This window comes from Sylvia atricapilla, chromosome Z (assembly GCF_009819655.1).
Source record: "Sylvia atricapilla isolate bSylAtr1 chromosome Z, bSylAtr1.pri, whole genome shotgun sequence".
Classification (NCBI taxonomy): domain Eukaryota; kingdom Metazoa; phylum Chordata; class Aves; order Passeriformes; family Sylviidae; genus Sylvia; species Sylvia atricapilla.
In genome coordinates this window covers 80,457,715-80,601,893 of record NC_089174.1, presented here as the reverse complement: position 1 = coordinate 80,601,893, position 144,179 = coordinate 80,457,715, and the positions used below count along the sequence as shown (strand labels likewise).

General features: G+C 39.7%; 1 protein-coding gene and 1 long non-coding RNA gene across 5 annotated transcripts; one reads left to right on the top strand and one right to left on the bottom strand.

Annotated features, from left to right (window-relative positions):
• Positions 1 to 54,231: 54,231 nt before the first annotated feature.
• LOC136374659 (uncharacterized) lies at positions 54,232 to 88,570 on the top strand. 2 transcript variants are annotated; one of them, XR_010745945.1, is made up of 5 exons: positions 54,232 to 56,139; positions 57,280 to 57,593; positions 67,441 to 67,660; positions 84,693 to 84,770; positions 86,445 to 88,570. It is a non-coding gene; the product is annotated as an uncharacterized lncRNA (long non-coding RNA). The 2 variants fall into 2 exon arrangements; XR_010745943.1 differs by lacking the exon at positions 67,441 to 67,660 and having other exon boundaries at positions 57,280 to 57,715.
• Positions 61,642 to 117,552, bottom strand: PIK3R1 (phosphoinositide-3-kinase regulatory subunit 1). 3 transcript variants are annotated; one of them, XM_066340073.1, is made up of 15 exons: positions 116,812 to 117,552; positions 88,584 to 88,676; positions 87,146 to 87,220; positions 84,175 to 84,306; positions 83,056 to 83,257; positions 82,781 to 82,860; positions 72,645 to 72,747; positions 71,866 to 71,964; positions 71,564 to 71,744; positions 70,978 to 71,103; positions 69,839 to 69,981; positions 69,389 to 69,565; positions 69,222 to 69,290; positions 66,750 to 66,920; positions 61,642 to 66,290 (listed from the first exon to the last, which is right to left on the bottom strand). In XM_066340073.1, the coding sequence occupies exons 1-15, from the start codon at positions 117,143 to 117,145 to the stop codon at positions 66,101 to 66,103; spliced, it is 2,175 nt and encodes a 724-aa protein (XP_066196170.1). In that variant the 5' UTR covers positions 117,146 to 117,552; the 3' UTR covers positions 61,642 to 66,100. The 3 variants fall into 3 exon arrangements, with proteins under 3 accessions (XP_066196170.1, XP_066196172.1, XP_066196171.1); XM_066340075.1 differs by lacking the exons at positions 82,781 to 82,860; positions 83,056 to 83,257; positions 84,175 to 84,306; ... (1 more) ...; positions 88,584 to 88,676; positions 116,812 to 117,552 and adding an exon at positions 76,338 to 76,664; XM_066340074.1 differs by lacking the exons at positions 82,781 to 82,860; positions 83,056 to 83,257; positions 84,175 to 84,306; ... (1 more) ...; positions 88,584 to 88,676; positions 116,812 to 117,552 and adding an exon at positions 74,161 to 74,317.
• Between the last annotated feature and the right edge of the window lie 26,627 nt (positions 117,553 to 144,179).

The window sequence follows — 144,179 nt, the reverse complement described above, 5'->3', positions numbered from 1 at the left end:
AGCTGACGAAGGTACAGGAAATCACACAAGTGCTGTGTGGTTAAGATAAAGATTGAGGTTCTGGCATGCAAAAGGAATGACTGTGTATTGGAAGACGCACAGAGTACTCTGAGAGATGATATTTTCAAGCCTGACCTCTTACATGTTAAGAATGTTACTGTGTCATTACACAGCATTACAGGTAGGAAATAAATGTGTGGGAAGTAACAGTGATAAAAGCTACAGCTCCTGCACCAGGGACACCTGCTGCAGTGGGGGTGGGTTTTTGCCTTGCATGTATTTATTAAGACATGAAGATCTCAGAAGTCATATTTCTTAATGAAAAAATACGTAATGTAGCAGACTGCAAGTACTGAAATATACGGAAAATACTTTCTGCCGTTTTATCCAGGGAATAATCAATAGGCTTATTTAGCATTGCAAAATATTCACATCAAGAATAGTTTATACATGGTGTTCCACTTTCTAATCCACTAATTTCAGAGGAGAGAATCTGAACTTCAAATATACAGCAAGAACAGATTGTTCAAGCTACGACTATTGTACTTCAATTAAAATATTTCTTCTCCCTGTGGTAGTTGAAATATACTGGGGCTTCAGCTGAGGGGGAGAGAGAAAATTACTTCAGGCTTTTCCTGCTCATGCACAACTTACAGATTAAATAGTTTGATGATTTTTTTTTTTACATTAATTACAGTAGATCTGCCAGGTACACTTGTGCCAATCTTCCCTGCAGACACTTGCTGCCTGTCACCCACACCCACTCAGCTCATGTTAGCCATCATTTTGTCATTGCCCAACAAACCCACACACTGTTTTGTGAGGACCAGACGGCTCACAAGACTGCCAACTGCATAAAGCCATCAGATCTACAGAAAATCCCTCTGAGTCCTAAGAAACACAGTTTTTCAGATGATTTTCCTACTCACAAGTGCTTCAGTTGGTACTGACTTTTCTGACATTTACAAAGAAGTGGGTGGTGGTTAGTGTGGCCATCTGGTTCCTCAGTATTCATGACACTAACACTTAAAGCACGTGACTGCTTGTGGAAAGTGAGTATGAAAGTCAGAGGTGACGGAATATACATGAATTTTCAAACATGACAAGATTTCAGACATTGCTCTTTTCCTTCACATGGAAAAAAAAAGCCACAAACAAAGCAAGAGCCAGTGAATGTGCTGACCTCTGGGAACAGCTTAACTGAAAGTGATGGAAATTCAGCTACTTTTTCTTAGGAATGTCTCCAAGAAACCTAATTTTCCTTTATGTTCAGAAATACAAATTTATTAAAATTTTATTTGACATGTGAAGCTTAAAGTGAATATTTTTGACCATAAGTTTTTTTTTCTAGATAATTTTGCATACGTTTCTTTAAATTTATTTGCATATGTGCTTTGTTATGTTAGAGTATATACAACTACTCATTTAGTTGTATTTCTAATATGATAAATGAAAATATTTGTATTCATTTAGTATATTAGATGTACAGAATCAAATGTATTAGATGTACAGAATCAAAGCAATAAAACAGTTTTAAAATCTTTAGTTAACAGATTTGGTGCATTCCAAACAAATTCTCTATTGAAAATATTTTTTGAAGGATTATCGATTTTTTTTTAAACTGTTTTCCTTCTGCTGAATTTTCCTGGAACTTACGCTTCTTATATAAATAAAAATAAAAAATAAAAAATAATAAGAAAAAAAGAAAAAAACCCGAAAAAGACATTTTCAAGTGGAAAAATCTTTTCGACAAAAAAGCCACTCAGCTTTTTATCAGTTCTACCTCATTAGACAGTATGGAATAGTCTTTCCTAATTTCCCAGGTCATCCTATGATTCAGTTGGTTTTTGCTCAAGTAAAGTTTAATACAGTATTTGCTTGCTTTGCCACTCAGAGAACCATTGCTATTTACAATGGGAGTTCTGTATTATCATTACTATTTTTACAATTATTAAGCAGCTACTTATATTTTATGAGCACTCAATGAAGTACACACATACACTTGCAGATGAAGTGCATTTGTCTTAAAGTTGAAGTGACTTGAATTTTAAGTTCTTACCAAGATAGGCTGAGCTGCCTTTCACATGACAAATACCTATCTGTCAAGAAAACTCTGGTTTTTAGAAAAACAATACGAATTGTATACAAAACATGAATTTTGAGCATGATGCAGTGGTAAAGTCATGTGGAAGAAAAATTTTCTTTAAATATTTTTGGATGATATTTCATGCCCCATTACCAATAGTTGAATAGGTACTGGAGTTCAAACAGTGTTACAAATATTTTTCATATACCAGCTCCATTTCCAACTTCTGTATTCTCACTTTAAATATTGCCTGTGATTAGAAATGCTCTTTTAAAAAGTTTGCATATGAAAAGTCTTACAGAAGGTTACCTGTATGCTTACCTGTATTCTGTTGCTTGTTGGTTGTAACTTAAGCCTGCAGTGGATTTTGGTTGGAAGGAGGATAGCATTAAATTCAGCAAACCAGAATAATACCCACTGTCTCCTGTATGTGAGGCCTATATTGGCATTGCTGTGATTTGAAGCCAGTCACTATTCAGCCAATAAAGGTACAGAGGTGCAATTATTAAATAGTTCTGTATATATTCATTTATACCTTCTCACGTTTCCTAACAAAATTGCTCATTCTTAAAAATCCACAAGATTTTTGTGCTGCACATTTATGTCTGAGTATTTTTTTTTCTTCCTTCTGTCTGTTTTGTTGGCTATTTGGTTTGGGTTTTGTTTGTTGTTTGTGCTTGTGTATGTGTGTTTAGGTTTTGTTTGTGGGGTTTTGTTTGTGTGTGTTTGCTTTGGGGGAATGTTTATTTAATTTTTCCTAAGTTTCATATTTTAGAAATATAAGATTGTAAAATATAGATACACTAACAAACAGTCCATTCATGGCAGCATAAATCTCTAAAATGACCAACAGTTTTCTGATACCACAGTTACTTAATTATGAAATGCACAAGTACGATAAAGAGCAAAATTTCAATGTTTGGCCGCATGGCACAAAGTGCTTAAGATGATGCTCTATTTGTAAACAGTACATTATGTAGATTGGAACAATACAAAGCAATTCAATTAGAGGTAGTATGACCTTTTACTGCTTAAGCTCAAAAGCAGCAGAAGGAACCTCGCCTATAATGAACATTTAGCTATCTCTACTTTATTGCTGTTTTCCAGCATTATCTAAATGAACACGTCTTCTCTGTATTGCAGATGGATTTGGACGTCTGCAGCCTTTCAAGAGGGAGATTGCCCTCTCTCAGCTCAATGTTCTGAGTACTGTCAATGAGGTCATACATATGTTCTCACTAATATAATGGTAGCTTCAGTTTAACCATCAAGATATTGATTTCGCCCTTGGGAAAACTACCAAGCTGGGCATCATTAAAATAACATTTGCCACTTCAGAGTGATTGTGGTAATGCAGTATCTCCTCTGGTGCACCAGAGAACAGCTTTTCTGCCTCACTATCTTTCCTGTGCTGAAAGTTGTGCAGGTGCCTGCTGCAGGTAGCAATGGTGTTGCATGCAATACTTCACTTTAGCTTACTTAACAGACTAAGATGTGGTTTATCACAGAAACAAAGAGAAAGTAATTTTAAAAAGCCCTACTCAATTCACCTAAGAAAAGTATTTATAATTTATGCATAGAAACTAATGAGTACCATCTGATCAAGGTCTCAGCTTCAAAAAAATGCTATGACCCCTTCTAATCATGCTGGTAAACTGGTTCAGTAATGAGTCAGAAAATCAGAAAATTCCACCTGCATTTCCTACCCAGCAGCTGAGTTTTGCTACAACTCTTTTAATCAGAAATACGATTTCCCATTTAGGCTCTTTTTTTTTTTTTTTTTTTTTTTTTTTTTTTTTTTTTTTTTTTTTTTGAGTTTCTCCTCTTGCATTTGTTTACCTTGTAGTGGCTTTGTTTTAAAATGTAATTGTTGGCACATGCAGTATGTGGTTCTAAATAATATCCTCCAGTATAACAGACACAGCCTGGAGTACAGTGCCAGAAAATGGCTTGTTGAGTGCAGGAGGCTGTTTTAGTTAACATGGGAGGAAAGCTTGCTGTGTAGCATTGCATAGCCTTCAGGTACAGTTACTGAGAAGCTCTCAACTCTGTGACTTAAACAATGTGAAGAAATTAAACAGGGGGATTAACTAGAGGAAGGTGGGAAGCTGGGGATGGGAAGTGGTCCTGACGAGGGTCTGTGGTTGTGGCATGTTTAGTCACGCTATGCCAGCCACCTGGATTTCTGGAACTTTAATCAAAAAGGCTGGACAGTGAGTTGGTTAAGCTCTGCTGAACCATCCCACATCACTCGGAGGTGTGGAGGAGGCTAATGAGAGCCCTTGGTTCCAATGGGCAAGATTGCAGCTGAGTAAGGGTGGAATTCATGAACTCACCGGGTGGACCCATCAGAGACACAGCAAGAAAAGCTCTCATCCTTCTGGAAATCCCCAGCTGAGCACAGAGCAGGGCAGCTCTTTCTCTGTCTCACCAGGACAATATGTGCATTGTCTTGGGATCACTGTTAAAATTAATATTTCCATCCCACTCCTCACACAAGAATGTTCAAAGTAGGAATAGCTAAACTTTTTTTCCAATTATGGCATTGCCAGCTTGTGAGGGACTAGTTACTCCAGATTTTCAAGGGGGAGGAAGGATACTAAAGCACTTCTCCACAGATTCCTGTGGATCTTGACCCCTTCAGCACTGTCATTATGCTAGTTAACTCCTGAACTTTGACTCACGGACCAACTAATTCCCCTCAAGAGGATACCCAGAGCTGATGAACAGAATCATGGACCTATAGGATGTTTAGGGGTTGGAATGGACCATAAAAATCATCCAGTCCCAACCCTCCTACCATGAGCAGGGACATCTCCCCAAGTTATTCAAAGCCTTATCCAACCTGAACACTACCAGATTTGGTGCATCTACAACCTCCTTGTGGAGCCAGTTCCAGTGTCTCACCACCCTTACAAGAAAAAAATTCTTCCTAGTATGTAAAATAAATTTCCCCTCCTTCAGTTTGTACCCATTACCCCTTGTCCTATCATTACAGTTCCTGATAAAGAGTCCATCTCTGGCTTCCCTCTGGGCCCTTCAGATACTGGAAGGTTGTTATGTGGTCTCTGTGCAACCTTCTTTTCTCAAGACTGAACAGCCCCAACATTCTCAACTTGTCTTTGAAGAAGAACTTTCCTCCAGGAACTGCTCTACACTGCCAGTGAGAGTCTGGAACTGTGCAAGGGTTCCCTGCTCTGCCCACAAACCTTTCAACATTATTTGTGTAAGCCATGGGCTCCCTCACATCCTACATGTGCATGAGACAACACTGCTTTCCTGAGATAAAAGCTGTGCTTGTGGGTTGTCAAGACTTTCATTAAATGCGTTTTTCTCATCTTGAACTGGTATACTAACAACAGCTAGCATGTTGCAGGGGCACAGAGGGGTGAGCTGGGACTGAAGAGCTCAAAGGCGTCCAAGATTTCCTCAGGGCTCCATCATCTCCCTCACGATGGCAGAGCAGCTTGGCACAAGGTACAAGGTGTCAGAGGCGGCATTTCAAAGGCTTAATGCAACCTTTTCCACCAAAAGCTTCAGCACATCTTTGCACAAACATGCAAGCAGCACTGAGTCTTTGGTGAGCAGATCTTCACAGTACCTCTGTTGCTGTACCATGTTCAGTATCCATCCAGTCTGGGCCTGGAGCTCTGTCTCGAGCCGATAGACCAGGGAGCCCACTGCCATCTCCATGCCCTCACCTCTCAGCAATAAAGATGAGGAACAAGAGGAAGTGCACCCTCACTGCTGGATTTTTTTATCCCTCCTGACTCTGATGAGAGGGTGTTGCAGAGGGAAACCAAACCTTTGGGAGACGATGAGAGCTGCTGCTGGGTGAGCCAGGCTCCTGGGTTATTTGTTGCCAGGGCAGCTACACTTGCACAGGGGGCAGTGACACTTGCCTCCCATCTGAGAGGCAGGTCCTTGTGGCTGGGTTTGTACAAATGGTTTAACACTGTGCTGCTGTGGCCAGCTGACTGCAGCATGGACATGGAGCATACCAGCAGCTGCTGCCCAAAACCAGGTAACCTTGACTGTGCAGTGTGCACCATGGATACAGAGTCTTCAGTGGCATTGCAAACATCTATCACCTGTGTGACCACAATGTGTTTTTTCTGGTTTTAGATCCATTAAGTCTTTTGTCCATTAAGGCTGTATTGTCTGACAACTTTTCCATGGCAGTGACTTTTAAACGTGGCAATGCTGCTCCATCAAGGCTCCCAGTTTCCACCCAGTCACTTCAGATGTGGTGTTCCATCCTTCTAAATTTTGCATTCTAGGTGGGCAGTTTCACATGGATAGTCCCAATGGTAGCAGACTGTGGTGTATAACCCCAAATCTTCCCTATGCAAGGAAAAGACCACCACAGGCTGCAGTCAAACTGGGATTGCTCAGCAAGTGGGGATGTGTTGAGGAAAGCTAAAAGAAAGGGAAGTCTGAAGATCTGGGAGCCACAGGTACACCCTATCTGATGGCACCCCTCCTTTAGGCCTGCCCCAGGCTCTCCCAGGCTGAGGCCAACCCAGTGAAGGTCTTCTGCCATCATGTTGCAAAATTTTACAGGTGCAAGCAGGGCAGGAAATAGCCCGGGATTAGCTTTGCCAGGGAGCAGAGGTGAAGGTGTGCTGCCTTTTTCTGTTGTGCTCTGGGCTAGTGCAGAGTGCAGCACAGAGGGTGAGGAGTGAAGCTCAGGGGCACACTGGGGAATGAATATGAAGGGCTCTGGAACAGGGACTTCAGTAAGGTTTGTTCTGAGTTTTGCTGCAGTCACTGTGCTCCAGAGAGGCTGATCATGAAAAGCATGAGCATGAGTCATCCCTCACCAGCTGATGGGAGGCTCCCTTCATGGCTCATAAAGGCTGCATAGATTTAGCCTAAATGTCTCTGTAAGCATCAGAACTGAACTGCCAGGCACTGCTACTGCTCACGGCTTGTCATTTGACAGTGTAGGTTCTTCTGAGTCTGATTTTCTAATAAAAGATTCTAAATTTGAACTTTGTTTTTTTTGCTGGCAGGTAGACATCCAAATGATAGTGCTGTCCAGGGAGTAACTCATGACTAAGTCTTACTGGAATTCACAAAATTTGCCTCCTCCTACTTATTCAACTTTGCAGCTCGTTCTCACACATATACCCTGAGGCTACTTAATACTCAGAAGTGTGGAAAGCAGGAAGAGAGAGTGGGCACCACATCATCTGCTTTCATCTGTTGCTGAACACCTCCTCATAAGGCCCCAAGGGGAGGATGTGCTTACAGCTGGAACGCCTGTGAGTTCAGGGTAGAGCACCCATCACAGCCGGGATCCTGTAGCTGGCTAGGTCAACTGTGCCCAGAAAAATATCCTCATTCCTGGATACTCTGAAAGAAAGCCTCTCTCATCAAGACCTTTTCTTGTCATCCTGCAATATGGGAATGACACCTTTCCTCTACACTAGTTACTTGGAAGAAGAGTTTAGAATACTAAGATTGGGACAGTGTTCACAAGGCAATAAATCACCAATTTTTCCCTGAAAAGCTTTAATCAAAAAACTCGTTTCCTTTCCAACTCTACTATAAATCAACATCAAATCAATACTGTAAAATAAGCCCTCCAAATTCATGTTTCTCTATTAGATATGGGTTTGACCATTTCCCATTTTGTAACAAAAAATGCTCACCAAGACTGCTGTAGATAACATCTATTTGATTTAGGTTGGTCTGAAGTGAATTATAAATTTTGAGAGTGGCCATGTTTTGTAGCATTGTTATTGGCAGGTAGAGGGGGAGGAGAGGCAGAAGGCAGACAAAAATGGTCTGTACTAAATCTAGTGAAGTGGCATTCTGGTCTTCTGGGTTTCCTGGAGAGAAAGTCTCAGGAGCATTTAGCAGTTTGAATAAAAAGCAGTGAAGACTGGATTTTCTTACAAAAGGCTCCTAATTTCATCTCTTAATTAATAATTGATATTACATGAATGCTAATAAAAGCAAAAAAACTCAACCCAAACCAAACCAAAAAAGCCCAAAAAAAACCCCAAACACAAAACCAAAAACACCCCAAAATCAAAAATCCTACAATGACAAAGCATTGAAAAGGATGCTTTGAAATCCCATCACACTGACCTTTTACTGAGAGAGTCATAATCTCACCATTTCATTAACTCTTCACTCATTTTAGTGTCCCTAGTCTACAGACTATTCTAGCCTGCATTTTTGATTAAAAAAAAAAATAAAAATCCCAGGACAAAGGAATGTTGTTTTTTTTTACTATTCCTTAGGGCAGATATTTACTGGATCACTGGGATCCTCATCTAGAAGCTGTGCTGCTAGGTCCTGTAGCTACCATGGCAGTGGCAATGATGTGAAGTCTCTCTTGTCTCTGGGCTGGCAGTCCCATGTTGTGGGGTGACCATGGTCATGTCTGCAGTGCTGAGGTGCTGTCAGCAGTCTGCATCACCAGGCAGTCAGCTCCTTCACTGGAGTCTGCACTGCACAGAGCCACCCCTCTGACAGACTAAGTGCTGTCTTTCATCCTTACATTACAGCTGCAGCCCTGACCAGCTGCATCTCTGCCCCCACAGGGAAGACTAACACTCGAGGCCTTCATAAAAATGGCACAGCACTCTACAGCAAAATAAATGTTGCTGTTTTCAGTCCTACTTTTTCTCACTGAAAAGGCAGGGCTGTTGGCACACAAAGGCACACATAAGTGATATACGGTCATTAATTATTCCTTTGTTCACTTCTCTTTTTCTTAGAAATACTTTTATGGTATTACATATTTACTCTCTCAATAAAGTTTGATGCCAAATCTGATATGGACCTATGGTATGACTTGTATAGTAATGCTTGGTCCAGATCATGTCATTGATATTTCTCCTCTTCATTGCAAAATAACATAGTATACTTACATTTTCCCTTAAACACTTAAATGACCTGTCACTTCTGCCTTAAAATCTTTTTAGAGTGGGCCTAGGCCTTTTTCTGGAACATTAACTTTCAGTCTAAACCCTACTTTAAGACCAACTACATCCTTTTCATGCTGAAAATACATCATTCAACACCTCTCTTTCCATCCACACAGAGTATTTTTGGTCTCTAACACTGAAGAAATGCTGAGTGAATAAAATCTTTGGTCTCATACACAGCCCTTCAATGGTTAAGTAGAGGTAATTCTTCAGTGTGCTGACTTCATCCCTGCAGGCATCCCTTCAGACACTTGGTACACTCTGTCTTTCCTTTTTCTGATGCAATGCAGCCAGTGTTATTGAAACACTCCATTGCTGATTTACTAATTAGCCTTTATTACCAGAATTGGTCTGACCTTATCTACTTTCAGTACTATTCTTACTGGCTCTGTTCCTCCAGAGCATTCTCATCTATTCCCATGTACAATGCATATTCAGGAGCGTGTTTGGGTTATGAGTCAGAAGATAAGCCTGTCTCCCAGTCTCCAGCTGGAGCTCCTGAGGCTTAGCTGTGATCTCCAATATTCTTTACAGTAATTGCTATTTTTTTAACAGGATAGTTTGAGGGATCAATATCTAAAAGCAGTAGGGATATTATTATAATTTACCTGATATTTGTTATCAAAAACTACATACTACAGAAATTTTTGTAGGCATAGAAATGCATGTCCTGAATATTTTTTCCTGCTGTTGGGCATGGGGTGCGAGTCAAGACTCTTCAGCATGAAGTGAACAGTGTTTATAGGTTAAGTAAGTTTTTTTCTGCCATATGTTTTTTGGTCTGACAAGGATCATGAAGGCTGGTGGGAAGCTGTTGTCCTACCTTCTACTTCCTGAGCAGCTGTGCCAGCAGTGCCATGACAAAAATAATCAAGGTAACAGTGACTTAAACCAAGCACTAACCAGCCCAGGAAACCTCTCTGCTGTATGCTGCAGTGTCTCACAAACATGCTGATTTGCTCACCAGCCTCAGGTGGTGTGCACCAAGCCTGGCCAAAGGGCTGCTTCACCAGCAAACAGCAAGGTTACACCAGATTATGGATTCATTCAGCTGAAGGTTGCTGCTGGTAGCCAAGGAGCCCAGCCAACAAGAAAGTGGGTGCTATCAGAAGAGTTGTGTGCAAAAAACACACATTGGAAACCACTGGTGCTTGGAGATTCCAAACAGGCAAAAGAGCAGAGCATTTCTCTGAGAGGCTCTGATTTGTTCATTCCTTAGTACTTGTCTGATTTCTTCACACCTGAGCCTGCTGCCTTAGAGGACCAGCAGCACCCTAAACAGTTCAGGGCCAAAGCACAAGGAATTATATATTTTTATATTGCTATTCCCACCCTGCATTTCAGTAATGTCACCACATTAGTGTGGTAGCTTGTCAACGTTAATATTTTGCTACCCAGACAAAAAGTAGGAGGAATTCCCTGCATTATATGACTGTATTACTCTGATCACAACATGATTTAACAAAGAGATTTGGAAAAGAATTTGGATAAGACACATTTTTACACCAGAAATGAAAGAATTTCCCACAAAGTGGGAAGTACTTCTTCCAGAAGGCTCTCTGCCTTTGGCTTCCCCTTCTCCCTCATCAGATAGATGCACTTTATACTGCTCTTTTTATTATTCCCAGCTTTTTAAAGCACAATGTATAATACTTCTAACACAACGCTATGGATAAATGTGTGTCATATTGTCTTCCATATTTGTAATATAGACAGAGCAGACAACTGGTGCATAGACTATACTGTAGGCAAAGAGGAAAAACCATTGTTAAATACTGACAGCATAGAAATGCACCGTTTTGAGCAGGTTTAGAGCATATTGTAGTGTTTGGAAGAACACCTGCAGTTTTCCCCCATAGATTTTGTCCTAAGAGAAGACAGTGCTGTCATTATTCATCCTCTTTATAAAGCTGTATCAATTTGGCAGTCAGTCCCTCAGTTAAGGGAGAGGGGACTGTGGTCTTTACTCAGATGTAGCCATTTTCCAGGAAAACAGAGCTGACAAAGACAGAAGACTTCCCTAAGGGTGCACAGATCAGGGTCAGAAAAAAAGCCTCTGAAGTGCTCCCAGCTGTGAAAGCTAAACTCCTCAAAAGAAGAGAACAACCTTGTGGTTGTGACCAATATCCTATTCCCACGTAGAGGCTTTTGAAAAGGGATGAATTTATCAGTTCTTTTGGTAAAACTATTTTCTTTTGATTGTGATGGGACAACTAAAAGACTGCAAGAGGCTGGCTAAAAAAAGAGAAAGTAAAATTAAGAACTAGATATAGTATTAGATGGTGGGAAATGCTATCACCTGCATCAGCAGCATCCAGCAATGGCAGACTGGGAGGCTCCATCCAAAATTTTAAAAACATGCAAAAAGCACGCTCAGCTCCCCAGAGACATAAAGCAATCATCTATTTTTTGAGTGAGAGTACTCAAAAAAAGAGAACAAGAGACTGATTAAATTACAATGAAGAGAAAAGGACTGACTTGGGGAAGGACCAACTATAAAACATGAAACAGTTATTTCTAGATTTGTAACTGTGATGAAGGGCAATGGCATTCAAAGGAAAGTGACCAAAGTGGCCATGTAACTCCACAGTCTTCCATTTGAAGACAGAGCAAAGATAGGATACAAAAAGGAGCTGCTGCCAGAAAATGTGGTGGGCATAAACAGGGAAAGCACGCCCATGAATGTCATGAGAAAAAAAAGTCTACAAAAAGAGAAACAAAGGAACAAAACCACAAAAACAAGCAGGCATCCAAGGAGTGAAAATTTGCACATACATGAGCTCAGTGTAGCACAAAGGAAACCAACCACAAAACACACAAATGAACAGAAGATGTCTGTAGAGCTCAGTGTGGCAGCAGATGCAGGAGAAGGGCCAAAACCATGTATAAACTAGAACCACCAGAATTGTAAATGTTGGAAGAGGATTCTTGGGGGAATTCATCTTGTCAAACCCCTCTGCCAAGGGGGCTGGAAGGTTAGCAAATTATCCTGTGTTTGGGGATGGTTTTTTTTTGTTGGGCAAGAATATTTTCCAGACCTGTTATATGTGATAAGAGATAAAAGAGTTTGGCTATTACAGGAACTGCTCCCATTACAAGAGCCAAACAACCAACAGTGGGAGCCACAAAGAGACTGGAAAAGCACATCACGGAGTCACAGAAGTCAATGGTTAGATGAGTAGCATGGTACTTCCTCAGAAATCCGGCATGCTAGTTGCCAGAGACCCTTAATGCTTCAAACAAAGTACTAAAAAAAGCTCAACATCAAAGGTCTGCAAAAGGAGACATAAACTGAGTTGACAGCAGCAAAACATGTTGGCGACCAGTGCCAACAGTGGATATTAATAAATGTCATTGGAGATACATCACCATATTTGGTATGTCACTAGGTTGGTAGACATGGCAAAGAATGACATTTGGGGTAAAAACTGAGGACATCTTCCAGTGTTACCAGAAAGATGTATAAACAAAATTCCTAGGAAGTTGCATCATAGCGGATGATGTTCTGGCAGCATGGATGCAATCACTGGGGGAAAGCTGATGCAAATCATGGCAGAAACCCCCATTTTCCCCTTTGATCATTCAGGGGATGCAGGACTGCAGTTGGAAGTGGTGTGACCGAGCCACTGACTGCATAAGGCTTCTGGCTGGCCTTGGGAAGGCAGAAGTTAGAAAACTCAAACCCGCACTAAATGGGTTCAGTCAGTTTACAGACTATTAACACTGTTAAGCTAGCTTCACTTTTTTCCCCAGAATTTTTAGGTGAAAGTAAACTTTCATGATTACTATTACACAAATGAGCCATATGGTAACTTTGATGTAGCATAGTTATGTCACATCTCAGACATTACCTCCCTACCCAATTTGGATATTTGGAATATCACTGAAAAATGTGATAGAGAAGATTCTTTAGAAGTGGCAGTAGGTGCCTTCTTCATTGAAGGCCACACTGAAACAGGGCCCTGCAGGACAATGTACATGTGAAAAATACATGAGAAATATCTTCAGTTTGTCCAAGCACCGGAAACCTTCAAGGAGAAGGGGACCATGAATGACAAGCCTTTACAAAAAGACCTTACTGAAAATGTCTGGAAACTTTCATCACATTCTATTGATACTGCAGAGCTGGCACTTACACAAAACATGCTTCAGTGTACTGTGCCTGGCTGGCTTCTTTTCCAAGAGGGTATTGTGGCATGAAGCACGGCAGCTCATCAGCTTGAAAGGAATGACTTCACCAGCTTGAGAGAAATACAGAAAACTGTGTGACACAGAACACTTCAGTTGAGGTAGTTATAAGGCAATTTCAAGACAGAGGTTAGAAAAAGTCAGAGAAAAAGCTGTATAAAAGAGCAAATTGCAAGTATTTCTACCAGTTGTTCTGTTGAGAGGATGAACAGTAAGGGCAAGGCATGACCTTCCCTGAAGACTGGAGAGATGGGATGAGTGGACCATGGCAAAATCACATGTGGAAACAACCATATTGCAGGAAAATCTTATTCTTTAGGGCATATTTGAGCCAATCTGGAATAAAATCTGGAAAAGCAAAGAGGCCATAGACACCTGACCCAAATATCCAAATATCTGATACGAAGTAGGAAAATTCAAAGACAACAAAGCACACCATTTGTCTAGCAGACCTGTCTCCACTGCAGAGGTGGAATCTTTCACTGCTATTTTGTACTGTTCTTCTAATAAAATCTGCTTCTCAGACTCCTAGGGGTCAGAGACACGGAAAACATAATCACAGCAACTGCCCTGGATAATGCAAGGAACACACAGAGGGTCTTCAATCCCATGGTGTGGTTTCACAGGGGAAAGCTGTGTCTGTGAAGACATGTATCAGATCACTGGTAGTGGAAGGCTAGGTAGAAATGGGGTTTTTATGTCCATCAGAAATTCTTGTGGCTACCACAATTCACAACTTCTGCAGTAAAATTTACTGAAGGCATTTGATGTTCATATCAAATAAGTGATTGTGAAAACCATAGCAGAAAACCCCACATGTAATTGTAGTCCAAAGACGGGCTCCCATTTTTTACTGTGGTGGATTCAGGGTTCAAGTTCTTTACCCAAGAGAGAGGACAGATTTTCAGCTGTGGCTTCCATATTACAGAAGAACATCTTTAACTGGAAATGTATTCTGTGCTGAGTCCCTCAACGTTACTCTTGAGTTTCTCCCCTCATTCATTTGTTTTTCTGCTCTTCTGGGATGAGGAAAATGATGAAAGGAAACAACTATTTTTGGGCAGGATAGCTTGAAAAAAATCAGTGAGAGCAGTGCCCATAGAGGAGTGTCAGGCCACAGGACATTGTCCCAAGCATTCTTGCAGCCTGAACTAGTGCAGCTTGGGGATATCCTGACTTAAATGTACATCACATTATTTGCTTTATAGTGGGTACTTGTCTGGTGTACCCTTGAGTCCCTGATAACCTTCAGTAGTTACTGCTTTGTCACACTCTTGTTTTATGCTTGTACACTGAGCCCAGCAACCTGCCTTAAGCTTTTGCTTGATTTCTCTATGTGGAGAGTTATAAACCACCCTTTTCAGTAAAAAAAAATCCTTGAAGTAGCACAAGGCTTATAGTCTGTAGCTATATTAATTTATAGGAAAGTCCTTGCTGAAGACAAGAAAAATAAAACATTTTAGATTTTCATTTTATCAGCTCACTATACCAACGGCATCACTTCCAATTTATATTCTATACCCACTAAAGATAGTTATATACTGAACAGAAAGTTACATCCAACAGGATTTATAATTAAATTACATTGAAACATTCCTCATTAATTTCTTCGGGGTTCTGGGATGTCAGCCTCAGGCTAAATTTTTCTGAGATGTCCTGAGCACTAGTTGATGAGGAAGCATCTATTTGTGCTGACCATCACTTATTATCTGTAGGCATGAAAAGCTCGTTCCTAAATGTACTTCTGAGAAGCTCCAATAGCCCTAGTGACAGCCAGAGTGGGCTGAGCACAGCTGGCTGGCAGCACATACACTTCCCCAAGCTGAACCATCTGCCAATGCCTGCATTTCTTCTCCAAGGACAAATTTGGGAATAAGGTTTGGACCTTAGAGAGAAGGTAGGCCTGGCATTAAGTGTTAAAAAGTTAAGAAGGCCAGAACTGCCTGCCATCACAGACAAGAGACTTTGATCTGAGTTTATGACAGAGATGTTAATAGCTGGACTGGGGCAGATTTTTTTACTCAACCTGAGGGGATTTTTAGGCTTTCACAATTCCTTTGTAGCTCTGATCAAGGCAGAAAGTTCAAATAATGGAAGCCAAGACAAATATTCCTCCCCTCTTTTCTTCTGTGTAATGTTTTTCACTGTCTTTCACTTTCATTTTTCCTTTTTCTTTTATTTTTGTCTTTAGGAAGAAGTCATGTGTCGTCTTTGACCTGCTATCCCTTTCCACTGCCCTTGCCCTTCACAGTAAATGTCCAGACCTTTTGCTGTGTCCTCTCACCACCTCCATAAAAACAGTGGAGCTAAGTTGGTGTAAGGTACTCAACACTTTCCCTCTAACTGCTACTGTAATACCTGCCCGGCATGACATAACAAATGGCCAAAATTTTAAATTTAAAAAAGCCTAAATGAAAGATTTCAAATATACAGTGTCTTTTCAGTACATTTCAAGGCAGGGAGACCTTCTACTGGGTATATTGCTGTGAGCATTATGGTTGGATAAAGCTCTGCTTTGGTGGCTGGCTACTCTCAGGAAAAATGCAGTGAAGTTCCAGGGCTGGTATCTGTAAAAGAGAAGCAGGAGCTGAGCTACTGCACCCTACAAGTGACTGTAGAGGGAACCGGCCTTGCATTCCAATGCTGGTTACTCCAGCAGGTCCAAATGAGGTTTAGCACTTTTGAAAGTCAAACCTTTTTATCAGGGGCTCAAGCACAGATCCTGGATTTATCTTCACGTGCAAATGTTTGTGCCCAGTGTTTTTCTAAAGACATTTACAGGTACTGCCCTCAGCAAGATAGCTGTGGAAGTGTCTGAACTACTATTGATTTTTCTCTGACTATGGCTATGTCATGTAGGGATCTATACTGCTGTAAGCTTCTTCTCAGAGCACCTTTAGAATTTTTCTGGGGTCTGGTATGCCTGTCCTTTATTTATCTCCGTTATTAACTCCTTCGATTATTTTTCCAGTTGATTTGCTTAAATTTAAATTAACTTTGTTGAATTTCTTGGTGCTCAATCTCTACAGAAGAAAAAGGGGCAAACACATTACTTCCTGTTTTATTTCCATCACCAAAGTACTGAGCATAGTCATGTCTGTGGTGGGCTTATATGTACCCTATTAAAGGAAGATTTAGTGTCCCATAAAAAGATAGAGAAAAGTTTTATTAAAAAGATATGGGTTAAGCTTAGCAGCTTCTGGAATATTCTCTCTTTGGTAATACCACAGATGCTGAAGGATAAACACACCTGCAGGAATACAAATACTTACCATCAGTAAGGACTGTCACCAAAGTGGAGGTGTGCACATTCCATTGTGACCAAATGACATTTCCTTAACATGTTGCCTCTTTTTTCATTGCTCATTTGCACATGAAGCAGATTGTAAGGGACACTTTACAGACAGGGAATAAGTTGTCTTCCTCCTGAAGAAGGCTTTTGTGCCCTGGTACAACTGCTATGTCATCTAAAGCCCTGCTCAAGGTCCATGACATTTTGGTTCCGGGGCCAGATAAGCACATCAAATCCACAGTGCTGTACCTTATTTTTCGCTCTCATCATGTCTCTTTTAATGACAGGACACAGCATTCCAATTAAAACCCCCGGGCTGCAGCTTCTCTTGCTCCAGCAATGGAAGAAGTGGTAGTTAATGGCATTCCTGCAGGAGCTGGCAGTTGTTGCACACTGGGAGACACAGTGCCAAGCAGTGAACAAACACAGGGCAAAGGCACTTTCCCCTCTTGCAGCACAGCAGAAAGAGGAGTCTTGGAAGATGGGGAAGCAGAAGGAGGGAGCTGGCTAAGCAGAGAGAGTGTTTCTAGTCAAAACAGCACACGGGCAGTCTAATGCTGTCAGGTTGTCCACGCAAAAAACAGCCAGGCCTCCTTCACCTGCAAACAACTGCACAAACAGCTGAACCTCCACAAGCTGCCTTGTGATTCTGCTGGCTATCACCTGAGTGCACAAAAATAAACCAGCAGGTAGAACAGAATCAGAGGTCTGCCTAAATCCATTCCTATGCACTCAGAGATGGGAACAACTGAGTAGAGCTGGTACTCAGAGATGTATGTATGGATTCCCTGAAACCCCAAGAATTTTGTCACCATGAACCTCACTCAAAAATATCCCATAGAAAACAACCATGGTCCTAAAATGTTTTCTGAGCACCTGAACACACAGCTCCCAGAGATGGCCGCCGTCCTAGAAAATTTTGGCAATGATACCAGGAATAGAAGTTCAAACAGGGACCTGATTAATTGACGTTTGTTCTGTGAAATCTCACACTGATGCAATTTCGAGCAAATGCACATAGATGGAGTCAACCCACTTCTACTTCAGGTAAATAGCATTTATTTTCCATACCCACGAATTAGCAGAATCAACCTGCTTCTTCCTTTAGCCCTGCATGATAGGCACAGTAAATTAACCCAGAAATAAAAAGTGATTTTTGCACACCAAGGGTAAATTTTCAAGTCAACCCCATTTCTGCAAGAATCCTAGAAGAATGTAACTGCAACAGAACATAAGCAAAAGGGATGACAGCAAAATTAAAAAAACCCAGATACTGGAGATTCAATTAAAAAAATCTGATTAAAAGAAAATGACTGAGCAGTGTGTTTAATGCCTTGGCTTAGTGCTGATTTAGCAGACAGTACGAGAGAGCACTTAGCCTTGCATCCCTAGCTCTGGCCCAGATCAGTCCTTCATGTAAAGAAATCCCTTGAAGAAGCTTAATGAGGAGTGATGGCAAGGACAAGGCAAGGGGGACCCTTGCCAGACATCTGTCCTGTTGGATCCCAGCAGGAACACCCAGTGCATATACAGTGCAAATGACACAGATACATAACACAGTGTTTCTTTTGCACTGCAGGGCATGTGTAAAACAGCTTTTCCAGCCTCTTCCAGCTCCTCCAACATCTTCAAGATGGACAAAGAAGTATCAGAACCCAACACAAGGGTGTTGCACAATCCTTGGCAGTGCAACAAAGTGCACTTCAGACAGAAAAGAGAACTCAGGTGTTTGCATACAGGGCTGCTGGGTGACTGCAGAAATGCACGCTCTCATCTCCTAATTCAGTTTTAGGAGGTTCTTAATTTATTTGCTCAGAAGTATTTATCTGCCATTTTTAAATCTCACACTCACAAGGTTTCAGCAATTGAAAAAGCTTTAAACCATTTTCACCTCCCTGCTGCACTCCAATGTCGAAAGAACAGATGCCTTGTCTACATTATTGAACACTGAAGTCAGGGAAAGAATAAAAAAACAGAAAAGCTAAATCTAAACAAAATATGGTCATCACTGTTCTTACACAGCTCAGTAAGGCCCAGACAAAATTGCCCTGTGATATCCAAATTGTGCTGTGCACCATTTAGAGATCAGAAGCTAAGGAAGATCTTTGGCAATGTTTTGTCAGCAGATAAGCTGGCTAAACATTAACCTCCTTTTTTGCAATCCCTAATCAGAGGTTTCCATTCATACAGCTGCTCTGTACTCTGAACCTTGAGTTAATGTATCTCTATTTTACAGGAAAGCTTTGCTCACATTGCTTTTGGACTCTGCAGACTTGACAATGTGACTCCTGCTGCCAGCTCGGGAGGCAACCTGATGATGCCTTTGCTTAGGTCATGTTAGTTAGCAAGTTCACATCAGGTCCAGTGCTTAGCTTGCTAAGAGTGACTTGTGGTTTCCAAATGAAGTGCACCGTCCTGAAATTAGGCTTTTACTGATGAGAAGAAGTACAGTGATTTCAAAAGTCACATTAGATATACAGAAAAAAATTCCAAATCCTGTGCAGGAGTGCAGCAATCCTGAAAAAGGTTTCTTGCCTGGAAAAGCAGATCCTGCCAATAGAGCACCTACCAGTTCTCAAGAGTCTTCTTTCATGGGAAAAAACACAGGCATATTGGTGTTTATTGATAGTATATCAATTTGGTCTATTTTTTCCATGTAAATAAGAGAGGAGGAGAGTAGCTAATTGTTGCCATTTTTCAGTATTAAGCATTAAAGACCAAATAGAGATAAGAAGCACAATAGCAGCAGCAGTGATAGATTTGGACTATGAAGACTGAATTTTAATTTTGGTATTCTAGAATGTTCTGTGATTTCTCAGTGGTGGGAAGCAGATGCAGTTAAACTGATTGTGGGACATATGCAGGGTCCAGAAGTCAGATCAGCTCAGTGGCTTTTTGGTCTGTGATGGAGCCTGGGCAGCAGAATTTAGTGGGCAAAACCAGGGGAACTGTAGAGGAAGAAGCATCTAATATTACTCTCCATCCATCCCTGCCTGCCTGAATTCTGGGAAAGTTTTGTGGGTAGTGCTGGGCCAGCAAATCCCACACAATGGAACCATTCCATCTTCCCCTCTCAAATTCTCCAGCTCTGGGACTTGCTAAGCACAGTGAGAGCTTGAGGAAATCTTGCTTGCAGTGTCCTGGATATCAGACTCATGCTCAAGTGTGCCTCTGCAGACTTGGTCTATCTCTTCTGTGTCCTGAGAACCTGGTTTTGAAATGCTTTTCCTCAGCTCCTGCTTAGACATTTAATTTTCCAAGCAAGAAATATAGCTCAGTCAAAATTCAGTGAACAATTCCTATGCCACACAATACTTCATCACATACTTAACTGTAACTTTTGCAGTGACCTGAAGGGGATGTTGGCACATACTCAACTTGCTGTCCATGCTAAATTATTTTCCTGAGCAAAGGCTGACAGAAGGATCGATCCTCAGCTGAACTGAGGCCTTGTCAGATTTTATTTCTTAGAGTTCAGCTATTTTTGTGTTGTTTATCCTAAAGCTCCCCAAAACCAGCACAGCAGTAATGCAAGAATTTTTTTTGCAACACAAAGAAAAAAATGTTTTATGTGTTCTGCCATAACTCGGTAACAATATAAGATATACAGCCCACAAAAAAAAAAAAAAAAAAAAAAAAAAAAAAAAAAAAAAAAAAAAAAAAAATCTGGTTGGAAATCAGAGATTATTTCAAACTGAAGAAATTAATGTTTTTCAGACTCACAGAAGATGAGAACTCAAGGATGATAACTGCGACTGCCTTGTGGTCTCATTGCAGCCTTTATGCAAAAGTTCCTGGGTAAATTAGATCTTCTCTCATGCAGTTTAAGGCAGTAAAGCCTCTGTAGAGGTGCTTACAGTACTGCAAAGCAGTTGAGTGAAGGTAAGACCAGGGATGATATTTATTCTTCCAGCTGCATAGCTCCAAGCATATTGACATGAGACAAGTAAGGGACAGCAGCAGAGCACAGGGTCAAATGCAGACCCACATTAGGACACAACACAAGTGATTGCATTAGCTTTGTATTTGAGTGCACATAAAGATACTGTTCTCTGATTGCATTACAGCCATGGCTAGGACAAGCTCTACACCAGCTCTCAGCAACCACAATTCAGGCCTGAGGATCCAAATTTTAGGCTCGTGCAGTGAAGAGCAGTAACATGGAAGCCTTCCCTCTCTCTCCATGTCCTTTCTCTATGCACCATGCATTGTTAGCTGCAGCTAACAGCTGTTTGTAAGTGTGTGGACTCCTGTTCCAGGAATTTTGATAGATCAGCCCCAGTCTTGCCCATGCAGTGAGGAGCAGATCCTTGAGATGGAGTTCAACACTGATCTCATACCCTGCTCAAGTGCCTTTCCAGCCCTACATGGCACCCCTCCTGAGGCTTTTCCCAGAGCTGCTGGAGTCCTCCAGGATCCTTCCTGTCCTGACCCTACTAAAAGTATTTATCTCCCAAGCATCCTTCCCTTACAGACCTCTAGAAAGTCTTCCTAGAAGCTGTTTCTCCTCGCCTAGGTGGATCTGTCTCTCTCCAGGATCTTTCTGTGCTTGTTTAATAGACTGAGAAAATAATTTCCTAAGAAATCATACACAATTTTACTCATAAATCCCCTGTGACAAGCTACCCTCACAAGCAGATTTTTTACCGTTTTTGATGTCAGTTACAATCTACCTTTCATTTACATGTGTCCCAGGCTTCTGCTATACAAAAGATTTCCAACATATTGAGGCAAAATCTGATAACTGTTTAGGACTAAGCAGTATTATCTGATATTTTTTAGTGTCTCAAGAATAGTAATATACATTACTCTGCAGTAAAGCCATTATGTAATGACCCATCCGTGGAAGAAAAGTTCTCATGAACCTAGTGGTAAAGGGGCAACCCATTTTAGCTGTCTGTCTCTTCTAAACGAAGCAGAAGAGTATGGCTAGATTGCCCAAAACTGCCTCTTCCAGGAAGGCTGATGAGAAGGATAGGTCCATGGATGGACCCCGGTTTGCTGGAATACTGTTTAGTATGGACAGGCTGCATCACTGCAAATATCTGCATCTGTTTAGATTTACATCTGTGGTCACTGAGGGATAGCAGAACCATATAGTGTCATGTGCAATTACAGACTTCATCCTTCTCTGTGTGGGAGGAGACAACATAGTTTTCATTAAACATCTTCTTATCCCAAATGAAGAACAACAAATCAATAAACTGGAAAGCAAATTATATCTTTTATTCAAACTAATGAAATCTCAAACTGAAGTATAAGCACAAAGGTCAGACTGTGATGCCCTGAAAACCAGAGAACAGCACGAAATATGAGATGGTGGAGTTAAATATTGGGTGCAAGGGAGATAAGAGATTAGCACTACCATAAGGAAAAAAAAAAAAAAAAAAAAAAAAAAAAAAAGAGAGAGAGAATAAAAGAAGAACAAGTGTAAAGGAGCAGTCTGATGAAGTACTGTTATGGTTGTAAAGAGCTGAATGGGTTTTCCTCTGCAGAAGTATGTGAAAAATGTTTGTTGATATTCTGTGTGTTGGGGAACTGACCCCTCTCTCTCAATCGATTTTCACAAAGATGTCCCATTTCAGATAAACTCATCTGAAACTTTATGATATGTGGCTATATATGCTTATTTTATGTGTGTGTGTTAGGTATAGTTATAGGGTATAGACTAGAGACCATATAATACATATTCTCTGCTTTAGAGTGGCCAGAACAAGCAGTAGAAAAACAGCAGTGATATTTTAGGATATCCAACCTGCTGAGTAAGCCACCAAAAGTGTATTCGTGCCCTTGCAGCACGAGGAGTAAGAGTGCACCTTCTCAAGACTGAAGTGGCTCTGTAACTTGTTTTCATTACTACTGTCTGAGTTTCTACCAGTTTACCTGATTTGTGCCTTTCTCAAGGCAACATTGATGATGTGAAAGCTGCTCTGTGAGTTGTCCTCTGAGTTGCCTGTACTTACAGGTGATCACAAGGTTTTGGGTTGTTAGTTGTTAGTGATAATTGTTGGTTGTTAGTTATTAATGATAATTGTTAGTTGTTAGTTTCAGTGATATTTTTTTTTCTCTTGCAATTTCCCTCATTTGGGAAATGAGGGAAATTGGCTGGTAGGTATGATTTATAGCTTGATTTATTTTTTTTGGGCAAGAGCAACTATTAATTTCCTTTCTGCATGGAAACTTCTAGACACTCCTTTTGTGGCTGCCTTCCCCTTCAGGTTTGCTGTTTCAGCTGATGTAATAGGTCCTAACAGTAACAGAATTGTTGACTGCTGGTCAACAGTGAGAACACCTGGGACAGCAGGGCTGGATGCAAGCTGCAGTGCTGATGGGGGAAAGGAGCTGAACAAACAATGCCAACAATGTCCTGCTGGCTGCTGTAAGAGCCAGATGCGCACACAGATGCAGGACTGTCTCTGAGGGTGCATCTCTCCCTCCATCTCTATCTTCCCATGGAGAAGACCTCAGAAGGAATATTTGCAGGACTTGATAAGCCTTCATCTGTTTGAGGAGCTATTCTCTTTAATCAAGACATTAGGACAGGCCCTTAGCACACAAACAGTAGATGATGTTAATCTGCCCTTTGCTAATTTTAAGCTGAAATGACCTAATTATTTATGTCACAGACAAACATCCTTCTTCCTATCCAGCTCAGTATGCACCACCAGCAACTGCCAGCCTTGTCCCTGAAGGTGACTGATTCATTGAGAATTCTTTTGAAATCTAGCCCCACAAGCTTTCTGCTTTGCCACAAAGCATAAACTCCGATTTATCTTCATAACCATGCACAAGTGCAAGTATAACTGACTGTGACAAAAATAATCTCCTAGCACCCAGCCCCAGCTTTTAACTCTATAACCATTTTTGAAGTGTGAGCCACACATAGGTACAGTTCTGCTGCAGAAAGGTGAGATTTGGAGGTCAGTGTGTTCTTCTGTGTAGACAGTGTACACAATCTAAAATAGCTGACCATTCTACCCTTTCCTAAGACAAAGCCTCCAAATAAAAAGAGCAAGCAAGAGACATAAAAAGATAGAACTGGAACATTCAATTGAAGTTGAGTTTGTCTCTTATAACACCAGAAGCATGGCCCACTCCTGTAAGCATGTGGAATGAATTTATGGGCACCAGGGGTTTGAAGTGACTGACTTGAGGTCCTGCCAACTGTGGTCAGTTGGTAGTAAGGTACTTGCATTTCATGAATAAATCTTCACATTCATGCAATGCAGCTCTCCATTCTGCCGTTCACAATGCACTTCACAAAACTTGTATTTTCATGATCTCTACGCCTGAACAGGAATTCTCTTATTTCCACAGATGAGGAAATTACAACACAGAAAATTCAATTTTCCCTCAGCCACACAGTCAGGAACTGATTACAGGAGCAGGTGATTCATCTTCCTGTTCTGAACCATCAGAGGACATCTGCTTGTGATACCTTAAGTTTTAGCTTTCATGTTTTTCAGATTCTGTGCTGCCTTGGTGTTAGCAAGTGTAAGCTCTCTTCACGGGGTAGATAGACAAAATGAATCCTTTTCCAGTTGGAGACCAAGACAATGGTTACAAGTTTTCAAGCCCAAAAGCAAGAACAACAGTGCACTGAAAAGAGGAAGCAAGGAAGATGGGACATCATAATTTAAAGCTGTAATTAGACCATTAAACCCAATATGCAAATGGACCAAAACTTGTAAAAGTGTGGGATCTCATGACCAGTTGTCCATTTTGTGACCATTTTGGGTCCACCTTGGCTGTAGCCCTGGCCAGGCTCTTGTTCTTCCTAAGGTGTATCCTTAAAGGCCTTTTAATAAATGCTTTCTTCATAGTCTTAGCTCTGTCTAGTCTCTGTTCCAGGTCAGCTTTCCCAAGGCATCCCTTGGGATGAAGAAAACAGGTGCTTTTTCAATAGTTTGTCATAATTTCTCCACCACAGGGAAGATTGTAAAGCCATTTTTCCTAGTGTTTGTAAGACACTAAGGACACCATTTTTAGAGTTTAACAAAATGTGGCCTATCATTATGAAATGAAGTTTTGTTCTCTGTCCTTCTTGGTGCTGGCATTAAAAATGTAATCTTCTGTGCCATTCTGAAACCATGCCATTTTTCTACCTATGCTTACACTGTAAGGACTTTTCCCATGAGATCTGTGGATTTGTTTTCTACTTTTGATAAATAGTTTTATGAGGGGTCATAGATAATAAATGTAGTGGTCAGTCCTAACTGTATGTTATATGCACTATTTGTGCTTCCAGAGCCTTTCACAAGTCAGGAAGATAGTTGCCAACTCCTGACAAAGACCAAAATTTGACTAACCTAGTTCTTTGATAAACTTTGATAAACTTATTCTGACACTGTGCAGAATAGGTGTTATCTTTCTTTCCTGAAGTGCTCAGTTTGAGTCAGATTTAAAACAAAGAAAGGGAGGGGAAGCAAAGAAAAAATCACAAACCTATGACCTAAATAAGGAAATAAAGAGAAATTGGTAGAGCAAGGAAAGTTTTAAATAATGCAGGGATACAGTTCTTCAAGTAGAAAAAGGTTTCATTGATTTTAAAATATTTAAACTAGGAAATCTACAGTAGGAAATATTTCAGATAATTCATTGCAGTAGAAAAGAAATACTACCAGCAATATATGTGAAAGAAAGCTAGAATGATTCAAACCCAGGATGATGAGGAATTTATAGTAGGCTCCCTGTTATTTTCTGGGCCAATACTTCTGATCATTTCCTGGATCCAGCTTTTCTTCTAATTCTGTTGCATTTTTCTAGTGCATCAATTTTTCTAATTCTTTTGCATTTCCAGCTGCACTAGAAGCAAAAGAGGTGAGCATGCTGGCTGAGGAGACAGAAGCAGACTGGAAGAGACAGAGGCAGGCTGGTTGTCAGGAAGGTATCTGCACATGAAATGCCACCAGGGAACCAGAGTACTTTCCAGATGAGAAGAGACAGGGGGAATGCTGCAGGGGCACTGCTGTTTCCCTTGGGTGAGATGGCCAGAACTTTGCTCTTTCATTTCTGGGACATACTCTCCTCTTTGTACTTTGCTTTCCTGTCTCATCAAGATGAGTAAGAAGGAAGATATTTGGACATGGCTTGACTGTCATTAATGTCTTTTATTCATACACACACATAAGAAAGAGAAACTTAGTTGAGGCCCCAAGCTAGTAAAAGGAGTGCAATGCTCTGTGTATTTACAATGGAACATTTGGTGGAAAATCATCCCAAGGAAGTATAACTTCCTCAGAGGAAGTGTTTTCTTCCCTTTCTGTAGGCTCTTCTAGTCCTGGGGCTATAAGAAAAAAAGGCTTTCAAAGAAGTACAAAAGAAATCATCGAATCATAGAATGGTTTGGGTTGGAAGGGACCTTAATGATAATTTAATTCCAAATCCCCTGCAATGGACAGGGTCCCACCCATTAGAACTAGTTAAATAAGAAATAGCTTGTCTGTCAAATGTAATGTCATTTGTCTTGTAATCACTGTATTCAGGAGCTTTCTTTGCTTTCCAAAACCCTCTTCTGGGTTCAGCTTTTTTGGGGAATGAAGTCATTAAGCATATTCAAAATGATTAAGTAATCCGTATTTCCCTGAACCTTTTGCTTTGCCACCCTGTGGCACATCTGCAGTGTGGTGAGACAGTGAGGAGTGGTTGGCACAAGTAGAATAAGTCTCATAGGTATGGTATCGTAGGATAGCTTTTGCTTGTTTGCTTCCAGATGCAAGATATTAAATGCATTTTGGGGTTGCCATTACACATTAAACACACACTCACCATTCCTCATACGAATCCAACATTCCTCTGACACTCAGTGTCTGGCTCAGGCAAACACTCTGAACAGTCTGAATGAGACAGCCTCCTGAATTATAATCTATTCTGATGCTGCAGGAGCAAACTCCTTTGATGTAGAGGCATGTCATGATGCTGTTTGCTCATCTAAAGTATTTGCACTCATGTATTTTTATTCCATTTGGTCTTCACTCCAAGTTTACTCACTTCCTGCTATTTTGGTGCAATCAGAACTAATGTTTTTCAAAAGTTTCTCCTTCAACCTTTGCTGAGCAATTTCTGAATGGATATCAGTATCAAATCCTATGAACAAGAATAAATGTTTTTTAACAGACTATAGGTAGATGCTAACATGTTATCATCTTAACATGTTGCGAAACTATGACTTAGTCTCAGGGGTTTACCTGGTGGTCAAAAGATTTGAAAGATAATATTTCTCTAGTTGCTTCATAATCACATAACTGAGAAGTGCTTTGATGACAAGCACAATTTATGGAATCAGTCAGGTGCAAAAAGTTTTCCCAGGAGATTCCAAGCTTGGGTTCAGGAGAAGCACCTTCCTCATGGCAGTGCAGAAAAACTCTGTCTGTAATGCTGTTAATTGGTATTTTTCATTAGCTATGCCTGGAATGGGTTTGACTTATATGTGGTGACTCTGATTTCTTGCAGCACTTCTCTGATACATGGTTCTCTTAATGTGCTGAAATGTGAAAGAGGGGGAAACATGTTGTTTTCTATATTTCCAATGTGGTCATCCCACATGGAAAAGTCTTCTGCAGTGCCAGGGATGCCTAACACTTGTATCTGCCATTGACAATGTGCAAAATCCCTGACACTGTGCTAAGCTGATCTCTGGAGAGAATGGGGAGCACTCAGGGCTGAAAAGTGAATGTAAATGTCAGGACAGTTTTGACTGTGGGAAAGAATTAGACTGCTGCAAAGACAGAACCGAAACTTCATCCTGCCTTTTACACACTCATTTTAGAGGATATGGGGAACATTTGAAGCATGCCTGAATCTGGTAATCTTTTCTATACCTTCTGTTTTATTCTGCTGTTTCATGTTTAAAATAGATTTCTTCTACAGGAGTAGTTTGGGGACAGCTTGCACTCCACTGATAGCAGTTCTTATTGGTGTTTAGCTATAATCAGTTTTTAGGTGCTTAAAGAAGGGGGCAACAGTCCTGCAATGTACACTTCAACTGTGAAGCAATGAAACACTTTGTGGCTGAAGGTGGAGGAAGAAGTTAACACACAAAGAGGAAGTATTACTCTGTTGAGTTTTAAGGTACAAAGGGAATAGTCTTGTTTCATATATCTCTTCATTCACTCTTGTAGTATAAAATGCCCTAATTGTCTCTGTGCTTCTCTTCTTTTTGGAAAACATCTAAAGAAGAACAGCAAATGATTAAAAGAGCCCTGGTGCACTAAATAAGTAATGAAAAAACTCAAATCAAAACAAAAAAACCCAACAACAACCAAGCCAAGCCCAAACTGATACAAACCAAGCCAAAACCCAACCTAAACCAAGCAAAACAAAAAAAACCCCACCACTATGTCCAAACCAAACCAAAAATGACCCACCCCCCCCCAACAAACCAACCAAAAAAAACCCAACCCAGCAACCCCCTAAAAAACAACAAACCCATCCCCCCCACCCCCCCCCCAAAAAAAATTGAACACATTTGGATTGTTAGGAGAATTTATGCTGTCTGCCTTAACATTATGAATACCAATTATTTTTGAGTACACAGAAGAAGGTTGGTTACCTTCTTGTTCAAGTAATAACACAAGAAGCTTTTTGGTTTGGCTGGATACTTAGGGTATTTCAGTCTTCCTATTCTTAACTGAAAAGAGTCATACACAATCCTGAGAGTTCAATGAAAAAATAAAGCTTGGGGCGATGACCTGGGTTCTAAGTTAAATTTGGATTACCCAAAAGGATGAAAGTCTGGAGAGAAGCAGAAAAGCTGAACAAACACACTGATTTCAGTCAGTAATTTTTTCCCATAAATACAGTCTTTAATACACTTTTCAATAGAGGGTGATTTCACAATAATGTCCCTCATCCTACTATTCCTGTGCTTTTTTTAGTAGAGGGTCTAATCAGCTGTGTTGATGCAGTAATTAATATTTTGTGTCTCTTCAGCCTGATCAAGCTGGAGCATTGGAATCAAGCTGATTTAGCTTGGAAGTAAAGCCTCCAAAATACAATTTTTCCCTTCTGCTTGGCCCAAATACAGTCCTTTCCCATATCATCAGAAAGACTATCTTAGTCATCTTTTAGGAGTCTGTCTTTGGGCTGTGTTCCCTTTTCCTCCAGCACTTTTCTTCCTGCAGTTCTGGTGAGTTAAAGGTTATGTATGTCTCAGTGAACGAGTGTAACTAGTGGCAAAAAACTTCTTCAATAAAAAATTGTGAAGCTGACAATAATGTGATGCACCTGCTGCCTTGTGAACCATAAAAGATTTTTTCAATGTCGTATACTTTAGCAGAAGACCTTTTTTAAAAGGAAGTAATTAAAATGTAACAATTCCATCATAAAATTTCATTCAGAATAGTGGTGTCCTTAGGAGACTTGTGGCTCCTAACCAAGGCTCATAATAGCAAGGGAGGTAACTGATCACAGAACTCAGCAGAAAGGCAGAGCAGCCTGTGTGTTATCAGGCTGAGAAATTAAAAGGTGAAGTATCTGTAACTGATAAGGAGTTGGCAGTTAGAAGTCTGCCCTGTTATTGCAATCTCTTACTACTTTTAAGATGAGGAACAGTTTGATCAGGGGTTTTCAAATATAATTAATTCATTGGCAAGACTTCTCTCTGAAGGGCAAGAGTGGCTTGGGCAAATGGGTGAGGTTTTAGCACGTGTCGGGAAGATGGAATATGCCTCCTCCACACCAGGTTTAGCTGAGACAGTGCTCTGCCTGAGCAGGACTGGGGATGGAATGCTCTGCTCCAGGTGGGAGAGATAATGGAAGAAGTAGTCTGTAGACAGCTGCAGCCATGGAAGAAAACTCAAGATGAATATGTAAGTAGGAAAGACATTTTCTTGAAGGAAAGTGCAGGTTCAGAAGGAGCACACAAAAATAGAAGAAGGAAGTGGAAAAGGCATGTGCCCCTCAACAGTGGCATAGTGAACAGTAGTAAGAGAAAACACCTCTTCAATGAGTTCTGAATAAAGTCCAGGTTTGTCTTTGCCAGCACCTTGTGTATGATAACACCCAATTAATTTCATCTTTCCTGTGGTTTTTTTTTTTTTTTTCTCCTTCACATTATGGTAATATCTCTTGTTCCAGGTTTGCATGTGTCCTGATTCCAGCCAGGATATAGTTAAGTTTTTGCAGTAACTGTAATGGGGTGTAGGCAGAACACAGAGTTTATTCTATACTATTTCATATTGTTGCTGGGAGCTGGGGAAAGGAGATCGCTCTTCCAGAGAGAAGGGGCTGCTTCTAGTCAAGAGAAAGTGGTGGAGGGAGTTCTCCAGTATTTTTTATTATTGGGGATGTTTGTCCATGTGAATAACTTATTTTCTTATAGCCTTTGTTAATAACATTTTTGCTGTTACTGTTTGATTTCTTATCACATTGCTGTTTCCGGTAAATTGTTCTTATCTCGCTCAGCCCACGACCTTTGTGTTCTGTGCCTCCAGTAGCAGCAGCGTTGGGAGAGTCTCCATGGGGCACTCAGCTGGGAAATACCATTCCTAAGCCACAACAGCATGGTTCCAGCACAGGAGAGCCTCAGGTTTCCTGGGGCCTCCAGACACCATGGCAATGAAATAATACCTTACCAGAACAGGAATGATGGAAAAAAGGTCAACTCCAAGCACAGGCCTGGAAAATAAAGGTAGTAGAGCAGAAGGTAAACACAAAATGTCCAGAACCTTTTCTAGGAAGGAGGAGTGCTCATGGCCTCTGAAATGTCTGGATCTCCTTCTTTTGTCCATCCTTTCCTTCTTGGAATTCCCTTTTTATTGTGTCTTCACTTTATAGCTATCAGCCAACATCCAGCAGCTAAAATCTACACGTGTCATTCGCAACTAAAACTTGCGCACTGCTAAAAACTGCTTCTCTGTTTCCATGGAAACAAAAGCTAACAGCATGACAATAAAATAGGAGAAAACCATCAAAAGAGAGCAGTTGAATACCTTTATCATACTCCTGCTTTGTAGTGGCAAGAAGGCAAATGTTTTCCATCTAGAGCAATTTCACTTGTGGACCTCAAAATTCTTTCCAAGAGTAACTGCAGCTAGCCTCAAAATGTCATTGAGGAAATAGTTCTTTCATTTCCTGATGGACAAATGGGCTTTTTGGACTCCCTTCCCACATAGGTGTGAATCTCCTTGTGTGAAACTGGGCCTTTCAGACACTACACAGCCGTGTCTTATAGCATGTGACATGACAGGACTATATTGATATGACTGGGAATATATTCCTATAGGAATATATTTCTATATATGAGATGCCTCATCACATCACTTTCCCTCAAGAACTATCTTCTTGCAAAGTGCAGAAGGAAGCTAAATGGCCTTTCCTGGCTTTGTGGAAATACAGATTGAAATTAAATACCACCAAAAATAACAACAAGTGGGGTGTCTGACTTTTATTACCAGCACCATTCTCAGATGAAAATTAGATCAGGAAATAATAAAGCCTTTCAAGCTCCTTGAAAACAATTGCTTATACCATATACCTGACCTTCTTCCTTCCATTTCCATGGAAACAGAGCAGAAAAAATGCAATAGAATGGGACAGAAGACAATTATGTCAAATATATGTAATAGTTCTTACTAATAGTTCTCACTGCAATTTCAAGTTGGGTGCATTTTAAGGAAAGGGAAAGTTAAAATCTGACAAATATCTGAAGGTGGATCACTCACCAATACAAATCTTCTGCAGCCAGTCAAATCTCTTCTTTATCATTCACATCACGATAAACTTTATTGCACTGATGTGAAAGTGATTGAGCACTGGAACATGTGGCCCAAAGAGGCTGTAGAGTCTCCTTCCCCAGAGATATTCAAAACTTTCTGAGCACAGTCCTGCGTAATGTGTCTAGAGGACTCTACTTGAGCAGGGAGGTTGGTCTGGATGACCTCCAAGGGCTCCTTTCAACTTTAACCCTTCTGTGATTGATGAATCTCTTCAGCTTGGTTCTTGGTTGCACCAAACTTGGCCGTGTGGAGCAAATATATTAGAATAGGCATAAATAAAAACCACAACCTTAAAACAAGTCTCAGACACACTGGAAATAAACTGTCTATCTATTTGTGGGTCCATGGACTTTTGCCATACCTGTGAACTTCTGCGTTTCCACTGTCAAGCATACAGCACTGATTTTATATGACAAATTCCATATAATTCTATATAATTCTCTTTGCTTTCGGGGTGATACAAATGCTTTAATGAATTAGATTAATCGGTCTGGAAGTACTACAACTTAATGGGAATGCAGCAGTATTTTTCCTTTTGGTGAAATATGCACAAATGAAAATTGTGAATCCATCAACAATTCATGGGAGGCAGCAGGCTCTAGACTTTGGCTTCTGGTGCAAAAGGCACTCAACTTTCTATTTTTTTTTTTTTTTTTGGCAGAGAGATGAGGAGAAACTGTTGATCATGGGTTCACATATACTCGTTTATTTTGTGTGACTTACAGAAGCAACAAAAAATTCCAGAGCAATCAGTAATATACAGCTGCAATATTCTAAATAGATCAAACTGACATTATAAAAAAAGGAAGGAAAAGACTTCCAGAAGTTTTTAATGTCGTTGTGACATGGAGGTGGTCCTGCATGTGCATAAGGTCTCACATCTGCATGGTCTGACTGTTGTGAAGGTCTGTTTGGGCTCAGAAGTTTGCATGTGGGCAAGTTAAACCAGTCAAGGGCGCTCCAATGAAACCTCCCAAAATGAGGTATATTCTCCAGAAAAGCAAGTGATCTTACACAGAAGGAAAAGAGGGACATGGGCTGTTAGGATTTTATCCAGCTAAACAGAGCTTCCTCTCAGGAAAGACTCTTTGATGAAGAAGACCAGACCTTAAACAAAAAGTTTGTAAGATGCTGTAATTCTTTGTTACAGCTGCTTTGCAGCAACTTTATACTCTCTTCTGTCATCACTATGGACTGTTCACTAAGAAAATAGAGGAAAAATGCCCTGAGGCCAGTAGCAGTCTCCAGGGTATCTTGTTAAAATACCCAATATTACTCAGAAAAATATTACCCAGACTGAGGATTTCAGTGAGAAAAGGGGAGTTGCTGAGGACATGAGATGGAGAGACTTGGGGAAAGAAGAGTTATTTAAGGCTCTTACAAAGAAGAGTCTGCTGGCAGGAGGAGGAAGGAAGCAGGTACCTGGGTATAGTCTTGAAGCTTACTCATTGGGAAAATGCAAACAGAGTAAGTGGTCTGTTTATGGATATTCTGGAATATCCAGATAGAGGAGCTGTGGTCTGCTTGTGGATATTCTGGAAGCAGACAAATAGGCTGATTTAACTGGATAAGTTATTAACCAATAATTACTCTTTCCACCTGGACGATTAAAACTCTGTTTATCTTTGTAGCCCATTTTGTATTTCTTCACAGACCTCGCAGGTAAATGCAGGACTGGTTACTTAGGTACAGCATTTTGATAAAAGGACAAGGTAAATTAGTCAACTTGATTACAGTGGCTTCCTGCCCAAGGGCATTTGACAAAGATTACATTACACAAAGAAATGATTCAGATGTGCCTCTGGAACAACCACATGACTAGCTCTGACCCTTTATAAGAAACCTTGTCAATTGCCTACCTGCACAATTAAAAGTCTGTATCTCACTTTGGCCTGAATAGAGCCGGTTCAATTCTCCTTGAACTTTACTCAGAAAACTCTGAGTTTAGACCCAGTAAAGGAGATGTATCTTTACTGGTAAAACTGAGATGCTTTTGCAAGAGCTGTAGAAAGCCGTTAAGTGATTGTGTCCTTTAGGTCCAGCAAAGGAAACAGGAACTGCTGGCTAATTTATTTACCCTAAGACACCGCGCAGAAAGAGAACTGCTGTCCTGGGAGAGCTCTACCTTTGGTTCTAGGAAACAGTCAGAGCAAGGCTGGTAAAAAAAACAACCAAAAACCAAAACACAAACCAAACCAACAACAACAACAACTACAACAAAAGAGGTGCAGCATTAAAATTCTCCTTAAAATTCTCCTCCGCTTTTAACTGTTTTGGAAAGCTTTGCTTTCTGCCACATCTAACTTTTCTAAAAGTAATGCAATAAAAAATCAAGCAGTTTTTGCCTGGAAGCCAGGCTGCCCGGAACACACTGCTGCTTCTGAGAAAGGGAAGACAAAACTTTGCTCTTGGTCTGATTGCCATGGCTATCTGCCTCTAGCCTGCTCGAACCTGCCTATATCTCTGTGAGGGACAACTGCCTCCAAAACCAACCCTTCAGATCCAGTTTCTACTCGAGGTTCTCCATATGGCCTTTCAGCCTGCTTAGCCCATGTTGCTCCTCCTTCCATCCTCACTGCTCTCCTGTGCATTGGCCTCCTTTGTTGCTGTACCCCACACTGACTGCAGATTTGAATATGCAGCTCCCACTGCCACCAGTGCTATGATTTTTTAGTTGTTTACCAGAATATTTTAGGTCTGGTAACAAAGATTCTTCATGTATGAGAGATGAGGGTGGGTGGCTGATGATAGGTCCTCAGCTTCTCAGGCTCCCCACTCATTGCTCTCTGCCCATGTTTCTGTTAAGTTCCTCTTGTTCCATGGGCCAGCAATGGTTTCCCAGTCACTTGTCTCCCAGCTGCGTTAGGAGGAAAGTGCAGGGAGTCCAGTCCTGCAGGGAGGAAGGCTGATGTTCACCTTCACAGGCTTTCTTTTCCCTTACTCTTGGTTAATACTCAGGTGCAGCACTTACCTTCAGACCTAGATGGTAGTGTCTCTGCTCTGTTTTAGGGGTGCATGAACTTCTTTGCCATGGACTGAGGGGCACTCCTGTGGGGAAAGGCTGTCCTGCAGTGGGTTCTGTTCTGCAGAGTGAGGCTGCTCTAGGCCATTCTGCATTTGTACCTTGCACATGATTGTGGGAACCTATGACAGGTCCCTTTCTCAGAAAATACTAAGACATTAGTGCTGGCTTTCTTCCATTTACCTGAAATTAATCCACCAGGACATCAAAGACGGCATAAAGCAGAGTGAGGTATGGTAAAATTGAAGGTATTTTTGCTTGGCTCTATTTTAGAAGTCATATGGCTTTTTTTCAGGAAATCCTTTGGGTCTTTTGAGGGAGTTTCCTACTTACAGAGAGAGTCCTGCACATCCCTGGCTGTCAGAAGCCCAGGAGCTGCTTTCAGAGCTGTCTCTTTGTCCCTGAGACCAGCTCAGTTCTAATCCCCCTGTGGAGCAGTGCCTCAGACTGCTGTGGTGCCATGTAGGAGGGTCCTGCTGGAGGTGGCACCAGGGGTGTCCTGCTCAGAAATCACAGCTATCAGACTAGGCTGAATGTGTGTGTGGGGCTATCTCCTCAAAGAGATATAAGTGCAGCCCTTTTACTTTGACTTTTCTGCCTATGAGCCCAGGAGTGTAACCTTGGAAATGCTGTTCAGTTTTCCAAATATTACCCTTTGCTTCCAAACATTCTTCAGTAATCTTATCAGCAATGCTGTACAGTTTTTGCATTGAGCTAGATTGCCAAAACTGCTGTTTAGTTGGGCTGTGACTCAAAAGATCTGGTGTCTGTTCCACACTCTGCTACCAAGATCATCTGCAACTGTGAGCAAATCCCTTCTTCTAGCTGTAATGCAGTGAGGTGAACTCACAGCAAAGTGAGGGGATTTAATCAGCTAATGTTTTGCTTGTTCAGATGCAGAAATTATTATGCCCCCATAACATGATAAAAAGTAATGCAGTGAGTGAAAAACACAGATAAGGTCTGCAAAGCTTCAGCATAGTACCAGAGATCAGAAAAAGAAAATATAACCTTCTAGACATGAAAGCTAGTCTTTCAGCTGCCCAGAGCCTGTTGAAATGTTTTAGCATTTATCAGATCACACTGATATTTAAATTTATTTACAAAAAAGCTGTATAATTATATAGCTGTAATTATGAGCATAGGTTGCAGTTTTAAGATAGTTTAAAGTTCAATAGTATATACATGCATGTAGCTCTACACAAGCATAACTGGAGAATCAAACACCCCCTTAGATGTATATGTCTGTTTCTTTCTGTTTCAAAGGAGTGAAGACTACTTCTAGTATAATAAAGAAATACTGAAAAAAACCCAAACAAATACAAAATCGCTCAAGTCTGACTCTGCCTTTCTAAATGTGGTAGAAGTCAACCAATCCACTCAAAACATACTGAGGAGATAGCAGACCAGCAACATAATCTTCATTACTTTAGAAAACTGTGCCAAAAATCAAGCTTAGACTTCCAAAGACTTTTATGGTGCTCACACTCACTTATTTGAATAAGAAGAAGTAATTGTATTAACACAATTTTTGAGAAAAAAATACTCAATCAATTTGTTTACCTTTCTACACTCTAATTTCCCTAGATTATTTACTGTGCTTTTCACACTTGTCTCCAAACCTCTTCGTCTTTACTTTTTACTGTTGAAAACAACTTGAAAGAGGCTATTAAAAGTCAGCATGTCCTCAGGCTCAGGTTAGTGATTCATTGGATCAGATCCTCCCTGCTTAGCAGCTTTATCTTGGTCTATAAGCAATTTTCAAATTAAGCCTGCCCACCTGGATGATCAGTGATTACACCCATCCTGTGAACTGATTATGTACATCTCCTAGAGAGACCTCATATGTTTCCACATGTTTTGATGGATGTCTGTGGCCCGAATCCCTCAGCCACTGTTGTGTCCATAAAAATGTCCTCAGCCTCTGAGCATTGCTGCATCCAACTCCTTGGTCTGTAGTATGGCCCCAAACATGACATCTCACTTTTGGAGAGACTGCCTGACACAGGATTAAACTTCAAATTAACAACTTCTCAGTTGTCATTCAGCTGATACCGAGAATCGTGGAATTATTAAGTTTGGAAGAGACTTCTAGGATCATCAAGTCCTAAAGTACAATAGACACTAAGGCCTTTCCTTACATTGCCCCAAAATTCCACCAAAGAATACTATTAAAGTTGAGCACATTGAGCAACAAAAAGAACAAAAAGAACATTCAGAAACAATGAAGAATATGGGAAAAAGGGCAAAACCACTAAGTGGTTTTATTGTCCAGTTTTGTTTTGACCCAGAGTGTTTATTCCTTCTAATTAATCCTAATTACAGAACTATTTTGCATTACTATCTACATGGGATAACTAATTTTTTTTCTTATTCTGAAGAAAAATGTGGACATATTACTTGCTGATAAGCTTGAGGAAGCTTATCAAAATTCTTGCTCAGATTCTCTGTGGAAGCAACCACAGATTCTCTGTGGAGAGCTGTTCCCCCAGCTCTCCAACCCTGGACTGCTGTCCTGTCCACACATTGTCAGCAGTGGTCATAGGACTGACAGCCTTTTCACTTAAGAGACCCCCAGTAGTGTTACTTCTCCATTCCGCTGAAATTTTTGTGGATGTGACTCCCAAAAGTGACCAAAGATGCAGGACTGAACTGTTATAGACAGACTGCTTGTCATCTTCATGTATTCCTGAGCACTATCCTGCTATCCCACTATCAGGGACTCCAGCCTGACTCCAGTGATATTACAATGTATTGAAGGAATTCAGCATCCTGTATATAGGGCTTGGCCCAAATAAAGAATTCATTGCCTTTGGATGAAGTCATTTAAACTGACTGTTTTCTTGAACCATGAAAGACACACTCTAAACAGACTTCTACAGATGATGCAATAGATATTAGACTAACCGTGAACACCAGGAAAAAAATTTGTTTTGAAAGAATTTTATAATTTCAAATAAAAAAACTTTTCATGTTCATGAAACTGCTGGTCTTGTATACATTGTTTAGTGAACAGGAATTGAGAGTACCCATCAGGAATTGAGAGTGGCCATTTTCAAAAGATTTATATTTCTTGCTACTTCTCAGTCACAGGAATCAGTGCAAAAGTTTCTCTTACTCATCCACACATGAGTACCCTTCCTTTCCTCTCTCCACTCCTCCTCTGTGATCCTCATTATCAAGTACAAGTTGTTTAATCTTCCAGGGCTTCTTACTCAGCAGCTGCAATTTAGGAACAGGAAAGTGTTTGCCAAGTTCTAATGTGACCATATATTAAACTCTGTGTGTTGGCCCTGCTTCTTTTTTAGGTAGTTGCTTATATGCTGTGCAGGTAGTGGCTTTTGGTCACATCTACATCCTTTTGTAGCAGCCTTTGTGCTCTTTGCCCTGCCTATTCCTTTTCTCTCCCACTCCTCCATTGTCCTGCCTCAAATCCAATGAACAATGCATGATGACAGAAAACATGGAAGTTACAAATATTTACAACAGCTCATGATCTACCATGGAACTAAAAAGGCTGAGCACTTTACTTGTTTTGCCCTGAATCATATTTCTTTAGGTCTTTCTGCTTTTTAAATTACTTCTTATAAGAAATAACTGAAGTAAACTTATAAGAAGGGCTTTTGACAGCTTACATAAAAGAAGTAACTTACGTGAACCTACAGGGATAAAATTATAACTTCTGGTTTTGCGTCTTGTTTATGATAGTGGATTTGTTCACAGCAGTGATATAGTAAGTTGTTAGTGGGATGACAATGGTTTTACATGCAATAGGACAAAATTAAGTTAAACAGTGTCACCCTGAAATAAACATAATGATTTTTGGAGCTTATTGGTAATCTCTCATCCAAGTCATTAGTTGATCAGAGCCACCAGAATAAATGAATTATCAGATTTTGTAGACATCTCAGTGTTTCAACAGCTATCCTGTCAACTGCAGAAAATAAACTTTTGCCTGAAGTTATTCAGTTACATAAGGAACCATTAACCCATCAACATGCAGTCTGGACTGCCGCAAAACAACAACACGACACCTCATTTTTGAGAGTATATATTTTTCTCATTCTTCCTGGCTGTACTACTAGTCCTTGATCTGACAACTTTTTCTGTAATCCAGTCCCAAGGGAACAAGCAAATGAGAATACTTTTACATTGTGCAATGCTGAGAATCCCTTTGTTATAGTCCCGTTTCTCCTTTTTACAAGAAATCATCTGCTCTGATTCTGCTTATGAACACCCATTTAAATAGGAAAAAAGCAGTGATCTCTAGATTCCATTATGATCTTTTCCATTATGGTCTGGAGGCGTTAGAATGTAGTTTTTCTCCCTTTTATCTAGCTATGAGTCCTGTGGGGGAAAAAATTCACCATCTTTGAAATGTTGCATCATACTAGATGGATTTAGGACCACAATATTTAGAGAAATAAAGAATATCATATCAGATTATGTAAACAGAGAATGAGGAAGGGGAGGTGAGCATATTTCAACTCTGTAAAACAAGTGAAATATCTCAATCACTCTATGGAATAGCACTCAATGGAATCAACACTGTTGAATAATTTTTGCAGTGCAGCCTTTGCCTATATACGCTCTCCCTGCTGTTGCAATCTGTATTGGTTGGCCACAGATTTTTCAAAGAAGATGAAACATTGTTCTCTCACAAATGTCACGTTTATTAAAAGATTTCATCTTCTCCTGTGCTATGTTTGCATCACAACACAAATCATCAACTTGCTTTGACCCTGACACCATTTTATAGGCTTAATAACAATAAATCTATGTCCTGAAATAGTTTCTGAAGATTACAGCAATCAATCAAAATTCAGGGAGCCTTAAACCATTAATGTCATTGGCAATGATCCAGCACCCTGGGAATCCATCTAAATCAGCCATTATTACTGAAAATGCTCCTTAAGAGCCTTAAGATAAAGGTAGTATTTGGGAGCATAAATTGCAGTTCTATTTTTATCAGCCACAGAGGGATGATTTTCATGGTGATGTTTTTTGTATCTGTTTAGAATAAGACAAAACCAGAACAATTCCTCCTTTTGCCTCATGCAGCTCTTTTGGTTATTGTTACAGAAAAATAGAAGCCAATACATAGCAGATTGCTTTGCCTCTGTGAGACGTGTTTGTTATGTAAAGGAGTCTAAAGATTTTTTGAAGGAAAAGGAGAGAGCTGCTGTCAAAAGCCCTTGTTGTATTTCATGAAGGCCTTTCTAGTTCAAGGCAGTGCTCCTAAGAGCACTGTGTCCACTTTATGAGACTACAGATATCTACAGGTTTGCTAATTTCACACTATGTAGTTTTGTTTTGCAGAGAAACAATGCAAGACTTTAGGAAAGCAACTTTTTCGCTTAGAGATACATCTACAACACTTTTTCTCAGGGTTTTCTGCAGATGACCATTAGCAAAGTACCTGAAAACCTTTAATGTAAAATCAACGGCAGTTGTGTAACACTGCACAGCTCACATAAATTTATCTTTTATTGGTGAAACTCTTTACTTTCTGGTTTGTGTGTAAATTATTTTTAATAGCTTTCTTTTACCTGTTGTAATGTGATTCTTTTAATATTAGCTTTTACTTAGCTGTTTCATTTGAAGGATGTTAGTGAAAAAGAAGGGCCATATACTTTGGAACAAGGTCTTCTGAAAGTGTCTTAAATGTGCCCTGCTGATTATTTTGCTTATTGTGCTCTGACAGCTTATTCCCACTCAGCCATGAGCACACAATGCACCTCAAACAAATCAATGCAGGCTCTGCAATCAGCATTGTTCTGAGAACAGCCATCATTTTGTAAGGACCTGATGTCCATCACTAGTGGGAAGGGATTCAAGGCACCATTGAAGACTAGGCTGGGCTCACAGGTTTGCCAGAGCCTATCTGATTGCCCAGCAGCCTGGCCCTAATGGACACTGCTGAGGCAGTCCAGCAATCTCCATCTTCATCCATCAGTCTCTAAGCAGAGATCCAGCCAGAGAGCTGTACAAGATGATAGCAAGCTCAAAGAAAAAACATTTAAGTCATGTTGCACAGGGCAGGATTGTTATTCAGCTGATCAGACTGTCCCCAACACAAGACATGTCTGAAGAGGAAATAATTTTTCCCCCCAATGGCCTAATTCATCCACAGGTGCAGGAACTGTTTCCTTGTTCATGACTTGAACTTTCTGAAGAACAGAGCAAATGTGAACTGCATGGACAAATATGAATCTTCATACCAATGGAACAAAATAAAAGTTGATGGATAAAATCCTGTGTTGGAAACCATGTTCTGTGTTTTTAATGATAAGTACCTTACATTTTTATCTAAGTCAAAGGAAATTTATTTAGAGACAGGTTTTAAGCTTCTCATCTCACATTGAAAAGTGGAAATGTAAGAGAATAATTTTCTGGTTCCCCACTCTAGTCTGATTTGGTGGCTTCCTGTTTTTCCAACTGCTTTAGTTCCCTGGTAAGAGATCAACTGAGTTTTGCACTTGAAATATGATGTAAATATTGTTGTCTAACAATGGCTCAAACCAAATTCAATGAGTCAAGGCAAAAACATTTCCACAGCTGACCCATCCCCCGTGAGAAATCACTAAACCTTGCTCCCAGTAACCAGGAGGTTACTGGGTCTATAAAGCTCTGGTCCCATCAGAAGCATGAAAAGTTTCTTTACTTGAATCTGGATTATAGCTTTTGGAGTCTATGCAGTACAGAAAGACAGTCATAAAAAAACCCCAAACAAGTATTGTCCTTTCTCATCTGTTCTGTGACCTAATGGAAGAATAAGCTATGAATATCATTACCTAAGGAGCATGCAGCTAAATCTCCTTCTCTGTTTCTTCCCTTAACCTTGTATTGTCTAAAATGGTACACTTGACCTTTTACATCTTTTAAATTTGATAGCTGTATCTTTTAAAAAGGGACAGGGAAATGTGACCTTGTCAATGTCAAATATTTTTATCTACCATTAGATGCCAGTCCTTCTCATTTAACTGATTTACATTTGGGACTGCAGCTCTCCCTGGGATAGATGGCTGTTAATGGGGCCTGTTGCTGTGTTTGTTGGTGCAATGAGCTATAAATGCTACCTTTTATCTTAGCTTTTACTATCCAAGTGAAACCAGTTACTGGAAAAGCTGTTTGGTCATATGGGTGACAAAGCCCTTCAACTGAACAAGGTAGCCCATCCTACCTCTGAAACTTTGCTACAGGCATTGTAGTTAGACAGCACAGGTAGACATAAAAAGCTGCAAATTCAAGATTTTGGAGATGGATTGCTGCTACCTTAAAAACAAAGTTTTTGTTAGGTTATTTCTGAGGCAAGTTTTCTGGAGGTACTGAATGAAAGCATTCAACTAAAAGCAAGAGGTATACTAGAAGGAGAAATCTAATTTCTTGGAATTTGTGATAATCCCCAGTATCACAATTTTTTTGCTGGTCTAGGCTCTATCCCACGTGACAGGACAAATTCAAGTTTTTCTGAGTTCTTGCTCTTTCACACCTCTGTATGTAACACCTATTGGGCTGCATGGGACTTCTTCAGGCTCTGCTCTACATCTCTAACTAATGGTTGTGAGATCTGTATTTGGGGTGGTGCTGGGGTGTAAGAATGAGCCATAACAGATCCCCTGACAGTGATGAAACCCATGGGCCTGGGCAGTAACAGAGCTCAGGTTGACCTAATCCTCAACTAAGTGTAAAACTAGCCTCTTTTGGAGTAGCATTCTATCTTCAGCAGAGCAAGCAAAGGCTGATGAAATACCTATGCATGGTGCAAACAGATTTGGAAGATTGAAATTCCTGGGAAGTTTTGGGATGAACATTTGAACTGTGAGCATCTAGATCTTGACACACTATCTCTGCTCTTAGAGGAGGGTTATCTTATCTAAAAGAAGTGCTAATTTGCACTGAGTTGTATTTCTATGCAATCTAAAGAGGAAGAGGTATTGCAGAACTGTGATGTCTGGTGTGTGTGGACTCCCTGTACTTACAAATGTTTGCTGTTTAGATTAATGTTTGACCTTCCAATTCTGACTGTCTGGTTCTGGAAATCTGAAGGGTTTGATCTGTGAACTCTCATCTCTTCCCTAAACTGCAAATTAAGACCTTGACACCATCACAGAAAATGGAAAAAATGAGCAGGATCACCTGCATGCAGAGTATCCTACACGGCACAGACGGTTATTCTGGCAACTAAATCCATCTCAGAGATTTCCAGCTCTCTTGGTGCTTTTAAGAAGCAGCCCAGATTCTGTCACATTGCAGTCTGGTGAAACTACAAAAAGGAAATTTGCTGACGCAGTGACAGTGTTTATACCACAGTAGATAAATTGGATTATAATCTTGCATCTGATTTTACAAATACGTATGTACATTCAAAGGAGAGTTCATTGCGCTTAGTTAACCATATGCAGAAAATGTCTCTAAGAGCTGAATTTAATTGTTGAATGTATTTCATTCTCTTTTACATTCTGGCAGATTCATACCACCAAGAAAGTGAAAAACTCACAGTTGTAGGATAGTCCTGAAGAGTATGAAGACAATGAAGACAAATTAGTATAGAAAGACCTAGCTTTAAAGTATGTATGTCTTTCAAGGTAAATCAAACAAGTTCTTTCTGACTTTGGATTAGTTCAATCTTAGCAGATTTCAGCTTCCTCATTTACAAGTTTCACACTCCAGAAGACTCAAGATTGTTCTGTTGCTTCAAAGAGCTTTGGGGGTGTCCCAGCTCTGCTGGTCCCAGTACCAGTCAGAAGTCATGCCATGAGGCATCCCTTCCCTTCAAGGGCACAGCCTGGTCCCATGCCTGGTGCAGGGTAAGAGGCTCCCCAGGAATACCAAGTATCCTTTGCAGGAGCAGTTAGAGGCATGAAGTCTTAAGGAACTTGAAATGAAGAGTACAGATCAGAAATGGCATTGAGCTACCCAGTGATTATTCCTGCCTACAGGAACTAGGCCTTTCAGATCTGCTACACCTACAGAATAAAGCAATCAAGCCTACAAGTTGGCAGGGTGTGTTAAGAAAATTGGAAAGTGGGCAAGGAGCTAAGTATAATCATGTGAAAATGTATATAGAAAAAAATCTTCAGCATTTCTGGAGGCTTTTCTGCTCCTAATCTGCAAACCTAAATCATGTCCTCAATGAGCTGGTTCTCCCAATACCCATCTCAGTCCTTCAGATTATTTCATCACTGGATGAGGACCAGAGATGTAAAAGGGTGGAGGAAGGGTGGTGATATAAGAGAGAGCAATACTTACATTATTGGCTTTATTGAGAGGATATTTTAAGGATTAATGCTTACTGCTTATTGCTTTTGAGGCCACTTCTGAAGCTGAAGAATTATTATTTTAATTATTATTCTGCTAAATATCATAGAGAGGTATTTAATAATCTCCACACTGTCCATGGGCAGGTGTTGGTTCTCTCCAGATTTCCAGGAGATAACACAGCTTATCTGGTGTCTGTCTGTTATTTAGGAGTTCCAAGGCATAGGGAAATTATGTATTGAATGGAAGGATTACAGCTCTTTTTCATTAAAAAATAATGCATTAAAAATTGTTAAAAGTGTCTCTGAGATTTTAATTTCTGTGTAGCAATGTGTTGTCATTCCCAGGGGGTCAAGGTGGAGTCTGGATGGGGCAAGAGAAAGCTGAGAATACAAAACAATCTTGTCTGCACAGTTGTAGAGTAATGGTCTACAGTTAGAAACTATTTTAAGCATTTCAGCTTGATGTTTTAGTGAGGATCAGTACACCCAAGGCCTAATGAGACCTGTAGAACAGATTGGTCATAATAGAGAAGCAGCTTTCATCATCTCTTTTTTCATCCACATTATTCTAGATATAATGGGAAACAACTTCAAGGAGTTACAGCTTTGAAGTGTCTAATAAAGACAAGTTTTTCCTTCTTTGAGACAAAATGTCAAGTGGAAGCATCTGTATTGTGGATGATAATTTCTGAGTGCAGTGAGTGAGTGGAGAGCTGACAAATATTAAGTGAAGGGTTTCAGAAAACTAGCCATGGTTTTGAATCACCAATCATACATTAAACATGTACGTGTCCTGACACTATGTGCAGCACTTAGCAGAGGTGTAACAGAGAAATATATTGCGTTTGGTGTTCCTCTTTTAGACCTTGCTAACTGTTCTGTAATTCCTAGTGGTGACAAAAGTCTTTGAATACCAGTAAGTTAAAAGGATCAGTAGGTGCTCAACATCTCTTCTCTGAGAGGACTGAGTCAGCAGGCTTACTGCAAATCAGAACCCAGGGCACTGCTTTCCTTTGTGTGGCTGAAGGGAAAATGAAGATCTCTGGCCCACTCTGCAAGATCTGGTGGTGCTGCCCTGGCACTCCTGCTGGTCCCTGTGGTGTCTCCAGTTCACCTTTCTCTGGTCTCCAGTCTGTGTCTGGTGTAATTGGGGCTTTCTCTGCACTGGGATGATGTGTTGGGCAATACAATCCTGTTCAGTGCCTCTGTTTAGGTGCTCACAGAGCATCTGTGCCTGTGATGTCCTTGCTCTGAGCTGGCCAGCCCTCGTGCCCAGGGAGAGTGTGTTCCCTCAGCCCACCTGCAGGAAGGGCACACAGCCCTGATGAGAAGGTCTTGCTTGCCAATTAATCCATGCTCTGGTGCTGCTGATGTGCCACCTTGGTTCATGGACAAGGGAGAACCAATGCAGGGCTTCAAAAAGCCAGGCCCAGTCAGCGCTGGCCTGGCTGCCGGAACAGGAATAGCTTGGATGGTTTCCAGACAGTCCCTGTGAGTGCAGAGTCTGGAAGGAATGCACAAGTCCTGCTGGCCAGCAGTGCTGTCCTGCACCTGAGCTCAGTGGGCTCACTGCAAATTGGGTCACAGCATCACCCGGTCACCACCACAGCCGGAGCCTGCAGGGGCCATGGGAAGGTTTCCCGCTGCCCTGGGGACATCCCTGCACCAAATGGACACTCTCCAGCATGGAAAGCTGCCACACCCTCAAGCTCCTTCCCACACAGTGCATCTCCCCAGCTCAGTTTAGGCACTTTCTGGTTAGAGCTGCTCCAAACCACAGGGGGCTGCAGCACAGGGCAGGACACGGTGCTTGGCTGCTCTGTATCGGCATCCAAGGCACAGGGCAGGGGGCTGGGAAGGGACAAAGAGAAAGAGAAGTTTGGCTACTCACCAAATGAAGGGCAGAAACGGCAACAAAATTACCATCCGTGCCACAATCATTTCATGGCCCCGAAGCTGTAGCCCCACTGCTGTTTTCAAAAAGAGGACATAACTGGAAGCTCAATTCATGATTCATCACAGAAGGGAATTAGGTCTGTTCCTTAGTTATAATGGCGCATGAGATCATCATCTCTTATGCCATATTCTAAGATTTTTTTCTTCCTTGAAGAGATGTTCTATTGCAAATGAAGTGTCTAAACTGCAGAATTTTATGTGATTATGATAGTGTATTTTTCCTGACAGAGAAATAAAATGAATCTCTATTCTCTAAGCCCTTGCCCTGCAGGGTTCCTGGTGCACCTTCCTACCTCTCCACTCCCTCTCTCCACCCAGCCTCCAACAGAATTTTTCAAAACCAAAGGAAGGGGCTTTGTGCTGCTCTAATCACCTCTCATTTGTGCTGGAAGTAGCTCATGGTCACGGCTGCTTTACAGCAGACCAAGCAGAGGTCAGGCTCCTCAGAAGATCAAGCAAAGCATAGTTTACATTTCCCTGGTGCTGTTAGCTTCCTGAATATTCTGAGCTGGATTCCCCTGCCCACTGCAACTACCATGGTTTGAAATTTTGCAATTGCTAATACTTTTATTTTCAAAAGGAGATGACTGCTACAAACCTAAGCCCCACCTGCAGCATAGCCTGATTTTGGCATAAAATAGAAGGTGTGGTGTAACCAACAACTGAACACCAACTGGAAGCGGTCCAACCATGAGCATGGTGATGGTGTGGTGTCCATCTTCTGCACATGGACACCTTGTTCTTGCCCTCTGAAGGAATTGATTCCACGCACAAATCAGAAGGGCAATTGTCACAGTGAATTTCATTGTCAGAGAAACAAAACAGGGCTATGGAGAGCCAGCCCTGGAAAGACAGGAGGCAGGGCAGGGAGAAGCTGGAATCTCAACACCTTGTGCACTCTCCCAGTTTCATCCCTGTAAAAAAGTGAGAAGCAGAGCTGGAAAACGGAGGGCCTGGCAGTGTCCCCCAGGTGTGGAAACCTGACTTGCATGGTGTGGCAGGACTACTCTGGCAAAAGGTTCTCCAGTGCCCAAAGGAGCTTTTCTCCAAACTTAAGTTACTCCCTGCCTAATTACACTAGTACTTAAATACTTCTTAGGGGGTTACTGAGGCCTGGGGCACAGTAACCACAGTAATCACTGTCTGATTTCTGATCATATATTGGACAATTTGACAGCTGTTTTTGCTGGCTCTTACTCTCTTTTTTTTTTTTTTTTTTTTTTTTTTTTTTTGTGCTGAGCTTCAATTTTTTTTTTTTTATTTATGTGCAGTTAAAGTAAAAATAATGGTGGCAGATTGCTTAATGAGGGATGAGTTGGAGTATTTGTACTGCTGCAAGCCCTCTGACAGAGTTCATCACAAACATAAAACATGATACTGATTTTGTGCCTCCCAGAAGTTTTTTGACAGCCAATACAGTTTGGTGTAGCAGTGTTTGAATTTCTGTTTGAGATAAACTGCAACCATAATACATTATTAAAACTAAGAAAAATATTTCCTGGTCCAAACTGGAATAACAATCCATGTTGACAGGGCAATTCATAAGCCCTGCCAAGCACCCTTTGCCATGAGAAAGACTCCTGCAGCAACCCTTTGTGGTTATGTACCCCTGCCCGGTGCCTTGTGCTCATCCTCACATGATTTCCTCTTCAACACAACCTTTGCCACCAGCAAATTTTGTTGAGTGCTTTCTTTGAAAATCTAACACAAAAATATCCAGAGCACTCTTCCAGTCTCTCCTATTAGTCATAGCTTTAAAATATCTGTGCAGTTTATTTTAAGCCACTCCTTCACCTAATTCCATGTCTCTAATCAAATTATCCTGCTGTTAGCTGTTCTCTCAGTAATCCTCAAAAAACTGTTTTCCAGCAAAGCTGATTTGTAATAAAGTCTACTCCACAAGCCTTACTGCTTGGGGCCAGAGCTCTTGGCCCGTACACCCTGACCAGATCTTTTAATGGCTTGAATGTTCCCTCTTGGGGTTATTTTCCCTGAACCAGTCAAGATGATGCCACACTGCTGTATTGCTCCACAAGCAAAGCCCATTTCAGAGGACTTCAGAGTCCACTTACAACATGTCTTGGCTTCCTTATATATTCCAGATAAAAGGTGTCAAATGAGATGAGGAAACCTACCAGATGGGATGCTTTTTCCTAGCTACAGGAATGGCACTGTTGTTTGCTGGGGGAAACCCAAGGGAAGGGAGATCAGTCTGCTGCTCACTGGAATGGCTAATTACTAATGAGCTTCTGTCTCTGAGTCATTTTAGAAAACAAAAAGCAGCTTGTCCACAACCTAGTGGAACACTCTCACCAGGATGCTGCTACATACTTGAATTAAGACTTTTTCAAATGAAAACTCCTGTTAGAAGTATTAAAGTAGATAAATCCTGCCTACTAGGGATTATATTAAATAGATTAAAGAGATTCTAGAGAAGGATCTAGAACCTTGGTCTCCTATAGCCCCCAGTGAGAAATCTAGCCTTTGTGCCATAACCCTCCTAACTGCCTATCATTGCTCTGGGCCAGTGAATGTTTAATTATTTCCACAGAGAAGAATATCTCCCACAAAAGAGGCTGGTATTGGTGTAGTCTGGTAATAATGTTGTTTTGCTAAACATGGTGTATGGTTATAACATCACAACACTCTTCCAGAAGCACTGTGTCCTTGGTCATTTCTCCCAGACACTGAAAGTGGAAGCTCTGCAGCTGCAGAGCCTGGCCAAAATGCTTCTTTTAAGTGTTGTTTTTTTTTTTTTTTTTTTTCATTTGTCATATGTGCCAATTTTTTACTTATCACTTTCTAAGGATTGCGTGCTCTCTCATGCCTTTCCTTCCCACCTCAAAGAAGCTTGTGGCAGAAATCTAAGAGATAAAGCTCTGCTGAAACAGAGAAAAGAAGAAGCGTGACCAATTGCAATGACAAGTTTGCACTGGGTAATTTAATACACACTCACATGAATTCTGCTTGCCTAGTAACACTGTGTTAGCCAGTGCAGTAATCAGATGGCCACAAGAAAAACAGAATAGAAGGAAAAAGGAATAATTTGAGAAGGAAAGAACCAGCTCATATTCCCAGGGAGGGATGAGTAAATTTTTGGTACACAGGTACTTTAGGTGAGTTATGTCTCCTTCCCAGAGTCATCTAGACAAAAGGAGACAGGCTGATGAGAGTCATCAAGCTTTCTACAAGTAGCCTGGTCTAACATAAAACTGTCCTCCCAATTAACTTCTGTTAACATAAAGGCAAAAATTAAGTAGAGTGGCTCTAATGCTACTGGGTGAGACTGAGGAATGAAGGGATAGACAGAGTTTAACAGGCTCATGTAGCACAGTGGGTCGTCTAACAGGGCTTCATCTAGTGGTTGGAATAAATTCCAGATGTATCTGCATTCCACTGAACAGGAGGAACTGCGATATCTGCCTTGAAAATTATTCAGGATGATATAACTTTGTACTAGTATGACTCTTTATCTAAAAAGATGGAGGGAAAAATTGGCTTGTTACTGTGTTAATCTGAAAGTTGTTAGGTTTTTTTTAGCTTTTCTAAATGAGATTTTTTTTTTTTAGTTTTGTCTCTTTGTTATTGTTTTCTGTTGATTTAGGCTTTTTTTGTTTGTTTTGGTTTTTGTACCTGCAGTGTATGGAAGTATAAGGAAATTCTACTTTACTTATACTTGTTCAAGTAATGAAGAATGACAAAGGAGACAAAGGGCAGGAGGGAATAAAAATTTAGAAATTCTTCAGGTGGAAATTCACCAACTAATCAATGATAACAGAGGGATTAATGGCTGAATCCAGGATGATCTTAGGGCTTTTGTTTTCTCTCCTTCCACTCCAAGACAAAGCTTCCTCTTATGGCTAAACATAGGGAAATAATGAAAAGAAATCCTCATATTTCTCCTGCTTGGTGAATATTTTCCAGAATGGAAAGGACAAGGAAGCCCTGTTTGAATGATTGAAAACTTAAAGGACTAAATTATCAGGAAAATGTTTCTAACCAAGTAAATGCTATTTTCATGCAGTATGAGTTCTGAATATACGGATAGGTAAATATTAAATCTGTTACAGTCTGCACCATATTGGATGGCAGCTAATGAACTCTTGGCTTCAACATGTTAGGATAGAGTAGTACCTTAATTCTTATTCCCCTTCCTGTTAATGGGAAGAACAGCAGCTGGAAGGAACATTTGCTGTGGGCAGAGTGTAGACTGCATTAAGGATCAAACATTTAAGCAGAACATTTCAACAGAGATGCAGAAACCATTTAGATTTCAGCTGTGAACATGTTCCATCTTGTTCAAAACTGAGCCTCTTAGAATGCCTCTGCAAAAGCTGAGAAACGTTAGAAATTGAGATTGTATTTACCCTTAAAATGAAAGGTCATAAGAATGAAGTAAGACTATCAACTTGTTTGTTTGTGTTAAGAAATACATGGTGTGATTTTCGTACATGTAGTTATGGTACTGCAAACTCCATAGTTTGAAAGTGAGTCTCACAGACTCTTGCAGAAATGGCATTCCTACAGATTTTTCCAGAACTTTTTTTAAATCAGTCGTGAGCTCTGGGAAACTAAGGAAGAAAAAAAAGAAAAAAAAAAAATAGTTTTCTAAATGTGAACCAAAATTCTGGAAAAAATGCAAAGCACTACAAGACCTGATGTTTCTGAATGTGATCATTACAGGTGATGCCATAAAGAGTCTAACTCCCAAAGCCTTCAAAAATTTGGCATCTAGGTCTGAATTATTTCAATATCTTTTTATTATATGCTTAATTATTCCCTGTGTAATAGCTTCTATATGGTTTATCATTTCTTCAATTCTACCAGCAATCTAAGGATTTTATTGCATGTAGTTTTAACAGCAGTTTTTTGTTCAGTTCACCTGCTGTATTGGTCTGCCATGAAGTTTTCTAATCACCTCTCAGTATTCACTGTTTCCCAGCTAAAGAATTTCACAGTTCATCTACATATTATTTGTAGTCATGTGTTTTAAATTAACCACCTGTTAAGTTTGCTTGATGCCCTTGGACCTTGTGTTCTAAGAAGAAGTAACTAAATGTTCTCTGTTTGCCTTCTCTCTTGCCTTTCACAAGTGGTTGTACCTATCACAACTCCTCATCAGCCTCTTTTCTGAACTAAAGCAACCTAGGCGAGCTTATGTCCTCTTTCAGGAAGCTATGCCACACCTTAGACCACATTTGTCATGCTATCTCTACTTCTGCTAGCTTTTTCATCTGCTTTTCATCTGCTTTTCTTCATGGCAAAGAAGACAACAACTCTAAGTAGTCAAAGTCTCCCACTGTCTTTGAAGCAGCCATTGTTTACCAGCCTATGAACTAAGCCCCTGTGGGATGAGTATTATACAAGGGCTTTCTCACAGGTTCAGGTTTGATAGGGCAACACTGAAGTGTGAAGTTCCACTGCCAGCCCAAGAAAAAAACAGGTGGGTCTGAATGGGTCTTCAGGCTGATTGTCCTCATGGTGCCAGGGGAGGCTTTAGCACTGACATTTACTTATTCACTTGTCCTAGGTGCCTGAATAAACACTTACAAAACCAAAAAAACCAAACTACACCCTAAAAAAACACGAATAAAAACAATCAACCTCCAAGCAGCTTTTAGAAGTGTTTCAATTTTAGAAGAGGAAACGTACCTCCCTTTGCCTTCATGACTAATGAAAAACCCACTTCCTCCCAATGCCCCACCCCAGCTATCTCCACAAAGAAACAGAGACAGAAAATGTTGAATAAGGTAAAATAAGGTAACCTCCAAGAGAATATTTTCTCACCACTCCCTAAAATTTGCTCTCATACCAACCCTTTGCCCCATCCTGAAAGGGTGGAGCTCCTGATGACCAGGTGAGACAAGCATCTGATCAGACTGTCAGTTTGCCCAATCTCCCTCTCTCTCACCAGTTCATTTTTCAGGCAGGGAGATGAACATGCAGAAGAACTTAAAAAGACAAAATCCAGCTTGCGTGAACAATCTATAAACAAAATTTATAGCTCAGATTCAAAGGACAAAGAGATCAAGAAACTTAGTCATCTGTAAGAACAGTCAAGCTCTTTAATTGGGAAAGACAAGTTCTCTTTTCCATTGCAAATATTATTCAGGTGCAGTAGGTGCAATCAGTCAGGCACCAAAAGGGAAAAGGTTTCTATAACACTAGTACAAAAGCAGTCCACAGGAACCTGTGGCAGAAAAATTAAGTGAGAGAGATAATGTGTGTTTTCTCACTTAGAAAAGCCATATCATCAGATCTAGATAAATTATTGAAAAAGTTGTCACATAAATAGCCTAATGGATATGATCACCATTTTGCTGGTTGAACAGGATTTGAACGAGTGCTCCTCCAATAATCCACAAAAGAGATTGTCTGAGTGAAGTTTTAATGTGAGTTTTCTTCTGGGGAACTTTTTAAAATGGGTACCTGTTGGATACCTTGGGTATTGAGAATTTTCGAGCACTTGAGAATTCTTACTGAGAATTTATTGAGAACTTTCTGTACAGACAGGCACTGACCCCCATGAAAACAGTGTATTTCACCTGAGGCTTTGGAAAATGCTTCCAAAATTGAATGATAGCACTGGGATTATGGTTGTGTAGTTTGAAGTGTGTAATATCACATGGTGGTAAACTTAGAGTTTAAAGTTTTAGAATATGGCGATATATATAAAGCAGGATGGAGGTTTTAAGGCATAGGCTAAGTCCTTTATTTTTTCACCTTCTTCGTGAGTCTGGGTGGTATCTTGTAATTGGATAGAAAAGTCCACATCGTGGACCATGGGTGGTTGGTTATTGGGTTAAAAGTAAAAATAATTTAGGTGTCATTTCTAATTGGACAATTTATCCTTAAAAGGCCTTGTAAAGAGATAGAGAGGGGGACATTTTTACTTCGTTAGCTAAAACTCCCAGCTTGTGAGACTGTAATACAGGTAAGAATTAATAAACCTCCGAGTCTGCACATGAAACACCGTCTCTCGAGCATTTAATCCTGATTCTAAACAGAAAAGAAGATAAAAACCATTTAATGGTGCCTTGTGTGAGGATTGAACTCACAACCTTCAGATACCCTTGATGCAATTCTATCACTCACTCATAAGCTTTGCGCTTTGATACTGCTCCCTTGGAAGTGGCAGGAGAAGACCCTCTCTTTAACAGACTATGTTTCCAAGACTAGAAGGCCTGACCAGTGATTTTAGTTCAGGCACATTTAAAAATGTTGGTAAAGGAAACAGAAACCATTTAAAAATCTTTTAGGGCAGCAGGTAGGCAGGGATAATCACTTTAATTTAACACCAAAAATAGTGACCTGAATGGCAGCCATATCTACCTATAGGGTAGATAATTCTGGGGAGACATTTTATGCTGGGATTAGCTAGAATCAGTGAACCTAAAAGGATTTTTGGCACACACATCATGTATATTTGTCCATTTCTAGTTCACATTGATTTCTGTTGTGATTAGAGTGGTCTGGAGGGAAGGGGTCTGAAACAAATAGCAAAGGGCCTTTTCTAACCTAGAGTTTCCAATTAGTGTAATTAGTTATCCTTTATGGTTAGTAATCTATGCAGCCATAAAAGATTCTAACACATTCATTGGAGGTGGTGGGGTTTTTTGGGGTTTTTTTTGGGTTTTGTTTTTTTTTTTTTTTTTTTTTTTTTTTTTTTTTTTTTTAATTACTGTGTTCAAATGTTCGTATTTCCAGTTTAAAAGGCTAGGCTGTATTGAGCTTTTTCAGTACATCGGAACCCAACCAAAACACCTCTGATTTCTAAATGGTTAAGGTATGGTTATGAAAATACCAGTCCAGTCTGGTTTCTGTGTCATACCCAGATCTGGCTAGGTTTGGTTTCCTGTTCTGTTTTTAAGACACATATGTCCAAGGCAGAAGGTCTGTCATTTCTACAAATGCATGTGATGGTTTTTCATGGTGGAAAAATACCCCAGACTTTGATACTTCAGCATCCAAAGCCAGACCCACGTTGAAGACAAATTAAGCCTTAAAATTTGAATATTGATCTGAAAATACTTCTGATCAGGTTATCAATTCTTGAGCTGTAATGCTTAATGAAAACCAAAGAACTCAAACTGCCTGTTAGAACAACATCACCACTTTTATAACTATATGATTACCCATATCAGCCAAAGCCTTCCTAGTTTTCCTGCTCTAAACATGCAGTAACCATTGAAGCAGGGATGTGAATTCAATCTTCTTTGTTCTCTGCTGAGTGACATAATAACCAGACATTATAAGCAGTTTTCTTTATCTAAATGAATATTTTTATTTTATTTATTTTATTGGTAGATTAAACCCACCAACAAATTAGAACTATTTCTGTAGAAACTATTCTAGGTGAATAGCATAAAGCATTCACCTAGAGCATCTTCTCTCTGACTTCAGCCTCTGCTCACTGAAGACTCCCCTAGATCTCACATGTGCTAAGTGACTACTAAGATGGTCACTGTTGGCTAACAGACTATATTAGGTGGAAAGCGAAGTCCTGCTTTTAGTTTTGAACCTCCTTTTGAGTTGGACTTGGTGATTCTTGTGGATCCCTTTCAACTCAGAATATTCTGTGATTCTGTGATCTGTAAAAGAGTTTGACTGAATTCATAACCCTTGTGGGGATTTAATATGAAATAAGTGAGGGTTTTTAAATAAGAATTTCCCTCAAAGAATGATTCTTGATCAACTCTAATATGTGCATACTGAGCCTTTCCTTCCTGGTGTCTTTCAAGATTCATGACTAAATTAGTTTCTAGGAAAGGACAAAGAATGATGACATCTTGCTGCTGAGTGTGTGATTTATATGACACAGGAATATAACCTTGGATTATCCAAAGCATCAGCACTAACAAATACACCAATAACTTTGAATCGATAAGGCTGTTGGGCTGGAAAACTTCATCCTCAATTACCTGTAGAGCAAAATTAAAAGATAAGTGAATCCAAAATTTTTGAAGATTGTGTGGACGCCTGGTCACATTTTTCTGCCTTACCCTTGTGCTTGCATTCAAGAAGATCCACCAGGAATATAATACACTGAAAACGGGTAGGCCAGGAAAACAATGAAAGAAAATGTGTTTTTTCATGTCTTGTGGTCCTCCTCTTGCAGTGGGAGCTAGTTCTCAAAGCTCCAGAGCAAGGTTTGCATCAGAAGCTTTAGATGTGAAAATGTAGATAAACTTCAGATGTCAATTACATGCTGGGACTCTGAAGATGTCAACTCAAGGAAGAAAACGTGCATGTTGAATTGGGCATGGACACGCACTACTCAAGGGCCACATATGTATTACCAGATGGAAGAGCATTTTTTTTGAGTTTCTGGATCAGGCATGTTTCTCACATGCATCCTGATTTCATATTAGGGCATAAGTCAGCCGCCACCTTCCCTCACAGCTCTGTTACCAGAGAAAACAACCCAGGTGCATGCATGGGAGTAGCTTTGGCTGTTTCAGCTGGTTTCCTGATCAGTGGCCAGAACACTAAAATTTGAGAGCAGTCAAAAAGACCACAGCCCTTGTTTTCTGACTGGAGATAAATAGATCAGATCTGATCTAGAAATGATAAATATTGTCTTGGTTTGAAAGACAGGTGTCTGCCAAGGAATAGGGGAAGCTCCCTTGAGGTGGAGAATATGACACCCTTCCCTCCAAATTGTTGTAACTTTGAAACTAAGGGGCTTTCAGGCAAAGATGTGGGAAAAGGAGTAGCAGTTCTTTCCCAGTATGTGTGTGTATCCCAAGGCAAACAAACAACAACGAACAAACCCCAGAAAACCCCACGGGCCGTCTCGTCCCTGCAGTTTGATCCGTTTCCCCCCGGGTGCAGTTCCGGTCACTGCCACAGGGGCGCTGCTGGCTCCCGGCCGGGCACGGCGGGTGCCATGACTCCCCCACGCCTGCAGGGGGCACTGTGCCGCGGCGGCCGCGCGGTAATGGCGGCTCAGCCCAGATGGGAAGAGACAGAAAAAAGGTTTTCTTTACAAATTCCTGGGGGCAGCCGATCCCAGTGCTCCTCTGGATAGTGAAAGGAGTTGTAGCAGGGACCTCAGAGCAGCAGCTGGAATGGCAGAGATGAGGAGAGTCCTGGAGTAGCAGATGAGATATATATAGATAAAGAGACTCTGCAGCTGTAGCTGGAACCACAGAAGGCCTCAGCAGGCACAGGGTGTGGGGCTACAGTGTAGTGGAAGGAAATCCCAGAGCAATGGCAGGGGAGCAGTGGGGCTGGGCAGCGGCAGCCTGGCTTCTGGACGCCGCAGGGAGAGGCTTCCTTGAAGGGGGAAAGGGGCTCAGGGGCCCTGGGGTTCCCCCTGAGGCTCCCCAGCGGATGGTGAAGGGTCCCCTGTCTGATAAGGTCCCAGTGCGATGGCTGCTCTTATGAGCAGAGCTCTGCTCACAGCAGAAGGCAGCCTAAGGCAGCAGCAGACAGAGCCCAGCAGTCATGGCAAAGTTTTCCATGACTGCAGCCTCTTTTCCCTCTAAACGCTGAGAGAGCAAGGCAGAGCCAGGAGCTGCCCCAGTCCTGTGGTATCCCTGCCCTTCCCAGGAGAATGTCCCTCAGCTACAATAGTAAAGCCAGCTGCATTCCTCCTCCTCCTTCTCCACGCTGAATTCTTTTCTTTCTCTTAAGTACCAATTGTTACCAGTTTTTACCAACAAAATGGTGGAAAATTCCCTAAGAGAAAGAAAACAAAAAAGGAAAAATCCTAACCTCCAACAAATATGTACAGTAGTGATGGGATCTTTCGAGCTCCACAGGTGTCTGCTCTGGGAAATCCCTACAGCAACGTCTTTCACTTGGGCAACATGGTTACTTCTTTACTGAGGCATTGACATGGGTCACTTAGGCTTCTCCAGAGGCTTTTCCTCAGTTTTATACCAGTTTCAAAGGATACCTGAATATCAGAAATTTGGGAAGGGTGGCATTTTAAAAGGAAGACTATTCATTGGCACAGCCTGGCTAAGAAGCAGAACACATTTTTCATTAGCTTATCTTCAGACCAGAGGTCATGTTATTGGGCATATCCCACTAAGAATGAGGCTTAGGTCATGGATATTACAGTCATTGTGTCTCCAACAGAGACATGCTAAAGGGAGCATGTGCATGCACATTGGTATAGTGAAAATAAGGGAGGACTTGTTCATGTAATTGCCACTGCTAGCCATGTTCTCCAGGAAAAGGAGTTCCCTTCAACCATCTTAATAGAGGATGTGCTCTTTGGTATGTGATACCAAAACAAAAATTTTTACTATCAAGGCTTTAATAGTAGTTGTTTTCTTTTCCTGTCTGCTCCCATACTCTGAAAATGGCTGTTTGGAGTCTGGATTACTCTGGAGTTGCCTCACACAGCTGTCAGAAGGGTACACAGGCAAATTGTGCCTGGTCTCTGGCCACACCCTGCTGGAAGCACATGTGGCCCAGGCAGATAAGAGGCATTTTTTTCCACAGGAGAGCCATGGACAAGACCTAGCTCATCTGTGCCTGCCAAGATTACAGCATAAATTTGACAGACCATGACAAGATTTCAATTTTAGTAACACTGTTATTGGTAATGAAGATCAAGACATTTTGAAATATCAATGTAATTTAATTGTATTTGTACACAGGTGGCCTTTTTTTTTTTTCTTTCCCTTTAAATCAGTTTGACCTCTCATTCTGTCTGAAATACTCACAGCCCTGCAGGAGAGAGGCTGTACACATTCACTCATGAACAGTCTGTTTTCACCTAGGAGCAGTATGATTTTGTCCAGAAATCCATGGTGCCTACCATAAAGAGGTGGAATGCTGTGAACCCATTCTGAGGATTTTACTCCCATATCCTGATGAATCCTGGTGCTCAAGGGCTGTTTGTCAATCCCTGGCTTTCTTGTTTACATTGCTCTTATCAGTAGAGCAACAGGCTGTTTGCATAGCAATTTCTCTTCTTTCATCTCAAGACTTCTGAAGCTTCTCCCCAAAATGTTTCTGCCTTTGACCTGACACTGGATCTGCTCTAGCCACTGAAGCTATTCAAGGCCTTATGTTCCATTTCATTGCATGGAGAAACTCCCCAGGCTGTTTGAGGACTCTCCCCTGCAGAACATTCTGCACTGAAAGGTTTGGATTAACTGGAGTAGGTATGCACACACTAATACCCAAAAAACAACATAGGACCTGCCACCTTCTTGGATTTTTCATGTGTTAAAACTGGGAGATTTAACACAGCCCTCCTGCTCTGAAGTAGAACTCAGACTGGGAGGTAATTTGACTGAAGTCCTTCTTATCTTAGTTTTACTATCACAGTACCCTACGCTGTGGTCTTGGCTGTGAATCAACTGGAAGCAAAGTCAAGTTCCCTAAATTTCCCCTGGATAAGAAAGGAAATATAGATGGGGTGACTAACAAACTGATCTTGGAAAAAAAATCAGCATCTTCTTCATCCAGTCTTTTCACATGGCTGGCAAGAGACCAAACTATTCCTCAAAAGACAGGTCTATAGCCCTCACAAAGACAGGCTGTTGGGAGGCACTGATAAGCCAGGCCTGAGACAGTGCCAAGTTTTTCCCTGAAGCAGTCAGAGAAGGCAGTAGTATCACAGCTTTACTGCTTATCTGGATTCCTCTGTGTGGAGTCCAGCTTTATATCTCCAAGGAAGATACAGGCCAGCATTTTTTGAAACTGTCACCCTTGCAATTATTATGAAAAACCCAAGTTCTATAAACCAGTTGAAATTCCAGATCCAAATTAATTGTCCTTTATAGTTATGCCTAAGAGCAGAAGACACTGCAGTTGGTACTGGAAAGACTAAAACTGAGCTGCCTATCAGCAGGGAAGAGACTGAGCCTTAGCCACATCTAACCTTAGCCACATTAAAGGTGCACATCTAGCATAAAGCCATTTGCCTGGGCTCTCCTTCCAGTCAATGGAACAATTCCATAGAGTGATTCACTGCATCCCAGGAATAGTGCCTGAGGTAGGTGGGGTGAATCACTCTGGGGAATTGCCTCGCTCTCTCTGAAGAGTTTTGCCAGAGAGCTTGGATGGCAAGCTTTCTTTATGTGCTTAAATTAAGATGAGATGAATTCCACCTCTAAATGTTCAAACTCAGTGTCTTCCTGAAACAAGAAAGAGCTGCAAATTGCATGAGGATGCAAACAGCTGATGTTTTTAAGTGGCAGCTTTTACTCAAGCCCAATCCTGCATGGATTTCACAGGGAAGGTGGAAGGCAACTGGATGATGCAGTCTGGGTGAGAGGTGTGAAGCTCTTCCTCTTGCCTTTGCTCTGGCTCCAGTTCTGACACCTGCTGATTTGCATTCCCCTCATATTTCCACATCATGCTCTATGACATCTCTACTCCTATTCAGCCATACAACAAACGAGTTATTATTAAGAGTTGCTATAACTTTTAGATAGATAAAACTCACTGCTCATTCCCCTGAGTGTAGTGACAGGCATGAGGGCCCATGAAAGCCACCACCTGTGTGAACCACTGCCATGGGTACTAGGCAGGCAGGGGTAATGGACAACCTTGTCACACAAACAAGACACACAATTCCCTGAGGAACTGACTCCAAACATTGACTCTCAGTGTGTTTGTTTCATCTAACACCCCATGCTGAAGGACTTCAGCCAGTTCCAACATGAAAAAAAAAAAAAAAAAAGACAAAAAAGATGAATCTAGCAATATTTGTTTTATACCAAGCACAAGATGTGGGTGGAAACGAAAAGTAAGCCATGTGGAAAAAAACATTTATAGAGGATGAAATGCTCTCAGGTAGGAATTAATTATCTTTCTTCTCAGGTTATGGTCTTCTAATGAGTTAGGAGTACCAGACACATGATGGTGAAATCATCATTTGAATTAACTATATTCATGTCTAGTTTTGTCAATATTTTTTATTCAAAGACCTGAGAATGGTAGGCTTTATATCCTTTTGTGTGCTCCTTGTTAAATTTTACTCCTGTCAATATTTGCACATTTAAATCAGTAGCCCTAAATGCCTCCATTTTTAGTATGCAAAGCTAATTTATTCAGAGGACAGAATGGCACAAGCGGTGTCCTTGCAATGCCATTTTGGCAGAAAACGAGCCCTGGAATATCCATGGATATAACCCTGCCTTTTCAAAGAAGGGCATTTCTGGTTATCTGATTGCTCGATCAGAGGTCAAAGGGCTTGTCCCTGCAAAGATTATCCAAAGTTTAAATAGTGGCTGATCAATTAATATCTGTTTATCTAGAAGGTCCCAGCAGAATTTCAGTTTTTGGCAGTCTATGTATTTGAGGACATAGGTCCTCCAAGGGATTAAAAGAAAGACACCAAAACTGCGGAGTACTCCCACAGTTCCTGCTTTTTTGTTGTGCCAGAGGCAATAGGAAAGGCCTGATGCCTCTTGCACAGCCCACGTCTGTCTGGGAGCATGTCTGACCTCCCTCCCCCACAAACCATCCTGCAGGGAAAGCAATACCGCTTATTTTTAGCCTTCTTTCCAGTCAGCGACTCTGGCAAGTCCCTGCTGCTTGCTATTTCCTCAGTCTGCACCCTATAAATGAGGGAATGGGGCCCCTGTGGTAAATGTTAGGTGTATCCTAATGGCAATCATCCCAAAAGAGTTCCCATATGAACAAGAGGGGCTCTTCCCCTATGATGGTTGGGAGGGCCATTACAGGCAGCAGAACTCTTCTGTTCAGAAGTCTTCTTCAGAAGAACTGCTCTCCTTGCCCCTGCCCTCCTGTGCCCAGCTGCAGCCCTGGGAGCACCTGTTGGTCTGCACATGGAAATGAATTTCAGTGAATTTCAAAACTTTCCCTCCCCTTTTTTGGCTTCACAGCTGACATAAAGGGATTTGTGTGAAGTTACTCGCACAACTTTGCACAAGTCAAACAAATTTGGGAGAAAAAAAAATCCCAACCCATGAGCATTCCCAAGCCTTTAAAATAATCACATGCACTTGTATCTGCAAAAAGATAGATTTAAGCAGTTTTCTGTACGATTCTGTGACCATCAAAGTTTAGCAAGAAAGCAGAGAGGGAAAGTGGAGTGTTTGTCTCCAGACAGTAAAAATAGAATGGCATTTTTGCAAACTACTCTTCTAGCCTGCCAAGAGTGATTTCTATACAATGTATGATACTGGCAAGAAATCTGCCAGTCCATAGATTTTTCTGGATTATGATCCATCAGTCTTAATTTCCCTCCAATAGATGATGATAGATGACACAATTCACCACCTAGCTCACCTTATTTTCCAGTGATGATGCTGTGTCTGCAGAAGCCTTTGTAGTCCCCAACAATCGTTCAGGGGACAGGAGCAAGATAAACTCAGTGTCAGTATAAAAGAATCAGCCTTCTGAGAAAAACTGCAACAGATGCAAGTGCTGGAGATCAAGCCCCACTTGCTATTAAGAAGGCTGAAAATACAGTAATAGCCCTTAGTCTAAGTTTCTTGTAAGAATGTCTAAGGGCCAGTGACAATGTTGTGGTTGTTAAAAAGTGTTCAAGTCTGAGCTGAACATCTCAGTCCAGGGCATTTCCACATTAGTGTGAGAAATATGTAAGCAAATTTTAGAATGGAAACCTTGGACAGAGTGGGAATGGGAATCTCTTTCTTCCAGACTAGCTGGCTGACTTCCATGGAAGACCTCTCTTGGGGCAAGAAGTCAGATACCGTATACCAATAGTGAAGGGAAGCAAACAATATTCACAATTGGCCTTAACCAATCCCCTCCCCTCCATATTTCCCCCCTCTTCTTCAGTCTTATGCTGGTTCTCACAATTATGTGCAGACATGATCTGGTAAATGACTTTTAGTGGCAAGAGCTGGCAGGCTGGCTTCATGGAAATCAGTGACAAGACTCACACTCTTTTCAGAAAAACTTTATCTGCACCGCAAGAGGCAGATCACAGATCATGAGCATTGTACTGTTTTTTGCAACAGTATGAGATAAGCAAAACTGTCATTTTGTCACTGTTCAACATGAGGTTATTTTGGAGCTACTGAACTACCTCATTCAGTTGAAGACACAAAATGGCTGTGAGTCAGCTGAAATTATTTGCTCCCTAGTTCCTCTAATAATAAGAGCATTTGGGTATCATTTTCAAAGAAGGCCACATAGAGACAGGAAGAGTTAGGCAAGGATGCTGGTAAATAGACATCACAGTCCTTATTGAAGCCTCAACAACTGAACTGCAGTTTCAAAACAACCTTTATTCTGCTTGAAGACTTATTACAATTTTTAAAGCAACTCAAAAACAAGACACAGCTCCATCAACTCTACAGCTTGAACAAAATTTTAAGGAGGCATGTTTTCACTGTTGCCTTGTAAAGGCAATTTACAATCTGCTTTACTCTCCACCTCCTCAATGACAAGTTTAAAACAAAGTAATCTTAATGTTTTAAAGACATGTAACAGAACAGAGCTTTATTTTCAAAAAACAAGAATTAAAAAAAAAAATAGCAGCATCTTGGGCAGCTAATGCAATCTCATCAGGACAAGTGCAGTGGAACCTTACCAACTCCTACAGTTTAGTCTCAGCTGCAGCAAACAGAACACGATTCTACACAAAATGTTGCACCTTGTAACCTTGTCCCATGGGAGGCATTATGCTTTGAGCTGCCCATTTCTAAAGTGACCCTGAAAAAAAACAGTATCAGGATTCACTTTCCCAACTTAATACCATGCATAGCAAAAGCACTGTGTGAAAATCGGCAGTTTTCCCCATTAGAAGCATCTGAATGTTTTCCCAAGCATTATTATTTCATTGCCAATTACAAGACAAAGCCATTTTTTCACTACAGAACAGTTGACACCAAATAGAAAATCTGAAGATTTGGTTTTACAGATTGCTCGACAAGATAACGTAACCATAGAGACAAGCTTTTTTTCTTTTTTTTTTTTTTCCTTTTTTCTTTTTTTTTTTTTTTTTTTCTTTTTTAGAAACTATCCAACAACACAGAAACTCAGTTTTCTAACTGTATCCGGAAACATGCTGCACCCACAAAGGTCTAGTGTGCATGTGTGCGTCTTTAAACAAAGTTAATGATATCACTTACTAAATTCCTCAAAATGATCATGTTCTGTGAAAATGCATCTATATTTGGAACTGTTCATACATAAACACAGCAAGTGTCTATGAGTATGCACAGATATGCATTCTCAACCTACAAATTCATATTTCACCTTAAGTAAATCGGAAACTCTTAATTTTGCTTGTGAGTTTTGGTTCTCTTTGCTATGTCTCACGCCTTTCAAAGGCCTTGTGAAAGAGATGCTGCAGTGCAGCATAATTCAGGGAAACAAAATAAAACAAACCAAAAAGCTCCGTTAAAAAAAAAAAAAAAAAAAAAAAAAAAGGAACAGAATAAAGCCCATCCATGGATTATATTAGATGAAAAAAACTATGCATCAATAGAAATACAGAAAAACACTGTGTTTCTTCAGTTATATCCCCATGCTTTTTTTTTTTTTTTTTCTGTATACAGTAGTCTGAGATCAAATCAAAGCTGGAGTGAACAATATGGTACATTAAAGACAAACAACTCTGCAGTGAATAGGGCCTTTGGCAGGTCTTAGCTCTGTGCATTAAGGAGGGAGAGAAATGCAGAGGCCACACAATATGTAAGTACCAAAGAAAACCCACTCATGCCAATTTGAGGGCATAAATGATCCCTGCAAATTGCACAGACCCTGTGTAGGCAGAACATCCCCTTAAGAAGCCCTAAGCACTCATCCTTACAACATAGTGCTTTATTTCTCATTGTTGCTTGTGCAAGAAAAGCAAGTGTCAAATCTGCACACACACTATTTTTTTTTTCTGCTACAGCCACACACAAAGAGAGGTTGCACAGCACACAGGAACGAATTATATTCCATACTGGGCTGGGCATGCTAAGGATATGGCCCACTGACATAAGCAGGGGTTTTCTTAATATGAGGAAAATTAGATCCAAATGCTTTACTATGATAAAATTTCTTGACAAATGCTACGTGAAACATCAATTCAGATTACATACATTTTGTCTACAGAGAAAAAAAATACAATTTTACTCTTAAAATATTTAACATTCAGAAATTAATATATATGTCCAAAGAATATCTTGGATTGCTACAAGTGTTAAACTGCTGTATATTGAACTAATTCGTAACTTCAAGCCCAGTAGCATAACTGGCATGCTAGAGTACTTGTTGGTGTTTTTTGTAGTATAAAGCAGTTACTAGTATAACAGATTCATATGGTCCTACAGGCCTGAAGAAAGTGTGGAATGAGGAAGGGAAGGCATGGAGACTAAACTTCTATTCAGGAAAAATATTCAGAATTATTTTCTAAGTGATGACTATCATGAAACAATATTTGTTGAATCTTGTTTCCTGATATAAATTCTAGTAAGAAAATACAACTATAGGAAAGCAAAGACAACCCACCAACAAACAAAACCCCCCAAAAAACAGATCACAAAGTCCAAATAAAATCAAAAGCCTTACAGCCTCAGAACTGAAGTAACAATGTAAAAATGAAAAGATAATATAAAGATTATCGGAGACTGGCAAATTTCTTATTATTATTTCCAATAGCTTATAAAGCATTGTATACTTCGAAATAAAACACAAGGATCTCTAATCACAGCTATTATGAGAGAACTCCATGGGTCTCACTCTTTTGATTGTGTGTGCAACTCTCTTCAATAGTAATGGATCTTATCTTTTGCATCTTGGGGGAAGAATAATTTCATATGTTCACTTAGTCAAATCTTTTCCAACATTTCTCTGAACTTCATTACTTTATTGATTTGCAATGTATGAATTTCCTCAGTGGTCAGGACAATAAATAACCATTGCAAACCATTGATAGTGAACTATCCCAGGTTTATGGGTAACTCTTTTTTAGTGAGATTTATGTATTTGCTTCCTTTAACTGAACCATGATTTTGTAAGTCTCTGGTGCTCTGAAATTATGAAGTGTTCACTTTGATACTGCCTCAGCCTACAGAATTTTGAAAATACATATAATAGCCTAATCATTTTCAAAAAAGACATTTTTCAGTCTTAATTAGTTCTATATTGTATCCAAATATTCCCAGTAGAGGTGGAAGCTTTTTTTTTTTCCACAATACTAATACAAAAAACAAACCTAGGCAACAGATTAGAGAAACTTCCTTCATGTGAAATGAAAATACCTTTATAGGCTGACAAAAATTCTGCCATAGGAGGTCAAGAAGTCATTTATTTACTGTGAAGATGGACTCATTCTGAGATCCAAACTATCTACACTCTACACTGCAGTAGCAAAATATCCCCATTTTTTCTGCAGTCTATCAAAGAAGGATACACTATTTTTCTTGTCTTCCATATACAAAGACAATCATGACAGAAGTTCAAAATGCTTCAAGAAGCAAATGTAGCATGGTACCGTACTCTAAAGGTAACTCTGAAACAGTATTGTTGGACTCAGTGATATTTTACAATTTCATATATTTTTTATTGAATTAAGCAGCTTAGAAGCTTATCAGGCACTGCCCAACAAAATATTTAGTCCAAAAAAAAATTTACGAACTTTTTAAACTTTGAGCTAGTAGCTCAATATTCTATACAATGAAAATTGTAAAATATTTCATAGTTTTAGTTCTCAAGCCAACTCTTGCTGGCTCCCTGTACATTAAAAACAAAACAAAACAAAACAAAAAAAAAGCAAACAAAAAAACAAACAAGAAAATTATTAGAAAAAAATAATCATGAGGAAAAATATCCTTAGGAAAAAGAAATTTTAAAAAAAGAAGACAAGGAACCAAGAAAAACAAGCCTAATCTGTAGATATGCTTAAGAGAAGACTGCAGCCTAAAGAAAATTCAGTATTGCATAGCATAGTCTAAAAATTCAGCTTTCAGCCAACAGAAAAGGAAAAATGAAACAGTTTGGTATTGACAGTTTCCATCAATGATAGTTAGTCATCCGGTACTATGTACATTATTATACACTGTATGCCATTGAAAATCCTGTTTTCTTCAGTCTTAAATATATTCTTAAAACAAGATTTTTAATCATCTAAACAAAACACTTCCTGGCACTTCGCTATTACAGTTACTCTGGACAACATACTGTAACTGATGTCCTTTTAAAGTGTCCCTTAGAAATGAAAGTGCCACTCTGCTACATATCATTCACCAGAAATCAAAATAGAACCACAATGCTGTATGTCTGGATCCACTGAGTGCAGCAACACCATTCCAAGTCAGGCTGTGACCACAAAATTCCGATAACTGAATGACACAAATCTCTTATACCTTGTGTCTGGATAATCCAATGTTCTAGCTGGTAAAGCTTCAGAAGTGGTCGTAAACAAGCACCATGCTTAAAGGCCTCTATGTCCCTGCAGGGAGATCAGGTTTGGATTTTTCTCTTGTGTTTTTCTTTTATAATTATAAAAAAAGAAAAAAAAGCACTTCAGATTACAAACATACATTCACAGCACAACACTGTGATCTCTCCCACTGCAGTTGTGAAGGAAATCTCTAGTCCCATCTGAAGACAGATAGCTTTGATACTGCAAATTCTTGAGTAAAGCTGAAAGGAGCCTTTTCTCTCCAGAGGCCTCAATGTTGCCAAATAATTTCTTTAAAAAAACAACAAACAACCCAGAGTATTAAGATCTTCATCGCCTCTGCTGTGCATATACTGGGTAGGCTAGTGTGACATTGAGAGAGTCATTGTGCTGCACAAGTGATGTGTGTTGGTAATGTAGCACCAGTTCTTTGAGCGAGTTGTACAAGTTATATGGCTCTGCAAATCCATACCCAGTAGGCGTTTTGTTTATCACACAGTGCTTTACTTCGCCATCCACCCTAAAAGAAAAACAAACAAAAACAACCAGGTTTTAGTTTGTGAGTACAGTCAAATTAAAACAGAAAATAGGATATTAGAAATACATCTTGAGATGCTAGTCAGTAAATAGAATTCCTCTGTTCTGAGGTGGGATAATGGTAGAATCCTATGTTTAGTCACAGTTCGTCAATATCATCCTAGCTTAGGGAGGCAGGAGATAAGCAGGACTTAGCATGCTGCCCAGAAAGGAGTGCACACATGTTTTGGTTTCCCTTCTGAGTGAGGCTTCTCTGTGAGACTGGCACAGGTTGGAGCTGTGTAGAAAATGGAGCAGCAGTAAGAATGGCCTTAGGACTCCTTGACCTGCTTTTAAATGTAAAGCTCCGAGAGGAACTGTGCATATGCAAATGTCTATCAGCCCCCAGCTGAAGGCAGCCCCTTGCAGGTTGGTTATGTCATTCACAAGTTAGGGTACATACACAACAGAGCAGGCATAGCAGCCTTGTTTGCTGCTCTCTCGAACAAGGAATGTTCCATCTCGTTTTCCCCGCAGCAGATTTTCAGCTTGGCTTCTATTAATATTTCCCACATTCCATGTTCTCTCATCATGATGGGGCAAATCCTCATCATCTTCTACCATAGAGTATTGGCTGTCGAAAAGGAAAAATTGTTTGTGAAACACAGAACAAAATCCACTAACTAAGCAGTCTTTATTCCATATTACAGTAGTTAGCAGGATGTCTCCTTGGTAAAACTAGAAATTTAAACCAAGTAATACTGCACCATTTAAACAACTAGATAAAAGTAAAATATAAGCTCTGTTTCTTGTTTCTTTGAAAAACACTCACGCAGATTTTAGGAAGAATATAAAAAGATGATGTGTTATTTTTAAGGGTATGCTGCGAGTACTTCTGTACTTCTGCCATTGCTCACTGTTTTGGTAAATAGCAAGCTCAACGAAATCAGTACCCTCTGAGTCAGCTTAATTTCCAAAGATCAGAACACTTGGTCAGCAGTGAAAAATCATGCAATGTATCAACTACAGCTGCTGCTCGGAGAACCTCAGAGCACAGGGAGACCGATTAATTATTTATAGGAGAATGGCTTTGTGAAAAGGTGCAATACTGGAGTGCTTTCTCTCTCTCTCTCTCTCCCCCCCCTTATAAGCAGATTATGAAATAGCATGCAATACATGCTTCTCTACTAAATCAGCCACCAACTATAAAGCTGATTCAGAGTTACAGAGTACCCTCTGACCTAAAGCCTGCCATGAAAAACGAAGCATCTGGTTCAGACGTGTGTATATGACTTTGGAATTCTGCAGTTCCAAAGCTCCTCAATCCCACAACAGACTGCACTGGTTGGTCCTGCCTCTCCTGCTCAGCTTGCAGTAAGTCTGTATTGGGCTAATGCATTTATTCTCCCTGTTTTAATTAGTTTTCCTTGATCTAAGAAAAGATGACGTCTCACTCATCCATGGTTCTGTGTTTCTGAAGATTCTCAAAGTAGTCTACAGAAATCAGCAATCACACACAGAACTCTATTTCTCATATAGAGAAAGGGATCTTTCTTTCAGATAACACTATCTCCAGGTCCCTTATCCCATCACTCTTTTGACCTGCATGACATTCACATACATTCAGTTCAGTTTTCAACCAGCATCTAGAGAAAGCAATTCTTTTTTTTCATCCTGTTTTTTATATTAGGGGATTTTTTTCCCACAATACAACTTATTGTATTGAAGAAAAAACATATTCTAAAAGTTTAATATTTCAGCAGTTACCAGACTTGCCAGCAAGGAGTATCAGAGTGAGAAAAAACGAAGATTTTTCTTTAAACAGTTTCAATTACTATTTTGATGCCACACTTAAACCCAGAGTGTTCTTTGTCTACTGTTTAAGTGATAGGAATACTAGTGGGAACAGGTGCTTACATATTCTACAACATCTCATCTTTGAGTTGTGTTAAGACTGAAGAAACTACATAGCTTTAAAATGTGTATGTCTTTTTTATCTCCTGCTTCTGCCACAGTGATAAGCACAATTTCCAGGATAACAGTAGGAGACTCAATAAACCAAGCCAAATTAAAATAGATGTGGACAAGGCCAGAATGCAAGGCAGAATGCACTGGAGTCATTGTCAGTCTGCTGCTTTCATTGTATATTCAACCAGGCAGCATAAAAGAGATATACCAGACACAACAGAGGCAGAAAATGTTGATACAAATACTACCGAGACAATTTTGATTTTTCTATTTGTTTGTTTTTCAATGTTACTGTGCTTCAGATATTATTTTGTATCTTGCTTTTGTTTAAATTTGCTCTATGTTTACACAACCCAAGCACTTTTTGCCGTTTTTTTCTCAGGAATGAAATGAAATGAAATGTATTCATCAGCCTAGCCTCTGTCAGAACCTACAGTAAACTAAACTTTGAAATGACACAATACTACCCTGTCCTACTTTTTTGCAGAAAAGTAAAACAGACCACAAAACCAGAGGATATTCTTCAGCATATGCAAATTTATCATCTCCAGCACGTGGGTACCCCTATACTGGATAATGTCATGGTACCCCCAGTTGAGATTTGGAAAAAGCATGCTCATGCCTAAGAGATATTCTGATCAATTTATCCATTTGTATGACATCTCTCTAAGATAGTAATACCTTATGAACTTAATTTTGCTGGTATGAAAAAAGACACAGGTTACATTTCAGTGCTTTGCTACAGTAACTTGATTATGCACTTCTCTGAAAGGAGAGTAGAGGGTGAGACAGCATCCTCTCTAATACTTGCATTATGTAGGCTGTCATGTCTTAACAGTGTGCATTCTTACTGAAGACCTAGGCTTGAGATTTCTTCTGTGTGGTCCAAGACTTAAATACGCTTTATGTCACTTTTGTTATTTAGGTGATTTGAAACACCAGAAATATTAAATCTTCCAACACTTACTCTTCTGCATTTTCATTTCCAAGCCATTCATTCAGCTTCTTCTGCCGAACGCCTTTTTGAGTCAGCCACCTGGACAATAATTGCAAATGAAATTAATTTTTAGTCACAAAAGTTGGACACCATTAAAAAACCAAACAATTTAAAATTTGTTAATTCACGATACTCACATCAAGTACTGATCTCTTGTCTTCCTCAGCTGTATGAGGTCTGGCTTAATGCTGTTCATACGCTTGTCTATCTCTCTGTATTCAGCTGCTTGCTTTTTTAAGTCTTCTTCTAATCTACGCCTGCTGTCCACAATTTCACTTATCCGAGACTTCAGTTTTTCATAGTTGTGCATGATTCTAGATGGAACAAAGGAGTAGGTTACACTCTGATTTCTTATTCATAACTTTATAATCTGCTATTTAGAGGTGTAGAGGCCTAAGAGACCAAATTATTTCTCTAGATGTGGTTATAGATTTTGCCAGTTCACATCTACCCTATTCGAAGCTTCTTTGCTTACAAGTGAACAATTTCAGACTTGTCAACTTGGTTCGGTTTTTGGCAGACCTATACTTGGCACTGTTTGTTTTTTCAAAAATCATTCAATTTGATATGAAAAATCAAATACTGACCTTTGTATTTCTTTATCATTTCCTTCCCGTTTAAATTTTTCGATGTATTCCTTACTGTATCTTTCTTGTGTTTGGCACTGCTCTTCAAATATTTTTATTGTTTCATTAAATGCCTCAATGGCTGTTCTTTTCATTTGAATTTCCTGAAAATAAAGTAATTGTTATTACAGTTGTTATCAGAAACAGAGGAAGATTGGCTTGTATCACAGAAACACTTCAGTATACAGAATAATAATATTCTTTTAATATCCCTTTTCCAAAATGTATTCTGTCTGCTGAGCCTCATGGCATAGATAAAACAGGCCTGTGCAAAAGGTACCATGATAAGATTTCCCTGATGAGGTTTATCAAGCAATAGAAATGCTAAAAAATTAATCAGTTACGATCTTTGCTTTGTATGAATAAACTGATGCTTAGAACCTAATGGCTTTTGTGGACTTTGCCCTTTGTATAAACTTAAATCCTTAGAGGCACACCTGGCTTTCTGAAATAAAGGTGGCCTTGACAGGTCTCACGAGTTTATCTAGTTTAGCCTCCTGCCCCTATATACCTAGTTGGTAGCTAAGTCTTAGGTAATTTATTCAAGTTGGCAGCAATTCTCCAATTTTCTTCAATTCTTTTTAGGTGCATTTCCTGCACACTTTAATAAGCAGTCTTTATTCTAGGTTTGTAAAACCGGACTAATTCAATGGCACTTCAAGGCATGGCTAATAATTGATTAGGCTCAAAGAGGCAGCTTTCCATCATTCCCGCATTTTGTCTACACAAGTCATCTCTTTATCCTGCATAGGTAAACCAGACCCTTCCAAAACTCATAATAAAATGCAGTGCTTCTCTGCAAATGTGCCTTGAGAACCATAACTCAGCCTGATGAAGTCAGTATGCAGAAGTGGGGGTAAATCAAGACAGTTATGTACTTGCTTTGGATGGAGCTGTCAGACTTGGGCAGAGGGCAGCTTAGTTTACAGGTGATGGCTGTTCAAACATGAGTAAGCAATTGGACTATCCTGAGCAAGCACATCAGGGCAATGCAGTGGGGGTGGAAGAGGGGAGTAGGAAGATGACAGTAGGAATTCACAGTAATATTCTTCAAAATCTACAAAGTCCTTCATTCTCCCTTTGGTTCAATTCTAGCTCACCTGAGATGTTCTTGTGTAGTCTTCATAGAGTCTGTCGTATTCTCTGCTTTTTTCTTGGAACTGGGTGTTATATTCATGTAATTTCTTTCCTACTGCTTCAATGCTATCCTCTTTTACAACTTGATCCTGGAATGAGGAGCAGAAAGAAAGACATTCTGTAAGGAGACAATTATATTGCACAGCTTTTCTGTATAAAACTGCTTAAAAATGCTTAGATAATTACATGGAAATATGATTTGTCTTTTACTAATATGAAGATACACTAAATGCATTATATGCAAATGAGAAATTGATGACAAAAAGGAATTTTGCATCACAAGTGTTTAGCTTTACACTGAAAATTACATATTTCACCATTGAGTGGGATAATCATTAATATATTTATTTCATAACAGTGTATATGCAGTATTTAAAGTCTTAAATATTTACATGCAAACCATGGAGCTAGTTTTAAACAGAAATACCAAGTTTTGTACCCACTTGATTTTTTTCAAACATTAACAGACCTGAAGTTCTTCATGTTCTGCAAGTTCTGCAATATTTTCTGTGTGTTAAAGTGTAGTGCAAAGAAAATAAACTAAATTACCTGCTGGTACTTAGATACTGGATAGAGTAATTTTACATCCAGTTTAGGATTATACTGGGCTAGAGATTCATTTCGGTAGTGGTTTATTAGCTCGACCACAGAGTTGAACGTTAACGGGTCAGAAAAACCATATTTTCCATCTCGGTGAAAAATTTTGATTAATTTATTATTTCCTCCTTTCCTGCAAATAAAGTATATTAAAAAGTTAGGTATGCTTCAAGTACTATTTCCTAAAGAATACTCTGCTTTAAGTACAGTTATTGCACTTTTCTATCAAGTATTACCAGTATAACCAGTCTTACCTCAGTGTCAGTGTGTAGTCTCCATGCATTTTGGTTGAAGCATCTCGTACCAAAAAAGTACCATCAGCTGTGTCTCGAAGCTTCTCATTTACTTCTTCTCTAAAATGAAAGCAAAAGTAAAACATTCATTTTAATTAGTCCTCACACATTTATTCTTCTGCAGTGTTCTAACTTAAAATTCAAATGTTTTGAAATAAATGTGTTATGGAAGCCTTCTGCGGTTCCATATTACAATACAACCATATAATACCTTATTTAAAATTGTTAGAGGACAAGTGGGATAAAAAAAATGGCATACTCTGTTCTCTCACTACTGGACAAAATTATTATTTATGCAAAGCTCTTTCTGCTTGTTCACACAAGCCTATGCAACTGGAGCAGCCAGTGCTGGTCTAATATACCTATATATAGTACAGATAAAAATGTTGCTAATATATGGCACTTGTAAGTCAGACTTGCTGACTATTGTGCCTACAGCTGAGGTTCTGAATGAAACACAAGAACAAAATTATTTCTTAGGGCTATCTTTTCATGCTAGTATTTCATGTAAGTCTAAAAGTAACAGAACAATAATTTTGCATTCTACATTCTAAAGTGACTACCAGTAACTTTTTAGTTATATTTGGAATAAAACCAACTGCAACATGTTTATGGTGGAAACCATCATAAAACTGTTCTTACAATTGTCAATTTTCTACACATAATACATATACACAGAATAGCACAGCAAGGACAGCACAAAGCCAAACATAAGAAATACATGTCTTGAGGTGATTTACCTTGAGATATCCCCCCAGTACCATTCAGCGTCTTGTAATGACATGTTGTTATTCATGCTATTGTTAGTTACAGTATTAGGTTTCGGTGGCTTAGGAGGCAGTGCTGCAAATGAAAGGGGGGAAGAAAAGTTATAACTCACTGAAAACATGACCATATATTCCTTGAAATTCCACATTATTACATAAATTTTATAATTCTCTGAGTGCGTTAAAAAAAAAAAAAAAAGAACTGGTCACCAAATAGAGTTGTCCATCATTAACATTCTTTAAAAGACACTACAGAAATCAAATCAAGAAATTTGAAAACAAAATAATTAAAAATAAAGTTATGCTGTTTAAAAAAGATGATGTTATCTTGCAATAATATATTTTAAGGAAAATATAACACCATATTCAACTCCTGCCCCTGTGAAGAAAGCATTTGAGAGAAAAAAATCTGAAGTTTGCTTTTACCTCCTTTCACCATCTTTGGGTGAATACAAGTAATAAAACATGCCACTTTTTTTTTTTTTTTTAATCCTCCTATGTCACAATCTTAGAGGAATTTTGCTGTTTTCTTACCTAGAGGCTGAGTAATAAAAGATGCAAACCCTTAGCAATACAGTACATTTAAAGCAGAATCAGGGGTTTGTGATCCTCAGCATTCTGTGCAATGATTTGCAAAAAAACCAAAAAAAACCAAACCCAACAGTTTTAGAAACCCATCTGTGACCCAAATATCCCTTGTGTTAATCTTAGTATTCTACAGAATAAATTGTGTTCCAAATGCCAGGACTGATTAAAACACCCCCCCAACCCCCCCTTTTTCAATGTCAAAGCTGCATATGTATACCAGTGGGTGCCAGAGAAGATACTGCAGCACTGACTTAGTAACAAGGAGAACTACACTGGAATCAGGATTAAAAATCAACTCAGCTCTTTCAGTTCTCCAGTAAGTACATCATTCCTGTCCTATATATTATGACCAGGCTCAAAAGGCAATGTTTTCGAAGTTGCAAGGAATATCAGGATAGCGTAATACTTTCATGTAATATGAAAAAATGATGCTACAACAGGCATTCAAACAGTATTGTTAGATTTTAAAAATGTTTTTTCCTTAAACAATCCAAGCCAATGATTTAGAATCACTGTTTCAGGAAATATGAGTGTTACTACAGCATCTCCTTTTAGGCACAGTGTAGAACAGAGAGAGCAAAAATAGTAATAAAAGAAATACAATTTTTACATTATAAAATAGCAGGACTAAAACTACATCTGACATAATGAAATCAAAACAGAAACAGGTCAATTCAGTAAAAATTCAATTAAGTAAGCAGGCAGGTATTTTTAATATGTTAAGATTCTAATTACTACAACCATGCACTAATCCACAATTTTGTTCTAATTTATGAAAAAAGGAAAACTATTTGTATCAATAACAAAGTAAAGAAATCCTACATATCCAGTATGAATTTTTCAGCATCTATTGTAAACACCAAAATTAATTAAGTCTTCTATAATAAGACTGCAGTTTTACCTGGTGGATCCATTTCTATGTAAAACATCAAGTCTGTGCCACAATTTATATCTGTCTTAGGATATTCTATATCCAGTTCTTCCATATTCCAAACAGTATTGTACATTTGTATGAGTTTCACTGAGTAAGCTCAGATACAAGAAAAGAGTCAGGCTGTCTTTGTAATGGTGTCTTGGAATTCATTTTAAAACCTATAAGGGGCTGCACTGTAACCTATTACATCATAATCCTCAGCCAATCATGTCAAAATAATGTCACCAAACCACTCCTGCTTCCTCATTTTGCTCTACATTAATCTTAAAACAATTTCAGTTTTGGGAAGAATCTACATTTAGTAGAATTGCAATATAAAGCTAGTATTAAACACAAAAGGAGCAAGTGGGCTCTCCTTGCCTGTGCTCCTGGCTCATTTTCCTGACTTTGCAGCATGGTACAGTCCAATCCTGGCAGGATGACAAAAGGCTGATATGCTGCAGCACGTAGCTCTTATACACAGGCGCACACAACACACTCACACACAGGGCAGCTCCCTTCAGAGGCAGGTCAGTCACATCTCAGGTGCATTCTCCTGCCTGAATGCCTGAAGTTTGACATTCAGAAAGATTTAAAAGGATTCTAGTACTACTGCACATATTAGCAATGCATTAGAGAAGAGTATGACTGTGTGTGCATATCCATCACACACTCATTTTACACAAACACACACACACAGATGTATACACCTACATAATGAAAAATGGATTATGTTTTTAAATTCTGTATATTTCTACTATTTTTATGGGCACATAGATCTGATAGAGTTTATATTAATATATAAAACATGCTTACTGCAGAGATATCTTCCTCTCTTAGCATTATGTAATAAAACACAATTTGAACCCATCCAGATGAATTAATTTTTAGATCTAACCCCCAAATATTATAATCTTACATTTAGCTGATTCACTCAGACAATGGAAGAAAGTCATAACTGAACAAGATCTTCAAAAATGGTTTTGCTGAACATAAAAAAGGCTGTGAGGATACAATAAGATTTAGTCTGCCCTTTCACAGTTTCTCTACCCCATTCTCACTGATATATTTATCAAGTTAATTGTTTTTACAAGCAAGAGTCTCTTGTGAGTGTCTCCTTTGCCCCTTGACCTTATGTCAGTAGCATCCTCCAAACATTTAGAAATATTCCATCTTAACTCCCCCCATCACTGACCATAACTCTCTCTGACCTCTTGGAAGAAACATGGACAGAATAGGGTATTAACTTCAGAGCAGAATTCTATGTAAAGCAATATGAATGCTTTATACCCACTATAATCTATGGGGGTAGAAAACCAGAGACCAAAAATAACTACAACAAAGACTAGCTGTAGCAACTAATTGTGCCTTACACCATAAGAAATTCTGGGACAGCTGAAATGTGATTTATCTTACAAATATTCATTAAAAATCTAACATGATTTATATGATTTCCAAATATTTCACCCCTGCTCTCCCCCTTCACCGTCTGTGCCCCTGAGCAGGTTATCCCTTTCAGACAAGCATCAACATACAAGAGCATGTCTGGAGTACCAACACATACAAAAAGATAAATGCTAGTTTGCTTTGCACATTAAGAAGCTTCATTTTGAAGTAGACTTTCCCCTTCCTGATGATGTAGATATGCTACAAAGATTCTTTCCATTTCCAAAAATGAAATAGAATACTTAAAATCATCCCAGACACAAGTTTAAACACTGAATTTAGAGGTTTAGCCCACCTGCTACCCAAACAGTTAAATTATCAAGGTAATTATTTAAATCAAGTTACAAAGATTTTCTACAAAATCTGCATTGCTGCTTTTAGGTCTCATGTGGGATCAGTAATTTTTTTTATTCCATTGAATAAAAATTACTTTCAGGAAAAATTACCTCCCTAGAGTTTCACTGGTGGCCAAATTTAGGACTGAACAAACTTGTATAATCAGGTTAGTGCTCAGCTCACACTAGCCTAGCCTGCAGGCAAGAAAAGACAGAGGAGGCAGATAGGCTATTACCCACTTTGTATATAACCTGGAGTGGTACTGAAGTACTTGACTTAAATTCATGTATCTAAAGACTTTTAAAACTCTACCCGGTAATCAGTTACAGTACAAGAATTCCCCAAGATGATGCAAAAAACCACAGAAATACAGAATTACTTACTTTGTAAATTATGCATCCCAAATGATCACCCTTGTGAAGCAGTTGAAAATACAATCCAATATTGGTTTCCTCTTACAAAAATCTTGCTTAAAGAGAAGCCCTAAAACCTCCATTTACTAGGAAGCTTCTCTGGAGCAATGAAGAAAAAGACATTGCTCTGCTTTCCAACCTGTGTTCCATAAAACCCCCTAAAAGAGTTGTAACTTGCGCTGAGAAAATCCAAGCATTCTCTCTCAACTGCTTAAACCTCTCTGGTGTGCAGAAGGTATCCACTTACTCTGGTTCATCATTAAAAAGTGAACCTGACTTCAGTACTGTGAAAAAAAAAAAAAAAAAAAAAAACCACCACCCTCAGTAGCTTGCACGTCTCTCTCAGATAAAGATCTCAGTTTCATGATTAACTTGGGTAGGTTCAAATATTTGCTGAGCCAGGGATTTCAGCTGGGGGATGGGAGCCAGATTCAAAGTAAAAGTTGTCATCAGCTAACAAGTGGCCAATGCGGGGCTAACTTTCTCATTTTAGCTAAGTAAATGAGAAGCCCATTGTAAGAGGCCTTAAAATAGTCCCTATCACTGGCTGCTGCAGGCAGTATTGAAGATGAGAAAAGCACCATAAACAGCCAAATACAGGAAATGGCTAACTGCAGAAAAAAAATAGAATAAAAATTTTCCTTGAAAAGACATACATCTCTAGAAGCAGCCCTCCGCAAGCAAAATAGCCTGCTTACAAGCACAGCATCACCTGGTACATGCTCATGCTGGATCACAAATACAGGTGCTGCTTCAAGACCCTTAGTCTGAGGCTGTGAGACTTTTTATCAATTTCCCATATACTAAAAATATTTGAAAAAGCCACTTTCCATAGTAGTTTCCAGTATATCAGGATTGTTCATTTCTTCGGCAGGCTGATGGGAAAAGAAACTCTAGAGAGACAGAGAAGCTTAGATTAAATCTATTTTCCTTGCCTTAGTGTTTCGTGGATATTGAACTTGCTAAAGAAACAGAGCAGCAACTGAAGAACCTACTTCCCTCTGCCTACAGAGGTTATCTTTCCCAGTTAAACTTCTACAAGGAAATAAATTCAAAGTAAAAGAAGCAGCAGACACATTAAGAGAAGGAGAGAAGGGGACTAATATTTTCCTCCCACTTCTTGCAAACACTGAGAATTTCCTTGAGATCTGCTTGTTGCTCTTTAAAGGAGTCAAATAGTATCTAAAAATTATTGCCTCCTTAATACTTCACATACCAAAATCCTCCTATGCTGTGAAACACCACTTGCACCTTATAATGAAATCCCATGCATCTGCAGTACATTTTTGATGTTTCGCACTTGATTGATTAGCTTCACCTATAAAAATCCCTTGCTTCCCTAGTTTTAGCCTCTGCCTACTTGAACAATTGTCAGTTCTAAATATAATTTAAAGCAGCAGAGTCATAAAGGTACAGCCTACTTCAAGTAGAGATGGAAACCTGTGTTTCTAAACTAATTCAGCTTCAGACTGTAGTTGATATACTTCTTTACTGTTAAAATTACAGAAGGGGTTGAGAAGATTTCTTGCTTTTTTAGGGCCACAACACAGATGTATATATTCAAAGGAGAAAAGACAACCCAAACTTGGTTCACTGAACTTTTCTATCAATTAAAAAAGCATAGACACCCACACAGAAATAATGAGTTCCTCATAATCCTGCAGGAGAGAATCAAATGTCTTGTCATGAATAGATACTGGCATGTACTCACCTGTATTTTCAAATATTGCCCTGTCTTGTCTTTTTATCTAAATTTTAAAATCTTGAGCAGTGCCCATTTAATTTGCAGCCTACTATTCCTTGCAGTCATACTCACAGTGTTCTGTTAACACAGAACCCTTTTTTCTAAAACATTATGTCTGAAGCAGGAAAAGAACTGATCAGGTTTGACATGCTTCCATGTGTTTTACACATACATACAAATACCTGCACACTGACATAACAAGCATAAGAAATGCTAAAAAAGTCTTACATAAAGTTTTTGCTTTTATCAAGTTCTTGCAGATTAGGTATTGAGAAACATAAAGCATGGGGTTGTGTCAAAGCTTAAACCAAGGGTACAGCATTCCAAAGTACAGTGGTTAGCCAAGCGCCGTGGTTTCCGTTAGGTGAGGGATAAAGGGATGAAGTTTTATTAGCTTAGAAGGGGAGCCCTCTGCTGGGTAGGACACAGATGCACACTGTCCCCCTGCCGAAGGCTCCGCCGTCCCGGGCACCCGCAGCCTCCTGCGTGCTCCCAGCCACGCTCCGCGCTGCCGGCACTCCTGCCAAGACTCTGACATGATGCAGGTAGAACTTCTGACAAGGACAGCATTCCTAAGCACCCGTTTATGTCCCCAGGACACTACCGACAGCACTGTGGTCTCAGGCTGATGTCTGTAGCAACACAGAGTACCTTTGAGGAGGAATCAAATTCCAGGAGGAACTAGATCAGACTTTACATTGCCCTGCTCTAGCTATTATGCCACCACTGTTGCAAATATTTTTTGTAGCTAAAAGCAAAGTGTCTGCAGCTTGGGGATGCCAGGACTTCGACCTCATTCCCAACAAGTGAGCAGTTACATATAAGGCAGCTTTATTACCTCACTCATTCTAACCTGTGATGCTCTAAGTAGTAAAAACTACTCTTCCAGGCTGCAGTATTTCAATACGAGCTGTTATTTACAATGTTACATACATTGTAAGTAGAGATAAACTGGGACAGACAGCCCAGACAAAGCAGCTCAGCTCTAGCCAGTACACAGGCTATTGGAGGCTTTGATACATTGAAAAAGGCAGTTCTTTCCTTTGCTGTAGCTCTTCTGCTCTTCACCAGCAGCTCTACGAGCTCCCAACATCCCCTTGCTCTCTTGCCACATCCCACTTCCTCTTTGCCTTCCTAAGGCAGACATTATTGTCACACACTCTGACTCCAGAAAGGACTCATCTCCCTAAACTCCCCACCCAAAATTACCTCCCAACTTTCTCTGTGTGGCCTGCCTTCGCAGCTACGAGTGCTAAACTGACCCTGTTGCTCTGAGCACCTGCTGCACCTCTATGGGCAGCTTTGGGATCTGCATCCAGGGCAGGCCACCTCCACACAGACAAACCAGGAGCCTTTAAGATCCATGACAACAAACTCAAAAATTACCCAAATCTTCTATACCTATTAATATAGCCTATTTTCCACTATTTGCTTTCACAAGTCTGTATGATGGGTGAGATTCTGTGAGATCTGAGCAGCACTGCTAGCTAAAATCTCTTACAATTAAGATATTTTTTCTAACAGTACTGTTTTTAATAGCACATTTAGAGACTTGTACTTTGTTTCTCACTGTACTCTTCAATTTAAAGTCTGTGCAGCTGTACATCAAGATGTTTTTTAGATGGGATGTAAAAATCACCTGCCTTGCCCACCAACACCATCTTTTGTCTCTCCTACTGAAAAACTTGAAGAATGTGACAAGAACCAGAAAACTGATCTAATTTTTTCCAGCCTTATTTCTGCTGCAACATGCTTCTGTCTTCATCTGCTACACAAAAATCTACGATTCTATTAATAGGTACTGTTAACTTTAGAATTCTTGTGTAGGACTAAGAACTGTTTTAATCTACAAGCTAGAATCTATAGTAACTCTTCTTTTTGTATTATGGGATTGAAGAAGCACCACTCTATATCCAACTGGAGATGACTAATTTAGAATACTAATTTTAAAATACAGTAAGATGTAAGGTCCAGCTGATTACTTTCTAGTGTTTTCAGGTAAGAAGCATATTTAGTGGGTGATGTGGTAAGGAAAAAACCCACAGCTGTGCAAAGATCTACTTGCTATTCAGATCCATTATCTCTTAAGACTACATTTAACATATTTATATATTGTCTAAGATACCACTAGAACTTCATGCACAACTTGTTTTAGACAGAATGTTCACATCTTAACAAAAGGAATTAAGAAGGAAAGATGCCATCACTCCAGTCTGTGAAAAAGAGAAGAAACCTGGCAGCACTGGCTTCCCTGTTATCACTTAGTTGTCATGATGTTATTTTCAATAAGTAAAATTCTTTCTACTTAAGACCTCTCAAATTCTCCACTTGTAAAATTCTATTTAAGAATGCAATTCTCAAAATACTTACATGACAAATAAGATGTATTTTATTGGGATCTTTTTTTATTACAGTCTATCTAAACAGTCATTGTGGAAAATCAAGCCACTAAAAGCAATAATCTCAAAGATGACAATTCTGAAAAACACATCTTAGAGTGTTTTTTATAGTTTATATGAGAATGATAAAAATCAACGACTTCAGATGTTCAGGTCACTGAATGGTATTGGTGTGGGAATGGACTCATGGCCTAATCCTGAAAACTTAGAGAACATTATATTAAGATTCAACTTTTGAAAATGATTCAAACTCTTTACAGGCCCAAGGGCAGAGACTAGCTAATCAGACACAGCAAAGCCTGAAAACTTGTATCTAAGGGTTTTTTCCAGCATATTAGTAAATGTGCAAATGTTCTACTAAAAAACATTCTAGTAGACATGATGGACTTTGAAATGCACAGGGAAAGAAATCTATTTTTACAACAGATCACATGAAAAATTCTGGTAGGACTGTCAAAGTAAACAATTGCATCATGCTATACAGAGCATGGTGGTGGATTCACCATCTCTGGATGTGTTTAAGAAAAGACTGGATGTGGCACTTGGTGCCATGGTTTAGTTGAGGTTAGGGTTGGGTTGGACTTGATGATCCTGGAGGTCTCTTCCAACCTAATGATTCTGATTCTGATATTAATTAATGAAGAAGTAATATTAAAAATAATCAGATGTCCAATTACAATTATTAATGTAGTGTCAAATCATATAAATCTGATGGATAGTTTGGCATTTCTTCAAGCACCCTAATGGCACTCTCAAAATGACTAGATTCCTTGTCCTCATTAGTAGTTCCAACATCAACACCTTTCACTTTTCTCACGTGAAGCAACTTGGGCAGATATGCAACCAAGTGATCTCTTAAATGCAACTTATAGTATTCTTGCTTTAAAACTGAACAAACTGTTGACCCTACTTTTGTAACCTTCCAACCAGTACTTCTAGACATATATATTTACATACTCCAAAGCCTTTGCAAACATGTAACTATAAAAAATGCTATTAGCATTAGACAATTACAATCTGTTTCACTTTTTAAAGCTTGTAACAGGTGACAAAGAAAATTATTCTTTAACAATTAGCAGCTATTTGCTGATACTTAGTAAAATAGGACAAATACTGTAAGTTTGGACTCTCCTTGTTGTTATGAAGCATTAGACAGAAAAATACACAGGGGTTCTGGAAACCCTTGCTTAACTACTTCACCAAAATTGAACAAAACTAAATAGCAAGCTGAAAACAGATGCACACAAAATGTTAGGGAAAGTTTCCTAACTAATAGAGCTGGCAAGATTAGAAAAGCCTTTCAAAGACAGCATTAGGAACAAAAATTTTAGCCATTTTAAATTAATCATCATTAGCTGATGAAGAGGATTATACAATGTGCCTACCCGAAGCACAGGAAATAAAGCACTTTTCTGCTGTGTCCCAGCTCTTCAGATCTTAAGTTACCATACAAATCCTACTTCCAAGAACTTTATTTCGTGGTCTGACTACAGAGGTGGGAAAAGTATAGGATGTCCAATGTTCTGTTCACTCTTTTCTTTGTTAGAACATTCTCTGTTAATAAGCCGTAAAAGGAATTGCTTTCAGCTAATAAATGTAAAGTTCCCTGCATTAATAATTTCCTTTGCACATAGTTAGCAACTCTGCCTTACTTCTACACACTACTTGATTCAAACCCAGGGATTTTGCATAAATGAGAGGTGTGCTTTACTATTTTTGACTTAATTAGGCGTTAACAGAAGCAATACAAGAAGATCTAACGTCCCTGGATGGCCTCTTAATATTTTCCACATTATTTATTGATATTGGTAAATAAATATTTTGTGTTTCTGGATTAAAAAAATACACATATGTAAATAATATCTGCATAGGGTATCACAAATCAAACAAAATTTGCCTGGGAGTAAACTGTGAGTTTAATAAAACCTAGAGAATTAGCCCCCCACCACTGTAAGATATGCATTCTATTGTTTTACAGGTCTTAAAAACCTCACAAAATCCTATTTGCCATTTACTGAAAGAGAATCAAAGTTCTAAGGCTATACTATTGTCACTAAAATGATTTTAATGAAAAAGAATATTTTTCATAAAACAAACATTGCACATCACTATAAAACATATAAACAACTTCTGCTTAGCTCTGTAATTGTGCACATTTGTTTTGTATCAAGTTTGATTTAAATAGAAAAAAATTGCAAGCATTTACTGTCCTTAAGTTGAATTTTAATATTTAAGAGAACATAACTTTTTTAATTAAAAATATTTTTTACCTGGTACAGGCTGTCTCTCATTCCATTCACTTGTGATTAAAACCTCTAGGATTTTTATGTGGTGTTCTGTATTATCAGAGCTGCAAGAGATGGATTAGTCAGTGAGAACGAGGAGAAATACAAAAGTTTACTTTAAATTACTAAAAAGAATTGAAAGAATATACTACGATGCCCTCAAATCAGAAATAAAATCAGAAAATAATTTAATTAATCTTATTTTGTATATAACTAATTCATATTTACGGTAAAAAATATGGTAAAGATGACCCACATACCTTGCTATCTGGAATCTGAAAAGCAGAGGGCTGAAAATTTCAGCCAGAGACCTTGCATTCAAAAGATTTTTGCTGGAGGCTTGACAAACTCTGAGGAAATGTTTGAGCAAATACTGGAGTGTGAGCCAATACTGGGGAGGTATATTTGGAGATCTGATCAGTTTCTTCAGCAACTGAGCATATTCCTCTGAGCTCTGCACTTCTGCAAGCAAACAGATAAATGGTTCTTGAAACCAGCACAGGAACATTCAAGTAGAATGAAACTATATGTGACTCCTTTAGAAACACGAATTTTACAGAAAAAAAATAATTCTGTCCTTCATTAGAGCCACAAGATCTCTTTTTTCTTTTAAAAGAAGTGAAATGCTCAGGGAAGAGCAAAGAACAAGTATTTAAAAGTCAAATGGAAACAGATATGCATTTTGGTAAAAACCACAATGTGTTCAGAGTGTACTGGTAGAAGTCTGTCTTGTGTTTAGCGTCACACACGATTGGGTAATTCTGAGATGCACTAGATAAGCCTCACAGGTGCTGTTCTAACTTTGAAGGTTACCAGTAACAATATCCTGCCCTGAGATATATAACAGAATACTTGGCCCATGTGCTGAAAGCCTATAAGCTGTACTTGTTTGAAATGACCACTGTAGATGACGAATCTCACATGCATGTATTTCTCACTTCATAATCTGCAGGCCCAATGTAAAACAGCAGTACATGACCTCTAATACATTTACTTTGTCAGTGCTGATAAAAAGTTAAAAATTAGCTTTCTGTATACTGGTAAGTCCTTGATTTTTTCCCTCAGTTCTTCTATGGTTTTTCTAAACCTAAAACAAAATAGCTACTAAAATAAAGTTACTAAAATAAAGAGGACTGTGTTATCTCTTATATTTTACATTATGTTTACCTAAATAAGTAACCAAATAATGCAGAATAATGTCTAGATCTGAACTGAAAGAACTTTCATCGAAAGGGGTAAAGGTATATTTATGGCTTCTGAGATGCTGCCAGGTTCTGTAGAATTTTTGCTGTTCCTTAGCTGACAGCTGGACCACCAGATATTTAGAATTCTAGTGAAAGCCTTTATATTTGACATTTGAAATAATGTGATGATCATACCTTGAGCTACAGAAATCATGTCACTGTAAACAGCTGCTGGAATGATGGGATTCGGCAGGTCCAGGATATACCTCTTGAGAGCGTCTGATAAAGTGTGAACATCAAATGTCTCTAAATCTAATGAAGAGGTATCTGAAGGGAAAGAGCAACATTGTTTTTAGACTTCAGAAAGTGGAAAAAATATGCAAGCTCATAAAAAACCAACTTCCTACATCTGATTCTTGGGGAACAATCCATAGGAATGTAAGGCACCAAGAAACATCTTTGAGGTGAAGAATACGCAGAGTTCAACACCTGGTCATGCCCAGTACCTTGGCATCTGATGAACCAAATGGTTTCCATAACTGTGTGAGGCCTTCTGTCACATACAATCCAGGGCTGAACTCAGAGTAATGGTAGTGATTTGCTGCATCTTGGCAATGTTATGTAACATCAGAATATTTTTAACAGGTCTCTGTTTTACGTGTAAATATTTTGTGTAAGAAGTAAGTACTAATCAAAGGTTTGGTCAAATGCAGCTTCTCTACAGGGAGCTACTTCTGTTTTGACTGGAAGTTAGATTAACATCTTGGAGATCCAAGTCTGCAAATATTTATGTAAGTAAGTCGAAACAAATATACACGTGCAGAACTGTGTGCTTGGTGTTTTATGCAGCTGTTGGGATTTATCTTGTAAAACTTGATACCCCTCCAGGATAGTTATGACTTGGGATAAGGTTTGGGAGTGTCACATAAAGGACTACTTGTTACTGTTCGAGCAAAGAATATTGGCAGCAAAAATAAAAATGGGAAAATACAGAAATCCTAAGTTAGTGAAAGCAAGATTAGAGTTCATTCTATAACATGAAACTCTGGCATAGTAAAGTCCTAAGTGTATACAAAAATCCACATTTTGTACAAGAATTTAGAAGCATTAATGTTGATCAACCTTCTATCTAGCAAGGTCCCTGGTAAAATAACTATTGAATCTATTTGCCCAATTTAAAGAAACGCAACAGGGAGGTAGAGGACTCAGATAAATGGTGTGTCTACCAATACTGTGAAATAAGGCAGGCAAGAGGGGGGTAGTAAGAAGCTTAGTACTGCTCCACCTCCTTTGTTTTCCCCAACAAAAAGCTTGCAGTATGCGCTCAAATCTTATCAGACACCAAAGAATTTGCATGAGAGAAAAGGCATAATTAATGTCTCAGATGATATAAAACTTGCAGTGTGGGAATGATTTCTGCAAGAGCAATTATGTGTCAGAGAATCCACAAATTCTTAAAGAAATATCTTTAAATAGTTTTGCTGCTTGCTGACTATTTTTTATTTCATAAGCCAAGTTAAATCATACTTCTTCAGTGCTGACCATTTCTCTGAAGTATGTCCCAAATTACTATAATGAATACATGAGTAAGAATATACTTACTCTGCAACTCTCTGGGTGCAATATCATAAACAGACCTGAACTCCATCTGCTGAGCTGACAAGATGTAAATCAGCTTTGATTTTGGAGCTAGATAGCATTGTGTTGATGCTAACAGACAGTTATCCAATTAAAAAATGGAGAGCATTTTAACCACTAGCAGAACAGTACACTAATGCAAGTTCACAACTTTGAGATCAAAGCTGACTTTTCCCTCTGAATTACCATTCTGCTAATTCAAAGTGAGCAGGCAGAGGAAATGAGATCGGTCTCTGTCCCTGCACCTGCATACTCACTCTATCCTGGAAGACCATAATCCTATTTTAAAGAGAACTAACAAAGACATTGTTACTAAAGGGAAAAATTCAGTTTCTGTTACTGAAATCTGATTATATTTTTAGTAAGAATACATGTAGACCATGAATTTTTCATCTCAAGAGACAGATAAGCCTTTCATACATAAAAGTATAGCTCAGTTTAGAGAAGAAAGGATTCAGATAAATTAAGAGATACAATCATATTGATGCTACAGAAAATCTGGATTTATCTGAACTGAAAAACATAAATACAACACTAAAAAGGTAACTGCTATCATGAGGCTGCTAGCACCACATGCCTATCTTCTCTCCCTGCGTGTACACATGCACTTCTTCACTCCTACCACAATCAGCATAGGACAGGATGCTCTTTTGTTTTGAAAAAACAGACAACTCAGAGTATCATCGCTTATTCACTTTGTTAATATTTGCAATTATTAAAAACGAGGAGGCTAAATCACTGTGTGAGTCTGCTTTCTTTTGTCCCTTTGGCTACAAGGCATGTAACCATTTCAATTTTCTACCCCTTGTATTTTTGCACTCTTTTAGGCAAATGGAAGCCCACACCACACATTGCACCCCAGCGTGCCAAGTCGTGGTCAAACTCTCCTCCTACTCTCATGCTGAAACTGTGCTGCCATGCCAGTATATTCTGGCCTGAAGAAGAAATTAAATATACCAAAAAAGAAGAGGAAATATATTTCAGGAAACTTGAATGAGTATGTGGTGTTAGTGGCGTAGTTGCATTTTACTGTCTGAGAACTCAGCCTACAATACTAATTCAAGCGTCTCTTTCACTTTAGTATCACTCTGTAGCAGGTAGATAATGGACTGCTATTGACACTGCACATACTTGACCAAAAAAATGAACCTCAGAACTGTATGTAAACAGCTGACCATTTGTTTACAAAATAATAACCTTCAGCCTTTCAGGAATAATATATCTTTGCCTTGATTCTGAACAAAACATCTTGTTTTTCTCTGTACAGATAGACTGCCAGTCTTTGAACAAGTGAGATGACCAGAGATTAAAATAAATACTCTCAGGAAAAAAAAAAAAGGTGCAGTGGAGCCATGAAAAAAAGACAACTTGTAAAAGTGAGAAATATTTTTTGCATCAAGTGTAAAAGTTAGAAAGCTTTTTTACTTATATATGTATTTTTAATAGTATATTATTGAGAACCAGCACATATGAGTGAGTGATCTGACCACAATCTGTCTAGTGCTTTAAGGAAGAAAACTGTACTTACCACATTCAAAAATTTGTCTTAATTCCACTGCACTGCTGGAACTTTGTGCTCCATACAAAGCTGAGTACTCCAGACCTTCAAAACAAAATCGATGGGACATGTTGAAGACAATACGAATATCTCAGTGACTGTTGCCCTGATGAAACCTATTTCTGTTTTCTTCAATAAGTACTTGCGGTATAAATTAGCAACATTCTTTCACCTACCACATTACAGAATGTGATTGTTTTTTAAGGCTGTAAGACACCTCTTTGTGCACTCAAGCTGCTGTGTCTGCAGAAAGAGTTGGCAAAGTAAGATCAGAGATGCCAGTAGTCCCACATACTCTGCACAGTTGTCCACTGGCCATCTGTAGAAGGCCAGGACTAGGAAACAGATTCACATTGGTGTCAGACAAAATATCTGTATATATAATATAATGTGCCTAATAATACCCCTGAATGATTAGAAAAGAGATCAGTAAAATGTTTTCACATGAAAGATACTATTTACAACTTTCCTACATCAGTGAAAATAGAGAAGACACAAGGAAAGGGACCATATGCAGGGATGCAGAGCACTAGTGTCTCCTGAAAGCAGAAGTTCCTTACACAAATTGGTGCAAATACTGGCTCTTCCCATTGATATCAGCAAGCTACTACTCTTCCAGGACAGAGGCACTCTTTGAAAGTGCCAGAGGAGTATGTTAGAACTTATGTCCCCCAAGGACAGCAGCCTGATTCTCATTAGAGTACCATTTTTGCTCTTGTTCCCCAGCTTAAGGCCCCTAAATGAGCAGGAATCACTGAGTTGCACCTTACCTCACCAGGGCTATAAAAGCAACATCAGAGGAGGTGTCAGAAAGACAGAAATAGGGCAAAAGAAGTATGGCATTGTAAAAGAAAGAGGAAAGCCTCAAAAGGATGGGGAGATATCAGTACAGGAAAGCAGCTGAGGGGAAAAAAACAAACATAAAATCAACAGTCTGGCTCACTATAGAGTAGCAATAGAGAATTGGCTCGTGAAGAGTAAAACCAGTTCTTGAAACCTTTTCATTCAATTTTATTTTTTTTTCCTATGTTTGGGGTAAAACATTACTTTTTTCCCTGTGTGGCTGTGTATCCAACTCCATGTTATGCTGGCATTTACATAACCAACTAAAGGTGCTTACTGATTAGAAAAAATAAAACAATATCAAACCCTCCTCCCTTACCTTCCAATAATGCTTCTATTAATTATTAGATGCCATTTGAGGTAAGCTTTGTTTTTGCTCCTACAGTCCAAATAGACTCTAATGAACAAAAACCGGTGCAACAAGCCCTAAAGGAGATTATTTTGGATGTTAAGTACTGTGATGCATTATCAGCTCTAGAAAGAGGACATGCCAGCTCTGGATCCAATTCTGCAGTCTTGGTTCACATAAGCAACAAAAACTTTGGTAGATCATTCTTCGGCCTACCTTTCTTTTCAATTGTCTCTACTATCTTGACAAGAATCGGTGGAGCAACATCAGGAGGTGCAAACTGCTCTGTAAGGTCTGGAAGTGAAAAAGCTGTAAAAAAATGAAGAAAAGTAAGTCAAGCTGCAAATGAATGCAATTACTTTTATAAACGTCATGACATTTAATGCAACCAGCTGATTTTTTTATCACAGAACAAACCTCCCACTTGTCAGGGCTATATGAGAAAACTCCATAATTAATAATAATAATAATTAAAAAGAATAAAATTTATGAAAATTGCATTTTTTATAGCATTTTCTTCCAGGGACATCAGTCCTAAATTCATTCTCCATATTGTCTAGGAAAAGAAAACAAAAAAAAGCTTGCAATCTATATATGTGCAGAAATACAATGCAAGTAAGGAAAGAAAAAAATCTTTTGGTCTGAGATATTTACATACAGTGTGCACCAAGTGAAGGAGCTAAACACATCACTCTCTGGGAGTGACTGATGCCCTTGATAAAACAGACTTACAAAGGCCTGAAACAGCAGTAGAACCAGATATTTCACACTCAAACAGAAGCTCAGTAACTTCTCTGCATTTCAATTTTCAAGCATCATACTATTAACAGTATAGTCTACTTGAAGCAAGCATTTCCTTTTCTACACGGTATGGTTAGGAATAAATAATAGTATAATTGCAAAGGGACTCTTCGCAGTTTCAACTGCACAAGGTTTTATACAAAGTCAGGTTTCATGCTATCAAGTTTCTTCATGGAGAAAACATTCTCTATAAAGCTATGTTCTGGCTCTGTGAGGAAAGATATATCTCTAAATGCACATTTTTTTTGCCAAAAGAATAATTCAAAAGTTTTAGAGTGGTCCTGTTTAACACTTGGAAACAAGAATGTTTACATAAAAGTATTAAACTACTGCCAGAAACATCTGGCATAGTTTGATGGATTATGATTGATAAACAAATCACTAAAATAAATCAGTGATAAATTAATCACTGAAGCAAAAATTGCCAGTTGCCTAAGCAATGCTGATCTCTGCTCAGTTAAACTCACCATGGACAGAGAGTAATTCTTGAACACACAAGGTGCCTATATGGATATGTATAAATACATATATGCACACCCTCCACCCCTATTTTCAGAAGACTGAAACAAAATTATGATAACTAAGTAGAAGAAGGAAAAAAATCCAGGAAACTGGGAATAGAGCTTTTAAAGAAACAAAGTTTTTTAAAGAAAAACTTTGAGATAGCCAAAAAATGTATCAACTGAGAAAGAGAGAGCAGACAATTTTGGCTGGTAATTCACTCTATTTTGGATTACATAACTTCATAAAAATGCAAACAATTTTGCTGTGGTTTAACCTCAGTATGCAACTAAGTCCCATACAACTGCTCAGGGTCTCTCTGGTGGGATAGGGGTGACACTCAGAAGGGTAAAAGTGAGAAAATTAGTGGATTGAGGGACTGAGGTCTAGATATTTTAATAGGGAAAGCATAACCCACACACAAAAGCAAAACAAATCAAGGTATTAATTCAGTGCTTCCCATGGACAGGCAGATGTTCAGCCATCTCCAGAAGAGCAGGGTTCCATCACTGGGTAATGGCAACTTGAGAAGGCAAAAGACTATCCCTTTGTACATCTCCCACTTTTTTATTCTTCCCTCAGATTTACTGCTGAGCACAGCAGTCTGTGGCATGGAATGTCTGCATCAGTTGTGGTCAGATGTCACAGCTGTGTCCCCTCTCAACTTCTTGTGCATCCTCTGTCTCCTCACTTGTGAGGTGTGGGCTGAAGCAGAAAAGGCCTTAACACTGTATGAACCCAGCAATAATTAGTAATTGCCTATCCCTGTGCTATTAGCATTGTTTCCATCATGAATCTGAAATGCAGCCTCATGATAGCTACTATGAAGAAAATTATTTCTACCCCAGTCAAACCCAGCACAAATTTAAAAAACGGTAAGAGAGCAAGGAAGGGACAGAAGTTTGGAAGTATAGAGAGATGAGGAGTGAAATGAAAGCCAAGAGTAGTAACAGAAGTGAAGCATACTGGCAAAAAGAAAGAAAACAATGGTGCCATAATGATGATAACACTTTCTATCCCATTCATAACTGAGGATATTAGAAAAGCCTCTGTTAGTCACAACAGTTTAACTCAGGAAGTCCAGAAGATAACCATTCAGGAGTTTCAAAAGAGTCGCCTGTTCAGATCTCTGGCCTGCTGGGGCTTTTTAATGACTTGAGGGAAATAAGAGCAATTCCCACAGATCCAAAGAGTTCTAATACCTGATCTGCACTCTAAAAGGACAAATAACATGCCTATATACTAGTGTCATTATAATTCCTGGGCAAAATCAAGAAAAACCTAAACCCAGGTTCATATAATGCAACAAAAGATAGCAGACAGCATTGTCACTAAGGATCATCTCCACAGCTTTTAGAGGACAGGTTATTTCCTTATTGGCACCTTTGTGAGCTGAAAAAGGTCCATGAGTAGACATAATAAACACCAAAATTCTGTCAGATAGCTGACTTAGTATAACACTCCGATTAAAAGCTAAATTTAACAAAAGCATGTGTATAGGTGGATTAAAGCAGAACAAGCTACTTAGGGGGCAAATGGCCTTTTCAACTCTTTCCATCTTCAAATCTCTTTCGGATTCCACTTATAACATCTCTTGTATCTGTTTCATCTAGACAAGATGGGCTCAAATGGAAAATGCTTCACTCTAAGCAGTCTCTGCTGAGGCATACTGAAACACAGACCAACAAATTTGTAATATTCAAATGAAATAGTTCTTTTCAACTCCAAACTATGCATCTATCTTATTATATGGACAAATTATACGGACAAATGTATTGAAATAATAAATGAAAGATTAGAGTAGCATCAAAATGTATGCTATGAAAATACTCAGACTGTCAGATACTAATAGACTCAAGAGAATTCTAAGGGTTTAAAATGGATCCCTCCCATGGTAGCAGAGGAAGAAGAGATTTTAAGAACAGAAGTTTACATGTTTTTACCTATGAAAGTAACTTTCTGGTCCCTTAGGGAGCTAGTTACATTAAATTTCTCCCTCTTTCATAACATCAACAAAATTGCATCATCTCTGAACAAAGATGCTCATCTCCTACTTCCAGATGGAGGCAGCATGCAGCCACAATCAGCAGTCTAAACTGAAACAGAGGAAAGAGACAAAGAAGGATAGGGACAGAGGATGGAAGTCAAAACCGACAGACAGTTGAACCTTATCAAGTGACAGCTTGGCAGTTCAAGGATGGCCCATCCAGGCTACTGAGCAGCACAGTGCTTTCTCCCATTAACCAAATTATGTCCTGAAATGATGGCAAGACATCCACAAGTACCTCTTAACAGGTGTATTTAGAAAAATAATTCCAATTACCCCGATGTAGACTTTCCACATGAAGGATGGAGTCCACGGAAAGCAAAGAGGAGAGAACCCAGTGTCAGGGGAAGATGCCAGTTTGGGAAGAAGCCCCTTGCAAGGTGAAGACAAGACAATAGAGAAAAAGAGTTTGTCTCCATGAGACATTAGGACTGGGGTGGTGTAGACTTAACCTAAATTACCTAAACAGAGAGGGTCTCTCTTCCTGCAGCCTTTTTGATGCTCCATGCTTTTCATCTCAACTTTAAGTAGAACTTTAGACTAAAAGCAGGTTCGTATCATAATCTGTTACAAATATCTTTGTTGTAGAGTATTCATCAATCAATAATATTCTTACTTAAAGTGAAAGTCTTTTGGAAGCTATGCAATTCCCTTTATATTTACACAAAATCTGTAATATATCTACAAAACATGTATGTGAAGAAAATGTTACATTGCTTAAAATGAAATGTTTCCAAATCTTCTCTGCTAGCCTAAAATATGCATTTTAGGACTTCAGAGGATTTCTCTTCCTCTCCTTATCCCATTCCTTTCTGGAATGGATAACTGGAAACTTATATAAGCAAAGACATTGCTGAACTTTTCAATATGACATAAGACTTCAAGTGAATGACAATCCATTCCATAAATACACTGTCTGATAATATTTCTGTATTTGACTGAAAACTCAGGATATTTACCTCTCTTTTAAGCTCTACAGCAAAAAGACATAAACAACAGAGACACACACAATGGCTGGTTCAAAACCTGCAGTTATCAGCAAGACAGAAGTTACAGAAGAAAACATCTAATTACAATGCTCAGCAATGTAGAAGAAAAACAATAATTTCATCAACATGTTGAAGATAGGCATGAACTAATTAAAATCATTTAACCTCCCATCTGTTCTAGGATTTCCTATGCATTGTTTCACCTTCAATATAATTAACACACATCATACCGACTTTTGCATCAAATTTCCCAGCTTTTGCAAAAATGAGAAAATTTTGTTCATTTAAAGGCGAAAGGCTTCACAAGACACATAGTCATAAAAACCCAAACAACTTAACAGTACTTAAAGAACTGAAGCCACTTTGTTACATTTATAGAGAAGACAGCCCAATTTGGGAACAGTGCATTTCAGTTTCAAAATGCTGAGAGGAAATCTCAGAAACTAAACTGAAGAAAAATACATCTAATTTTTGGAAAAAAAATAATTTTACTACAAAAGCCAGAATACAAGTTATGATTAAAGAAGTCCTGATTCCAGATTAGGTGGACTGAGAGAAAACCTAGCATGCATGTTGAGATTTGCAGTGGGAAAGGAAAACTTTATATAGGTCAGTTTTAGTAAAAGACAACTAGAAAAAACCTCATATGAAACCTGCATTTAGTATGTGATTTCAAAGTAGTGTTTTCCTTTGAAGAATGCTGTAGGGCAACAAAGATGTTTGAAGAACCAAATCCAGTCTAAAGGATTTGAGCAATTTTGTAGATCTCTTTGCTAAAATCCTGTATCAGTTTTTCATTTAAAGCAATATTTTCCCCCAAATGCCTTTGTTTTGTTCTTTTTTTTTTTCCCTTTAATCTCAGGATCTCCAAAATACAACGGTTCTCAAAACTGTCTTCTTTCTAGGTCTAGTAGAGGGTCTCCAGATGGTAAAGAAGCTCCTGATGACACTTGATAAAAGCTGGATTTTCCACTAGTTTTATTTTTACCTAGCCACAGTGAGAACCAGTGAGATGAACGACAAATCAAGGGTTCTCTCCAAACTGCAAACTCTCCCTTCTCCCTGTTACAGACAGGACTGAACAGCTCTAAGGCAAAGGCAGTGTGTGGGAGATGAGAGCATACCTTACATTCAAGGGTTGCCCGCACAGCAACAAAGTGCAAGATGAAACCATCACACAGCTGCACCTTTTGGAAGGATTCTCAGTAAAAAGATATACAGTTAGTACCTGGCAACGACAAGTGGAAATTTAAAGCTGCAATTTGGCTTCAGATACTTCTCAGACATATCTTTCATTACTGCTAGAAGAATGAAATTGAAAAACATACATAATAAAACCCCCTTAAATGTACAGAACATACCATGAAAGTGAGTTTAATTTCTAAATATTTACAGGAACTATATACTAACTCCACCTGAATTTAACTTGGATGGCAATGCATTAACCTCTATTACTCCAGGAATGTTATTATTTTTCCAGAAATAGCATTAAAGTTTGTGCACACATTTTGCTTTTGATGACAACACAGCTCTACATAAAAGTCTACAATTTGAGAGCTCAGGAATGAGGATGATCATAACACTTTTGGTCCACACAGATATACTCTATGCATGCAATTGTATCCACTAACATAATGATTTTCTATGGCTTTACACACATCCCTGTTGGAAAGTCATACAGTAACTCCAGACATGAAAGGTTTTACCAGCACTTAAATCAGCTATATTAAACATAAGCATATTAATAAATGCAGAAGAAGAAATGCAAAGGTAAGGATCATGGTCAAGCAAGCTGTGATAATGTTCCAACAAGATTAGCCAACAAACAGCAAAGAAATGGCTGCTCAAGCACCTAAAATACTTCCTCCAGCAGCACCTTCAGTGTAACGCATTACCAGCTGTGGACAGTGGGGGGGTTTCCTACATAGTTAAACACCTCTGCTTGCTATTGAAAATTCTGGGAAACACAGAAGCTAACTTTCCTTATTGAAATACTATTATTTGACTAGTTATGTACTCTACTAGGTATGGGAAATGGAATTCAAATAACATTCCGCTATTATCGCCCATCTACCTTGAAACAGAACCTGAATTTCAGTAAGGATCCATAATGTCTGAATTCAACAGCTCATCAGCATACAATGCTGAATTCCAGTGAAGATAAGGAAATGGAAATGAGGGCAGTTTGGCACTTGTACAGATCCTTTCAGGCAGTGGTATGTATTGAGCTGTCCTGTGTAATCCTCCAGGGAGCTGGCTGCTAGTGACTCCCATATCAGAGACAGAAGAGCTTGAGGAGATTGTGCTAGGAACACACCAAAAGCCCTGCCTGTGGAAACATGAGTTCAGACCCTGGAAAAGTGGAACACATTAGAAGGTACATAATCACACAGATGATGGCACAATCTGAAGCTTCTCATGGCCTCGTGGTGGCAGCTGGTACAGATGCTGAGCCTCAACCATGGCAGCCCTCTCAGCACCTGCTGTAATTAGCTGGAGAAGAAAAAGCCACATGAGCCTCACAATACATCAGAGTGAAAGGAGCCTTACTGACAGAAAACTCTTAACTCCTAGTGAGAGGGAATTCTGTGATCCATTGTATGTTTCATAACAGTCTTAAAAAGTAGTGAGTTCCTGCAAAAAGTTTCAGTACAACTGTATAAAAGACTTTAAAAAAAAAACTACCAAAACCCTAACCTCTAACTCTGGAGAAATTTTCCATAGAGATCTGTGCTTTGGTTCAGTGTCAGACCAACACAAAAGGTAAGTCTGGTATTACAGCTGAATACCAAAAGGCAACTCAATCTGAGATTTGAAGAGCTCAACCTTGCCTTGACATTTGCATTTTCAGATAACCTAACGGTATTTACCAAAAGAACAATGTTTAGAACTGCCCAACTGCCAGTAGCAAAAGGTTTGAACTGGGCAAAGATGAAAGACAAAAAGGTGAGAGTGAAGAGAAAGTCAATGTTACTGTGTGCCTTAAATAAATCAAGGACTGCAATAGAAAGTAAATTCAGCTGCAGCTGTAGCCCTTACTGAGGTGATTTAGTTTGGCTATAGTTAAATGCTACTAGAGGCTGAAAGCACCATTTAAAGTGTCAGGAGGAAGACTTGTTCAGGGCTCAACCACTTTCTCCAGTACTGGTTTCATTAGAAAGATTTTAAAACACAACACCATTCATGGAAAAATACGAAAGAGATTTAAGCTTCCATGAATTTGACACATCATCACAAGTGGCTTGGTAAGTCTGGCAATTATTACTCATCTCTTACTTTTGTGAGATGTCATCAGTCAGTCTTGCAGACTCAGAATATCACAGAAGCCTTGGCAGTAGAGAAAACTAGATTTAGGAGAACTGAAGACAGGTGAAGAGTATTGAAGCACTAGAAAAAGAAATGGTCATGCCCAACAACACTATGAGCCTTTGGGCTCAGAGGTAGTCCATTTCTCTAGAGGCAAAAAAAAAAGTCTGAGACTCAGGATTTATAGTGATATGAATGACTGCAGAGCTGTGAAGAGAAATATGGAAATGATACCTGCTGGTGACTTTAAGTTACCAGGATACAACTGGAAAGCTGAATGAAAATACTACCATTTTATAATCCTTGACTATTATGTACCCAGGACAGCCTGCTTCTTCCACTAGCCAAAAGATGTTGTGTATGAACTAGAGGGCAAAGTGGTAACTTGATGTTCCCTGTTAACAGAACACTGAAGATTTTAGCCAGGAAATACAGATCTGTACTGAGAAAATAGTTTGTCTGCTGTCATTCCTCTTTTTACTCTGTCTACAACTGAGGAACGCCTGAGTAAAGCAGAACTGAATAAAGCCTTTCAAGGGAATTTCAATGGTAAAATTTAACTCTCATGGCAAAACAGTATTCTGGCAATACACTTTCAGACTTCAAATATCTCTGTAAAGCAATCATAGTTCTGCTGTGATCCTCCATCAGTAACACTGAGTGACAACAACTTACCCAAGAGGCTTATTCCAAACGGATGACAAGACCAGCTCTCACAAGCATGATCTACCCACTCTGCTACTGGAAAGTCTCAGTTTATTGCCCAAAACAAAGCCAATATCTTCACATTCCTCTGTGTAACACAGTAGCAACAACATAGCCTATACACTTGAAAAAGTATAAGTTTTTCAAGTGCAATAAAAAATGCAAACCAACTTTTATAGAAAAATGTACAAAATTATATTAAAAAGATAATATTGTGGCACTTAACAGAATAAGGCAGTAATTTTTTCAGAAGGACAAACACATGTATATTAAGATTGGGCCATTAATAGACCAACCCACTAAATCTAGAAGGGCCAGAATAAAAACTGAATGTTACTTCATTTTATCCTAGTTACACATAGTATGCCAAAAAGATATAGTTACCTGCATAAATCAATGCTGTAACTGAAACCAATAAAATACTTTGCCTAGATACTTCCCAGGGTTATCAGCACACATGCAAGCAATGCTCTCGTTGATAAAGTATCATATGCATGGTGACTATGCAGGGAATTTTTGGGGGCCAGAACTAATTCCTATCTTCATCCCAGTTTATGAAGTTGTGCCAGCTGCACTCTCAGGGCTAAAAAGAACAAGGGCAAACTATGTGAGAAGGTATGAAACAAGCCCTGGTAAATACAGATTACTACAAGAAAATAATCCATAAAGAATAGATGGCAGGACTAGGCAGAAAAAAGCTCTGATTTGATATTGAAAGTCTTACTTGTTAAGATATCAATTCTCTGAAAGAAATACAGGATCTTTTTACTCTTCTCTGTCACAAAAAAAAGTGAATATACGTACTAGAGCTGCTGCATTAATCAGCTAAGAATTCCTCTAAGACAAAGCAAAATGAAAGTAGGGAGAGAAAGAACAAAGAGATTGTGTCTGGCTTGAGGAAAGTTTAGTTGCAGAGATAAGCAGAAGAACAAAACCACAAAGCAACACAGTATAGAGAACTACATTCCTTTATAACAGTTTAATACTTTCAATAATGGCTGATAATCATGTTTCACACCTATTAATTTAATATTTCATAAAGCCCTGTTTCTATCATCAGTTGAAAGGGAAGTGATAATGTCTGTACTGGGAAGGAATTCTGTACATAATATTCTATCAGATTAAACCTCAATAACTTTATGAATTATGAGCTGTCAGACACTTTTCTCATCTGCTACAGAACATACTTCTTAGAAATAGAAGCTATAATTAAGACAACAGATGTTCTTTGTTGGCTTCATCTGAAGCATAGATAATTTTTAAAAAGCAGCCTGTAGTTAAGACAGTATTCTGCTTCCCTCTATGGGTGAGCTTTTGCAATACTCTTTTTCCAAACAATTGAATTTAATGGCTGCAGCTATTTACATCTATTATTAGCATCATTGGAAAACATGAGCAGTACTATACTGAGGAAAAAAATTTAACTAAGTAAAATGTTCTGGCATGAAGTACACGCATTATAATGCAATATATAATGCATAGTTCTGCAAAATAAACTCCCTTCCCCAAAAAGCAAGGAAGAGATGGGAAAACCACCTGCTTATTCAACTCTTCTTTCAAGGATGTGTGAGATAAAGAATGAAATAAGAAAGAATGTACTAAAAGATGTCTTTTTGCCTCTAAGTAGAGAATGCACTTGAAAAGCTGAGGAGAACAGAGTGTGGGTCAGGATAGAGATAGCTGGACCTGAAACCCAAGCAGGCTAGCACTGAGACTTTGACACTGCTGACTTCCAGGAGAGGCACATATCACCTCCTTCACATGGTCTGGAGCACTGGCACAGCCTGAGGCTTCCCATGCTTTTCTCAGGCGTGGCAGACTGGCAAGTAATTCTTTCTCACCCTTCACTCTCAGGGATCATCCAAGCCCTGTGTGACATGCAGAAGAACAGCAGTAGAAGTGTTCTCACGTTCCCTACCAGCATCACTTTAAATGGAAGGACAGGTTAATGTCTCTAAATAGAACAAGCCAGCATGGATTTCAGTGCATGATTCCAACGACAGAGAAAAAAATATTTAATAAGCCAACACCTGTTTTTCATGTCTTGTTGACATCTGCAAGTTCCCTGCCAGCAGTTTTCAGTCAGAAAGATATTAGAAGATGAGAGGTAAGCTGTGATGTAGGTACCAAATTACTGCATCATCACATGCAAGATGATGACAGAGACAACAGAAAGGAAGGAACAGGATAGGGTCAACCAAGTAGCTGAACCAAAAAAGTGCAAAACTGCCTTTTTTCATGAAGCGAGGCTTGTTATATTCCCTCCTCTTCCTTCAGGATTGTTGTTCCAGGACTAGAAAAGAGCTGAGAACTGCAGGAATTTGAGTAACTCAGCCTGCTCAGTTGTCCTCAGAGACACTAGATGACAATTTCAGCTTCTGGCAATGGTTTGACATGAAACCATACATATTATCAAGAAGGGAAATACATAACACTGAATGTTCAAGTGTAGTGTGGATAGTGCTGGCATGAGGACAAACAGCACATTCCACTGGCAGCTGCATCTTGTGACTTACTTATCAAGTTCCTGGTGCTTCAGTGTTATTATTGCCATAAAACATCCAGATTTTAGTCGTGGTCCTTATTAGACAAAATCTTGATAGTCCTCTAAACAAAACTTCCTTTACTAGTATTATGATTAACTAAGCATTCCCTTAGAACTGGTGCCAGCTGCCTTCCCACAAACTACCTCATCATTCCCAGGGATATTTATGCCATGATTTCTATTAACTTATTTATGCCATGATTTCTATTAACTTCTGCACTCGTGACTTTTTTTAAAATAAAACAAGAGTGAAAATACACTAAAAATGTAATTTATTATAAAGTGACTAGATGTAAATTAATATATTTACATGGTACTTTTGCTACAGTCACTCTACAAGGAATGAGCAGGAAAGCTCCATCTGACACCTGCTATACTACACGAGCACTATTAACAAAACTATATTGTAAGAGCATCAACACCACCACCAAAGTCAAGCACTTAAAATTTAAGACCACAAAGAACTAAGGCTGCATGTGCAATTTCAGTTCTTGCTTTCACCTCTTTTCATACAATGACATAGAATTTCCCCATGAAATTACAAGGCCCATTTCAGTACACAAAGACCAGAGCTCTCAAGGGATAAAACTCAACTGACAAACTGAGTAATTCAGTATCTGGAATATTATCTAGACTGTACAAGCACACCTGGTCATGCAGTAGGCTTATATACTCCTGTTTTCCTCTTCAAACTTGAATTCTCTATCACGTCATCTCAGAATGGCTTCCCATGTAAAAGCACTTTGGTCCACAATTTTTTCTTGAGTTCTTCTTAGCAACTGGGAGAGGAAATACCAATTTGGTTTTTCCTGGAAACATTTGACACATAGGAGAGAGGTAGCTGCCTATCTTTTAAGGGAAGGAATGCTGAGGTCCATCTCAAGAGGCACTTGAAAATTTTAGTTCTGGTCAACCAGTAGAAGGCTAGATTACTTCAATGACCTCTATCAGATAAAATTCAGAGATAGAGCAAGTTCATGTGCTAGGACCATTTTAATTTAAATTCATGTATTTCCTTCTGAGTAGTCTGGTGCTATCCTACAACGATTACTAACATCAATTTCTTTTCAACATATAAATGGTGACAGTTCAAAACTGTGCTCCAGTAGCGTCTGCACTTTGTAACCAAGACAGGACTGAGGATGAACCTTTGCTGTGAGGCACCACAGTCACTGTAACATTGTTGAGAACGACATGTCCCATTTCTAAAGGATCCTTGTTCCTTATTGCTGCTCCTATTTTCCAGTAACATAAAGTTTCTTATGCAAGGCCATCACTGGTTTGTGATAGTATCTCTGCTTGAGAAGCACACTTAAAGCATTCTCTTTCTAGTCAATAATCATAATACATAAAAATTCAGGGCAGTATGTTCTTTTGCTCCAAAAGAATGTTTTATTTTGTTACCTTTTTGCTGTAGAGAAACTAATGGGAGGAGAATGCAAACAAATCCCTGTCAAGCTATCCACAGACAACAAATCTAGAAGAAAAGAATAGGCTCTTCACAACTGCAAGAAAAAGATAATGTGTATTACAATGCTTGAGAAGTCAAGTTGTTTAGATCTGGAAGATTTACATAAAAGAACTGGCAGAAGCTGCTGACAGATAAAAGTCAACACTGCTCCTTCATCTTTTGGGAATTATGGGAAACATTTGTAAGTACACAGAAAGTTAAAAATAATGAGTGCATAGCAGTCACCCAGAAAAAAAATGCAAACAATGCCAACAGCTCTCCAGCACCATGACTTTTATTCAAAAACCTAATGGGTTTCAAATCAAATCAAATATGTTTCCTCCCCTAAAAAAAAAAAAAAAAGAAAAAAAAAAAGCTTAGAGCCGTAGCTGTAGCAACAAGAATACGCCAATGCTGAAAGCAGTCTTATAAGAAAGTAAAACTGGGTTAATCCTAACAGCCATTAAATCATGGGGTGATCTGACACAGATACATAAACAATATTATTAGGAAAATCCTGGAGTGAATCTACGGAGAGGTAATTCCACCATCCTCTTGACCTTCAAATGAAGAAGAAAACTCTAAGACTATAAGCAGTAACATTACTTGATGCATATCATACTCCTGTAGAGATTTATCTGCAAAGCAATATCAGTGTTATTTTCTTATTCCAATATATTTCAAACTACCAAGATCCTAAACAAAAAGGATGCATTGCAATATCAAGTACATGTACTCAATGCCTGAACCTAAAGATCTCTCATAAATCATTGCTTGTTCACACTCCACTGCTGAGTAGCTTTGATTCAGACCTTAGCACTTTAGGTGATGAATGAAATTTCACAAACCTTTACAAAGCCGTCAGGGTCCAAACTGGTTAATTAACTCTAACTGCCAAATTGGAAAATTGAAAATGGCAGCAAAGATGGTGCTCATGAAAAACTGGCTGTGTTTTTACATCACTGCCTACAAGCCAAAGACTAACTGAAGTCAGGGTAAGAAGGTTATGGAAAAGGATTTCAGTCTGTAGTGGGAGCATTCATTTCCAAAGAGACCAAAAGCAAGAGACAAAGCCTCTCTAAGAAAACCCAAACGCTTCACATCCAAGAAATCCTTTTTCAGCCTTATGGTGTTAGTGTGTCTTGTGGTCTAAAACAAAGAAAAATGTCTCTCCCTTGAAAACCAGTGGTGTATTTTAAAGGAGTGGGACTGAGCAGAATCAGATGAAATAACTGGAAGAAATATTCTGTAAGTGATTTTCAAAGGTGTAAGCTACAGAAGTGCAAAACTAGAAAAAAACATAAATCTGGTTAAGAAGTGACAACATGTTCCCTATGATCTTTAGCTCAGGTGAATCAAATAAAAACAGCTCTTTCATGGAACAAATGAGGGAGGCAGAAGCTCTTTTTAGGTCCTCTACAAAGATCCAAGAGATGAGCAAGAAATATTCTGATTCACTGCTTCCATTCATTACTTCTGCTACTCAGCAGCTGCCCTACATTGACCTACTCCAGCACGGCAGAAGGTGCTGTAAACATTCTCCAACTTCCTTGTAGAAAATTCATGGATAACAATATTAATGCTGTCTCTGAACTTAGAGGACTACTAAGTGTACACGTGAGAATGACAAGAAAAACTAATGTCTTGAATATTTAAGTGCTATTAGTATACAGATCTTGTAGAAGTCACACACATAAAACACCCAAATCAGTTTCTTCCACTATCCTGCTCCTGCTAAGAAAGTTAGCCGGTCTTCTAACCCATCCATATCTGAAAATACAGTGGCTCTATCTATCTATCTAATCTCAATTTCCACATAGGTACAGAGATTAAAGCAACAATCGCTCAGTTGACTTGGAACGTTGCTTATAGGATGCAAAAATGGAGTAAAAATACATTCCTGACTTGCACAAGATGTGATCAAACGTGTAAAGGCCTTCTGGCTATGACTCACTAAGAAATGGGTGGGGGATTGAGAGGCTGAAAGGCTGTGGGCTGACTAGAGTAAGCCTTCCTCCAAACTGGCCAGCAAGGACTGAGAATTGACTATTCTGTCAAAATGCCAGGTATATTCTGGTTGTTTTCCTGCTATCCTACTGGTAGTGGGGTGGTGCAAGGGTTGAGTGGAAGAGAGAGAGAGAAAAAAAAGAAAGGAAGTCTTACATTTATGGTTGTTTTGTTATTGTGCCCCAGAGGAATCACTTGGTCATCTTGGCCAGAAGAAAGAACCAGTTACCTTTATTTGGCCCTAGCAGAAGGGAACAACTTCTCCTCATTTCATTTGCCATTTCAAATGTATGTATGTATTTATGTATTTATTAATTTATCTATTTATTTAAATGTTGTTCATGCTAGAAGGAAAAAGGGTATCTCACTTGACTCCCAGATGGAAAGCATTCCAAAAGAACCAGTTCCCTGCTGAGAACAGGAGAAAGAATAATACATTAATTTTAAACTGACCTGATTTTTCTAAAACACATATGACTCCTTGTTTTTAAGCATAGTTCCCATGAACTGCTTGCATGAAGCTGGAAAAACTTGTCTCCTAAATAGCTCAGATGTGGCAACTTCAGAGAACTTTACTGAGGATTTTACAAGATAAAGCTCCTCAAAAATGGCAGATGCAGCAGACAGCTGGTCTAACTCACCTAAGCTCTGCTGTGCTACCACCAGGTACCTATTTACTGCAGGACTTGCCACCTCTCAAAGGATTCTAGTCTTTCATGGTAAATGTGCCACTAGTAGCCTCTAAAATAATTTAGACATATCAGTATGAGCAATCATCTAAACTGTGGCCATATTTAAAGGGAAATTCCCTTTTATTTTTGTTTTTAGTGGTTTGGGTTTTTTCAATAGCACAGTTCTTGATCTCTCAGGGGAGCAAGCCCTTCTGCTTCTCTTTTTCTTGTTTCAGTACATGTGTCTGCTTTTCACCTATCAGCTTCCCACATTTCAAACCTTGCTCTCAGACTGAAAAGTCTTAAGAGACAGAGCAAGGTGGCTGGTTGTTCTATAGAGGTATTCAGCTAGGAGTGAACAATGCAAAGGACAAAGTGAAAATGCCAATCTGTGTTGCCTGAGGTTGAGAAGGAAGTCGTCAATAAAGTGCAAGGCCACAAGTGTAGACTACTCTAGATACACGTACTCAACTTCTTTGTCTGCTGATTCCAAAACATTGCAGGATGGTTTTGTTTTAAACTTGTATGTATAAAGGCTGGGCTGGGATTTTTTTTTTTCCCCCAAGAATAGCTACAAATTACATATCACAAAATTAACTGCAGAAATTTAACATGTACTGGGAGGCAACAGTGTAGTTTTGAGTGGTGCTAATAAAGACAAGAACAAAGTTTCAGAGCCTATCATATTGGCCACTTATGTCACAGTCTGACAGTGCTCTGTAAACATTCAAAACAAGCTGTGCTTTTAAAAAAATTTGAGTCAGAAAATAAGCATGGATTAAAGATTTCTGACAAGCTGCAAATAGATAACCATATAATACTTAACATGATAAAAACTACAGTATTTCCCAGAACATTTACTTGATACAGAAATAAGAGATTTTTCATGCTTTTACTTCTGCAAGGCCATCAACTTGAACCCAATAGAACAAATTAGAACCATACTCAAGTCTATTTTTTCCTGCTGGCTTTATAGCTTCCCCTTTCTGCACATTACACGTTCCCTCTCTCTTGCTCTCAGCATTTGGACTCTCTCCTTCAGGCATTCTGTAATCCTGCCAGCCAAAGAGCTTTGCTTTTAGTAAGTAGATCTGCCAACTTAAACACCAGTCTCCTAAGGCAATCAAATAATGAAAAACACATGTATGTACTTGCACATAATCTGTCAAATACCTCTCTAGCCCACTACAAATGATTTTTGCAATCTGGGATTTTCATAGGAGCATGCGTTCATACATAGTTTTCAAAGATCAAATGCCACGATTCTCCAGAGTTCTGTGTCTTGTTTGCACACTCAAGCCCAACGACCCTGGAATTTCCATATTAACATCTAAAGATATGAAAAACGAAAAACTTAAAAACACAAAGGTTGTGCAGAAAACTTCATATGCAGTAAGTATATCCTTCAATTTTTCCAATTTGGCAGAGAGGTCGCCTGCAAGACAGCACAGATTCCTCCGTGGCAGAACACTCTTTCCACGTTTCTAGTGTGTCTGGAAAGTTAATGAATAATCATGCCAGGTGTCAAGAGTATTTTTCATACCTCCCCCATTACTCATCTATCATCTACACTTGATGTCTTGACTTCCACTTTCTAAACTAGTGTTTCCTGAAAGAAGAATCTAATGTATGATGCTACCAACAGAGTAACCCAGGAAAAACCTTGAACTTTGTCATACTAGGATGAAATTGCACCACCAAACTCTTGATTAAGTAAGGTTGCAGTTTACTACATGGCAAGATAAAGATGGGAGCAAAAGCATCTTTCAAGGAAGCAAGTGATTGATTAGTATTAGAAAAATAAAAATTGAGTAATTGAGTTTCAAGAATGGTAATTTACTATGTAATGTCACCATTTGAAAAAATTCCTGGATTGTGAATCATGACTATGATACAACAAAAAACCTCTCAAAACTTATAAGAGATGCACCATAAAAACCTGAAGTAAGAGGTGCTTAAAACACGTCATTGAAACATTCTATTGAGAGACATGTTTTACGTGTAAAACAAAGTACTGAAAATTTGAAGCTCTGGATTAGCAAAAAATCATTAAATAAGTAAGCTAACACTAAATTATGTTACCATTTTTGTTGAATCTGTGCACTCACATTCTAGTAATTCTTTTGAATTTGATGCTTATATTTGGATTCCAGCTGGTGCAGCAAGAGGTATGCCAGGAAGATTTGTTCTGCAAGGAATTGTTTTGACATCCTGTACACAGTAACTGAAGCCAGCCAAGGAATGAGAAAATGGTACTCACTCCTTGGGACAAATAAAGATTTACAGAGTCAAACCTAATGCATTTCTGGTTCCTGGTTTTAGTCATCACAATGAAATGTAACTGCTAAGGTTCTTGTATGTTAAGGGTTTTTAAGAGTTACTACCCAGGTTCACCTTTTTGAAGCGAAATCTATATGGCCCTTCTATGACAAAGAGATTAACCTCAAACTATCTCAAAGCAGGAGGTTTGTTTGGTTGTTGTTTTGGGTTTTTTTTTCATTTCATTTTCGTCTGTTTTGTTTACCTCATTCCTTACAGGAACCATGATAGCACCTTTGCTTACAACAGTGTCCTAAAGATGACCTGGTAGTTGTCATTATTAAATTCTATGAAATACTAATTAGGCATGTCACTGGAAAGAGCAGAAGTATCAATGGAAAAACCTATTTCCAGACAGAAGGCTGAAGGCTGTGAAGAACAGGTGGCCTAAAACCACAAACTGATCAACCTGAATGAAGGAATTTTAATTCAGTAAAGACCTTGAAAAAAACAAAGCAAGAATAAGTGAGAAAAATTGTGGGACAATTGTATCACTAAAAAATTGTATCTGATGGCATACACTGAAAGAAGTTGTACTTATATGTATAAACACAAGTTTTAGATGCAGTTTTGAAACCTTAATGTTCTTCTACTGTAGTGTGCAGTTCATTGTCTATATACACATACATCAAGGTGATAAAACTCTGTTTATTTCTGTTATTTATTTTAAATATAATAATTTGTTACAGTAACAGAATATACAAATAAAACTGCCACCATATCACTTCCTCAATTATAAGAAACCCCTATTACCGTTACATTAGTTACCCAAACAGGTTAAGGAAAACATCAACCCTGCCAAAGTATCTATCAGCCTAGAGCAAATTTTAACGTGTATCAGTGAAGAGTTCGGAATATATTGAAAGAAAATAACTTTGTGAAAGTAATTTTTATACTGCCATCACCAAATAGAATTAAATATATGTAGTTTCCCAAATGAAAACATTTTGCTACTAAATTCACAATTCTTACCACATAATGGACATTAAAGGGATAAAAAGTTAAGTAATCTACACTAAATGCATACTAAAGAAAACATTTTGGACTAATTACTAACAGGCTTTAAATTAATCTAGAAGTCATGAGCTCAAAACAGGAATAACAGGGTGAAATTACAAGCCCTGCATTAGCCCAGGACCTCAGAAGAGATGCTCACAACAGAGTTTCCCTTACTTGTATTCAAAATTTATGAAAGGACAGTCAGAATGTTCTTTATATCAGCTTTTATGGTGCAGTGTTTCATGCACATTCATATTCCATGATTCTGGTATACTGGAACCTCTTCCAAAAAGAGCTAAGATTTGTGCTCCAAACTCTAAAGACATTGGGAATTTTGCCTAACAGAACTAAAAGTAAGAACTATGGGATTTTTGCCAATGCTGCTAAATCTTGATTAGAGATCTGAACCTTCTCCTTCTGAAGCCGAGATGGGTTTTGCCATCAGTTTAAGGGAAAGCAGAATAGCAACCTATGGCTTCTTGTATGAACAAGTCTTTGAAGTCAAGGAAAAAACCCTCAATCACATATAATATTTTCAAGAACATCAGTACTTTAAAATAATTTTATTTTTAGTTTGCATCCAAAAGGATTTTGAAGAAAGGATTTTAATGCTCTGTTTAGAAGAGAGCAGCTCACATTAACAAGCACAGGCATGTTCCATCCAAACTACAAGACAATTTACCACTGTATTTGATTGACTGGCTATTTAGCTCAAACAGACATTGAGAACTAAAAAAAACCCCAAAAATCCCACACAAAAACCCCCAACAAAACAACCATTCTCATCTAATTGGCATGTTCTTACTGTGTCATAATAAACCCCTATATATTTGTCTTAGAGGAAACATCTGGAGAAAAAGCATAACAGTTGGTAACTGTCTTCCCCTTTTTTGCTGAAGTGTTCATGCAACTCGAAATCCTGCATCCTAAATCACTCTGGAGGGCAGCAGCAGCCCACCAGCTTTTCCAGTGAAGGTTGTAATATCAAAAGTTGACAAGACTTTCAACTTGCCAAGAAGCAAGTTTTTTATACTAGCTGCTCAGTAGTATACATTGTTCAACCAGTGCTTTAACATTATCCCCCCAGACAATCCTGACAATAATGGGACTGTGAAAATCCCCTATTTCATGTAGGGGGCTGAAGTTTACACAGGCTACCAGAAAGTATTTAGAATTATAAGCACTAAGTTTGACCCAAGATGAAGTCAGAAAAACATGAAAGTTGCAGGGAATGCATGCTAATCTTTCAAGCAAAAGTAATGAACTATAAATACAGCAAAGAAAATTCAAACGTTCATCACTCTGTGCCCTTAAGAAGCCCCCATTCAATGAATAGAAGTCCTATTTTCTGTTATTTCAGAAGAACTTTTTGCTACTTGCTGTTTAGAATGTGTTCCTTAAAATTTTATCAGTTGGCCAGGCCAGATTACAAGGATGATTAGAAAACCTTTTATGCCTAGAGCTGGCTTGCACTGGGGCAAAAGGCCTCCCTAAATCTTTTTCTTATTAAGAAAATAGCTTATTTAGGCTACTGACTAGCTACACTATTCTGGCTTCAGAACAATTGCATAGATCTGAATTGGCCAGAATATATTCTAAATTGTACTTTAACATCTGTACAGATTTTACTCCTAAGTACCTAAAATAAGCTGTCACAGGAGACCCATGCACCCATGGTGTCCTGGCACCTCACAGCTCTTCGCAGAGCACATCAGGGCAGATGTCTCTCATGCATGTGCCAGTCAGCTAGGAGCAAAGCAGGAAATTATGAGGGTTTTGCCACAGTCTCTGTCACTCCTCACCTGTGCCAAGCAGCTGTGTCTTGGCAAGGAGACAATTCAAGGATAAGGTCAAAAACACCACAGACATTCTCCTGTCTCCATCCAAGCACAGCACATGAAAAATTGCAATGAAATTTGCATGAAAAAATAGCACTATAGAACTGGAATGTGTGCTCACAGTGTTGAACACCATGTGCAAATAGGAAAAAGACTGACAATTTTTCCCCTTAACTGCTTATTTCTGGAATGTTCCTGGATAGAGAGATAATGAAACCAGATACAGCTGTGCAGCCTTATCTATCATGATGCACAATTAGTGGTTTCTTTCATTAATTCCCTAATTTAAGTGCTTTCATCTACCTCCAGCAAAAAAGAGTTGAGGAAGAAGACTTGGAAATAAAAAAGTAGCCTCACAAACAAAGAGGCTCCTCTTTGAGAGAGACTGCTGGAGAAGCTGTAACATGCTTAACTGATTTGCAGTGCACCATTCAAAAATTCCTTTGCCAAGAATAGTCCTTCATCCCTATCTGCTATCTACCAACGTTAGCCAAGCAGGATGAAGAGATCTTGGAAGAAATTAGGTGATAGTATTTAAGTTTTCTCTCCTAACCCAAACAAATAAATTCCACTGCTATATCTGTAAACAAGACATACAAACCTGGTGCAGCCATGACTCTTGTTAGGTTGTCATGGTAATTCTATCCCAGAAAAAAACCAGCTCAGAGGTGCATTCCCTCTCAGACTACAGATCTCAGGTTGCACTAGTCTTCCTTCCTTCCCAGGTGGTAAGCAGGAGGATTTGGAACCGGAGTGTTCAAACATGCTGCATCCAACAAATGCAACCCCATGGAGGAAAAACAGCAAGGTAGAGACCACTTGAATTATACCAGTCTAATGTGCTTGAATGGAATAGTTTAGCTTTTTTGCCACTACCTTTACAGCTTTAGTGTTTGTTAAGGTAGCATCAAAACATTCAAGGAAAGCAGAGTTAACTTTGTTTTTCTAACACATAGACACTAAAAACAAAAAACAAAAAAAAAAAAAAACAACAACAACAAAAAAGGCAAAAACCCCACAGAGAAAAATCAGCATCATCTATTTTACTGAAAAGATACAATAATTGCTCAAGATGTTCTTGAACCTGAATGGACTCAAAGTAACTGCTATTCCTGCAAGAGGTCTCCTTTCTGCAGGAGCATCTTCCCCTCTCAGATGCCACCAAGTGATTTGCCAGCACAGATGGAAACTGGTATGTTTAGACCTACCAAAGGCAGTTCTCGATTCTTGCCCTCAACATCCACAATCTCCAGTGCCTAAATTATCTCAGATACTGACCTCTGAGTAATGTTCTAACATAGCAAATGATGAGGAGCATACACAAGCAGACCTAGTGGATTGTACAAGAAAATTGTCTGACAGCTAACTGAACTGTTAAAAACGTTTTTCATCATTCATGTAATGATTTACATAGTAGTTTTGAAGTATAAGATAGTCTCAAAAGACATTTTTGAAGTGTAGAAACCATATGCAATCACATCTTTCCCTGGATCAGAGCAGTAGTGTGTTTTTGAAAACCTGCCTTGAGGATCTTGTTACCTGAAAAGCCATCAGCTTAAATATAATTTTTTAATGGTGTCTTATATGCAAACTATTTTATAAAGTGGGTCAACATGTGAAAATAAAGAACAAGATTTGGATGCTATTCTTGTGGACTGTATACAGTATTTATGAAAGACTGAAAAAAAAGTCACGTTAGTACAAAAGGTTACACCTGCTAATACTTTATGAAAAGATTTTAGGCAATGTCTAAGGATGTAGGCATTTATACAACAGAGTGGAAAAAAAGAAAACAAAGAAAAACCAAAACCCCAACAAAAGAATCTACACAATTGTCTTCTTTAATGAAACCATCACAAAATAGAATTGCATTTTAGACATGTATTTTGCTGAAAGCATGAATAAAAGTTAGCAACTATTAACCAGACTTACTACTTTTTTTTTTTTTTAAGCCAGAAATTCTCTCAAAGTTCTCTCAAGTACTTAGATTCTCACCAAAGTATTCTCAGGACTTAATACCCTTCTCCAGTTAAAATAAGCATGTCTTTAATATCATGTCATTCCCTTTGTCATTCTTAGCTATGAAAATAAAGAAGTTCTTTGTATTCTAGCCTTCAGATTGATTTCATGGACGTTTATCATGGAGAGAGGATCGGGAGTAAGACGCAGATGTGAAACAGTGCGCGGCCAGCTGCAGTTACAGACCTGTGTTCTTTCACACAAGAAAATCTCGATGCATGTATGGCATCACACAACTATTTAAGTGGGCACAGTTATTTGCTCAGGGTGCAGAATGACCCATTCTTGGCAAACACTTAGTACCACGTATTGCTGAAACTCACAAACTGATGTTATCACATGCAAGCCTAAGTAAGAACTATTTGCTAACCACTGAAGGTTTTTTTCAGATGTTCCTGGATCACAGCTACGCGACTAGACTAAGATAACTCCAATGAGAGGTGTAGGCTAATTCACCTTTGCCATGCTTTACATCTGCCCTAGCTTTCATGTCAGTACAAAGTATTAGCAGACTAAATCAGAGTAACAGAAGGCTAAGCAAAGGTAAGCAAAGCCACTCAAAGTAAGTGCCATTGTCATAATCGTAGAAAACATATTAAAATCAGTATGATACAAGACAGTCAAATATTTCTTACAGCATCAAAGTAGGACCGTCTTATTCTTTCAGCCTTTTAATGCAAAATTAAATGTAGTGTAAAAAAAGGCATTATTTTTTATTAGTTAGATTGATTTTAGTCACACAAGCCTCTTCCATCTAAGGCCACCTTTGAGGATTAAAAGAGGGTTCTGTGTGCCCCAAGCGATACAGTTTTCACAGGAATACGAATTGTTCAATTAAAGTATTATTTTATAAACTTCTCTCTTTAATTTTTATCCTGTGAGGATTAAAACACAACATGTAAGATGCTAGGCTTAAAGGTCCTTCCTCCCTTCCTGCTTCCTTCCTCCCGCACCAGCAGGTGGGGCCAGGCATCAGCCATGAGCTCGCCCAGAGCCTCTCTCCACGTGCAGTTCGTACTCGCACTGGCAAAGCCTATCCCTGTGCTTCCTGTGGTGCTCACAAAGGCTTTCTTAGTTATTATCAACCCTGATGCTATCACTGTGGAAAAAAAAAAAAAAAAAGCTCTATTTCACCTCAGTGGAGCTTGCAAAAATCTTTGCAATCATCAGTGTTAAAGCAGGTGGCCAGGACTCTGTTTTCAGACGCACGCACTTACCTGGCAGCTAGAAATTTTCCTAGAAATGTGATCACAAGCAGCCAGCAAGGCTTTATTCTAGGAACTTGCCCCATTTCTCAGTGCAAGTCAAACCCAACTGACATGAAAATTTATGACTGCAATGTAGTTCTGACAACTGCAGCAGGGCAAAAGGCTTATACTCAAACTGGTTCTAAAAAGAAAGAATTCAAGGGCTCTGGCTTGAATGGTAAATATATTTACCATTGGTATTTGTCATGAGATACTGACTCATCATTTCATCCCATAATTTCCTTTTTCCATTTGCCTAAATCAGGCAAGATGACTATTTCCTTCCCAATGGAGGCTCCAGGTTTGCTGCATTTCACTCACTCTTATGTCTCTCAATACACAAATGTAAATAATTTTCTCAAATGGATTGCTACACTGGCTTTATTAAAAAAAAAATCCTACAACACATACAGTTAAACCATGCACAAATGGTTTTATGCCCTCTTTCAGTTTGGATCTCTGTCAGATATTGCATAACCTGGTTGGTGAAAGGAAAGAGTTTCCAAATGTTCCGTGCCATTATCTTTGTGTAACTTGCTGATCTGTATCTGTTCTAGAAGAGTGAAAAAAAGTTTGGGCTTTTTCTTAAAAAAAAAAATCAAATCTGTTTTATAGCTTCATCCCAAGAAGGAAGAGCTTCAGATTATTTTTAGGCACAAAATCAGCTGAAATAGTACAAAGTGTCAACATGAACAGCCCTTTTAAGTTTCACAGGAAGTTGCAAGAAGCGTCAAAACATCAAAACAGACAAATTATTCATATAAAGTTCTGGTCTGCACTTCTGCAATATGATCTTCATTTCAAAGTGAGAATTTAGCATTCCAAGTTTAATCTGAAAGTATTTCAGTCCATCAATCAAAGCTTTATGCACCAAAGTCTGCCTAAGATCAGGCTGCACAAACCAGGTAGGGAAATGATAGTATATGAATCAACTCTAAATGCATGCGGTCGTATCAGATGAGCTGAATGAACATTTGCAAATTGTATCTGGACTTTGTACAACTTATGCACTTTTCATTTGCAAAGAGCTGAGGAAAACCAGGATGAGCAAGAGGAACCAGCCTAATGCAGCTTCAATTATTTAAAAAAAAAAATCATTCCAAGAGAAAAAACCTCTAGTCATAATGTAAATGTAAAATTTTTACTGCTTCACGTAAGTTTCAGATGTCTAATGGGGGGAATAAAGATGACCCTATGGTGCGTCTCCACTGTTTCAAGTACCTCAATCCTCCCAGCTGCAACCAGGCACCCTTGTCTGGTAGGAAAAAAAAATGTGGCAGGTTGGGCCACTTGGAACCTCACGACAGAGAGGAATTACACCTGCTTTGCCATAGCTCTGATATGCATCAGGCCTGAAACTGGAAGGTGCTAGAGACTTCTTGAGGCTTTTGTTTCTCTTTTATTTTCACATCCTTTCAAATGCAATTAAAAAAAAATCCCCACAAAATCAGACCAAACCTAGTTCTTTATTGACAAAGATAAGGGGAAGACAGGCAAAATGTAACAGTCCTAAAATTTCAGTCAAGGAATGCCAATTCTTGTCTTAACCAATGGTTCTAGAAACTTAAATCTTTCCCCATATTTTTATTTTATTCGTGACTTATTTAAGTGTTTTAATGGAATTTAAAACCACCAGCAAAGGGGGATTTTGTTTCCAGACTGGCTTTTAACATTTAGGAAGCTCCTTGTTTCTAAGTAAGACTGTATAAGACAAGGGCCTGATGAGCAGCTCTGCTCATGTCTCCAGCCTCACTGAGTGCAAAGTGTGTTCAGATGTCTGTGATTATTTGTGTATGAATAATACACCAGTGTGAGTACGAGCAGCATTTTGCCTAAATACTCCAAATTAGATCTAATACAAAACAATTGGGACATTGATGAGCAAGTGATCAGGCTTAATAAAGCCAAGGAAAAAAAACATTCAGAGTGAATAATTAAGTATTGAAGAGTATTGAGAATATTAAACAGTGTTTTTTTTTAAAAAAAATAAAAATTGAAGTAACTTCTTTGATTATGCATATATATTCTTTGAAATCTCAAGTTTCTGATTCAACATATATGCAACAGGTGTACATACAGAATAGACTCTTTAAAGAATTAAAAAAGTATACAGATTACAAGTAAATGAGGTATATTTAAGAAGTCTTAAATTACAGCTCCCCATTAATTTGTCATTTTAATCCACAGTACTTTCAATTCATCAACTAGTGAAAATATAAACTTGAATGCTTTTGGTCAGGCAAATTTCACACTACACATTAATTTATTTGAAATACACTCTAAGGGTGTAGAGAGAAGTATCATCCTGGGAAGAATCTTTTGGCCTACTGCCCATTCCATTGGCTGCTGGACAATGTTAACTGTACTATTCCCTGCCCCAAATGACATCCACAAATATAGTGAAGACACCTGGAAGTCAAACGTATATTGCTACATTGCCCTCTATCTGAACTACATTTCTGCCTTCACCTCTGGTTTTACCCTAGTTTTTGTGGCATCCTGCTAACTTTAAAACTTCACCTTCATTCTGATTTTTATAATCCTCTTTCAGTACAACATTTCCAAATTAATTTCTAAGATTCAAAGTACTCTCTGCCTTAGATCTCTTATAAGAGAGAAAAGATCTGTTAAGAGATTACTTATAATTACTTCTCCTTATAATTTCTTTTAGCAAAGGATACTTTATTTTAACAGTAATTAAGCCTGATGTTTAAATTTCTGTTCAGGATGGTCTAATCCGTGGTCTTAGGGCATTATGGAGGTGTCTAGCCTCTTATATGAAGCTTAAAATCTTTAATTCAAAACCAGCTATGGTAACCTTTTTTTTTTTTATTTTATTTTATTTTTTTTATCAAGAGGAAACAAGGTTGGACTGCAAGCTGATTCTTAAACATTTTAGAGCACAGCAGGATTATGCATACAGAGTTTGAGATGAAGATTCCCAGTTAAATCAGAACGCTTTCTTGCTTCCAATTCCCACAGTTCCACAGTATTAAAAATAAATCCATTGCATTTAAATAGTACTTTCTCTAAAGGCAATAAGCCTCACATGGGAGGTCAAAAATATGCAGAGTACCCCAAATCCGCAGCAGGATTTCCCAAAGTTACTCCCAGCAGTGGAAACTCCCACAAATGCCTGTTACAAACACAGTCCTGGGGAAGGCTTGGAAACAGCAAGATTAACACCAGGACTTCCCAGCGCAGAGCTGTGGCCAGCTCACAGCATGGAGCAAGCATGAGTACTGAAACCAAAGTTACAAAGTGCTACTTTTCAAACCAATAAACATCAAAGTCGGGACGCTGGTTGCTTCACCAAAGCATGCACACGTAAAGAACGGGATTTTCTTTCCATTCTCTGCTGCTCAAAACGACCTGTCAGCATTGAGATGTCTATCCCAAGAGGCATATTTATTCTGCAGCTGCACAGAACGGTGACAACTGTCTCCACAGGTGGGTTAAGAGTCAGTGTCACCTGAGGAGCACACATTAATACCCAATACAAGGATCAAACATGCAACAGTTTTTCTTTTCAAAGGAGATACTCCATTTTCAGAACTAAGCTAATGAAAGAGAAAACATGATGCTCTAATGACTAGCAATTAAGAGTTCAAGGACTTCAGAGATAGGGACAATATAACTTAAAACGCCACTACCCTCTGTACTATGCCACTATAACTTAAAATCCTCATCTGCCCTCAAATTCATCCCACAATGATTGACATCTAGGCACTGCAGACTTACAGGCAACACTTGCTACAGTGCTTCAGAATATTGTTATATAAACCAGTGCAGATTCACTCTTTATTAAGTCCCCACCGACCTAGAAATGCTTCTGCCAGGTTACTTCGGTTGCCACATACATTTTTATATATTTCTGCCCTTATCTTTGCTGGATATCAGCACAGCTGAATATAAACTTATAATATGCACAGAGAGATTAAAGTTGATAAACTGATACCACAAATTTGCAAGTGATGATGCAAACATTTCTGTGTAGGCAGTGTGATACTATTCACTACCATGGTGTCACTGCAAAAATCATGATCACATACTACAACTCTTATTACCTAAAGTTAGAAACCCAGAGAATTTATGAAGTATTAGAAGTTAAAGAAGTATAAGCCACTCTAGTCTTCTCCCATAGGCTGCAAAGTCTATTCTAAAATGTACTTGGCTTATTCATCTGTAAAACCCAACTGTCTGAATGTCAGTAGGTAAAGGAGACAAAATCACTTGGAGGAAGAGGTTTTTTGTTTTTTTACCCCAAAGCTTTACCAACTATAAAAGAGAAGATGTGTTTCTTCTCTTAACAGAAGAGTTGTGATAAAATTCAGAGTGGTGCCTAACATACTGTTGCAAATACAGATTAAAAAGCAACTTAGGAAGATATTTCCTCTGTTGAATCTTTTTTTATACAAGGCTATCTTTTTCTACTATATGCCATATCCCCAGAAATGATAAACCTGAAATTCTCTTTGTTATCATTCATTGTTCATTTTCAAATATTCATTCTTACCTTTAATACCACAGGTAACCTCCCATGACTAGAATATATCTTTTGCTGCTAGCAAGAGATTTGTGGTAAGAACATACATTTAGAAGGCATAGTATTGGACTCACCAAGGACTTTATCAATACTGAGCTTGATGAACCACAAAAGGAAACACCTTCATCAATTTCTTAGAAATCTAAAATAAATGTTAACCGGCCTTCTTTTTCCACTTAAGTTTTCACCATGGAGAATTATAAACACACTTTCCAACCTGTGAGAGGTACCTCACAGTAAGTCACTGGTCTCTGTGCCTGAGACAAACCACATGAAACTACAAAGTGTGTGAGCTAAATATTACAATGCAAAACCAATTCTTACTTGACTGAAATGAGCCGTACACTAAAGAAGCTGACCAGCAGGTCAGCTAAAAGAATATATGCACACATGTACACTCAGACAAGACTGTGAAACAAAAATACCTGAAACCGTGCACCTTCTGAATACTGACCTTGTTGCTCACTCTCTGATTCAGCTCTTGCAGGACTTGGTGCTACTGGTAGAGGCCGAGGAGGACGAGGCTTTGGAGTGGGGGGAGATATTTTTTTCCTTCCAATGTATTCTACATAAGTTCCTGGGAAATCCCCCCTCTCTCCTGTGGTTTCATTAAAGCCATTCAACCAACCAATTTCCTCAGGCTTTGCTTCTTCCCCTTCACTGAATCCAAGTGCTAGTAAGGTACCTTTATTCACAGTTAATATATCTCCTAAGTGCAAGTCAATGTCTTCTTCTCGTTCTTTTTTGTAGTCATATAAAGCTCTGTATTGATATCCCTCAGCACTCATCTTGGCAAATGATTTAACATTCAAAAGTGTTACTAAACAGTATTAAAATGCAATTGTCCAGTTATAGTTTTATGTACAGAGAAATTCAAGATGAATTAAATGGGATGACGAAAATGTCTCTTAAGTAATAAAATCCAACAGAGAATGAAAAAACACCAGTCTGCCTTTTCACTGCTGATGTTTTTACCAATGTATTTATTCTTAGTCACTGTCTGCTCCAGAAGTTAAGTGCTCCAATTCTTCTGTCTCTAGCAATGCTCTTCCAATCAGTTCTTTTCCTGGGCTTGCCGGAGCTTCTGTGTCTCCATACACAAGTTCAGCCAACTCTTCAGCCAGTCACGCTTTCTTCAGAAGTGTTTGCCACAGACTGCCCACATACCTTAAATATGCTGCCACCAAACTCTGCACACATGCTTTTCCTGGAAAGAGAATAGAAATCTGATGAAATCACTTTGCATTTTCTTGATGATTGTGAGCTTTGTATTCAACCTATGACTTAAGCTTTCTGCAACCCTGGCAAAGACTGTGTCTAACATAAGAATCCTAGCTAACAATAAAATCAAGCAAGAGCACAAAAATTATCTCCTGCTAAAGTCTGCATTTTCATAAAGGATATATGTCAAATTACTCGAACCAAATTTGTACCCCTGCAGTATGAGGCATTATGCCTTCTCTGTAACTCATGGCTACTGAAAAGTCTCAGGGTGAGAGGGCTAAGCCCTGGAGCTATCCCTCTAGTGAAGTATCCAACCTGGCAGCAAGATTTTATATACTATCTCCCTGAAGCCAGACAGCCACACCTCTTTTCCACAAAAGGTCTGTCAGGACAGAGGAGGAGCTTACTGTAATTAGCATTGACCACTGGGGTATTCAGTCTCCTCCTGTTTATGACAATGGTGAAGATGGGCAACAACCCCTACCCTAAAAACTGTATTTCAAAAACCTTTTGGAGAAAAATGTCCTCTCAATCTGTAGAAGAACCAAAGACTCAAATGAGCTTTTACTTGATGACTACCATATTTCCCCTTTTTCTTTTTTAAAGAGGGGCTTTACCACTCCCCCATCTTCCAGATGTTTTTTAATGTGTTTATGATATAATACTAGAAAAACAATCAGCAACTGAAATAGGCACACCCAGACCACCTAAGCAGCCCAAGAAGGAGTAAAGTATTCAGGGTGTATGCTTAAATTACATTCAAGGCAAGAGAACACAGGCCTGAACTTTTGGCTCAAGGTTGCCCAACCATAAAGTAAAAGAAAAAAAAAACACAACTAAACCCCAAGTCTATTTAGAGAACAGTTGCTTGAAGACCTATAGAACAGTGAAAGCTTTCTAAACATTATTTCAACTGTTACTCATTTTCATCTACTTAAAAAAGACAAGCCAAATCATAATTTAAAATTCTATACTGGAAATCAGAAAGTACTAACTACTCAAAGCTGCATGAAAGTCCTAAACTACATCGGAATAAAAGACCTGAGAGTTGTGTGATACCAGCAGGTAATATATTGACTGCGTACTATGTACTCAATATATACAAAGCTCTTTTTATTGTGAAACACTCCCTTTTTTACACTGTAAAGGGACACCAGTAGACAAGGCTGGAACAGGGAACATCTGACAGCTCTTTTCCACACCATTTTTTCTAATGTCTCAGTCATCAAGTCCTTTGAAATATGACTAACTGACAAGCTAAGAAGTGTTTATAAGAATGCATATGGGCTTCCTGTGCCAGTGAATGAATGTGATCCCTAATTTGTATGTGGCTCTTCCTCTGTCCATCAGGTCCCTTGCAGCACGTTGCACAACATCTCTCGTGACAGAACACATAAGAAAATCTTGTTAAGTTCTTGAAGAACTTCCTTATCATCCCTTGCAAACAGTTTTTGTTGTAGCAAAGAATTATCTGAGCCTGAATTAGACTTCCCATTTCAAAAAACTTGCAAGCATTTATTTTAATAACTTGCAAATCTATCCATGAGAATTAGGCACCCAGCTCCCACAAAAGTTTTAATCAGAAATTTCTGCAGCCACTTCTGAAAAACCAAACTATGCTGCCTATCTCATGCTACCAAATATCACAGACTTTGCAATTAACATGAAGTTTCACTGATGCTTAATTTTGCCTCTTCTAACAGAGAAAAGTCTACCAACAAAAACCGGGGAAAAAGTACCAGTATCAATGTATCAACTAAATAGTAGAGAAGCCTTTACAAAAGCCTGGATTTCTCCTGTTTCATGCAGCAAGATAAAAAAAAAAGCACTTAAGGAGTTTTGATCCAAGTGTTTTATGATTAATACAAATGTTTCCAATCAAAACCAACTATGCACACAGCAAAGCCAGCTAGAAAATTACCACTTTGACTACTTTAAATACTTTGAAATATTTATTTTCTTTTTAAGGAAGGTTCAACAAGTGCTCTGCTACAACTACTTATTTAACTCCTACTGCCTATGGGCATTTTGGCAGCCAACGAAGTCTTCTAAACACTGTAGAATTCAACCGACTTGACCTATTCCTCTGATCTTTTATTATCAAATGTATTGTAGAAGCTTCATGGCCATGTATTTAGAATAAGTACTTCTGCCTGTTATGCATCTTTTGAAAATACAGAACTAGAAATGTTGTAGTAACATAAGAACAGCTTATGACAATTTAAAGCATATTTCAAAAACTCAAAACATTAGAAAAAAATAAATGAAGCTATGGTAGCAGCAAAGTTTCCTTAGAACCAGTTTCCCTGGGGCTCAGAGCTGCAGTACCTGTTCATACTCACTTATCAGCACCACCCTCAGTACAGAGTCCCCAGCATCTGACCCCTGGTCTATGGTTCATCTATCTGGAGACACTTCTGTGAGTCAGTCAGTCTGAACTTTTTGGATTTACGCCTTTTTCTATTGTTACTATGCGTCAGGTTCATGGATGAACAAAGACTCAGAGTTCAAGAACCTTGCAGATAGACCTAACACAGGGATAAAGAGCAGTTTTCCACACTGGCTCAGTGTGGATACACTGTAGTGTATCCAAAATGCCCTCTTAGAGTATTTTGTTAAGACCCCGTATAAAAAAAAAATTCTCTTCACTCCAACTGAAGTTACACAGACTTCAGGCATTTTGACTCAAACTGACTGGTTCTAAAATATATAGCTTGGACACCATGTTAGATAGATAAGAACAAACAAACCAAACACTTCGGTGAAGAAAACAGTCTTATATTTGAGATGATGTATTACTGGATTTCCATTTGGCTGGTCAAATGGAAAAGGAGGAAGAACTATTGTTGTTCATTTGGTTTTTATTTACTGTCTAAAAGCTTCATGCCACTAAAAGATTCCTGTGTTCAAGGAAGAATTCCAGTCTCTCAGCAGAATGGTTTATGTTGGGCATTTCAGCAGTGATAAAATCAAAAATTCAACAGAAAAACTCAAGAGAGTCCTGCAAATTTAGGTGAAAAAGGAAGGGGACATGAAATCTTCCCCTCCACCCTCCCCTTCTTCCCCTGTTAAAAATGACATCTGGCTCTCCCACTTCACTGGTACCCAAGTGTTTCCTCCCACACAAGCTATCATGTCTTTGGTGCCGGAGGATAAAAACTTCTACACTGCATATGCATGCACAGTGATACCAGCGGGGTGGGCTGGTTACTGGTACAGCATATAAGATGCAAAGGTTTTCTTCACCTTAATATTAACATATTTAATATCTCCTTGCACTGCAATCTCTCTAATACTAACCCCCAAAATCCCTAGAGGAATAGCGCCTAACACTAGCTTCCCTTACACTGCAGGATAAGCTTGGAAGATAGAAGAGTTGACTAACATACTCAGGGAGACACTGAAGTAATGAGAATTGAAGGGTAAGCGGGGAAATTTGCCTGGAGACCGACTCTTCTCCCCACTAGGCGTCTACACACCTGTGACTCAAACTGCAGCTCTCTCTGAAGTACGCTCTCCGAGTGGAGACGACCACATTAGAACACTATTTTCTGCAAGAAAGCGAGGTGGGCAATGTATCACGAAGTAATACTTTCATACCGCTTCCAGTCTGAAATAATTATTTTAAATCTTTGGAGATTCTATAACAAGTCTTTGAACGAGCTCAAATACTTGCGCATTGAATAAGTACTCTGAGCACTGTACGTGATATCTCATTCTGAAAGTCTCAAAGACCTTATAAAGGCTGCAAACTATGGACGAAGGCAGGGAATCATCAAGACCGCTTTCGGTAGGATAATTACATTAACAATGACAACTGAAAAACTTAGGGAGAGCAGCACAGTCTGAACTCCCTCTCGCTGAAGCGGCGGGCAGGTTAACCACTCCGCAGCGCTGCGCCGACACCAAGCGCCCTTCGCAGAGCAGCGGCTCCCCGGGGCCGGTGCTCGGGGTGCTGCAGCTCCTGCAGCGCCGGGGCAGCGCCGCACCGAGCCGGCGCGGGGACCACGGCGGAGCCCCGGGCACGGAGGACGCCGCGCCGACGGCTCCCGCCCGGGCGCTCCGTACGGACAGCCCTTCCGCCGCCCCGGGGCTGTGTCCCAGCCCGGCTCCCCTCGCGGCTGCCGGGCAGCCCCGCAGCGGCCGCGCCGCTCGCCCTGCCCGTCCAGGAAGCGCCGGGCCGAGGCGCCCTGCGCGGCGGGGGGAGAGGCTGCACCGTGCTCGGGGCTCGGCCTCGGCCGCAGCGCACGGCCCGCCCCGGCCTGCCGCGCCGGAGGGCTCGGCGGCGCCACAGCCCGCTCCGCACGGGGGGGAAAAAGTTGCGCGGGGCGGCGCTGCCGCTCGGACTGTCACCCCGCAGGCCAGGCCGGTGCCCGGGTTCCGGGCGGCCGCACGGCCCCGCACCGCCCCCTCCCGCCCCGCTCCCCTGCCCCGGCAGCCGCCCGAGGGGCAGCACCAGCTGCAGCGGATGCAGCGGGACTCGCTTTACCTCGGCAGCGGCGGCAGCAGCAGCGGCGGTAGCAGCAAATGCAGCAGGAGCGGCAGGGCCGTCGCCACCTCCCTCCCACCGGCGGGCAGCAGCTGCCGCCGCGACGCCCCGCTCTCTGTCGTCGCCCGTCCCGCCGCGCCGCCGGACCCGCTGCCCGGACCGCGCTCGCCGCCTCAGCGCCTCGGCGGTGCCGTGCCCGCCGCCGGCTCTGCCTCCGACCCGCCCCCGGCGCCTCCGCCAACCCGCGGCGGCACCGCCCCGCCGCGCCCGCTGACTGACGGCGGCACCGCCCGCCCCCGCCCCGCCGCCGACCCGGCACAGACCGGTCCGGGCCCCGCCGCCGCCGGGCTCCCCGAGCTCCCCGAGCTCCCCGCCGTGGCCGGGGGCCTTTGGGTCGCCGTCCTCGGGCGCGGCGCCCGGCGGTGCCTGCTGGCCTCGGGTGCCGCCTCGGGCCGGGGAGGTCAGTCCGGGCCGGGAGGCGGCGAGAGGAGCACGTGCTTCTGCCTAGTTCCTCCTTGGGGATTTTCCTCCTCTCTTTTCCTTCCCGCCCCCCCGAGTTAACGTGGTGCGTGGCGTCGGTGAAGTGTGAATTGGGTGAAGTTCAGAACAAAGGCAACCACCGCGGACCGTGGGTGCCGGGCTGTGTGAGGAGCGGGGCCGTGCAGAGCAGCTACAGCCCGCTGTCCTCCCTTCATGGGCTGCCGGGGCACTGCCCGCCTGGAGCCGCGCTCCCCCGCACGGCCCAGCCAGCCCGGTGCCCTGCCAGCCCGGTGCCCAGCCAGCCCGGTGCCCTGCCAGCCCGGTGCCCTGCCAGCCCGGCGCCCTGCCAGCCCAATGCCCTGCCAGCCCGGCGTCCTCCCAGCCCGGTGCCCTGCCAGCCCGGTGCCCAGCCAGCCCAATGCCCTGCCAGCCCAATGCCCAGCCAGCCCAATGCCCTGCCAGCCCAGCATCCTGCCAGCCCAGTGCCCTGCCAGCCCAGCGCCCAGCCAGCCCGGTGCCCTGCCAGCCCAATGCCCAGCCAGCCCGGTGCCCTGCCAGCCCGGTGCCCAGCCAGCCCGGTGCCCTGCCAGCCCGGTGCCCTGCCAGCCCAATGCCCTGCCAGCCCGGCGCCCTCCCAGCCCGGTGCCCTGCCAGCCCGGTGCCCAGCCAGCCCAATGCCCTGCCAGCCCAGCATCCTGCCAGCCCGGTGCCCTGCCAGCCCAGCGCCCAGCCAGCCCGGTGCCCTGCCAGCCCAATGCCCAGCCAGCCCGGTGCCCTGCCAGCCCAGTGCCCTGCCAGCCCAATGCCCTGCCAGCCCAATGCCCTGCCAGCCCAGTGCCCTGCCAACCCAGCGCCCTGCCAGCCCAGTGCCCTGCCAGCCCGGTGCCCAGCCAGCCCAATGCCCTGCCAGCCCGGTGCCCTGCCCGCCCAATGCCCTGCCAGCCCAATGCCCTGCCAGCCCAGCGCCCTGCCAGCCCAGTGCCCTGCCAGCCCGGTGCCCAGCCAGCACAATGCCCTGCCAGCCCGGTGCCCTGCCAGCCCGGTGCCCTGCCAGCCCAATGCCCAGCCAGCCCAGTGCCCTGCCAGCGCAATGCGCTGCCAGCCCGGTGCCCTGCCAGCCCGGTGCCCTGCCAGCCCAATGCCCTGCCAGCCCAATGCCCTGCCAGCCCGGTGCCCAGCCAGCCCGGTGCCCTCCCAGCCCAATGCCCTGCCAGCCCAGTGCCCTGCCAGCCCGGTGCCCTCCCAGCCCGGTGCCCTGCCAGCCCAGTGCCCTGCCAGCCCGGTGCCCTGCCAGCCCGGTGCCCTGCCGGCCCGGCGCCCTGCGAGCCCGGTGCCCAGCCAGCCCAGCGCCCTGCCAGCCCAGCGCCCTGCCAGCCCAGTGCCCTGCCAGCCCAATGCCCTGCCAGCCCAATGCCCAGCCAGCCCAGCGCCCTGCCAGCCCAGCGCCCAGCCAGCCCAGCGCCCTGCCAGCCCAGTGCCCTGCCAGCCCAATGCCCTGCCAGCCCAGCGCCCTGCCAGCCCAGTGCCCTGCCAGCCCGGTGCCCTGCCCCGGGAGCCGCGGGACACACGCCCCTCAGCTCAGCCCGGCTGGAGGTGGCAGCTGTCTGCAGAAACAGAGACCACCAGTTGATCCCGTTGATTGCCAGTGCCCGAGTCTGAAAGGATCCGTGCGGTACAGAACAAAATTATTTATTCCCTGCTGCAAGGAGCACGCCACCTCCAGTGGATCTGACAGCACGAGGGTGTGGCACAGCACCACGAGTTTGCAGCGACACAGTCGTGCTGCAGATGTATCCTTTGTCGGGACAGATCTCTGTTTAGATACTAAGTATGTGTGCAAGTGTTACCACGACTGTCAGTTTGAAGGAAGACGGTGTGATAAGCGAAGAGAACGCATCCAGGGTGGCAGGGAAGGAGTGCCAGGGCAGCCATGCAGGAATCAAGGTAAAGGTTCATGGAGGCCTATGGTGTGAACACAGGGGATGACCTGCTTAAAAGCAGCCAAAATAATGATAACACAGAACCTCCAAAGTGTTTGCTGCAGACAGAATGCCAGGATCAGGCCCTGAAATACCTTATAAGAAACTGTATGCCTGATAAAGTAAGACAGTCTGAACTTCAGTAATCTGGAGAAGTGTATGTACTGTCTGGGCAGGAGGGAAGAGAGTGTCTTAATCTAAATTCTGAAACAGTGGCTTATGGTCTGATCATGAACAATAAAAAGGAAAGTGGACCAGTTTTACTACAAGCTTCTGTCAGGTGCAGTAGATCAGACTTTGGAATCCTTAGACTTTGGGAAATATTTATCTGGAAAAATGCTCTAAACCAAATTTTTTATTGTACTGAGTATGGGGTAAATGTGGGAATCAATAATTAGTTGCAATTCCTTTAAAATATGCTCTGCACTGGCCTGTTATGCTTTGCAGAGGATTTAGCTTGTTTCCTCCTTGTGCTCCTAATTCTTCAAGCTTCCAAGAGTCACTGGAAGGATGTTTCTGGCACCTGTTAATGACTTTTGCATTGATTTATTAAGGTCCAGTTTCCTTCAGGACTGCAGGCGGGAGAAAGTGACAGTTCCCAAGGCCTGTAGGGTGACAGTGTGGGTCTGACCCCACAGGGGTGTGAAAGAGCACTGCAAGGCTGTATCCTTGAAGGCCCAGGACCCAGGCCCTGGAAGATGGTAAAAGTGCCTTATATGGCAACATAAAGACACAGGATGACTTTTTAAATTAATGCTTCTTTGGAGTAGAGACTGCTGTTTGTACACAAGCAAAAGCATTGTTGTAATTTAAAGAGTGAACAGTAAATTGTTTTGAGGGAAATGTCAGCTCATACGGGGTTTTGGTTGTTTTTTTGTTTTTGTTTTTTTTGTTTTGTTTGTTTGTTTGGTTGGTTGGTTTTTTTTGGGGGGGGAGGCGGGGGAGATTTGTTGTGGAATTGAATATGCAGGCAGAAGCTGAATTAAGAAATAATGTCCCATTTCTTCTGTCCAGACTGCTGTCTCTGGCATTTGCTATTGCTGAAGGCAAAAACAGCATGGGTTTTGGAAGGGATTAGGCAGACTGGCTGGTTGGAATGCCAGTCCTGGGCACTGGTCTAACACTGGGTATTTAGAGGAACTAAAAATCTCTCAAGTAGTGTTTCCCAGCTGGTGAGACTAGACTTGTCCCACAGGTGAAATGCAGGGCTAGGGTCGATGTCTGTGCTCTCTCCCTGCTGGCATGGTATCAATCAGTGGAGGGAAAAGTCTCCAGGGAAAGTTCCAGGTCCTCCTTCTTGCTTCCCTTCTACCCCTCCAGGGCATCTGGGTCTCTCCTTTCTTTACAAATTTTCTTCCCTGAACTTTGATTTCGGCTTGAGCATCTCCCTTGCTGCTTTCTCTGTGAATCAAAGAAAGAAAGGGACCCAAAAGAGAAGAAGTAGGCAATAGCAGCATCTAACTCCCATGCTCCCTTTGCTGGCTTTGCTGTCATGCCTGTTGTGCTTCAGTCTCAAGGTCACTCCAGCTCTTTCACTCTCTCCCTGTAGATCCCAGCAGTATCCCAATGTCTCCAGGAATAATTTCCTATGCTTAATCTTGGTAGGTGAAAGTTATACGACAAGGTTTGCTCTAGGAATGTTGCAAAGCAGTACCCCAGGAGACGAAAAGGAGAATGCACAAGTTGAAAACTGTATTCCTTCTTCTATCAGATACTCTTCAGAGGGTCTTAAGGACTGCATAAGGCTTTTGCATAATGAGTTTGCAGTGGGCTTTAATGCATGTAGATGTATTTGATTAGTTCTATGTTTGTTGAGAAGGATATTCTTGGCAAATTGAAAGGCTAGGTTATTGAGGCAACATGTAAACAGGAGGGAATTTCAAGGCAACAGTCAGTGAAAAGCAGTAGACAGAAGGGTAAAATATGGGTGAGAGTGCAGGATCATCAAGGTACAAACCATACACACATGTTTTTGCTAGGACAACTGTAGTCTCCATCTGTCAGGAGACCTTGTGAGCATTTCTGCCAGAAGCTGCTTAGGAGAATGCAATAGAAAAGTGAGCAGGTCTTTTTTCAGCACTAGTAGCTGTTGGATGAACCTCTGCCTCTTATGTCTGTGCAAGCTTTCTGTGGTAAAGGTCATGCAGTACTGGAGAGGATCTACAGTGGAAGCTCCCTTTCCTCTAGGAAAAAATTCAGCTAGATCTTAGGAAAGAAATTTTAAAGAATGGAAGCTGAGAGGAAAAAAATATGCTCATCAGAGGATTTGTGGGGAAAGCAGAGTTTCCAGAATATAGGATCTCTTCCAGTTCAACTGACACACTCAAAATGTTTTTCCTTCCTGGCACATTTTAAGCAGGAAGATATTCTTCTGTTTCCTTTAGGATGTCAGGGCAAATCCATTTGTGAAGTAAGATGCCTAGATTAACAGACAGTGTTTAAGTTCATGGTTGGACTCAATGATCTTAAAGATCTTCTCCAATTCTATGATTTTAATAGTGCTGAATCTGATCTCCTGATCTGATCTCCTATCTGAATCTGGGTAGACAAAGGTGAAAGAGACTGTGCAGGGTTTTATTGCAATACAGGCATGATGAATGCCAATAGCATATGCTATTTAGTCAGTTCAGAAAAGGGTCCTGTGGTTTGTGACAGCAGTGGGGTATCCCCTGCAGCAGTGGGGTATCCAGCCAGCTGATTTTGCGGGAAGAAATTGGAGGAGACTCAATGCATGCATCCATTTTACTCCCAAAGATGCAAATTATTTCATACAGTGTAGTTATACTTTTCTACTAGCAGTCATTGCTAAATGAGTCATGTAAAATTCCCAAGGGAATGAGAGTCAGGAAAACAACAGGAAAAACTATCCATAGTTATAGTAGACATGAATTAAATGCAAAATAAATACAATGGATCACATGAAGAACAAGCATCAAAGACTGTGAATGGTGATGTTTTCCTGTCATAGCCAGGAGAAGGAAACATTGCTGTTCAAAAATGTAGCTTTAAGTGTGTTTCAGAAGTCAAAACAGTAGCTTGAAAAGCAAGTTCCTTCAATGCTTAAAAGCTTTCTAGCATGTAAAGGAAAAGAATGTGCTAAAAATAAGACAGAGAAATTCAGGAAAGAAAGAAGCAAAACTTGCTATCTCATTACAAATCAGAGAAGTAAGCCCGACAACTTTCATTTTAAAACTGGAAGGAAGCTGATTAGCAGCATGCCAATCATGCTGGGCATCACAACGTGATTTGGTTTGAATTTATTTCAGTTCTGTGGGAAGGATAGAATGGTTTCTCTCTGGCCAAAGCTCTGACATCAGCAATCAATGTTGGTATCTCAGCTAATCAGACAAATCTGCCTTCACAGACATTTCCGGTTTATATTCATGTCACAGCTGACATCTAAGGCTGTTTTCCATTCTCCAAGATGCAAGCACCTGAGGAGAGGATGGAATCTCTGTCATTAAATGTTTTAGGAAGGTAGTCAAACATCTGCCTGGCAGAGACACTGGTTGTCCTGACACAGCCACAGAGATAGGTGGAATAGGTGGCCACTGGAGGCATTCTGTGATTCTGTAAGTGGCCATATATACAAATTATCAGAAGGAGACGCAAACCCTGAGAAGTTATACTTTCTCTTAAATTAATTTTCCCGTGTGAATTAAAGTGGCCCAAAATCTGCTCCCCCTGCTCCCACCTGATATCTGAAAGCCAGATGACTGCAGCTGTAAAAAAAAACCAGGACCTTGCTTCTGCAATATGATCTTTTAGCAATATGATCTTTTAGAAAGGAGTTTCTCCAGCCTGCTTTAGATCACAGTTTTAGAACACAAAAGTAGTAGAAAATAAGATTTTTGTGTGCTAATCACTTCTAGGAAATACTTTGTGTTCATGGAAAGTCTTAAAAATATTTTGCTTAATAAACTCCCCCAAACTACTTTTAGTTATCTGAAAGTTGACTTTTTATTTAATTTTTTCTTTAGTCTCATAATTTTGATTAAATATATAAATTTTGTTAAGAAACTTTTTAAAATCTGTAAGAATTAAGAAATATAAATATACAATGTTTTTCTATGTCTGAAGCATGGCACAATTGATAAAATAATGTTATAAATATAGTGTCTGCAAATGCAACATCTGTGTTTATCTTTCAACCATATAAAATTACATAAACAAGGATTCTGCTTTTTATGAAATCTATGAGTAATTCCTCCTCTGCTCTGTCAGTGCTTGTATGCTAAATGATAGAAAAGTCAGGTTTGACAGCCATGTAGAACTCATGTCTTCTGTGTAGACAAGTGATGCAGAGTGAACAGAAAATCCGAGGAGTTTTCTCAGGCACTGTGTAATTTTTGCACCAACATCTATACCGACATTTCAGCTCTGTCTGAGTAAGACTGCTAGGAATAATAAGACCTCCATGTGTGATAATGTATCTAAATATCCAGGGCCATTTATAGCTGCATTTTCTATTAAAACTGTTTTCCTAAAGATGCCATTTATAGTTTCTTTGGTATTGACAATGATCAAAGGGAAATTTTAATTCAGGAGAAATTAACTCAGAAAAAGGTGATGCTTCACTTAGGCTGAGACCATGTAGTCATTTTGTATCAGTTTTTACAGAGTAAGAGTTGTGTAGTTTCTTCCAATAACATCAAGGTGGAAGGTGTCACATATTGTTACAATTTTCTGAGATATCCTGGACCCTTAAATCAATTATTCAGAGGAGTCACTCATCACAGTACATCTCAGTATGGATATTTGATAGGTGGTACACTCCCTTCTCTTTCAAAGTGGATAAGATGCAAGACCAAGCATCAGCAAGCTTACCAATTTAGATGTGTTTTTGTAGAGCCTGTGAAACCCACCGCAATATGTGCATGAATAATCCAGATTCTGCCAGGCAGGAACATGTGCTGTTGCTCCTACATAAAATGACATATCCAGCAATTACAATACTAGGAAGAAAATACAAAATTAGGGCTCGCCCTGTGAAGCTAGTAGGAGTTCAGGGCCAAAAGAAAAGTGTATTTAATATCTCCCTGGATAGGAAAGTAGGTGAGTTTTTTGTTTGGTTGGGTTTTGGGGGTTTTGGTTGGTTGGTTTGGGGGGGTGTTTGTTTATTTTGTTGCAGCAATAAAGAAATGATTTCTTGATGTTTAAACTGATGGGTCAGAGCTATCATATTTTTAAATTCTGAGAGAAATTGGCAATGTGATTAATTAGATTTATCAATGCATTCTACTGCTAACTAAGGGTGCAGTTCCAGAATTTCAAGCTTTTTATTGCAAATATCATCACACGACATGACAGCTGTCATTTGAGCAGGCTCAAAATGATAATACTGTGAGCTGTGAGCTGCACCTTAGAAAGTCAGGCTTCCTTAAATCTCAGTTGAGAAGGCCATGATAATTCACCTTTCATTTTTTTTGTGGGAAAATGCATGGCAGCAAATTGCCTTTACTATTCCTACCTACTCCTCTTCCAAAGGAACAGCAAAAAGAAGATTTTCAGTCCCACCTTTCAGCTATAGGATAGGATGATTCATCATGGGTCTCCTCAGTGCACATGCATACCAACCAACACATTTGCACATACAGCTGATCATTATTTGTGCTGGCCATCTGAGTAGGATGTTTGTGTCATTTTATGGCAGCAGCATAGCTGCTGTACTAAAAAAAGATGTGTCTTACCATAAAAATGTCACAAAACTATTAAATGAATGTCACTGTAAAATAAGTAATTATAAGAACAATAAGGTCTTTGGAACCTTTTTCTGTTTATGTGATCTAAATTTGAAGCTAGCCATGCTTGGAGCAAATTACAAAGTGGTCCCTCCCATACTAAATTATTCCGTGAGTCAGTGGTTCTATGAAATTTTAATTTCTTTCAGTTTGACTTGGAATGTAGTAGAGTGAATATATTACATGTAACATTTCTAGAAGTATATTTATTTGGTATGTACTACTAGGAAGCCTTTTTAATGAGTTGAAAGTAGGATTTGACAAATGCATGTGATCTAATATATTTCAATATAAACTGAATAAATGTTTAAATTGTACTTTCTTTGAAAAAAAAATTAATAAAATAAATTTTTCAAAAGGCTTATATCAAGACAATTGCATCAGGAATTTACTAAACTGAAAAACCCATCCAGAGAAGCCCTCAGCTACTAGCAGTAAAAGAAAATGCTATCCTTTGTGTTCAGTTGTAATTTTCATACTATCAGCAAGCCTCAGAATAACAGAATTATTTGATGTTTTTACATGCAGCAAAAGTGGTGAAACCTCCTTCTGTTCTGACTTTATCTGTTAAGCCACAAAGAAAAGTGGGGGGAAGCCTTGGGGGAGGGAGAGCAAACCACAGTTTTAAAGCAAGGTTTTGGGTCTAAGAAAAAGAATGGAAATTCAAAGATAAGGATGGTAGTGTTTACCCATTACCCACCAATTTGTACATTGTTGTTTCATGCTTCATAAGAGAGCAAGTATTTCACTTCTCTCTGACTTTGGGAACAGAATGCATTTTGGAAAAGAAGCACCTCTCAGTAAGGATAGGTGCTTTTTTTCCTAAGAATGACAGGAAGACAGGAAAATGAACCTTGAACAGAGCCATGTGGTCTCCAGTAGTATTTTGTTACTGGTGTATGGGGTGGGTTTGTTTGATTTGTTGGTTTTGAACATGGATAGGTTTAGATGGCAAACAAAAATCAGTGTCTGGTGCAGATACCATAATACCTCGCAAATCATGACGAAAGTGAGTTATGTTGTTTCTCTCACCATCCTTATTTGAGTGTGCCAGCTGCCTGGAGCAGAAACTATGTTACAAAGGGCAATTTATTAATGCAACTTTCTGTTGAAAAGTACTCCGTCGATGTGATGCAACTGGGGCTTATGGTAGGGTCACCAGCCTCTTAAGAGACAGGACTGGTCTCTGGTCTGTTTTCTTAAACATAGCTTTCTGAAGTAAAGCAATTTTGGGAACCTGTAGTTTATCAGCTGTGTCATATCATAACTCAGATCTCAGAGGGATCTTGTGATTGCCTTGAAGATGTAAGAACTAGCTGAACTCCATACTGAAGTGGATTGAGACAGTATCCAACATAAAATGTGACAGAGAGAAAAACTTGACATTTGTGAGTTGTTCTAGAGAGAAAGTCTTAAAAGAAGCAGAAAATGCTGATGGCTTGTGTTTAGGAAAAATGATGCAAAATATATAGGCTGCGGGAACAGAGTGATATAGTGAGGTGCACTGTAGGAAACATCATGGTTAAACACAGGACAGAAGAATTGCTGCTACAGCAAAACATTTTCTTGGAAGCTGATGAGAGGAAGTGCTATTAAAACAGTGTGACATGTTCTGAAACTGTGGCTATTCTTGCATGAGACTGAATTGAATTACTGACAAGGGTCTGGAGTGTGGGAAGAAAATCTCCTGTCTCAGATCAAGCTGCAGCTTCTGAGGGCTACAGTCTACATTTTTTCTAGAGGGCCAGGAAGTAGAAAATGGTGGTCCAAGGAAGGCCAGTATCTCTGCAAGGTTGTCTTCTCACAGTGCTCACTCAGCGCAGATGTCTTTATAGATTCACAACTAAAGTGCTACACAGTGAAACTCCAATCTGAGTGAGCCTGTGGTGTGCTGTGCTCAAATTATGTGCCTTAGTGTACCAACAGCTGTCTCTCTGAATGGAAAGGAAATGGAAGAAGCTGGAGAGCAAAACTGTGGCTCATACAAGTCCACAGGAAAACCTGTACAGAGACAAGAGTGGTACATTCATCTCTGAAAAAAGTTGTAAGCAGTTGTCCTTGGAGAGCATTTCTTCTTTGAGTAGAGGGAGGCAGAGGGAGGTCTGAGTGAATGCTATGCATAGTATTTCATGTACTGCTCTACAGTGTTAAACTCAGAAGAGTTAAGGAAATATTGGTCCTGTTTCATGATCAAATATCTCAGTTTTAAATCACTGAAAGCTTCCCCTATGTATTTTTTCTCTGTGTGTGCACATATTGTTGCTAATGGTTTACAAAATGTTGCAAAGAATGCTAGAATAGCATTTCAGTGATGAAATAGGGAGCTGGAAAAAAACTCATTCAAAAGAAAAGTCAAGGAGCTTATAGTCTACAGATAGTCTTTTCTGCGAGATGGGAGTCCTCCTGTATTTCAAGCTGGACAGTATCATGTGTACTGAATTTTTAAAAGAACATTTCAATTCTCTGCTTTCATACAATGCAACCTTAATTTACTTCCACTACTTGTAGTAGAAACAGGGACAGGCTGAATAGATGCATCATCTGTGTATCAGAGTTCCACACATTAATGTAAAAGCTAAAATGGGAATGAAGTAATTCCACTCAGCCTGGTGACCTTGTTTTCTGCACAGTCCTAATTTTATGGCCGCTCTATGGAATCTCAGTGAGCCTTGGAAAGAAGGGGAGGCAATTTTTGGAAGTAGACTGAGATAGACTTCCCTATTAATGCGAGTATTAATTCTGAAGCCTCAGTATTTCTTGAAGAGTTCATTCTTTGTCCATGAAGACAGCAAGATATTCAGTTTGTTGCCCTGGCTGTCTCTGTCAAAGGACATCTCATTAAGTCAGCTTATGCTGGTGATGAGGCCAGTGTGCTTATAGAAAAAGGAAAAAAACCTTTTCTTTCACAAATTCCAAAAGCCATGAAAGATACCTCTACTGTAGCTTTGCTGCAGGGGTGTCTTCACAGAAATATGTGTGATCTGTAGCTCTTAATATTTTGTTGGTTTATATCCTGTAGTTAGATGTATGAGCAGGATCCAAGCCCCTGCTATGCTTATCTTTGAGCAGGCGTTGCAAAAAGAGGCCCACTCTGGAGAGCTGTATGATGAGAGGCAAGTAAAGGGCTTAGGTCAACTGTCTGTGCTCAGTACTGTTGCAGTGTTCCTTTTCTTTGTGGCTCCTTTCTCCATGAAAACCTCTTTTGTCTTGCACACCTTGACCTTGATTCAGTATTCCTGTGTGGCAGGGCAGGGAAGCATGGTATCCCCCAGGGTTGTTACTAGGACTGGACAATCAGGCTTGGAATCACACTGGGGACTTCCATAATGAAAAGCCTGAGCCTCAATGCTTTCCCTGCAGTCAGATTCCAGCTAGTGGCAGTTAATTCTGTTCCATGATGCATCAAGAAATACACAGATTCAATGGAGAAGAGTAGCCCAATGCTGAGAAACCTGCTAGAGCCTGGTCTTTTGCCAATGAGTTCACACTTTGCATATTAACTTTATCCTGTAGCAGTAAAGTCTGCAAATTCCTTCTTCCCATATGTGCTCACATAACTTAGGCCTCAGCTAGTAGGTCTACAACTTTACCAATTCAACAGTCCTAATGTGTCTCCAGTTTTTATTTTTTTCTATAATCTGAGCAGAAAGCTTAAATTTCTGTGCTTGCAGTTCACTGTGTCCAACTCACCTGGCTACAGCTTATGTGCTAGAGTCTTCTAGAGTGTGTGCAGAAGAGGTGAACAAGATCTTGGTGGGGTACTGTGATGGATCACTACTTCAGTCCATTAGGACCTTGTTTTATGTTTAAGAAAGCAAAAAGAACATTCTCCAACTTTAATGTTTCAGTACAATTTTTATTTCAGGGATCTAAACCCTTAAGAGGCAGGTGCATGCCTCTGTCATGCCAGAAAATTGCTGGCTGATTTATCTACATATTTACATATATCCACTACCTTGCATGATAAATCCAGATGGAGTACATTTCACTGAACATTCTTTGTAATCTCAGGACCTACTTTACGTGTGTGAAAAGTCACTTTACTCCTTAGAAAACTATTGTCATATCTTGTCCCCCAAAGAATCAAACCACAGTTTCCCATGTCCTTGGGTTGAGCCCCATTGAAGCTTACTTACAGATCTTCACCTGAAGTGAACCAGCTCATATTTATTTAAGCCATTGGTTTATTTATGTATTTGACTTTATTGATAGTAAAACAGTGCAGTCAAGTCTGTTAAAAAAATTCCCTTTCTGGAATGTTCTTTCAGTGAATTGAAGTGTTAAATGTTCTTGGCACCATTCATCTAGTCAATAGGCAAGATTTAAATGGATTTTATAATTAAATTACCCCACAGACCTATTAAATAATCACAAATGCATGTAAACATATTCCTGTATCTACAAATAAAAGTACTCTCCACTATAGGAGGTAGGGAAAATACAGACTTAGCTATAAGCACTACATTCCATGGAAGTAGTATCCTAAACATTTTGATCCATTTTTATACTACTATGTAGGAAAATGAAGTCTTCAGCAAATCTTTTTTTGTATTAAAAGTTATTCCTATGAAGAATTATTCTCCAAATCTCCCTGCTACGTGCTAATATTGTTTTCTGGTAGAATCCTCTTTATATACTTGAGTGCTAAAATTTACAGCATTTTCTCATTTGTTTATAAGCCATCCTCAAATAAGCAATTAACTAAAATAGTGGCTTTTGTAAGTGGAGTGTAACAATGGTTAATAATTTATATTCTTCTGATTCCAGTGTGCAAGAATGTGAAAATGAATGACTAATTCGTTGTTGATATGGGAAGGAATTTTAATCTTTTATGAGAACATCTTGGCTGTTGGTATGCTTATCTCTGAAAAAGAGAGCTGGAATTCTTCAGTGGGCAGTCTGTGAATATTATTGAGGCAGTGTTGAAAATAAAAATAATTGAACAAGGATCTAGTAACAATTTCCTCTTCTGTATCCAGGATCCTTATCCAGAACTCTCTAAGCAAATTGTTAGCCCATATGAAACTGGGTGTTATTTCACACCTAAACAATTCCTTCTCATATGGGACAATAAAGTCCATTGTTACAAATAAGCTAAAAGAGCAATTTAATAAACATTCTCAAAAAGGTGGCTTAATGACCAATATAGGCATCATTGCTACTTTAATTAGGAATTCAGAAGACATGGTTGTCTTTTGGTATTCTGGGGACCTTTCGCTGCATCCTACTATTAACTTCATGCTTCATGCATTACTCTTAAGTTCATGTAAAGTTTACCAGTGTGATTGAAAATCAGACCTGGTGACTGCAGGGACAAATCAGTGTTCTGCCCTCACCACCAGCACTGCCTGGTGCAATGCCCTAAGTATGTTTTTATGCAGCCTCCTTTTTAATCAGTGTAGCTGGAAGGCAGAATAAAGAATGAAGTCCTGGTCAGCTCCAGCACTCTCAGCTCTGTTTGTTGGATGTGTAGTCTGGAAACACTCCTCCACGTGTGTACTTCCAAGAAATAATTAAAAATAATTGATGCTGGATCTACTACCTATCTCACTTAATGAATCACAGCGTTTAGAGGATAACAAATTTAAAGCACTGCCCCTCAAAGTCTTTTGGTACTACTGTTGATGATATAAGTGGTCAGTAAAGAAATGCAGAGAACAGTACAGAAATCTTCCTAGCAAAACCCAAGAACGATGATTTAACTTGCCCTTTATACACATGCATGCTCACCCACATCACCTGCATAATTTTCACACTCTGCTGTTTTCATGATCTTCTCCTGTACAAGCCATTTTTTTACTCAGACAAGAACTGAAATGACTAAGTGCTGCTAAGCCTACAAACACTCTAAGAAAAATTGTCATTATTGTGTTAGGCAGAAACAGTGACTTAAGACCTGTTTCTCAGCACCTTTCTTTGGTGTGTGCTCTAGCTGCTGTCTCTCTGTTCTTTTCTTTCATCGCACTGGTTACCACATTCTCAAAGCACTCATTTTACCTTACAATTTTTGACGCAAGAAGAGGATACATTTCTCTGTGCTTATATAACACCTAGGATTGTGAAACTTCCATCCACTCAAACCTTCTAATGATGTTGTGGTATGAATAAGTGATGAGTGCTATCTTAGCTAGCCACTGCACTAACTCCAGTAGCTGAGACAGATTTCCATTCTTTTCATTTCTTTGTATGCCCCTGACAAAATCCAGACTTTGTAGATCCCCAGAAATAGTGACTCATGAAGAGTAATTTCTTGATCCTTCTCATTACAGCTGACTTTTTTTTGTTTGAGGTGCAGGAAGAGCAGGAATAAAGAGAAGTGTGATGAACCCACCTTTGGCCAAGGCCAAGCCAGTCAGAGGAGGTTGTAATGCCTCTGCAATATCATACTTAAGAAGCAGAAAAGAAGTTACCAGGTGTAATTTGGCTCAGGGAATAAGGGAGTTAGAATATGTAAGCCCTGTAGACAGCAGGGTTGGTGAAGGAGAGACAGGAGGTGCTGCAGGCACCAGAGCTGAGGTTCCCCTGCAGCCCCTGGTGCAGACACGGTGAGGCAGCTGTGCCCTGCAGCCCATGGAGGTCCCTGGGGATGCAGAGATCCCCCTGCAGCCCCTGGAGGAGACCCAGGCCAGAGCAGGAGGGTGCTGACAGGAGGCTGTGACCCCGTGGGAGGCCTGTGCTGGAATAGGCTCCTAGCAGGACCTGTGGATAGAGGAGCCCATGCAGCAGCAGGCTTGCTGGTAGGAGCTGTGACCCTGTGGGCCACAAACACTGAAGCAGGCAGTTCTTGAAGGGCTCATGAAGACCTGCAAACCATGGGAATGACTCACACTGGAGAAGTTTGTGGAGAACAGTCTCCTGTGGAGAGACCTCATGCAGGAGCTGGAGAAGGACTCCTCTCCCTGAGAAGCATTAGAAATAATCTTTGATGAGTTGATCATAACCCCCATTCTCCATGTCCCAGCACCACAGGGGGGAGGAGGTAGATCCCAGGAAGCAGGAAGGGGTAAGGTAAAGGTGTTTTTAAGATTTATTTTACTTCTCATTATTCTGCTGTGATTTTGATTGGTAATGAATTCAGTTACTTTCCCCAAGTGGAGCCTGTTTTGCCTATGACAGTAATCTGTGATCTCTCTCAGTTCATATTTCATGAGCCTTTTGTTGTATTTTCTCTCCCCTTTCTAGTTGTGGGGAGGAGTGATAGAGTGGCACCTGACATCCAGCCAGGGTCAATCTGTTACACATGATCTTATCAGGTGTCTATGATTGACTTTGTTTTCTCTTTAGAAAACAACACAACTGGAAATTAAAACTCTTTTAGGAAGAAAACAGTCAAAATTTAACATTTGCAGTGGCATAGATTTTTATTCTTCCCTTTCTTGTCTTTTGGAGGAAAGTCTACTACTCCTTCCTTCTTGAAGACTACTAACATGACTACTTCTATACTTGTTTGGCTTTAAATTTAGTGCTTCCCTTTACTCATTTCATAGAATTTCACTTATTTTACAGAAATGTAGAAAAATGTTTTGTATTTTTTCAAACAATGCATCTTCAATTATGTTAGATTGTAGTGAAAGTGGGAATGAAAATGTCCCATTATATTTCTAGTTGATGCTCTTCATACCAAAATTGTTGCATATAGCTACTTTCAAGTGCCTTGAGTAATAACATTGTAAGTGGTTCTTCCACTCTTGTATGAAGGGTAACATTTACATTCCTGTAGACTTCCCCACTAAACACTTTCTTGATATGTCATATTAATTTAGATGCACTTCTGACAAGTAATCTACCTTTGTGCTTATAATAGGCAACTTTCTCTCTTTTTGTTTTAAGGAGTCTTATTCCAATAATTTTCTAGATTGGTGCAAAAAAAAAAGCCACAAACAGTCCAGTTTTCTTTCTTTTTGCATGCACCGGAAAATGGCATCAGAGCATGTAAAATATACATGATTTTTATGCTTGTGAACTAACATACAAGTAAGTATGTGAACATTTCTGATGCCGTGTTGATTTTACACTGCAGAGGAGATGCTATTATTGGCTTCAGACTCAAATGTCATCTGGGTTTGGAGTCTTCCAGATTATGATTTCATCTCTGTAAATTCTAGTTTTCATAAGTCTGTTTATATGCACTGTAAACTGAAATATTCAGTCTGAAATAGCTTCAGACATAAAATGCAAATCAAAACATTTTATGCTTGAGTTATGCCTGCTTCCACTCTTTTAAAAATTCTGCTAGTGAAATCACACAATTGTATTTTAGATTAGATGCCTAACATTTCCTTCTTTGTGCACTTCATTTATCCAGACAAGCCACCATATTCAGTTGAGCAGGGCTTAGGACTCCAAAGGGGATATTATTTTTGGGAAAAAAGCAAAGAAACAAAACAAGGAAATAAAAGAATGCTATTTTTATTCTTTCCAGTTAGGCTTATCATTGGGGAATTTATTAGTTTAAATCAGTTTCTCCATTTAATATGCTAGCTACCTTTAAAGATCGTGCAATTCCTTCAAATTCCAGAGTAAATGCCATTATAAGATGGTACAGAATGGGAGTTGGTGATTTTTTTTATGTCTCAGTGAGCAAAATAGGTAACAGGAAACAGTTCTGCCTGCTTAGACATTCATCCAAGTCCTGCTATAAGGACTGGAAGGACATCCATTGACTTCACTGGGAACTGGATGAGTCTCTAAGCATCAATAAAATCAAAGAATTCTCACAGTGAATCGGCCTATCTGGCACGCATTAAAATAAACGATTGTAAATTTTGAAAATGACTCTTCTTGCAGCATAGGCCAGTTGGTCAGCTGCAAATTTGGCACAGCTGTGCAGCATGTGTCCTGGGCAGTCCACAGGAACATGATGTTCTTTTTCACTCCTGAGAGCTTTGGAGAATGAAAGAAAGGACTCAACCCATTGCTGAAGACTAAATGCTGAAATAATGGAGCTAAATAAAGAAATCAACAAAAGGCTTACAAAAGTAACATTTTGGAAGAAAATAAATTAACAAAACTTCCAAAAGATGAAATATTTTTAAGGCAAGTGTACTGCTTAATTGAGTGTTCTGGAAAAAAAAGAACAAAATTCAGAGAATTCTCTGGCAGAAGCTGATGGAATTTGACCTTTTTATCAATGCACTGTAGAAATCGGGCAGAATTCCTGAAAAAAAAAAATACTAAGCATGTAATTTTCATCCTTTAGCCATCTGTGAGGGGAGTGAAACTCATCCAAAGAGAGGAGAAGCTACTGAGCCCTAGGCATCCACACTGCTGTGAAGAAATGTTGCTGCCCTATCTCCAAATAGAAAGATGATTTTGCAGCTCAGACTCCTAGACGATGCCTTGTGCAGACGGTGTGAACTCTAGAAAGAACAGGTAGATAGATTTTTGACTGCAGATAAAGACAAAAGAGCAAAAAGTTGCAGTCGAATATTGTGGTTCATGTAATGTGCAAATAAAGCACAGCACAGCACATGCACACTTAGGCTTGAAAGCAGTCACTGAAAAACTGGTTTTGATTGCGCTGATTTCCCACAAAGGAAGCTTCTTATGCTTAGAAAGCTGGAGCAATGTCATTAATTGAAAAGGAGCTTCACCACAATAAAAGAAATGTGAGGTTCAGTATCTGTACCATGCTGTTAAACACTAATCCCAAGAGACCTTAAGTCTAGCGTTCTTACAGCTCAGCATTTTGCAATTACATAGCAAAAGATAATTTAGACTTCCTTATTTCATGTGTTTGGGGGTAGTCTGCACTGGTAAAACAAGATATCACAGAATATATGATTAGTAACTAAATATCCCTGTGACCTAGATAGCTGCTTCTCTCCAAGAAAAGTGTTTTGTTTTGGTTTTTACTTCCAGCTGTTGCATGTGATCTGGAGTTCTCCTCCTCTGCTTCCCTGCTGGCTCTGAATGATTTGTGACTGCATTCCACAAAGACCCAGTGTGACTAGAGCAGAAGAATACATTAGAAGATTTTTTAAAGAAGTAATTTTAACTCTCTTTTTTTGCTTATTCAACTTCTTTTTTTTTTCACTGAAAATATCTGACCACTAGTAGTTTAATTTGACTCATTGATGCTAATTGTCCATGTCCAGCTCTGTTTCTATGGAAATCGATGCCAGCCTGAAGAGAAAGGAATGGTTTTAAACATATACTTCATAGGAGCTGTCACCTATTGGGTGTTCTTTGGGTGTTCTTTATCACCAAAATCTGACTTAGAAAGGTTTCTGGTAGCAAAAAAAACCACTGCCAAGTTGTTTCTAGTACTTATAGTTGAGAACCAAATATACCAAAATACATTTTTCAGGTATATACAGAAGAAAATCCCAGGTCCACTGGTTTCTTTATCCTGGTTTTTATTGTCTTGCATCAAAGGCAATAATTCACCAGATCAGAAAGACTGTATCAAATGCTATGAAAGTAGGATGGGTGAATAAAGCATTACCAAAATGGGACAAGATTTGTTCATTGCTCTTGTAAAGAACCAGGCAAGGTGAGAAGGAAAGAAGGGAGAAAAAACTTGCAAATGTCAAGTATCTGCTTTTAAAGGGAACAGAGACATTGTTCTCTCAAGGGAACATTGGCTCTCCATAAAGGTTTTGCAAGCAAGTTTGCAATGTTTCTCTCTGAAAGCTATCACTCTGCAAAAACATTTCCTTAGGCTGAATAGGTTGGTGTTGTTGTTGAGATTTACTTTCTGATTCATGGGTAAATTCTGGTTGGTTCAAGAGATAGCAGCTGAAAGAAAAATTGTTTCTAAATATATAGGGAAAACTTAAAAGCCTTTTCTTTTTCCCAGCAAAAGATTGAAAGGCCTCATTGAAAATATCCTATCCATGTCTCCAATCTGTATATACATGTGCACACATGATCTGGGTCTTATATAAAACAGTTAGGAAGGATAACATGGAATGAATATTTACACAGAGTGATATAACAAATACAACTCACTTCCACTTTTTTAATTAACTTCTCTGGCACAATGTATGAAGGCAGAACATATGTCCTGGCATGTATGCTGTTTCAGCAGATTTTGGATTATTGCCACATGCTTGTTTTCATGACTCTTTTATGGGTTCTCCCATTGGCTATTGCCTGGTTTTAGGTTATTTGAGTCAGACGTAATCTAACATGCAGCATGTGTATTTTGATGTCTGTAGCTGGCCATACTGTAGTGTCTCAACAGTGTAGATTTAACCTGATAGATTTAACATACTGAGCCTTTTGTATAGTGCATGACCCATGGATTCCATATGTGCTTCTCATCATCTGAAGTCTTGCCCTTCATGCCTCCCTCGTTGCGTACTTTGTCCATCCACTTCATTGATCAAGTGGCAGTGAGCTCCACTGAAAACAGTGCTGATCAGTTTGTGCCTGGTTTGGGCAGCTGGCTTAAGATTGATTTTAATTCTAAGAAAACTTTTTGACAATTTGTCCCAAAAACCTTCTCTGAATAGGACCTTTGTCCTGGAACTGTCCCCACCTGGAAGAATGTTGTACTATTATATGGCAAGTTTGATTTTCAGATTCATTGGATGGACTAGAGAGAAATTTTTTACTTCTTGGATTTTTTATGCTTTTGTGGAGTGGAGTAAGAAAAAGAACTTTAGTGGGGCCTTTTTTACCCCCATATGCTATGGAGATAGTGGGTCCTGTCATAAGCTACAGACCCTCACTGAGCTGCTAGGATGTATTACAAGAATCTCTGATCATAGTACTGTGGAGAAAACTGAAGTCATGGAACATGAACATTAGCAAATATCAGATCAATGAAATTTGGCAATGTTGACGGTAGAAAGGATTCAGCTGAAAACCAACACTTTGTTTAAAAATTAGTTGAAAGAACAATTTTCTGTTGAAATGAAGTTTGCACAAAAAAGCCCCCCTCTCAACCAGTCATATCTGAAAGGCCAATACTCTGCTGATGGCAAAGTATTTGGTTGTTACTTTTGTACAGATGGCTGCATAACATTCACAGAAGGAATGATTCTAGAAGCCAGTTTTTCAAATGTCATCTTCTACATATGTAAGTGCAAATGGGTCCCTGCATATCACTTGTGCATGCAAATGATAGACCTAACATTTGCACATCAAGCACAGATCATGTTTGGGCATGATCCTACAGATGGACAGATACAGTGTGAATCACATTTCTTCAAAGAAATGCAAGCTAAAATCCCTTTAGAAAGGCAGTCCCTTGGTTTCTCTACTCCCAGCAACATACAGTTGTTGAGGTAAGCAGCTACTCCTACACAATTTTGTGAAGAGAATTCTTTCATCCTCTGAGTATGCTCTTATTAATCCTATTTTCCAAAGGCATGATACTATTTTGTGAGGCTGTGCACTGCAGAAAGGAAGAGAGCTTTTAAAATTAGTATTGGTTTGGGCCATCAATAATTACACACTGACCTCTCCACAAAAATTGACAGAAAGAAAATATGCTGTGTCAATATTAGGAGACTGGATTGTTTAAAAACGTTATGGGATATCCTTGTCTTTAATCTGTCATGTTATTAATGATGCATCTTTGGCTGAGGAGCACATTATTTTTGCTTCTGATTAAATTTAGCCATGTGAAAGGGTTTTTTGGGTTTTTTTTAGTCTATTTATTTGTAAGAATAGATTTTTTACCAGAATAGCTAAAACTAATAAATTTTGGGCCAGGATCTCATCAAATCTAAGCAGATTCCATTGGCTTCTATACCAATTATTTAGTCATAGATTGAAAATAAACACCTTCATTGAGACTCAAAATAATCTGGAATGGTGTTAAACTGCTAATAGTACTATACACAGATGTGCTAAATACAAATGTTATGGCTGGACATGCATCATATATCACATTGAAAGTTTATTACTGCATCACTGAATGCTAGAGAAGTAGTGAGGTTTCACTCTTACTGAGAGTAGGAGCAGTTCTCCAAACAGTACCATTTTAAACGTGCAACATGTAATAAATTACCTTTTGTCTGAAGGGTTTAGATAGTATTTGTGTTTCAAAGGAAGACATCACAAAACTTTTCCTTGTTTAAACACAATTCTTTCCATGCCCTCTTTCTGAAGGAAAGGGAGGTCAAACATATTTTTAAACTTTTGTAGATATTTATTGTTAGCTTTGCTTCAGTATTGGTTTTTTTATAAGGAACTCAGTTAATTGTGCTTTATTAGCTCATTTGTCAGCTATTTGATGTCAGTAGGTAACATAGGTGAAATAAGGTTCATGGAAAGTATTGTATTTCCAAAACCAGACAGCTTAGCGCTTTCTCTATCGGTCTGGTCATACGACACAGGGGCCTTATTGTAGCAATGGGGAACAAAGAGACACGCACCCCCTCCTGCATCCGAAGGAGATCTCTTCATTGTAGAAATCACCCCTCTTTTATACTTTCAGTTTCCACCGGACATAACCAAAACTTAACAGAGGGCACCCATTGTCTGGCTCAGCTGCAGTGCTGTAGTCCACACGTCTTATTGCTCAGCCAGCTTCCCATTCACATCCTGTCCATGCATTCCTCCTCATAACTGCCTCTCATCCCTCAGCCGAATTCCAACTGTCCAGCCTGTGGCTGTGTCTTCCCCACAGGGCCTTCTGGTGGACATAAGCCTTAACAACTTTACAAACATAGCCCCACATCCCACATCTCTTTCCTCTTTTTTTTAATTAAGCAGTGAAAACCTACTAAGAAAAACCTGAAGAGCTCCTAAGACTTTAGTAGCAAGGACAACAATAATAACCATAACAACTTTCCAAAAACTGTAACATATGCCTATAATGTAGCAACTATATCAGGACGGTGTGACAAAAGGTCTCACACACCATGTTGGAACTCACTCCACGTGGTGGCCTGTGGAGACACAGGAATAACCTCTTCCTTGTGTTAGTAAGTCGAGGGTCCTTTCCATTTTC

Excerpts from the sequence above, each read along its gene's own strand:
- PIK3R1 (XM_066340073.1), bottom strand. The coding sequence starts at position 117,145 with ATGAGTGCTGAGGGATATCAATACAGAGCTTTATATGACTACAAAAAA. Across the intron at positions 72,748-82,780 it reads TGAGAGACAGCCTGTACCAG|CACTGCCTCCTAAGCCACCG; the intron begins GTAAAAAATATT and ends TTTCATTTGCAG. Across the intron at positions 71,965-72,644 it reads TACTGGGGGGATATCTCAAG|AGAAGAAGTAAATGAGAAGC; the intron begins GTAAATCACCTC and ends CTTTCATTTTAG.